This window comes from Dendropsophus ebraccatus, chromosome 3 (genome assembly GCF_027789765.1).
Source record: "Dendropsophus ebraccatus isolate aDenEbr1 chromosome 3, aDenEbr1.pat, whole genome shotgun sequence".
Classification (NCBI taxonomy): domain Eukaryota; kingdom Metazoa; phylum Chordata; class Amphibia; order Anura; family Hylidae; genus Dendropsophus; species Dendropsophus ebraccatus.
In genome coordinates, this window is record NC_091456.1 from 148,632,244 (window position 1) to 148,776,422 (window position 144,179).

Below are 144,179 nucleotides of genomic sequence, written 5' to 3' on the forward strand. Positions count from 1 at the left end.
TCCTGCAGCTTTTCCAGCTGGAATGTCACATACCCGGATGAGTGACTGACTGCTCAGCCAATCAGTGACTGGGACGGGACACCACGGACTGGTTGGCGACATTCGCTCAGCCGGACTGTGATGTTGCAGCTGGAAGAGCCGTGTATGTGACTTACCGGGTTTCTAGATAAAAAGGACATCTGGGGCTGTCAGCGGGACCCGGGAGCAATGCTACAGAAGCACAAGATGGGTGAGTTTACTTTGTGTAGTATTTTCCTGCACCCCCATGCCTTCCTCCCATATTTTGAATTTCGTGGGACCTCTTTAAACATCAGAAAACTTTAAAAAAAAAAAAGCAAGTACTGTATATTGCTAAACTGCTTGCAAACACAACCCATGTTGATTTATTTAAAAAAATGATGACAGGTACACTTTAAAAAGAATCCTTATTTAAAGAATCACATTTCAATTAGGAGATTATATTCAGAATACAAAATCCTCATTTTGAATAAACTAATCACTAGCTGGGTCTGTGCCATGGGCCAACAACTCAGCAAACTCCTATATACATTTAAAACGTGTATATCTAAATTCACAGGGGCTCCAGATGAAGCACAGATGGTAGTGTGAAAATGGTATAGGACTTAATCTTCATGCTTCATCTTGTTATAGAGCCTTGATACAGTTCTATCAGTAAATCAGCTCTGTCCAAGTATTTACAAGAACGGGGCCACATGTCGCTACTATGTACTCACTGGCAGAGGACTGTTTGAAATTCTCATACCATATGGTCCATGGAGTTTGTCAGAAACGACGGGGCCCTGAAAGAAGCTTTAGAGGACTGAATTTGCTCTGTAGCCACTACTTGTATAGTCCTGTACTAAATTATTATTGCATTGATGATGATTGCAAACTACTAAACAAACTTCCTTTTTTTCTGACCCAACCATCATGTAACAGATGGCTGGTGAATTTCTTTTATATGTTGAATTATCTTGACAGAAGAGAGGACAACAAAGTTCATTGTAAGAAGTTCAGTAATGATCCTGTGATATTATTATTTCTTTTCATTTTAAAGCATGTTGATAGGGAAACATACTGCAACATTATAATATACTTTGTGTTCCATTCTTGTGGGGGTGGGGATCATGACCTTTTGGGAGGTATTGATTAACGTTTCAATGTGTTGCCAAGGGCAGAATACCTTAATTTCCCCAAAAGTAAAACATAACTTTTACTAGAGATATATTAATAGACGACCATGGACGTAGGGTTACGTCATGGAAGTCTGTCCCCAGACGACCCATGACGTAACCTTACGTCATGGGTGTTATTCCCGCTATGAAGCGCGCTCCGGAGCGGAGCGCGCTTCATAGCAGGTGGGGGCCGGCTGCAATCAGCAGCCGGGACCTCACCGGTAATGACACGCTGCAGCGATCGCGCTGCCGCGTGTCATTAACCCCTTAAACGCCGCGATCGCAGCGCGACCGCAGCGTTTAAGTGTAAGTGACAGGGGGAGTCCCCTGTCACTTACCGATCGGGACCCCCGCAGTGTGACTGCGGGGGTCCCGATCGTTGAAACGGACTGCTGGAGGTCTCTCACCTGCCTCCATGCGGTCCGATCGGCGATCTGCAACACTGAGCCTGCACAGGCAGGCTCAATGAGCAGATCGCCGATAACACTGATCAATGCTAGGCCTATGGCATAGCATTCATCAGTGTATAAATCAAAGTACTGTATGTACAAGTCCCCCAAAGGGACTTCAAATGTGTAAAAAAAAAAAAGTTCAAAACACTAACACACTACCCCAAAACCCCTCCCCCAATAAAAGTCTAAATCACCCCCCTTTCCCATTATATAAATAAAACATATAAAAATGAATAAATAGATAAACATATAATATACCGTCGTGTGCGTAATTGTCCGATCTATTAAAATATAACAAGCGTCATTGCGACCGGTAAACGGCGTACACGAAAAGAGGGGAAAAAGTGCGCAGATTACCGATTTTATGTTACATTATATATTTAAAAAAATCAATAAAAAGTGATCAAAACGTCCGATCTTCACAAATATGGTATTAATAAAAACTAGAGATCATGGCGGAAAAAATGACACCCCATACAGCCCCATAGGTGAAAAAATAAAACCGTTATAAGCGTCACAATAGGCCCATTTTATTAATATTTAATTGCCAAAAAAAAGGATTTCATAAAAAAAAATATATATATAACATTAGAGAATCTGTGTAACCTGCATATGGTTGTGTTCGGACTGACCTATAGAATAATAGTGTCATGTCGCTGTTACCATATAGTGCATTACGTAGACACAGGAACCCCCCAAACGTTACCATATTGCATTCTTTCTTACGATTTCACCTATTTATATCTTCATAAACAATATATTTGGAATTCCATCATACATGTTATGGTAAAATGAATGACGCCATTACACAGTACAACTATTCCTGTAAAAAACAAGCACTTACATGGCTTGTAGATAGAAAACTGAGAGTGCTGGAGCTCTTAGAAGGGGAGGAGGGGAAAACGAAAGCACTAAGATCAAAATTTGCGCGGTCCACTGGGTCATTTTGGGCCTGGTCCTCAAAGGGTTAAAAATGTATCACCAGTGTGCAACATGTTTACAGTGCTCTTCATTAAAATAGGTGTCCTATTGTTGAGCTACTAATGTGTTCTGGATGAAATTGAGTTAATGAGCCAGTGCGATGAGAGGTTTTGCTTTGTTACTTATTGTTCACTGGGGTTAACATCACCTCCAGTTATGAATCGGCACTTAATCACGGCTATACTGTATGCCGGTTTGTGCTAATCTAGCTCATGCACTTTTGCTATCAGTCCTAACAATAGTGTGTAGCTCTCTGCGGTGACTCCGCAATATCCGAGATTCAACAACACTAGTTGGACTGCGAGCATACGGGAGTAGCGTTGACAGCCCACAGCAGGTTCTGAGCGGGGGTGGTAGAGCTTATATGCCGAGAGGAGCGGCTAAAGCTATTGCAACCACAACGCCTCAAGTGGGTAGCTTCAAACTAATCCCTGTGCTCAATATTGCTCAAACTATTGTTGGGCTGGGTTCACACTACGTATATTTCAGTCAGTATATGTATATTTCAGTCAGTATATTTCAGTCAGTATTGCAACCAAAACCAGGAGTGGATTAAAAACACAGAAAGGATCTGTTCACACAATGTTGAAATTGAGTGGATGGCCGACATTTAATGGCAAATATTTGCTGTTATTTTAGAACAACGGCTGTTATATTGAAATAATGGCAGTTATTTACTGTTATATGGCGGCCATCCACTCAATTTCAACATTGTATGAACAGAGCATTTCTGTGTTTTTAATCCACTCCTGGTTTTGGTTGCCATACTGACTGAAAACTGACTGAAATATACGTAGTGTGAACCAAGCCTTAAATTGTATCGGTAATGCGATGTAGCCAACAATGTCCACCTAATCTAAAACTGCCATGCCTACTTTCCTGACTAGTTTCGTCAGATACTCTGACGTTCTCAAAGTTATCTGCAATTGCCAAAGGACAGAACTTTGCCGGGATCCAGCAAAAGACACAGTATTCTCCCCAATATGGGCGCAGGTGATACCAACATAAAAGGGTGTCAAAAACGCATAGTGTGATCAGAGATCAGTGATCACAGACTAAGCAGTTGCTAAATTAATAATTTATTGCTTGCAACGCGTTTCAGAGCTTGAGAAAGGCCCTCCCGTATTAGAGGGCTGAAACACGGTGCAAGCAATAAATTATTCATTTAGCATTAGGAAACTTCTTAGTCTGTGATCACACTATGCGTTTTTGACACTCTTTTAGGGTACGTTCACACGTACCGGATCCACAGCGGATCCGCAGCAGATTTCAATGACTGAACACAGCATCAAATCTGCACCATCAAATCTGATGCGGATCTGCTGCGCATCCTGTACGTGTGAACGCACCCTTAGGTTGATATCACCTGCACCCATATTGGGGAGGATACTGTGTCTTCTGCTGGATCCTGGTGAAGTTGTCCTTCTGTCCATCAAAGCATCAATAACTTTTGATGCCTGATGACATGCCAAAAGTTATTTTTAATTACAGGGACTCTTTAAATTAATAGAAACATTTAGAGAGTTGGTCCTGTTCAGACCCAGTTCTGCTTACAACAGAAGTTTTGCATGTGTGGTCATTTATTTTTTTATTTGTTTGTACAATATTTTATAATATATGTCTTCAATGAGGTCAGGCATCTAGGGACATTGCTCCATTCGAACTCCAATTACAAGGGAAAACCACCCTCTTGAATGACATTAGTCACTGGTGCACTGATATGGATTAAAGCGACTTTGTATCCATCAACCCACTCCACCAAACAGCTAGTACCATCCGTTTTATGAGAGTAAATCCTTACGTGGCCTAGAGTGTCTGTGCCCCAGGTTTGCAACGACTCTCCTTTCTTCCTTCCTTCCTTCCCTCCTTCTTCATCATTAGAAACACCCCCAAGCAGAATTTCTATTTATCGCTCTTGTAAACTGCACCTGTGTCGCTATAGCACTTGTGCTCTGTTTAGACAAATGATGAATAGAAATCCTGCCTGGGTGGGTTCCTAATGATGAGGAGGGAGGGGAGGAAGAAAGGAGAGGTATCACAGACATTCTAGGCCACACCAGTGGCACCTGGCGCATTTTAATAGACACTGATAAGAATTTAGTCTCATGAAACAGTTTGGTGGGGTGGGTAGGTGGATACAGAGTCACTTTAAGGATCTATAATGCTATGGGATGGCAATCACAAGACTGTAATGTCCAATAAGAGAAAAGGCATTAGTTACTATATAGATGGCAAAGGTGAAGAAAAAGTGGTTACAAACCTTCTCCTTAAGGTTCTGATAAACCGTAATAACACTAAAACCCATCATGTACATTTGCAATGACACAATGATACAATTTTTAAGGGCCCAAAATAACCATCTACCATGCATGCATGGCATGCCGGGGGGAGTATATACGGTAAGCATTTGCACCTGTGGGCTACTGTCGCAATTTCTGTGTTTTTGTCTGTACCTAAGCCACATGTAGCATGCAACCTGCAGTGTGAACAAAGGCATAGAGGTTCTGCCAATTTTTCCTTTTTTTCTGTTGTATGTGGTGGATGTGGCTACCTCCTGTTGGCTTGCACTCCACCCATGTCTTGCAAGTGTTATAAATAGAGATTTGGCTCCTATCTGCCCAGTTGTAAGCTTATTCAGCCCAGGAGAGGCCATTGCTAGTGTGAAAATGCTAGTGTAGGACCATTTCTCTGAGGACAACTTAACGTGGTGACATGGTACACTCTTTTTGATCAAATAGTATACTAAGATTCTCATTTTTTAATATCTAAAGAGCAGGTTTTTATTGTGTGTACGCTGGGGGGAGTATGTACGGTAAACACTTGCACCTGTAGGTTGCTGTTACACTTTCTGTTTTTTGTCCATGCATGTATGGCGCACGTTGTTAACAGGTTCAAACAGTGACAGGATTCATGGTCAATTTCATACTAAAATAATAATTCCCGACCAGGACTAATGATTACAGATGAGCAAATCGCTCATCTAAACGAAGCGAAGCATTTTGTTTGATCTGTGCTCCGCTCATCAAGCCGCCGGCCTTTCAGTGCTGCTCCACTCCCTGCTACTCTTCCCAGGATGCTGGGAAAAGCTGGATCCATTCCTGAGAAACTACTCCAAGTTTCGGGATTGGATCCAGCTTTTCCTCAGCACCCAGGGTGGAGCGAAGGCCCGATAAGTGGAGCGCAGATCAAGCAAAAAGTTTCACTTGGTTTAGATGAGCGATTTCTACTAATGGTGTGTGCCCTACTCAAACAACTCGTTATGTATTATGTAAAGAGGCAGTACAACACTGAATAGTTTTGGATCAAAAAGTGGGAAAAAAAACATGAACTCTCGTACTTAGTGATTATATACTCTGGAATGTTTCAAATAGGGATGGTCCGAACCTGAACTCTCGGCAATGATTCCCGCTGTCTTCCACCTCCGTGCAGAGGGTGGATACAGCCGGAGGACCGCCTGGAAAACTTGGATACAGCCTTTGGCTATGGCTGTATCCCAGTTTTCCAGGCGGTCCTCCGGCTGTCTCCACCCGCTGCACTGAGCGGGCAGACAGCAGGAATCATTGCCGAGAGTTCAGGTTCGTATGAACCCGAACCTCGGCAGGTTCGGACCATCCCTAGTTTCAAACAAAATTCAAACCAATTCTTGAGGTCTCTTACTGGGGGGCTAGGGGAGGGTGAGCAACAACACTAGTCACCCAGGACCCCAATTTTTACCCACAATAGCTGAAATCTTATAACCAAGCAAACAACAATGCTGCTGTAGGACTCTGGGAGGTTACCTTCTTCCTTACATGACCTTAGTGTTATTCTCAGGGTTGCATCAGTTGCCTGTCTGTGTTTGCTTGGCAAACTCTGTGAGTTCTCATAACCGCTAGGTCGTTACTTTTCACAATAATTACTTCCTACGCACCCTTGGCTTCATAAGTACAAACATATGCACCAGCCAACGCCTGCACAACAGGGGTGAGGTCACTGACCACTATGTGGTTAATCCATTAGCGTCCTAGCATAGAGTTACCACCTCCCAAAAGAGTTCTCTTTATAAAACAGTAATATGACATATCTTTTATTAGGTAATAGTTAAGTTCAGCTATATGTGAAACAGTGCTGCTCATTTGACTGTTTAGATACCAGCCACAATCAATAAAGATCGCTTCATCTAAACATTTTCTCCTACGTCCTTGGTGGTTCAGCAACCCCACAAAAACATATCATATTTGGATAGGTGGATAAATATTAGAGATGAGCATGCTCAAGTCCATCCGAACCCAGAAGTCTCAACATTTGATTAAAGAGGCTATCTTGAACTCCAGATGTGCTGCGGGCTGTAATGTCTCCTTGCTCCCCCTTCCACCTCCATCACTGTTTGATTCATAGTCAGATAGAAGCTGAAGTCTGCTTCAAAATCTCTTGCCTGCATACAATTTGTGTGTACAGCACAAGAATGTGATTGGGAAACACAATGAAGGATGGGAGGGTGAGCAACTCAGTAAAGCTTCTTTGGCTCTTTGCACCACAGAATAAAAGCATTTTTTATGTTCTGGAAGCACAGATCATGAAAGGTACCATGTGTCTCCTTAACCTAACAGCTATCTCACAGTATCAACAGTTCGGAACATGAATTGCTGTTGACATTTAAAAAAGAACTATCAGCAAGTTAGACAAATGTAACCTGCTGGTAGCCCCTGATAGCACCTGGGATTCTGAGGAGGAAGGTATGTGTGTGTTACCTTCCTCCTCAGCGTGGGTCCTGCGCTGTTAATTGGAGTAATCTTTGCTCCAGTGCACTGTTAGGAGAACTCCCGCTCCTTCTAATAATAATGAAAGGAGAGGGCGGGCATGATGATACGGCAGTGCTCCTAACAGTGCACTGGAGCGAAGATTACTCCGACTAACAGCGCAGGACCCAAGCTGAGGAGGAAGGTAACACACATACCTTCCTCCTCTGCGTCCCAAAACTGTAAGGGGCTATCAGGTTAGATTTGTCTAACCTGCTGATGGTTCCCCTTTAAGCTTTATAAAATACATTATGATGTACAGTAGATGTATATAATATGTATGTATCAATTAGATGTCTATGTACACATTCAAATAAAATACATACATAAATGTGTTTGACTTAGAAAACCAATGGAATAGTAGTGTTTATTGTAGTGTTACTCACTGGGATTAGTAAGTGCAGTAAAAAATGTCTGCCCCTGTTATATGCATATTTTTCGACATTTGCGGAAGGCAGTAGAAGCTATTCAGATTTGTGTTCTTTTAAGATTGTTTTCCCACACTGAATTGGAAATCCGAAGGAAGCGCTGACATGGAGAGAACACGTAAGTCCCCATTTATTAAACATTTCTGTGAATCTCTCTAATGACTCCCGTCTACTAATGGCATTCTCATCCAAAGCAAACACAACTCAAAAGTACATAAATGAAAATCCTTACTGCGGAGAGCAGCATACACACACAAAAAAAATCTTTGTTGACCTGGCCCCATCTGCACAAAAGCACTTTCAAATCAAAGATATTTCAAGAATAGTAAAAATGTCTTTGCTGTGATCTAAAACTGCTGATGTATAGTAGCTGTTTTCTGTGTCTTTGTGAAGCTACTCCCTGTGAAGTGGCCCTGTAGCCCTCGCAGTGATGTCAAGGGAGTACTAGGAAGAACAGAAAGTTGACTCAAAAGCCAACTATATAAGATTTTCTCTTTGTTCTTCGATGTTCAATTCAGAAGAATTTCAGCAACAAATTGCACAGTCGCACCAAAAAAAAAAAAAAAAAAAAAAACAAGAACAAATCCTGATACCGAGCGTCCTCTTCTCTTTATTTTAACGCAGGGAGAATTTGTCTTGATTATAAACAGTGTGCACATCATTTGGTGGCAGAGGTTGCTGCCGCGCTGACATATGTGTCAATGAAATTATTAGCGCTCTCTCCAGACCGGCGTGTAAAAAAAAACATCCCACTAATTAGTTTAACGGAAATATTCCCTATATTTCAACTTCATTTAATGGCGTTGGAGCTGTATTAGTCCGCTGTCTGCAATAGAAGGGCCAATAAAACAGATAAAAGAACATATAAAAGCAGGAGTTTCACGTGATGCCACCACGCTGAACTTTTAAACTTTGCATCAATGTAACCTCTGCTGAAGAGATTTAATTCATTCATCCTAACTGGTTTTTGGTGTCAGATGAAACGGTACAGATGGGGATTGTTAGCTGGTCTCAAATTTTGAAACACAATATTCACTTTTATTTTTGCAGATCTTGAAAAGGATTGTAGGTAAATTTGAAGACAGTGTTTAAAAAGTATATATGTAATGTGAGTAAATCTGAAGACAATACATTGAGGCATAAATCTGATATTACTGTGTATGATATGAATACATCTTTTTTTTGGTATTACAAAGACCAACGATTCCAGGTTTGTAAAATTTTCAGATATTTGACAGTGTTTCAATTGGATTCAAAAATTTCTCTAAAGTAGATTGTAGCCCACATCATGCATCTCGAGAAGATAGTTATGCAAAAGAGGAGTCCGTGGAGCCTCATTGAAGAGTCTCAAAACACAGGACTAGCCAGATATCCCTCCGGGAAGGACCCAGCCAAGTGGCAGCTCCTGTTAGGAAACCACCAAATCCACCATATTAAGTGGCCCTATAAGTCAGTGTAATGACAAGGGATAAACCAAGGCTAGGTAACCATCCACAGACAGCTGTTTCGGGGTGTTGCCCCTCATCAGTGTGGAGCAGGATTCTGGCTAGGTGGGAGCAATGCCTAGTAGAGCCATAAGAGAAACAGATTGCTGAACTCAGGGAGAACAGCCAAATGACAACACTGCCGGCTGCTAATGAAAGCGCTCAATGCAGTGAAGTCCTAGGTGCATTGCCCCCTGGGAAACATGAGTATGCAAAAGAGGAGTCCGTGGAGCCTCATTGAAGAGTCTCAAAACACAGGACTAGCCAGATATCCCTCCGGGAAGGACCCAGCCAAGTGGCAGCTCCTGTTAGGAAACCACCAAATCCACCATATTAAGTGGCCCTATAAGTCAGTGTAATGACAAGGGATAAACCAAGGCTAGGTAACCATCCACAGACAGCTGTTTCGGGGTGTTGCCCCTCATCAGTGTGGAGCAGGATTCTGGCTAGGTGGGAGCAATGCCTAGTAGAGCCATAAGAGAAACAGATTGCTGAACTCAGGGAGAACAGCCAAATGACAACACTGCCGGCTGCTAATGAAAGCGCTCAATGCAGTGAAGTCCTAGGTGCATTGCCCCCTGGGAAACATGAGTATGCAAAAGAGGAGTCCGTGGAGCCTTATTGAAGAGTCTCAAAACACAGGACTAGCCAGATATCCCTCCGGGAAGGACCCAGCCAAGTGGCAGCTCCTGTTAGGAAACCACCAAATCCACCATATTAAGTGGCCCTATAAGTCAGTGTAATGACAAGGGATAAACCAAGGCTAGGTAACCATCCACAGACAGCTGTTTCGGGGTGTTGCCCCTCATCAGTGTGGAGCAGGATTCTGGCTAGGTGGGAGCAATGCCTAGTAGAGCCATAAGAGAAACAGATTGCTGAACTCAGGGAGAACAGCCAAATGACAACACTGCCGGCTGCTAATGAAAGCGCTCAATGCAGTGAAGTCCTAGGTGCATTGCCCCCTGGGAAACATGAGTATGCAAAAGAGGAGTCCGTGGAGCCTCATTGAAGAGTCTCAAAACACAGGACTAGCCAGATATCCCTCCGGGAAGGACCCAGCCAAGTGGCAGCTCCTGTTAGGAAACCACCAAATCCACCATATTAAGTGGCCCTATAAGTCAGTGTAATGACAAGGGATAAACCAAGGCTAGGTAACCATCCACAGACAGCTGTTTCGGGGTGTTGCCCCTCATCAGTGTGGAGCAGGATTCTGGCTAGGTGGGAGCAATGCCTAGTAGAGCCATAAGAGAAACAGATTGCTGAACTCAGGGAGAACAGCCAAATGACAACACTGCCGGCTGCTAATGAAAGCGCTCAATGCAGTGAAGTCCTAGGTGCATTGCCCCCTGGGAAACATGAGTATGCAAAAGAGGAGTCCGTGGAGCCTCATTGAAGAGTCTCAAAACACAGGACTAGCCAGATATCCCTCCGGGAAGGACCCAGCCAAGTGGCAGCTCCTGTTAGGAAACCACCAAATCCACCATATTAAGTGGCCCTATAAGTCAGTGTAATGACAAGGGATAAACCAAGGCTAGGTAACCATCCACAGACAGCTGTTTCGGGGTGTTGCCCCTCATCAGTGTGGAGCAGGATTCTGGCTAGGTGGGAGCAATGCCTAGTAGAGCCATAAGAGAAACAGATTGCTGAACTCAGGGAGAACAGCCAAATGACAACACTGCCGGCTGCTAATGAAAGCGCTCAATGCAGTGAAGTCCTAGGTGCATTGCCCCCTGGGAAACATGAGTATGCAAAAGAGGAGTCCGTGGAGCCTCATTGAAGAGTCTCAAAACACAGGACTAGCCAGATATCCCTCCGGGAAGGACCCAGCCAAGTGGCAGCTCCTGTTAGGAAACCACCAAATCCACCATATTAAGTGGCCCTATAAGTCAGTGTAATGACAAGGGATAAACCAAGGCTAGGTAACCATCCACAGACAGCTGTTTCGGGGTGTTGCCCCTCATCAGTGTGGAGCAGGATTCTGGCTAGGTGGGAGCAATGCCTAGTAGAGCCATAAGAGAAACAGATTGCTGAACTCAGGGAGAACAGCCAAATGACAACACTGCCGGCTGCTAATGAAAGCGCTCAATGCAGTGAAGTCCTAGGTGCATTGCCCCCTGGGAAACATGAGTATGCAAAAGAGGAGTCCGTGGAGCCTCATTGAAGAGTCTCAAAACACAGGACTAGCCAGATATCTCTCCGGGAAGGACCCAGCCAAGTGGCAGCTCCTGTTAGGAAACCACCAAATCCACCTTCCCGGAGGGATATCTGGCTAGTCCTGTGTTTTGAGACTCTTCAATGAGGCTCCACGGACTCCTCTTTTGCATACTCATGTTTCCCAGGGGGCAATGCACCTAGGACTTCACTGCATTGAGCGCTTTCATTAGCAACCGGCAGTGTTGTCATTTGGCTGTTCTCCCTGAGTTCAGCAATCTGTTTCTCTTAGAGAAGATAGTTATAGATAGATAGATAGATAGATAGATAGATAGATAGATAGATGGATAGATGGATAGATGGATAGATGGATAGATGGATAGATGGATAGATAGATCGATAGATGGATAGATAGATCGATCGATCGATCAAGAAAAAAGTTTTGGATTGCTCTGCCTACTGTAAGCCACAGAATGCCTGAAATATAAGCCAGATGGGCCTAATATTGCGGTGCAGTTGATGTCCAGTATTTAAATCAATCGATCATCTTTATTGCAAAAATGTTGGATTGACTGTACTTTAAATTGTTGAAATAAAAAAGATTGGTTGGTTAGCCTGCTGGACATCCTATATGTTATGTCACAATGATAAGTCAAAAATTAGAACAAGCCTGGAGAAGGGGTCTACTTAGTGTTAGTGCTTCACTCCCCATCTCTCTCCTTGAAGCAGGAAAAAGGCTCCATAGACATTCTAAATTTTGTCGGCTAGAAAAATGCCACAAGTTTAGGACCTTACTGAAAAAGAAACTTGTCACTTGAGCCTTCAAAACCATGGGCCTAGTTTGGGCCTTAAAGTTTTTGGTTTTTTTATCACATTCTGAAAGTGTTCCATTTTCCCTTAGAATAGACATATGAGGGCTTGTATTTTAAAGGATTAGCAGGTTCAAACAACTTTTATTAATTTTTTAAGGGAAAGAAAAAAACAGCAACTCTACTTTTGACTATTTGGCTTTATTTTTACAGTGGTCACCATCCAGTATAAATAACATTTTATTGTCTGAGTTGTTACAATTGATACAATGACAAATTTCTGCCATTTGTATTGTGATCTACTACTTACTGCACCTTTTAAAAAAATGAAAGAAAAAAAAGTAAATAAAGTTTTTGCATTGCTATTGATCTAGTTTTATAAAAGCTTGTTTTTATTTAGGCGGGCTGTGGTTTATATTGATTAAGGAGGTATTCTGAGTTAAAATCACTGATATCCTATTCACAAGATTAAAAAATTGATGCCTTTTTCCTGCAGTGAGGCAGCCACAAGTCTACCAGATTTACTAAGAGGATTTACTGTGCCTCTTAGTAAATCCAGTGCAGGGCATGGGGCGAGGATTGATGTAAGACTAGAGTAAAGGTATGCTGTCTTGATAAATTCCCCCTAATATGTCAGTTTTTTTAAACCATCAGGTAGTCTATTACTTTAGCTGTCATTGCAGCTCATTGACACCAATGGGCTTGCAAAGGGAGATATTTCCCTCTGTAAAATTGCATAGGTGTACTTACTGTCAAAACATTGCAGTCAGATCATGACAATTCCCAAGTGTTGCCATTTGCAGTCTCCAGGAGGGGGAATATTCAATATATATTTTACCTAATCGGATAACCCCTTTAAGGTCTCCATACACTTCAAACAAATTGTGTCTGAAGTGGTGGTTTAGTATAAAGTGTATGGGGGCCTCTCAAGACTCCCCCGATAGAGATCAGGCATGATGGAATTTCACTGCCAAACCCCTTTGCTTTTAGAGCTAAGCCACCAAAGCAGTCTGGCAGTGGCCTAACATGCTGTTGATAAAGACTGGAGGGTCGTAACACGTGCAGTATTTGAAGTTATGCTGCAATAAAATTCTAAAAAGCATTAACTAGAGGTAGTGCAAGGATCTATTATTCATCTAGTGGCCTAACCTGCACCTCCCCGTACAGAACACAGTTATTAAAGGTGTATGGCCACCTGATCAGACATTGTTTGCATTACCCAGCATTCTTTCATTTAGAATAAGCTTGCATCTATATAGTTCTGTGTATTTTATTTTGTATGATGTGTTTTGCACATGGAATTCATAAGTGAGCGCTTTCGGCTGTATGCTTGATCATTGTAATTTTCCGTTTTCATTCTTTATCAACATCTCATCCCTTGTTTTGTTTGTGGGTTTGAATTAATATGTATTGTGTTTTTTTTGTAAATGAAATGTAGTAAATGAATATTCCCTATGTGCTTTGAATATGAATCTCCCGGAAAGATTCAGTGTGTACTGTCTATGTGATTATTCCTGTCTGTATATTGAAGAACAGTAGTTTAAAGCAGATGACAGTTTACAGACAGATAGTAAGGACTTTATACACTCACCGGCCACTTTATTAGGTACACCATGCTAGTAACGGGTTGGACCCCCTTTTGCCTTCAGAACTGCCTCAATTCTTCGTGGCATAGATACAACAAGGTGCTGGAAGCATTCCTCAGAGATTTTGGTCCATATTGACATGAAGGCATCACACAGTTGCCGCAGATTTCTCGGCTGCACATCCATGATGCCAATCTCCCGTTCCACCACATCCCAAAGATGCTCTATTGGATTGAGATCTGGTGACTGTGGAGGCCATTTGAGTACAGTGAACTCATTGTCATGTTCAAGAAACCAGTCTGAGATGATTCTAGCTTTATGACATGGCGCATTATCCTGCTAAAAGTAGCCATCAGATGTTGGGTACATTGTGGTCATAAAGTGATGGACATGGTCAGCAACAATACTCAGGTAGGCTGTGGCGTTGCAACGATGCTCAATTGGTACCAAGGGGCCCAAAGAGTGCCAAGAAAATATTCCCCACACCATGACACCACCACCACCAGCCTGAACCGTTGATACAAGGCAGGATGGATCCATGCTTTCATGTTGTTGACGCCAAATTCTGACCCTACCATCCGAATGTCGCAGCAGAAATCGAGACTCATCAGACCAGGCAACGTTTTTCCAATCTTCTACTGTCCAATTTCGATGAGCTTGTGCAAATTGTAGCCTCAGTTTCCGGTTCTTAGCTGAAAGGAGTGGCACCCGGTTTGGTCTTCTGCTGCTGTAGCCCATCTGCCTCAAAGTTGGAGGTACTGTGCGTTCAGAGATGCTCTTCTGCCTACCTTGGTTGTAACGGTTGGCTATTTGAGTCGCTGTTGCCTTTCTATCAGCTCAAACCAGTCTGCCCATTCTCCTCTGACCTCTGGCATCAACAAGGCATTTCCGCCCACAGAACTGCCGCACACTGGATGTTTTTTCTTTTTCGGACCATTCTCTGTAAACCCTAGAGATGGTTGTGTGTGAAAATCACAGTAGATCAGCAGTTTCTGAAATACTCAGACCAGCCCTTCTGGCACCAACAACCATGCCACGTTCAAAGGCACTCAAATCACCTTTCTTCCCCATACTGATGCTCGGTTTGAACTGCAGGAGATTGTCTTGACCATGTCTACATGCCTAAATGCACTGAGTTGCCGCCATGTGATTGGCTGATTAGAAATTAAGTGGTAACGTGCAGTTGGACAGGTGTACCTAATAAAGTGGCCGGTGAGTGTATGTTTTGATTACATTATTGAACACTGTAGCCCCATGTCCAGAGGTTTGTCAAGCAGCTGCTTATAGCATTGGTGGGATGGCCTAGTTTAGGGGTTATCATTATGGTCCTTTCTGTAAAGAAGCTCTTCCACTTCTTGTTGGGGTTATACAGTCCCTTTACTTTACAATCAAAGCGAATATTAAAGCAACAGAGAATCGCCTCCCTTTTATAGGAAGGATAATGAAATGCAGGCCTCATTGCATCCATGTGGATGCAGTTCTAGCTCATTGGCTGTCATGGCTACCAGTGCACGAGGAGAAAACGGAAGCTGTTCATACTTTTATCTTTTTCTGTGACCTTTTTGAAATTAACAGTCCGATTATGCTTACTGAAAGAGTAGTAGATGCTTTGAACAAACTTCCAGCATATTTGGTTGCTAAATCTACAGTAAGTAAATGTAATGTAAACAAGCCTTGGAAAAATATATCTATCTGTCATATCCGTAGGGTAACAGTGAGCCCTGTACTGACCCCTGTCTACTGTCCCTATCTACCTGAGTGATCTGCGTTAGGCGATAGCCCCAAACTGGCCAAAGTTTCCTTTGGTCAAAACCAGAGAGCAACATCAGGAACCTAATCAGAAGAAAAGACAAAAACAATTTAAAAAAAAAGCCAGGGTCATACATATACGGTAGCGCAATACATAGTTTTTTTTATTGGACGTAAAAATGAGGTTCACTACATTTTTGTGTACATTAAAAAAACTTCCTTTTTGATCCGTTTTTTTTTTTAATTATTATATAATAGAAGTCAATGGAAAAGCGGATGCACACTAATGCATGGTTTTTTCATCCGTTTTTTGCAAAAAAAAAAAAAAGGATGAATAAAACCAGATGGCAAAAACGTAGTGTGAACCCAGCCTAATTCAGTAAGAACCCACAATTAACATTTCCTTCCAGGTGTCCCTCCTGTGATGAGCCCAATGCTCCGGGATTCCTGACACTATCCTAGCATAATAATGAAGGCAATAGTATGAGGTCAGACTAAATGGACAAGGTGGTCTTTTCTGTTGACAACCTTCTGTGCTAAGTACCGTTTATTTTCTCAATTTTATTCTTTTTGGAGATGTAGATTAAAACTACTAGAATACTATATGAATTTTTCTAAAACTGTGGACATATGGGATGATGAAGAGAATTTCTATTCCTTTGCAAATGTCTTAACATGCCCACAGAGAGTAGCAATGGTCTATAGAGTAGTCAATAATATATAATATCCTGATTACATTGTACTAAAACTACGTTGGGAGGGAAAAATCATAATTTTCTAGCTTATTAAATATAATGTTACATATAATTTTGAAACATTTATTGAGTCGCTTTAAACCAACTTCGGTTTATCAAGCTTCTGGATAATTGAAAGGATTTTCTTTTGTACTTTTTGTGAATATACCTCATTTTCTATTCTTCGTTTTTTCTTTCAATTCCCTAATGACAATCCAAGACGTTCTATGTGCAGAACACACAGCATCTTCCCAGTAAGATATGCATTTTCCCACAGATTACTGCTATGCTCTAACAGTGTCTGAAATATTACATACTGGCATTCATTAACATGGACTAATACTCCCCCCTTCTGGATAGATGCATCAGTCATAGAGTGCATGCTGCATTTTATGCTTTATTAGGAAGAAATATCTAAAAAAATAAAATAAAAAAAAATTAAGCAGTTATAGCTGTTGTGTACAAGCAGGAAGAATTAGGGTAATGTGCATCCATACACCCCTGATGTTATATAGGTCGAAATGCATACATAATTTTAACAGCTCCTCTCTCAAAATTCTCCCTCTTTTGTCTTGTATTACAATGAAACCTGTGATAAATATATCCTGTGTGTCCCAGGCGATCAGTCACCTGCCCTGCTCTGTAAGCTTCCTAAGAGTCGTCTCTGGCTTCTGTATGTAGGTCAATATTTTCCAGGACCAGGTCAGGACCAGGAGTGGGTCCAAAAAGTTGAAGAAATGATAACTTTCCATGATACTTTTCATCTGTTTGGATGATTTCACACTCAAAAGATTTTTTTCTTAATTTCTACAGCTCTCCTGTTCTTCTGAATGGGGTTTACAGAAATAATTGTACTTGTAGCACAGAATACTCCATATACATGATATGAACTTATTTTCAATTGCAGACGTTTTTGTAAGTTTGTGATGTTAAAGGAAAATTATTATCGAACCTGCTGTGATCCTGCCATTTTTGAAAAATTTAATACGGTAAATTAGCTCAGGAATATGGAATATGCATCAGTAAGTGTGACTGTAGGAGGCATTGCATAGGACAGTTGCTGGTCAGTTCTTGTTATTTATATCGTATACAATCTTTTCTTTGTACTGTTTTTAGGACTTTTAAAGTCTTATTTCAAATGCATGCACGCCCAGACATATGCAATCATCTGTCATTGACTCCCACTATAAAAAGAAGTGAGCCTCCATAGACTCCCACATTGTTAAAAAAAAAGCATATATATATATATATATATATATATATATATATATATATATATATATATATAAATATACACACACATACAGTATATATATATATATATATATATATATATACATATACATATATATATATTATTTTTTTTTATTTTTTTTTACACTACACCTTCTAGCATATGTTTGGCTAATAAAAGTCTATGGTCACATTGAGTAAGCAAGGGCAACTAATAAATATGCACATCACAGATATTGTGAATAGAGTGTTACGGTATAAAAAACCACTAATATATTAAATAGGGATAAGCAACTTTACAGTAGGAACAAAGCGAAGCGCTTCATTCCTATCTGCATTATGCTCATTTGGTTGCGGGGCTTTAAAGTGGGCTCCGTATTGCTCCTCCCAGGTGCTGGAAAAAAAATTGGATTCAGTCCTGGGAAACTAGGAGAAGTTTCCCATGATGGGATCCATCTTTTCCCAGCACCTGGGGAGGAACGGCATGGAGCGTAGCACACTTTAAAGCTCCGCAGCCCATTGAGCAGAATGTAGAAAGGAACGAAGCGCTTCGCTTTGTTCCTACTGTAAATTCACTCATCTCTAATACTAAACTTACACTCCCAGTAACTGTCTCTGATGGCCCCTACCGCTTAAATTGTTTAGTATCCAGGGCGATGCCATTGTGCAAAGAAATAAGACAATTAGCCATCACATTGATAAAACCACACTGGTCTTGTTACAAGTGGGGAGAGTCCCTTATTCACAAACTGCTTTTCCACTAATTAAATTAGGGTAGGAGACATCATAGTGACAACACTACAGCGTCGCTTATACCACATAGTGGTCACCAGCTGCTGTCAGAAGTTAGAGGTATGCAGTAGAAACTGTTTGCTAGACTTTTGAATGTCACCCCTAGGATAATCCCCACTACCATACACTTCCAATTATAGCGGCATGCATGCACCCAACTTAGCTTGTATGAGAGTACACAGAGCCAATGGGCTTTCCAGTATCCATGAGCCCTAATTGAGTCTCTGACCCTCTTTGGCAGGGATGGGGAACCTTCGGCCCTCTGGCTGGGGCGACACTACAATTTCCATCATGCCTGGACAGCCAAAGCTTTAGCTTTGGCTGTCCAGGCATGAAGGGGATTGTAGTTTCGCCCCAGCTGGAGGGCCGAAGGTTCCCCATCCTTTCTCTATGAAAAGCTCTAGTCATATAATAAACATTCTCTTATTCCTTTCAATGGAAAAGCTCATGGTTTGTGCATACAGTATACTGTACGTGGTACAAACTCTACGGAAACAAAAAATGTTTGTCCACGTCCTCTTCAAACAAAGATAGAACTTCTTCTATTTCTATCGTCTATTTCTAAATATACTTTCTCTTACTGTTGAGATATATAAAGTGTATTGTGTGCTGACTACAAAGTGATGTGGTTCATGTACAAAGTTTGTCCAGCTTGAACAGGTTCCAGTCCCAGCTATGTATACCATATCATTCAAGAACCTTTCTTTTCATAGAAGCAGTGTCCCTTAGCGCAAGGTCCTTTAATTTAAGTTCTTCCCTCCTATGTGGCATGATATCAAAGTTCTAACAATTCTAAATATACCACAAAAGCTGCAACACTGTGATTGAAGTATATACCTATTTTTTTTTTCCTTTTTCATAGAAAGCATTCCTGAACCTGGTCAAGAATAAGCAACATGAAATGAACATGTGTATTTACCTTTTTTTTTAACATTTTCAAACTCCCAAATTGTGTTAACATAAGGGACAGTCAAGGATTAGGTATTGTTATTATCTGTACTAAAAACAGACTTTGTAATAAATTCAGCTTATGTTTTAAATCTTTTCTGTTAAATATTTTAATGAAAAAAAAAATGGAACTAGGGGATGTATATATATGAGGTCAGGAACCGCTCCAGAACTTGATTGGACTGGCCCCTTGATCCTCACACATGCTGATATCAACTGACTAGCCAGGAGACCTGCCATTTACACAGAATACTGCACCACAGCTTCAAGATTCAAAACGGCCAGTGGCACCTCATGTTTCTGGGGACATAGTTGGGCCTTCATATTGTCACCCACCCAGGAGCACCGTTTGGAAGACTACGAGCGCACTCCTGCAGCACACTTATTATGAAGCTGCAAGAGCGTGCGCCTAGAGGTCCGCGGCTGCGCTCCAACTAAAGAAGACGTAGCTGGAGTGCTGGAAGGTATGGATATAACAACCATAAAGTAAAATAGCAGTGGCCAAGGATACATTAGACCTCTGTTCTTGTGATCATTATGGGTCCCTGAAGTCAGATCCCCACTGATCAACTACTTATTCACTATGCTGTGAATAAGGGATAGCTTTTCATTATTTTTAGTAACATCATTGTTACTGAAGGCTGATGCAAAAATGTATACTTTGTAAGTAAGCCCCTTAAAGGGAACCTATGATGTTATGTTGACATGTTATAAAGCATATAATTGTATGGAAAAGGTTCCAGGATAACTTTTTATTCATGTACCTCTCTTCTCATGCTGGGTAAGTAATCCAGAAGTGGTCAGTCCTATCACTAATACACAGATAGCTGTCAGTTGCTAAGTAGGACTGCCTACTTGACTACTTAGCCCAGAATAAGCAGAGAATTCCACAAATAAATGACAAGTTATCCTATATTTCTCTGTTATTCTTCCCGGAAATATAAAAATGTACATTACTATTTTGCTTGTAAATATGCCGCATCCCTACACAGTTGAGTACTGTCAGGGTGACAGTGTGTTGGGGCTCAACCCATTGACCCAGTTGTTAATAGATTCATATACTTCCAAGAGGAGAAACAACAAAACACAGAGTTCTTAGAAAAACTTTTTGAAAACTTTTTACAGAGATTACAGGAATTTTCTGGCAAGTCCCTGTTAAATGGTACAAAAAGATCCAAAATGTTGAATGTAAAATACTGTTTCTTCTAGTATACAATATCATATAAGCTTTATTTACATGGAACTAGAATCCCCTTTGAAAGGATTACTTTAGCATCTAGTATTAGAGGTGAATTGTCCATTGCCATTATATTCCAGCCCCGCTTCTAAGCCCCAACATACTCCTAGTGTTATCAGAGTGCCACAATGACTGTATACAGTGAATACATCTATGTCTTTATTTTAAAATATTACATGTGTATTAAATACAGTCCATAGAGACGTTTAGGGAAAAGTCAGTGACTGTGTCATTTGGTATCACAAAGATAGCTTTTCAATGGCTAATCCTGAAGCTTTTGTTAAGTCTAGCCTTCCCCGGGGATGTGACTTTTTCTAGGCATGATAGCCTTGAGAGTGGACTTGCCTTTGATGTATTTCCACATGGATAACAGCATTACATGGCTTCCAAGCGCTCTCACATTAGCTATTAATTGACAGCCTAGATCTGGGAGACTCATGGGAAGATGAAAAATGTGTGAAGTTCGGGGGAGGTTAAAGTACAAAATGTCACTTGTCACTCATTAGATTCCCTTATGACACAAAACCCAGCCTTATACACCTGAAATGTTTTTCTACGAACTTTTTTTTTACTCATAAATGTAATTTTATTTCATTAGCGGCGCAGGAAGATGTATTCTACTCATTGTAAGGCATTGAGCTGACTGTAATTAATATCGTGGCCAGATAGCAAATATAAATATTCTGTCCCTCTTCATCTCATCACTCATATCATTATTAATAATTATAATAATTGATACAATTATAGGATTGTGGGGGGATTATGTTCTCTGTAATGTGATATTCATTCTAATTTATTGACATTATTTCAATTATTATGTGTTCAGCATACGTTCTGTGTACTTTTATCCTTGGTTAAATATGTTCATTTTATCCATGATTAAATGTTATAGTCATTATTATTGGTATTATTTGTAGTAGTAAATGAAATTATTAACCCCCTCCTAGCATTTTACATCTTTGTACATTAAGATGTGGGCAATTATATAGCTCACTGTATACACAGCGGAGATAACTTAGATCACAGCTGATTTGCCCTTATATACCACCATATTATTTCTCTATCAATAGCCTCCATTTCCCTCTGGGTACCCAATAGTTATCATAGAAGCTAGAGGCTTAGTAAAGGCTTCCTTCCTCTCTTCCTTTTCTCTCTTTTGAAAAGTTGTCTATAAAAGTTCAAAATATGAATGTCATAAAATAAATAAATAAATAATTTTTTATTTTTATATATATATATATATATATATATATTTTTTTTTTTTTTTCCAATGCCAGAACTACTGTATTTTAGTTAGCATCCATTCTTAAAGGGGTACTCCAGCGGGGGGGGGGGGGGCACTTTTTTGCTGGGACCGGATCCCGGCCACGTCTCGGTTGTCTGACGCGGAGATTCAATGTGGTGTGGGCAAAACCATCCTTGCTCTAGGCCTGCAGCGCCTCATCCCCCGCCTCTCTTTACTTTCAGCAAGCCCCTGGATTGGGTTGAAGCAGGGAAAGAGGTCCTGCAGGACTAGAGCACAGATACTTTAGGCCACGCCAAATTGACTGCAGACATAAAACAAGTTTTTCTTTAAAATACTGGCCTGGGAGAAAGGCCAGCCCCCGAACTGGGGATGGTGTGAAGACCTGTACAACACGGTACCAGCGGTTTAGGGGTGACTACATGCTGGTATAGATTCACTTAAAAAAATAATTAAATAAAAAGTGATCAAGACGTCAGCTCTACCACAAAATGGTAGCACTAAAAATTACAGCTTATTCTTAAAAAGAAAAAAATTAAAAAAGCTATGGGTCATTAGGTTAGGTTTAATATGGGGTTAGGGTTAGGCTGAAGCACTTCTGACAAGGACGGCTGGAACGGCGAGAAGTTGCATTTTTACTATGTCCAAGTTGTCACAAAGCCCAGAAAATCCCTTTATAGAATAGTCATGTCCGACCCCTACCTCCAACGACATCATCCGTCAGTGGAGTGTCCAGAAAGCCTTATACATCTTTTACTGAAAGCAGTTATTATGGCCGACAAACTTCTAAAGTGTATGGGGACCTTTAGGACATAAAACTAAATTCTACAAACAACTATATACATGATTCAAATATCAAAAATAGCATAGGCAAAAGACATTACATAAAGGTGTATGTATGGAAAGAAGAATAATTATTTCAACAGAAGCCAAAAGCACTGAATCATTTTATTGTCATTGTACAATTTATCCACTTCAAGCCACCAAGTTAGAATTATTTTTACATGTTCACACCTTTTCCCCCACATCCACATAACTTCAACATGTTGCGAAGTTTAATCACGCTGCTTATGGTTTAACACTGATAAATGAATCTTTATTTGATAAAAGAGAAAAAAAAAAGCCACAATGTAGACTTCCTACCTGTAGGGCACACAGACAGCTGGCTTCTCTCGTAGGTTAGCTTCCATCCACTAGAAATTCTGCATACTGTCACAAGTCTGAGATCAGATCTTCCATTCCCATTAGGTAATAGCACCTCAGGTGCCTTACTCCGTTAGATGTGAGCAGTTTTTATTTTTATATAAGTTATATTATGTTCTGTGAATCAAGCTATAGATATAAATGCTGGGTTAGGTCTGTTGCGGAATAAAATGTCAGTGACATTGTGTTATCCATATGGTATAGCTGAAATGGTGCAGCATACATATATATTGCATATACAACACATTGCCTACAACTCCTTTTAAGAAATAATAATATAGCAAGAAAAAGAAAATCACCATGAAAAAATTAGAAATTTCTGCACATTGCTTGTTAGAAGACTCTTTGCTTTCATGTTTTTAGTGTCCCAAAGACAGCCGCTCCATATACCATTTATGCTTAGTCCAGTTAATAGAGAAAAAGGTATAAATTGCTTCCAGACACCTCTGGTAGTGGCTTATTTCCCACAGCATCAATGGATCTATAAATCCATAATGCCCAAACCCTTTTTCAGGTGCGAGATGTCAGGGCACCTTGAAACACATTAGGGCATTGACTGAGATCTGCAGGTTATGTAATGTGTGTTATCTATGGAATGTGGTCACATACCCTGCTATGCTCCGATTTTGGTTAATACTGCAGTTAAAACTGTGTAAATTAAAGCATATTCTTAACAAGAATTTCATCCAGTGTAGGGAAATGGGTGAAATCTTCAGCAAACTTCACTTAAAGCGAATGTACCATCAGGTACATGACTTTTGGTTTTATACCTTAATGGATTGGCGCCTGTCTTTTCGGGAGCAACCATCTGCCTGTCATATACATATACATACATATCTTTATGGGACATTTAGAGAAGAATCGGGAGTGTTTACAGCACGCTGTCATGTGCTGGATGATACAGGCCGACAGGAAGTGATACAGCAGCTATTGCTGTGTGGAGAGATAGTCTGCTGAGTTATGCAATGTTCTGCAGCAGCACTAAGTAGGGAATTGGCAAGAGTGCTGTGGAAGGGGAGTAGGCAGGGTGGGAGGACTGTGATGGAATGCTAAGAGAACCTTATTCATGTAATGTGTTTTTGACGTAATGTCCTGTGTGTTAACCCTTATTTAGGGATGGTCCGAACCTGCCGAGGTTCGAGTTTGTACGAACCCGGACTCTCTGCAATGATTCCCGCTGTCTTAAACCTTCGTGCAGAGGGTGGATACAGCGGGAAGACCACCTGGAAAACTGGGATACAGCCTATGGCTATGGCTGTATCCCAGTTTTCCAGGTGGTCCTCCCGCTGTATCCACCCTCTGCATGGAGGTTTAAGACAGCGGGAATCATTGCTGAGAGTCCGGGTTCGTACGAACCCGAACCTCGGCACGTTCGGACCATCCCTACCCTTATTACTTGTATAGTGCCCTGGAATCAATGACATTGAAAAATAAATAATAATAATAATAATAATAATAATAATAAAGCAATGCATTCTGGGAATTGTAGCACTGAGCAACTGCTCAACCAGGAAGTAGAGACAGGTAAGGTAAGAGAGAGGATTACAGACACATAAATGGATTTGAGATGGTTTTAGAAGTGGGGCATACAGGTAGCAGTGCTGTATGTTTCTGCAGTATTTGTAATTTTATTTTTACCTGTGACCAAAATACCCCTTTAAGATCATCAGTTCATTGTAACAAACTGATTAAGAGTGAGACACGTTTAAAGAGCCTCAGACACTGCATGCTTTGTGTTATAGAAGCAGAATTGCAGGGAGGTGACAGGGCTGTGGTTTGTTACTCTCAATTGTACAACATATTAATCAATGTCTCCCCAGAAAAGTGGAACATAGTAAATAGGTATAAGAAATGGCATAGAGCTTGCATCTATTATACAATGGGAAATGTCACAATCGAGACAATTTAACAAAAATGTTGAGTTGTAAGTAAGACACTTACCCTACTATACGCCCTGAAACCTTATAATAAAATATTGATGGTTCTTCCATAGCCCCAGCACATTAGCCTGCAACAGTGTCAATAATAAAATATGCCATACTGCTACAAGGGGCGAGAAAGGAGAAAAAGAGCAGATTATGTGAGAACATGGTGAGCTGCAGAGCTGCGTTCATGGAGTAGTCATATCTATTCACATCAATAGTTCTGTATATACTCAGGTTATAGGAGTTCTCTAACTGGCTCCTGAATCATACATGGCCCATATAATCTAAGAGAGATTGGCTGCCTGAAATACACGTTATCAAGTGTTGCCTTTTCCGTAAGTTTGTAGATTCCTTCACAACTCCATGTAAAATGCCACATATGTTACCTAGTGCCTCATGAACAAGCTGAATTGGTATTGCAAAGTAGCAGCTAGGTATTTTTACACCTAGAACAAAGACTTAATTGACACAATCCCTGGGCTCAGGGAGATCAGCAAAAAAAATCCAATGGAGTACTCATCCATTGATACATTGTCCCCTATAAAATTTGAAGAAAGGTGTCAATGGAGCCTTGGTTGCGAGTATCAAAACAAGGCAATAGCCAGATATCCCTCCAGGGAAGGAAACCTGTTGCCAAGGGGTGCCTCCCAGTGGGGAGATCACCTAAACACCCAGATACGTAGCCTCTTAAGTCTTACTCGGTTGCGCGTGTTGGAACATAAACAGGGAAATACCAGGGTTGCCCTTTTGGCGCCAAAGTCTAACTCAGTTGCGAGTATTGTGGTTGGCCAGAATCCTGGAGATCAGACTCCCACCAAAAAAAAAAGTTATATGGTAGTTTAGAAGTTTAGGTCATATCATGGCAATGGGCCAACACTCTAATCTACATTTTTTAAGTGATTACACTACTTCAAGTAACAAAGACAGTAACCTAGATAACCAATACAGCAAAAAACAGATGAATGGAGAAAGACTGTGTTTGTTTGTATAACTCAAAAAGTCCCTCTAAAAAAAACAAAACATGAATATAAATAAGTCTTGCGACATGCATCATCCCTAGAGAAATTAACTAAATCTTACTATCCTCAGGTGACCTGTACTATTCTATTATAATTACAGCCTTTGTGGAAAATTACAATAATTTTCACTACTAAGTATATATTTTGATAGACATGCCCCTTCATTCTATTCTATAGGACTATTTAATTGCCAACATCAACTTTGTTGAAAAACAAAGTTTTGGATTGAAAAACGGGTACAACTAAATTTTCATATTTTTTGCCTGTTAAAGGCAGCTAAAATCAATGTACTGTCATTGTATTGTTAACATGCACTTTCCTGTACTTGGCCAGGAAACAGTACAGCATTTTGTATAGCATATCTACTTATTCAGTTTACCTTGTGCAATGAACATCATCATGTGACTCCTCTGCAGCGTTAATGGTAACGGCCATAGACCAACCCCCAAAAATCATTTCATGAAAGAAATAATGACAATAGTAGAGGGGTGCACCTGTGCTCCAATAAATTATGGCACTAAGCAAGAAGAAGAAAATCCCAATAACTATAGCCATAGTCTGCTGGCAGCCCCTCCTGCAGCTCCCCATGCCCTCCTAAGTTGCCTTGACTGTGTGTTTCGAGTCATTGTCATGCTGGAAGACTCAGCTACGACCTATCTAAAATCCATGCAGGATTTTAATCCATGATGGCATAGTATGTTACTAGCAGTAACCTTTGAGACTGTGGTCCCAGTTCTCTCAGATCACCGACCGGGTCCTCCAACGTAGTTTTGGGCTGATTCTTGACCTTTATAAGAATCATCCTTACCCCACAAGGCGAGATTTTGTATGGACCCCAGACCATTTGCTAATAATTGCACCAACAGTCCTTGCTTTCTCACCAAGCTGCTTGCCTATTGTCCTGTAGTCCCTCCCAGCCTTGTGCAGTTGTGCAATTTTGCCCCTGGTGTCCTTAGACAGCTCTTTGGTTTGCCCATGGTGGAGAGGATGGAGTTGGAGAGGTTCATTGAGTGTATGGACAGGTGTTTTTCTTCCAGGTAATGAGTTCAAACAGGTTTAATTAATACAGATATTGCAGAGTAGGAGGAGCTTCCTAAAAAAAAAACTAACACTGTGAGAACAAGAATTCTTGTTGGTTGGTAGGTGATCAAATACTTATTTTATGCAGTAAAATGCAAAATAGTTGTTTCAAAATCATGCAATGTGATTTTCTGGAATTTATCTTTAGAGATACTGTCGCTCAGTTGAAGAGTATCTACTATAAAATTTCAGACCTCTTTGATTCTTTGCGGGTGGCAAAATTGGCAGTGTATCAAATACTCATTTGTCCCACTATATCCATTGCCAGACTTGCTGGTTTTGTTAATCTTGTCCCCCCAAAAATATTACAATAAAAAGTATCTGGGTCCATATGGAACAAGTAAAAACTATAGCTCACCCTGCAAAAATTAAAGAGGTTGTTCACCTTAAACTAACTTGTCCCCAATCCACAGGATAGGGGACAAGTAAGAGATTGCAAGGCTACCACCTCCATATCCTCTGAGGATTTCCAGAATGGCCCCCGGCTCCTTTGTTGTCAATACAGCCATGGGTATAGCACATTTATTCCTATGGCGCTACCAGAAAGATTCCATAGGAATGAATAAAGTCGTGCCATACCTGTGGCTGTATTTATACAAAAAGAGCTGGGAGCAGTTCTGGAGATTGCTGGGGGGGGATAAGGAGGTGAATAGTTAGTTTTAGGTGACAATTTCTTTACTCCCTCATACAGCTCTGCCTACTTAAAAAATAAACAAGTTATAAATGTCAGAAAATGGTGGTGCACGCCAAACAAAAAATAGAAAATATGTAATAATAATATTTATATATAGGATGTCTGGTAAGTATAGCATTGTCTTACAGAATGAGAACAAAGAAAAACTGCAAACTTGCTTTATATCACAGTGACACTTAACACTACAGAACATTGTAAAATGTCATTCAAGTCTTCAGTTTTCCTCTATATATTTTTTGTAATATTATATGTCATTGATGGATTTAACTGAAATATACTTAAAATTGAAATCATAGAGATAAAAAATCTAGTGAACAGCATACTCAAGAAGAAAATGCTGTAACTGGTGTTAATAAGATAACAAGCTGTCAAGTTTGCTGTCCATATCAATCTATCATCTATCTATCTCCTATCTATTATCTATCTCCTATCCATCTATCTATCTTTTATTATTATTTTAATAATACTGACCTGGAATCGATCAACAGCTGCCTCCTCCTCCTCAAGTAGCCTCTCCTCGATAATACTGGCCTGGAATCGATCAACTGCTGCCTCCTCCTCCTCCTCCTCCTCACGTAGCGTCTCCTTGATAATACTGGCCTGGAATCGATCAACTGCTGCCTCCTCCTCCTCCTCAAGTAGCCTCTCCTCGATAATACTGGCCTGGAATCGATCAACTGCTTCCTCCTCCTGCTCTTCAAGTAGTCTGTTTTTAATTATACTGGCCTGGAAACAATCAACTGCGGCCTCCTCCTCCTCAAGTAGCCTCTCCTCAATAATACTGGCCTGGAATCGATCAACTGCTGCCTTCTTCTGCTCCTGAAGTAGTCTGTTTTTAATAATACTCGCCTGGAATCGATCAACTGCTGCCTCCTCAAGTAGCCTCTCCTTGATAATACTGGCCTGGAATCGATCAACTGCTGCCTCCTCCTCAAGTAGCCTCTCCTCGATAATACTGGCCTGGAATTGATCAACTACTTCCTCCTCCTGCTCTTCAAGTAGTCTGTTTTTAATTATACTGGCCTGGAATCAATCAACTGCTGCCTCCTCCTTCTCCTCAAGTAGCCTCTCCTCAATAATACTGGCCTGGAATCGATCAACTGCTGCCTCCTCCTTCTCCTCAAGTAGCCTCTCCTCAATAATACTGACCTGGAATCGATAAACTGCTGCCTCCTCCTCCTCAAGTAGCCTCTCCTCGATAATACCGGCCTTGAATAAATCAACTGCTGCCTCCTCCTCAAGTAGCCTCTCCTCAATAATACTGGACTGGAATCAATCAACTGCTGCCTTCTCCTGCTGCTCAACTTGTCTCTTCTCAACAATACTGGCCTGAGAGGCGAGCAATCAACTGCTGCCTCCTCCTGCTGCTCAACTTGTCTCTTCTCAACAATACTGGCCTGAGAGGCGAGCAATCTACTGCTGCCTCCTCCTGTTTCTCGACTTGTCTCTTCTCAACAATACTGGCCTGAGAGGGGCGCAATCAACTGCTGCCTCCTCCTGCTGCTCAACTTGTCTCTTCTCAACAATACTGGCCTGGGTGCAATCAAGTGCTGCCGCATCCTCCTTGTAAACTTTTTTTTTTTCAATTTTTTTGTCACTATTTTGGCACTTTTATTCACTATATTTTATTTTAAAAAAATGTATTCCTATTATTATTTTTTTTTTCCTCAATATTTTTGAACTTTTTTTCCCCCCACTTTTTTCATTGTAATATCAACTGCAACTAAACGAAACTATACCCTATCACACCTTTTTATATACCCTATTTTGGCACTTTTATTAACTTATATTTTATTATTATTTTTATTCCTATTATTATTATTTTTTTTTCTTTTCTCATTATTTTTGCACTCCCCCCCCCCCCCCCCCACACACACACACTTTTTTCATTGTTATATCAACTGCAACTAAACAAAACTATACCCTATCACACTCCCACTATTGTAGCTGCAATTATTCAGCCGTTAGAGCAAGGTTCGTTTTCGGTTCGGACGAATCCGAACTTCACGAAAGTTCGCCGGATCGAACCGAACTGAACTTTTCAAAAGTTCGCTCATGCCTAGTTCCAGGACAACCATTGTATGTTGAAACCAAAACTCTATGGAAAACTGGTAATTGGTTCTAAATTGGAAAACTGGTAATTGGTTCCCAAAAATTACAAAAAAAATGAAAACTTATAGGAAAATAAGCAGCTAACTAATATGCATACAGCAAGTCCTTACATACAACAGTCAGAGAGAGCTACAAGAGACTCTAAATTTCTTTCTATGTAGAGGACTGCAGCCTTTTCAGGGTCCTGTACAGACCACACGGGGTCCCAGAAAAATAACATGAAGTCGCCCTCATCTGGTGCCCAAAGGTGCAACTCATCCTGGCGCAGGTAAAGAGCAGTACAGGACATGTAGTATCACACTGTACTGTAGAGAGGAGATACCAGACACACACAGCAGTACAGGACATGTAGTATCACACTATACTGTAGAGAGGAGATACCACACATACACAGCAGTACAGGACATGTAGTATCACACTGTACTGTAGACGAGATACCAGACACACACAGCAGTACAGGACATGTAGTATCACACTATACTGTAGAGAGGGTATACCACACATACACAGCAGTACCGGACATGTAGTATCACACTGTACTGTAGAGAGGAGATAACAGACACACACAGCAGTACAGGACATGTAGTATCACATTGTACTGTAGAGAGATGATGCACAGTGTGTGCACTAATACTGGGGTTTTACCAGTAAAATTGCCACTTTCTTTGGTCGATCAGCTAGTTATTTACATGTGCCGCAGATCCTGACTGACTGTAGCATTGTATGTTGAGTCTGGTCTTAAGTTACGATGGTCCAAAAAGGAACATTTTATGTTGAAAATATTGTATCTAGAGGCCATTGTAAGTTGAAGGACCACTGTACTGTAGTTACAATGTAATTATAAATCTAATTCAGGAAGGATAAAGGATGTGGCCTGGAATCAATCAACTGCTGCCTCCTCCTGCTGCTCAAGTAGTCTGTTTTTAATTATACTGGCCTGGAATCAATCAACTGCTGCCTCCTCCTTCTCAAGTAGCCTCTCCTCAATAATACTGGCCTGGAATCGATCAACTCCTGCCTCCTCCTGCTCTTCAAGTAGTCTGTTTTTAATTATACTGGCCTGGAATCAATCAACTGCTGCCTCCTCCTCCTCCTCAAGTAGCCTCTCCTCAATAATACTGGCCTGGAATCGATCAACTGCGGCCTCCTCCTTCTCAAGTAGCCTCTCCTCAATAATACTGGCCTGGAATCGATCAACTCCTGCCTCCTCCTGAAGTAGTCTGTTTTTGATAATACTGGCCTGGAATCGATCAACAGCTGCCTCCTCCTCCTCAAGTAGCCTCTCCTCGATAATACTGGCCTGTAATCGATCAACTGCTGCCTCCTCCTCCTCAAGTAGCCTCTCCACAATAATACTGGCCTGGAATCGATTAACTGCGGCCTCCTCCTTCTCAAGTAGCCTCTCCTCAATAATACTGTCCTGGAATCGATCAACTCCTGCCTCCTCCTGCTCCTGAAGTAGTCTGTTTTTAATAATACTGGCCTGGAATCAATCAACAGCTGCCTCCTCCTCCTCAAGTAGCCTCTCCTCGCTAATTCTGGCCTGGAATCAATCAACTGCTGCCTCCTCCTCAAGTAGCCTCTCCTCAATAATACTGGACTGGAATCAATCAACTGCTTCCTCCTCCTGCTCTTCAAGTAGTCTGTTTTTAATTATACTGGCCTGGAATCAATCAACTGCTGCCTCCTCCTGCTGCTCAAGTAGCCTCTCCTCAATAATACTGGCCTGGAATCAATCAACTGCTGCCTCCTCCTCCTCAAGTAGCCTCTCCTCGATAATACTGGCCTGAAATCAATCAACTGCTGCCTCCTCCTCAAGTAGCCTCTCCTCAATAATACTGGACTGGAATCAATCAACTGCTGCCTTCTCCTGCTGCTCAACTTTTCTCTTCTCAACAATACTGGCCTGAGAAGCGAGCATTGTACTGCTGCCTCCTCCTGTTTCTCGACTTGTCTCTTCTCAACATTACTGGCCTGAGAGGCGCGCAATCAACTGCTGCCTCCTCCTGCTGCTCAACTTGTCTCTTCTCAACAATACTGGCCTGGGTGCAATCAAGTGCTGCCGCATCCTCCTTGTAAACTTTTTTTTTTCAATATTTTTTGTCACTATTTTGGCACTTTTATTCACTATATTTTATAAAAAAAAATTATTCCTATTTTTTTTTCCTCAATATTTTTGAACTTTTCCCCCCCCACTTTTTTCATTGTAATATCAACTGCAACTAAACGAAACTATACCCTATCACACTCCCACTATTGTAGCTGCAATTATTCAGCCGTTAGAGCAAGGTTCGTTTTGGTTCGGTCCGGACGAATCCGAACTTCACGAAAGTTCGCCGGATCGAACCGAACCGAACTTTTCAAAAGTTTGCTCATCCCTAGTTCCAGGACAACCATTGTATGTTGAAACCAAAACTCTATGGAAAACTGGTAATTGGTTCTAAATCCCAAAAAAATGACAAAAAAAATGAAAACTTATAGGAAAATAAGCAGCTAACTAATATGCATACAGCAAGTCCTTACATACAACAGTCAGAAAGAGCTACAAGAGACTCTAAATTTCTTTTTTTATGTAGAGGACTGTAGCCTTTTCAGGGTCATGTACAGATCACACAGGGTCCCAGAAAAATAACATGAAGCCGCCCTCATCTGGTGCCCAAAGGTGCAACTCATCCTGGCGCAGGTAAAGAGCAGTACAGGACATGTAGTATCACACTGTACTGTAGGGAGGAGATACTAGACACACACAGCAGTACAGGACATGTAGTATCACACTGTACTGTACAGAGGAGATACCACACATACACAGCAGTACAGGACATGTAGTATCACACTGTACTGTACAGAGGAGATACCACACACACACAGCAGTACAGGACATGTAGTATCACACTGTACTGTAGGGAGGAGATACTAGACACACACAGCAGTACAGGACATGTAGTATCACACTATACTGTAGAGAGGAGATACCAGACACACACAGCAGTACAGGACATGTAGAATCACACTGTACTGTACAGAGGAGATACCAGACACACACACAGCAGTACAGGACATGTAGTATCACTTTGTACTGTAGAGAGGAGATACCAGACACACACAGCAGTACAGGACATGTAGTATCACACTGTACTGTAGAGAGGAGATACCTCACATACACAGCAGTCCCTGACATGTAATGTCACACTGTACTGTAGAGAGATGATATTCAGTGTGTGCACTTCACTAATACTGGGGTTTACCAGTAAAATTGCCACTTTCTTTGGTCAATCAGCTAGCTATTTACATGTGCCGCAGATCCTGACTGACTGTAGCATTGTATGTTGAGTCTGGTCTTAAGTTACGATGGTCCAAAAAGGAACATTGTATGTTGAAAATATTGTTTCTAGAGGCCATTGTAAGTTGAGGGTCACTGTATTATTATAACCTATCGCTTTTACGGTACTGTAGTTACAATGTAATTATAAATCCAATTCAGGAAGGATAAAAGGATGTTGTCTAGTTAACGAGAAACATTTTTTACGTAAAATAGGGTATTTTTAATTATTAGTTCAATTAGCTCAGAAGTAGCCACAGAGATCGGCTACTAATTTCAATGGTGGCCATGTACTGCTTCATTTCCCCTGTGGTGGCACTGCAGCTGAACACGTTTCACTACAACCAATTACTAGAAGTCACATCACCTGGAAACACTATGATCAGCTTACTTTCATTGGGTCCTTCTAGGAGAGTGGACACCCCACTGCCTATGGAGTCTCTGAAAAGTAACTAAATCACACTGTAAGGTAACAGCTAATAGCTTATAGATTCAACTGGGAATAAATTACATTTGGTTGAATAGCCCCACACTGTAATGCCTTACTGCTTCTTACAACCTTGATTGATAGCTGAAGGCTAATCACATTCATTCTTATGTAGATAGGTTGCATCCGTCTCAATATATTTTGCACAAAAAAAATCTAAATGAATAATGTTACCGCTGACAATATTAAGAGTAATTTAATAAATACCTAATAACAAGAAAACCTGCAGCCAGTAAACTTCAATGTAAACACATACAGCATTGCCCTCTGTAAACATTCTCATAGAAAGAAGCTAGTGTAGTCTGATGCATACATAAAAGCATTCTTGTGGGATCAGGGACATCTTGTGGCCGTCAGTGCAAATTACAATAATCTGTATAAAATCAATACAATTACCCAAAATGCTAGAACTTAATGCTGCGTTTACACGGAGCGATAATTCGTCTGATCGTACGATTAACGATTTCGAAGTAACGATTTTTATATTTTTTATAACAATCAGCATTTAGACGGAACGATATATCGTACGGAAAAATCATTTTGCGATCGTTTAAGCCTATCTCGCACATAGGTTAAATCGGTGAACGACTGTTTACACGGAACGATCTGCAAATTTTTTGCGAACGACCAACGACGATTTGAGAACATGTTCAAAGATCAAAATGAATGATTTCTCGCTCGTCGCTTGATCGTTCGCTGCGTTTACACGTATGGTTATCGTTCGCATTCGATCGTTATCGTGCAAATTCGCACGATAATCATTCCGTGTAAACGCAGCATAAATTGCAGACAGGTTAAATACTTTCATTGTACAAAATGAGTTTATATATTTGTGTTGGTTTTCTTATTACTTTATAAATCACTGATTGATAGAAAACATTAAAATCTTTCATCTTTATTGATTTCTTTTCTTAAAATAATAAACCTGTAAACACACGTGAAAATACTCTACTAACTACTAACAAACAGGCCACCATCCTATTCTATCTATTTGTCCTGGCCTTAGTGCAATCAACGCAACATGTAAACATAGTTCATATATTGCAACAGTCTCTTGGTCTTGTAACCGCTTTTGTATATATATATACACTATCCCCGCAGTCCTTTCATGTGCTCCATAGTGCAAAACAAGCTTAGTAAACAATAGACCTTTTTGTAAACCTCCATATATGACTGTGCAAATTTTTACTTTCCTTTAGTTGATGTAATTGTTCGAACAATTACATCAACTAAAGGAAAGTAAAAATTTGCACAGTCATATATGGAAGTTTACAAAAAGGTCTATTGTTTACTAAGCTTGTTTTGCACTATGGAGCACATGAAAGGACTGCGGGGATAGTGTATATATATACAAAAGCGGTTACAAGACCAAGAGACTGTTGCAATATATGAACTATGTTTACATGTTGCGTTGATTGCACTAAGGCCAGGACAAATAGATAGAATAGGATGGTGGCCGGTTTGTTAGTAGTTAGTAGAGTATTTTCACGTGTGTTTACAGGTTTATTATTTTAAGAAAAGAAATTAATAAAGATTAAAGATTTTAATGTTTTCTATCAATAAATACTTTCATTGAATTGAATTTGGAAGAATTTAGCTTGGGACTCATCATGTAAGAGTGCAGGTCAGTCAGAAATTACAAATGTTACATTACTTGTTATTTCATTGTTACTGTAGAGCATTGTTTTAGCCATCAAAGTATTGTTCAACATGGAACATAAATATTAATATGTCACTCTAGCGTTCATCACTGCAGAGCAGATGAATATAAGAGAAGGGATGGACAAGCGAGGCGGCTCGATGCCTTCTTGCGAGTAGTCCTAGTGCACCAAACCGCCTTATTTACATGTTGAATAAACTGAGGATTTACCAAAGAACAGCGCTGAGGATGAAGGTAAGAAAGTTACATATACTCTCAGTGTTCTGTGCACTATAGGAATATAACAGCAGGTTAGAGTCTTCTAACCTGCTGTTAGCTGCCCTTTAAGATAAATTAGCCCCACTAGGGGAAGTGCATTGACTACTGATACATTATTCAATGGCACAGTAAAATTACCTATGCACTGAGCTCCCTCTAGTGGCAAGTAAAGGAAGACAGAATATGATCATTTAATTAGATGGCTGTGTAAAATAAATCAGGGTATTTAAAGCATTAGAGATTAGTCGGCTCCAACAGCCGCAGTCCTAAACCATGAAGTCATTTATATACTTAAAATTATTATACTGTAATAATTTTCAACTAGAGATGAGTAAATCTACAGTAGGAACGAAGGGAAGCACTTTGTTCCTATCTGCATTCTGCTCATCAGGCTGAGGACTTTGATGTCTGCTCTGCTCCGTGACGCTCCTCCCCGAGTGCTGGGAAAAGATGGATCCAGTCCTGGGACACTGGGAGAAGTTTCCAACGACTGGATGCATCTTTTACCAGCACCTGGGGAGGAGCGGCACGGAGAAAAGCACACTTCAAAGCCAGAAGCCTGATGAGCAGAATACAGATATGAATAAAGCGCTTTGTTCCTACATTCGTTCGCTAATCTCTAATTTTAACCACTAAACAACCTGAATATATCAACACATAAGTATCATAGACCTGCAGGTATAATAGATATTAACATTATCCCTTCATTGCCATAGCCCTGCAGACATAATACAAACCACTAAGCCCTTATAATATTACAGAATTGCTATCACTAACCCCTAAACCAACTTATGTAAAAATAAGCATGGTAGAAAATTTCAAAGGTGGAAAAATTAGTATAACAGAGGTTAAATTACATGTCATGGTTAAAAAATAGATGAATTTATTATAACGATTTTGACCAGGGCTTCTCAAGGTTTTACTCCTGGAGCATCAACCAACAGAGCAAAATGATGCCTGTGCCTCACCAGACAGACCAAGAGGATGCTGGGTTCATATGTGGTGGAAATCCATGCAAAAATTATTTCTCAATCTACCCTTTATTGTATTCTCCTAAACACTGTACAACATTAAACTAAGTACAAAATGAGCCAATAATGTTCCTAAATCAGAGATTGTTGCAGCCAAGGAAAGGACTCTGCAGCTTATAGTCACTTTTGTGAAAACTTCTTCCGGCTACAACTCATTTCCACAGAATCTGCAATATGGGAACATAACAGCAGGTAAGAGTCTTCTAACCTGCTGTTAGTTTGCTTTTAAGATAAATTAGCCCCACTAGGGGGAGTACATTGCCCACTGATACAATATTCAATGGCAGAGTAAAATTACCTATGCAATGAGCTCCCTCTAGTGGCAAGTGGAGGGAGACAAAATGTGATCATTTAACTAGATGGCTGTGTAAAGTAAATCAGGGTATTTAGAGCATTAGAGATTTGTGGGCTCCAACAGCTTCACCATCCTAAACCGTGTAGTTATTTATACTTGAATATTATTATACTGTTGTAATTTTAACCACTAAACCACTATATTAACCCATAAGCATGAATATTTACCTGTCACTACATCACTACATCTGGCTGCTCATCACCTGATGAATATTCATTAGCAGAGGTGATGTAGTCCAACCCTCAGTACACCAAACTGCCTAATTTGCATACTAAGCTGAAGATTTTGTAAAAACTGCAATAAGGATGAAGTTAAGCAAACTCCCTTCCTTCTCAATGTTCTTGACCAGATGGGAACATAAGACTTCTAATCTGCTCTTAGCTTCCCTTTAAAGCTGCTCATAGACTTTAGATGCTTGAGGGACCTAGAGGAGAATTTAAAAAAAAGTCTGGAGGGGACCAAGGGGCCTAGAGGAGGATAGAGGCATCTGGAAGGGACATAAGGGTCTGAAGAAGAAACAGAAGAGTCTGGAGGATGATAGAGGGGTCTCAAAGGAACAGAGGGGTCTGGATGAGGAGAACATCATCTTCCTCCTCCATGGTAAAACTGCTGCTGCGGTTTGTTTCTTTTCTCCCATCCAAGACCCCTCAGCCCAGAAAAAATATATATACATACTTACCTGGCTCACAGGCAGCACACCTCTCTCCTCTCTTCCTGCTGGCTCCATGAGCCATAGGAGTGACCTCCCTGTATTGGGCCTTTATTGGCCAAACTTACAAATTCAGTACAATATCATAAAACACTCAAAATCCTCCAAAGGCTGCAATAAACAAGACAACCACTGGGTGGCCACACAGACACATGTAGCATATATCTCCCAACAAAGTGCTACAATATCATGTTTTTGGTAGAATCTTGTCATATTGGGATATGTTGAGCCATAAGGACACATCTGTAGCTTATTCTATTACAGTAGTTGATATTGTTTAGCTGCTGTGTTGACAGCTCTATGCTTGACTGTATTATACAGCCAGCACCCCACTGTAACAGCTGGGATTGAAAATAACATTTATGTAATACTAGGGAGGCCAGGACCTAACAATGGCACCCAGATCTACCTTGTGCGGATGACTATTTGCCCCCAGCAGAGCCTAATAGAGTCTCTTTAAAGGAAAAATCTATCGCAAAAGTATTGTATATTATATTATACTATTGTATATTATATAAGTGATCAGGACACAGCATGTTCAAGTCTGGATACAAAAATAATTAAATATCGTGTCATTATGGACATTAAAGGGAACTGGTCATCACTTTCATGCTTTCCAAACCACAAGTCATTGGGCAGTCCCCAGCAGATTCTCCCTGTCCCATCAGCCTTAAGAAGAGGTCTATTGATCAAGGCTAAAGGGGCGTGGGAAAGTACAGGGGCCACCCCCAAACACGGGTGGTTAACATAGTACAGAGAGGATGATAGGTTACATCAGGTTTCTATATCCCTTAATCCCTGGGCACCTATATTCATATAAGGTATCAACCCCGGCACCAGCCAGTGTACATTTTTTTAGAGATACCTGACATTCCCAAACTTCTGATTCACAAAGAGAGGGGGAATTTTGGTGATTGGGAGATGGCTTTAAGTGACAGTCATAGTCTTAGGGTCCTATTCCACGGGCCGAGGAGGGCCCGATCAAAGATGTAAACGAGCATTTACTGGGCCTATCGGCTGATCGTTCTCTCTATTTTACCGAACAATAATCGGCCGAATCGGGCCAAATTTGGCCGATCCGGCCGATTATCGTTACTGTGGAATAGGGCCCTTAGGTTGGCCAAAGGAGTGGGAGACCAGTGAGCAGCATGAAGTATTCCATCAACTGGAGAAGAGGCGGTCATAGTGGGAAGTATAAAAACAAATCTTAACGATATGCATATGCATGCTACCTGATCATGGAGAATACAGGGCAGTCTAGGGCTGCCACACCACCCTGACAGCAGACTATAAAATACAGGAACTTTTTAGCAAGACTTTTAGTGCATCTTATAGTAATAACAAGAGAGGAGCGAATTTACAGTATTAACAAAGCGAAAAGCCTTGTTAGCTTGGCAGTCGGCTGCCTATAAACTCCCTGGGGCTCCACTGCAGGTGCCTGGAAAAGCTGGATCCAATCCTGGGAAACTTCTCCCAGTTTCCTGGCACCCTGAGCGAGGTGGCACAGAGTTCAAAGGCAGATGTCTGATAAGCTGGCTGCTAAGCTAATGAAGCATTTCAATTTATTAATACTGTAAATTCGCTCTTCTCTAATTATAACAACTGTCCACATATGAAGTTACTGTATCAATTAGAGTTCTGGCATTAAATAAGTATCAGACAGTATGATGGTGAGAATCTTTAACTGTACCTAATACGAGCTGAGGAACAGGCTCATATATAGCTTTGAAGTTGTGAATTTTGTAATCCTAAAATAAAGACGCACAAAGACATAATTACAAAGTTCTATTCAATTTAATTCACAGTTGCTTAAAAAAATATTTTACAAAAAAAAAATTACGCTCAAAATTGAGTAATCCTACATAATATAATATGCTACAAACACTGACTCTTAGCATGGATGTTGGTGCTTAAGTGATCACCCTCTGTCCTACAACAGGCTGAACTGAAGAACCCAGATCTTCTCTTCTTTTATTCATCATCGGTCATTATGGAAATAAATTCTTGCAGGTTTACTGAAAAAGAATAGAAAACAGATAAATGTATATTACCTTTGGTAAAAGAAACCCCTGACTTTTACCAAGGAAATGCCCACTAAGCCAATGACTAACCGCAGTGGTGACCACCGCAGACAGTAACTGTCTAAGCAGCCTTGAGCCATAAGCAGCAGGAAGCCCAGGCACTACTAGTGTGTATTAATATTTTTTTTTAGGCCACCCTGTACTCACGAGGAGTATAATATAACAAGACTAAACATTTGAAGGGAACTATGTAAATTTGACATACACAACTACTTAAACCTGCTGTGGAACCATTAAACAAAATCACAGTTTTTATACCATGTGGTCTATTTGACCCCATGGTTCCACAGCAGGGTTAAACAAGGTTATGTATCACCAAACCATGTCTTCTTTTAATTCCAAGAAAAAGAACTGTTAAGTGGTATAGGTGATAGAAAATACAAAAGTAAGCACTTTTGAAAATGCTTTGCATTACCAAAATTGCTGGGTTAGGCCCTATTCACATTTTAGGAAAAATCTGTCCATTTTATGATCAGGAATTCCTGTTAGGATTTCCTGACCCATACAGTTGCATTGAACACTGACACCCTTCAGGATTTTTCAAGAAAAAAGGATATCCTGAACGGATGCCCCCATTGAAGTCTATGGGAGCTCAGGAAATTGTGAAGACACGCCTGATGGTCACAATTTCCTGACAGTAAAAACTAATAGGGATGTGTGAAGGGGGCCTTATGTCATTCACCAGGAGGTGTTCCACTATGATTGTGTGTTTTTACTGGAATATATATATATTATATATTTATTCAAAAAATTCCAACAGCACTTCCCGATATCTTCAAAAATGTGAAATATTTATTCAATCACATCCAAAAAAAACAAACAGTGTGGCATAGCAAAAAATAAAGCAACGTTTCTCCCGTCTCACACGGGCATTTTCAAGCTCATATCCCCAAGTGATAATCAAACAAGTGACTAAAATTTACATTCCATTGGTTGTTTCAAGTGTCCATCTTTTACAAGTGTTCTCTGATAGGAGGCAATCAAAGTCCATCTGTGTCATTGTGTTTCAGTAAGTTCTTTGTAAGGTAGTGTGCAGTGTTAACCCTTTTTGTGCTAAAGTGAGTGACTGCTTGAAATTACCCACTTGCAAGTTCCTCATAATAAAGGTAATTAGAAATACAGAAATACATGTAGCAACGAAGAAGAATAGACAGCACTATGTTATCCACATCATTTGGATCTTTTCAGAGCATGATTCATAGCCATGAGATATATGTTGCTGTAAGGTAGTGTTCACATTGTACTGACCAATGTTGCATTCTGCATACTCTAGTTCGCTAGTTCGGCAAATCCGGAGTCATTCAGCCTTCAACTCCATCAGATCTCTCCAAGGGAGGTACAGCTTCACTTCCCCAGGTGCCGTTCAGACCACTTTTTTAGTCACTTGTTTGATATAAAAGTTTGATTATCACTTGGGGATATGAGCTTGAAAATGCCCGTGTGAGAGGGGAGAAACGTCGCTTGATTTTTTGCTACGCCACACTGTTTGTTTATTTGTATGTGATTGAATAAATGTTTCACGTTTTTGAAGATATCAGGAAGTGCTGTTGAAATTTTTTGAATATATCCTCCAGGATCCTAGGTCAGGATCATCCAGCCAGCACCCACAAGACGTTTGAGCTCCAAGCTGTGCTGCTTGCAATACTTTATATATATATATATATATATATATATATATATATATATATATATATATATAAAAAAAGTGTACCCACTTACTGCACCCTGTACCCTTGTTACTCATTTCACATAAATACTACACCCTATGCAGTCTTGATGTTAGCTCGATAAAGACTAGTACACAGTCTACTAGTACACTAGGACATTGGCCCTATTACATAAGGGTGGTCATGGAAAAGTTGTCGGTCACTATTTGGCAGTTTGTTTCTGAGCTGGAAGAGACCATTGTGTGGGGGGGGGGGGGGGATCTGTGCTGTTCTCTTCCTGGATGCTGGATGACTGTATATGAGCAGCAGTGTAATATGAAGATATCCTGTGTAATATAGAGGAGGAGAAGACATAATTAGTGTAGCAGTAACCTCTGTCCTCAGTGTGGTGTTTTCTCTCTGGGTGTTTTGCTTCAGTGTTCTATGGCTGCAGGTGTGTGTGTGTGTGTACGTGCTATGGCTGCAGTAGGTTGTGTGTGCTAAGACTGCAGCTGGCTGTGTGTGTATGCTATGGCTGCAGCAGGCTGTGTGTGTGTGTGTGTGCGCGCTATGGCTGCAGCAAGCTGTGTGTGTGTGTGTATGCTATGGCTGCAGCAGGCTGTGTGTATGTGTGCTATGGCTGCAGCAAGCTGTGTGTGCACTATGGCCGCAGCAAGCCAAGTGTGTGTGTGTGTGCTATGGCTGCAGCAGGCTGTGTGGGTGTGTGTGTATGCTATGGCTGCAGCCGGGTGTGTGTGTGTGTGTGTGTGCTATTGCGTGCCCCCACAGTGACCTTCTATATCACTGTGTGACCTCTTTATCACTATGTGTAACCCCTCTATATATATCACTATGTGTGACCCCCTGTATATCACTATGGCTGACCTCTATATCACAGGGATCTGGCATTGTTAGCAGTGTTTCTTTAAGTATGGTGAATATTTAGTTAGAAACATAGAAGACTGTCAGCAGGAAAAGACCACCTGCTCAATCTAGTCTAGTTGTGAGTAGTTCAGGACATGGAGGCTGGAGACTGGCTGCATCCACTGCACACACAGGAGAATCTGCTTTATATACAGTATTTCTTTATTCACTCAGAAGTCGCCCCAGGATCATGTAGGACATTAGGGAGAAGCTGCTGAGCCAGTGTGAAAAGTAACTCCCATGGTATATGACCGGCCATTTATGAAGGAGCAGGAGTCAGAGTCGGGAGTCGGTCCTGATAAAATTCAGGAGTCGGAGTCGGAGCTGCGGCTTACCGCCTCCACAGCACTGCTAGCTGCAATAAAGTTGCAGTTTGGACGCTATCTATGGATGTTGTTGGATTCTCTTTTGCTGCTTAGTGATAGAGAAGCCTTCCCGTACCAGGGATTGCAGGCTTCCAGCGTACATCCTCACACATTTACCTAGCCTATTGGACTGTACTCTTTATGCTGTTGGACTAGTTATTTTTGATACAGACATAACCAGTCACGGCTCTTTGTCTGTAATCACGCTCTGTTGTAGTGACTGCTTTCGATGTCCCTCGCTGCACTAGGTTTCATGGCCACAGTGAGTGATGCAGGAAGCTCACTGCCTTTGCCATTGGCTCTGGCCCTGTCCTAGTGACATCCATGAAGGAGCAGTAATATTTTCAGACCCTGTGAACTCCCCAAACACTTACTTTCTCCATCACCATCTTTGTCAAACTCCTCAATCATCGCTCGAAGCTCTTCATCTGTCATGTTCTCACCAAGTTCTCTGGCAACTCGACGGAGGTTTCTTAAGCTTATTTTTCCTGAATCATCATCGTCAAACAGCTTAAAGGCTTTAAGCATCTCTTCTTGGGGGTCGCGGTCCAGTATCAAATCTGTTACTAAAGCAGAATAGGTTGTGGAATTACTTTACAAGAGAGAGCGGTGGAGATGAGAAGCAACAGCAATGGGAAACCAGTGTGGATTGAATACACCAAGTAACTTGTAAAAGATTTTATTTTTACATTTTTAGATCAAGAAAAACAAGCTCTAAGAATGGTAGGCCCAATGAATTCAGGTATTAGGGTAGAGTAACACAATAACAATAGAGGATAGATACAATAAACGTATAGGTTAGGAGTGTGTACATGTTTAATAAGGACCAGAAACCGGTACAAAAGTAAAGAAAAGTAAAAAAACTAAAAACTTTCTATCATAGCCAATAACCCAATTTTTTCTTTTTTTTAGCTTACACAAGTTGGCCTCCTTTTTATCAAGCTATAGTAATGGTTATAATACTCCAAAGCCCGCTGATCACCTGTATGGATGGCTCCTCCGTCCATACAGTCTGCCTCTCCCTCAACGTTACACTGAGCTCAAGCAAGGAGCACAGGCACGCTGGAGAAGGCAGAGTGATGTGTATTGTCGCATACCCCTCACGGGACACTATCTTACAGATGGAGGAGCAATACAGCCAGGACACCAGGACAGATCGGCAGGAGGCAGCAGAATTATAGAGAGGAGGAGTGCAACGAAGGCACTATATATAAATAAGTGACTTTTTATACCCATGACTATAAAAATGTCAAAAGGTGGTCAACTCCTTTAAGAAAACCCAGGAAATAACGATGGAGAAGGAAGAGAAATTACTGTTTTGCATTATACAGTGATTCGTCTATTAAATCTATAGAATATATTTATTAGACTTTTCACTTGGTAGCTGAGCAAAACCCTTTGACTAGAATAACTGTCCCATCTGCAATCCCTCACAGACTCACAGAGCAGTATTGAGTAGTTTCAAGTGGATCTGTCAAAACGTTCAGGTTCGGCAACGTTTTCCGAACCCAAAAGCTCAGCGTTTGATTTCTTGTAACTGCAGAAGTTAGATGCAGAGCAATTCGCTGAACACTAGTGCTGAGCCTGGTAGAGAAGTGGTCTGCCGCCTGATCCTCCTGGCTATATCAGATTGGTGGAAGTCTCACCCTGACCTTCACTGCAGTATGTTAAATGTTTTCTATAATGACAGAGGCACATTAACAAGCTGAAAAATAATAATTGAGCAATCAGCCGCGGGACACCGATCAGCTGCAGTGAGTATACATGCCAGCGCCTACTGGGGGGGGGGGGGGGGGGCAATAGTATTTTTTTGTGAACTGCTTCTTTAAGTATTAAGACAGGACAGGTATGTTTCCTGTAAACACCTATTGAGAAAACTACTTACCGACTTCATTAAAGTCATCAAAAGTAATCTTCCCTGTGGCTTCACCATCATAATCTTTTAGGATTTTTAAAACATCAGCCTTCTTAACATCGAACCCCAAAGCTCGCATGGCCACCTGCCAAACACAAAACATGACAAGCCATGACCACATGGGGATCAGCTCAGACATCCTATAAGGAAAACATTATCAGGATCAAATGTGGTTATTAAGACTCTTAAGATATTGAAGTCTCACTGTGGAAGTGGGTATTTTCTTGTTGCCTCTCAAAACGTACTGGAGGAAGTGGTGTATACCTTCCAGACTGACACAGGGAAACCCCCTTTAAGGAGAGGCTTGCGAAAAGGCAGAGAGAGGTTCCAGAATTGGTGCTGAGCACTGCGCCCTTTAGCCTCCTACAGTCTTCTATGAGGTAGGTATATGCAATATCACATATAGGTTTCTTTTAGATGACCATATCCCATGCCAATAAAGTTCCAGCATCACGACTGCTCCTTCATTCAGGGGATCGGAGCACATTTATAATAGGAAAATATAGGGCGGCTATGTGATCCTTTTTTAAAAGTAAACCACTGCCCATAACAACCAATCACAGCACAGATTTAATTTTGTAGGAGCAAAATATGAAATACAAGCAGAGCTGTGATTGGCTGCTATGGACAGCAAGGAAACGTTTACCTTTCTAGCAATATAATCACTAGGAATATCCTGCCACGTCTTTACCTTTAACTCATGATAATCTATTGCTTTGTCTTTGTCGGTATCAAACAGATCAAACGCATCTTTAATCTCTTGCTTCTGTTCCTCGGTCAGCTCCCTTTTTTTCTTTTTTTTAGTTTTGTCGACAGCTAAATCCGTTCTAGTAAGAAAAACAAGGAAGAGTTATTTGCTAATGAAATACTCAGAATAGGCAGCTACGTGGGCAGGTTTATGAGAAAGGGAGAAGAATAACTGGATGGCAAGGAAGAGAACTGAACACAGATTTAATTACACTGACACAGAGGGGGAGAGTGAGTGACAACGAGGTTGTCACTATCATGGCAGAAGGGGGGGGGGGGACCTTTCTAGGGTAAAATGCACTTAAAAAAAAGGCTGAAGCTGAAGGCCAAGAGGGAAATGTGAAGTGCATTTAAGCAATGTTTTTTTGTATTTGTGACTTTTTTTTTTAATGTCCATGGCATTGTTTTTTTCCCCATGCCAGTCTCCCATTGAAATCAGTGGGAGATTTTTTATTTCTTTTACAGTGAAACTGCATGGATTTTGACAGGAATTTGTTTAAAGCGAATGTACAATCGCTTTAAGATATTTACAACAATTCATGGGCGCGGCATGAAGCCCTGGAGTCAGGTCCCCCCACTTGTGAACATGCCTAATGGCTAAATTCACACACTGCAGTTTTGTTGCAGAAAGTGTCCTTGTCATCCGAAATGTCCCCATGCAGATGACTAGAACTGACCGTCCTTGGCAGAAATGTCGGCAATAAATCTTACACATGTAAAAGACCCCCAGATCTCATAGTTTTAATATTATAAAACTTTGTACAATTTTCAAGTACATTTTATTTTCTTTGTGGATTTTAAGCTGTCTGCTTGCTGCCTTCCTGTACTTCCAGCAGATATATGTATATATATATACCCACCACACAGGTGCAGGATAACTGTACTGTACCCGCTCCTGCACCCCTGTGCCCATCACATGACCTGGGCAGATCTGTATCTACTGGAAGTAAAGGAAGGAAGAAACTATAATAGAAAAATGTTTATTCAGTCAAACCATATTAACCCTTTAATATCAGAAACAGGTCCAGACTGTGGTGCTGTACAGGTCTCCGAATGTTTCCTTGCTATGGTGGAGATCAGGGCAGTCCGGGGCAGCTCCTACATGGCGGTGCCCATGGGGACACTGCTCACCTGCTCCTATGACAACCCTTCTGACTCCATGATGACTATTTTACTATTCAGTCCCCAATGTCAGTGGTGCAGAGTCCAGAATACACACAGCCCTGCATAGGGATTAATATTTGCCCCCTTCACTTCTCCATAATGACAGCTGCATGGTTACCTGACAACTACCGGATTAACTTTCCATATGGTCATAGAGACAATACTGCAGATCTATGGAGCAGCAGCACAGATCCATGAGGACCTCCAGCCACAGCCTGCACCCTGGCTCTGGGCACCAATCACATGACTGACACAGCAGCGGGCTGACTACCTGCCGCCCAGCCTTACCTCACCACCAGGCTCATGTCTCTTCCGTCTCCGGCCTGGATACCTGCAGACACCGGGCTCACAGACAGCAAGGCCTTAAGCCCGCCCAGTAAACAATGTTTCTACTACGTGATTGGCGAAGACCTCATCACTTCCCCTTAGTAACCAGGGCAGCTTGACAGCGCCGGAGTATTCTGATTGGCTGATACCTGTGTCAATTTAAAACTGATATCATGATTGGTTGAAACGCAGCACGCGTAGTAACGTATCTCCTGTGATGGAGCTATGGAAATACGTGGAGATTCAAGAGGGCGGAGTTTTGTGTTCGTCTGTTCCCAACGGCCGCGTCACATCTCAGTGTGACTCCGCCCCCTTATGTCTCCAGCATGACGCTGTAGCTCCATCCTAGTGGCGCTTATACTCTGCCTAGAAGCGGGAATAGAATATTCTTCTATCAGTGCTCGTGTGCTGCAGAGTAGTGTGCACAGGGATCATAGCTTCTAGCGGCGGTATATTGATAGAAACGTGTGATAATACACTGGCCACAGTCTGCCCTGAGCTGCAGAGTGCACAGTCAACCTCAGGCCCTCAAGCTGATACAGAACTACAACTCCCATCATGCCCAGTCAGACAATACTAAAGCTTTGGCTGTGCAGGCATGATGGGAATTGTAGTTATGCAGCAGCTGGAGGGCCCGAGCTTGGCACCCCTGCCTGAGTGTCAGGCCCCTGGACAGAATGGATATAATTTCTATCACCCCCATAAGTAACTGGACCCCCACTATGTCACCAACAGCCCCCAGCCACAGTGCCAGCCAGAATCCTGATAAAGTCCAACCCACTGCCATCATGGTGCCAGCCATATATGCCCATGTCCCTATAAATGCCAGCAGTGCCCACAACAGGCTCCTCTCACATCTCATGTTCTGAGCAGTCATGGAAACAGGTCCCAACTTTTTGGACAACCAAAGACAGACACTTGTAGGTCACTCTAGGAAAAATTTACAGATATTTCTATACTTTTTAATTCAAGGATGCATTTACACATACAGGATGCAGCAGATCCTGTATGTGTGATGTATCCTTAGGTCCCATTCACACATCAGTAACCCTGCATGTAATTACAACCTGCAACTACAGACAAGATTATGAAGGTTTGTCAGTAACTGTCCGTATTTGCAGGGACCATTGTCATATAGGTGACACGGACGAACAATGGTTTAATCATTTTTTGTGGCACGGATTATGGCTCCAAAATGCATCCGTAACACCTACAGATGTGTGTATGGGGCCATATAAACTGCATATGTGTCATAATGTGCGACAGGGGCCATAATGTCACATGATTCACCTGAATATAATAATCTTTAGGATCCAACTTGTACCACATTATAGAATTGTATGCAAGTTTGGGTCTAATATACAGTAAGAAACCAGACACTTTCTAGAGCAACATTGAAAGTTTATTAATGCAAATCTATTTCCTTGGTCAAAAAGCGGGACATATAAGGGGAAAAGAGGGACAGAGGTACGTGGGTCAAAAGTGGGGACTTTCCCTTTCAAAAGAGGGACACTTGGGAGGTATGAGATGGGCAGAACAACTTAGTTGGGCTTCTTCGTTTCTGCTTGGCTTTCCTTAGAGGGCTGATCCAGCTGGCTGTGGACTTCGTGACAGTCTATGAGACCTTCTGCAAACCCCTATAGAGCTGGCTCAGCTTTCCAAAGAGTGCAGAGCAGGAACAAAGTAGAAGATGCCCAACCTGATCGCTGTGTCCGGAACTGCAAGCGGGATTTCCATCAGCGCTCACTGTTCTAGAATCACTAAGGGAGCGAGCAGTAATAGCAGTCACCATCACTGTGCTAGAATCACTAAGGGAGCGAGCTGTAATAGCAGTCACCGCTCACTGTGCTAGAATCACTAAGAGAGCGAGCAGTAATAGCAGTCACCGCTCACTGTGCTAGAATCACTAAGAGAGCGAGCAGGAATAGCAGTCACCGCTCACTGTGCTAGAATCACTTAGGGAGCGAGCAGTAATAGCAGTCACCGCTCACTGTGCTAGAATCACTAAGAGAGCGAGCAGTAATAGCAGTCACCGCTCACTGTGCTAGAATCACTAAGGGAGCGAACAGTAATAGCAGTCACCGCTCACTGTGCTAGAATCACTAAGGGAGCGAACAGTAATAGCAGTCACCGCTCACTGTGCTAGAATCACTAAGGGAGCGAACAGTAATAGCAGTCACCGCTCACTGTGCTAGTATCACTAAGGGAGCGAGCAATAATAGCAGTCACTGACAACTGTGCTAGAATCACCAAAGGAGCGAGCAATAATAGCAGTCACCGCTCACTGTGCTAGAATCACTAAGGGAGCGAGCAGTAATAGCAGTCACCGCTCACTGTGCTAGAATCACTAAGGGAGCGAGCAGTAATAGCAGTCACCGCTCACTGTGCTAGAATCACTAAGGGAGCGAGCAGTAATAGCAGTCACCGCTCACTGTGCTAGTATCACTAAGGGAGCGAGCAATAATAGCAGTCACTGACAACTGTGCTAGAATCACCAAAGGAGCGAGCAGTAATAGCAGTCACCGCTCACTGTGCTAGAATCACTAAGGGAGCGAGCAGTAATAGCAGTCACCGCTCACTGTTCTAGAATCACTAAGGGAGCGAGCAGTAATAGCAGTCACCGCTCACTGTGCTAGAATCACTAAGGGAGCGAGCAGTAATAGCAGTCACCGCTCACTGTGCTAGAATCACTCAGGGAGCAAGCAGTAATAGCAGTCACCGCTCACTGTGCTAGTATCACTAAGGGAGCGAGCAGTAATAGCAGTCACCATCACTGTGCTAGAATCACTAAGGGAGCGAGCAATAATAGCAGTCACCGCTCACTGTGCTAGAATCACTTAGACTGCCACCAGTAATAGCAGTCACCGCTCACTGTGCTAGAATCACTTAGGGAGCGAGCAGTAATAGCAGTCACCGCTCACTGTGCTAGAATCACTAAGGGAGCGAGCAGTAATAGCAGTCACCGCTCACTGTGCTAGAATCACTAAGGGAGCGAGCAGTAATAGCAGTCACCATCACTGTGCTAGAATCACTAAGGGAGCGAGCAGTAATAGCAGTCACCGCTCACTGTGCTAGAATCACTAAGGGAGCGAGCAGTAATAGCAGTCACCGCTCACTGTGCTAGAATCACTAAGGGAGCGAGCAATAATAGCAGTCACCGCTCACTGTGCTAGAATCACTAAGGGAGCGAGCAATAATAGCAGTCACCGCTCACTGTGCTAGAATCACTTAGGGAGCGAGCAGTAATAGCAGTCACCGCTCACTGTGCTAGAATCACTTAGGGAGCGAGCAGTAATAGCAGTCACCGCTCACTGTGCTAGAATCACTAAGGGAGCGAGCAGTAATAGCAGTCACCGCTCACTGTGCTAGAATCACTAAGGGAGCGAGCAGTAATAGCAGTCACCATCACTGTGCTAGAATCACTAAGGGAGCGAGCAGTAATAGCAGTCACCGCTCACTGTGCTAGAATCACTTAGAGTGCCACCAGTAATAGCAGTCACCGCTCACTGTGCTAGAATCACTTAGGAAGCGAGCAGTAATAGCAGTCACCGCTCACTGTGCTAGAATCACCAAGGGAGCGAGCAGTAATAGCAGTCACCACTCACTGTGCTAGAATCACTCAGGGAGCAAGCAGTAATAGCAGTCACCGCTCACTGTGCTAGAATCACTAAGGGAGCGAGCAGTAATAGCAGTCACCGCTCACTGTGCTAGAATCACTAAGGGAGCGAACAGTAATAGCAGTCACCGCTCACTGTGCTAGAATCACTAAGGGAGCGAGCTGTAATAGCAGTCACCATCACTGTGCTAGAATCACTAAGAGAGCGAGCAGTAATAGCAGTAACCGCTCACTGTGCTAGAATCACTAAGGGAGCGAACAGTAATAGCAGTCACCGCTCACTGTGCTAGAATCACTAAGGGAGCGAGCAGTAATAGCAGTCACCGCTCACTGTTCTATAATCACTAAGGGAGCGAGCAGTAATAGCAGTCACCGCTCACTGTGCTAGAATCACTAAGGGAGCTAGCAGTAATAGCAGTCACCGCTCACTGTGCTAGTATCACTAAGGGAGCGAGCAATAATAGCAGTCACTGACAACTGTGCTAGAATCACCAAAGGAGCGAGCAATAATAGCAGTCACCGCTCACTGTGCTAGAATCACTAAGGGAGCGAGCAGTAATAGCAGTCACCGCTCACTGTTCTAGAATCACTAAGGGAGCGAGCAGTAATAGCAGTCACCGCTCACTGTGCTAGAATCACTAAGGGAGCGAGCAATAATAGCAGTCACCGCTCACTGTGCTAGAATCACTTAGACTGCCACCAGTAATAGCAGTCACCGCTCACTGTGCTAGAATCACTTAGGGAGCGAGCAGTAATAGCAGTCACCGCTCACTGTGCTAGAATCACTAAGGGAGCGAGCAGTAATAGCAGTCACCGCTCACTGTGCTAGAATCACTAAGGGAGCGAGCAGTAATAGCAGTCACCATCACTGTGCTAGAATCACTAAGGGAGTGAGCAGTAATAGCAGTCACCGCTCACTGTGCTAGAATCACTAAGGGAGCGAGCAGTAATAGCAGTCACCGCTCACTGTGCTAGAATCACTAAGGGAGCGAGCAATAATAGCAGTCACCGCTCACTGTGCTAGAATCACTTAGAGTGCCACCAGTAATAGCAGTCACCGCTCACTGTGCTAGAATCACTTAGGGAGCGAGCAGTAATAGCAGTCACCGCTCACTGTGCTAGAATCACCAAGGGAGCGAGCAGTAATAGCAGTCACCGCTCACTGTGCTAGAATCACTCAGGGAGCAAGCAGTAATAGCAGTCACCGCTCACTGTGCTAGAATCACTAAGGGAGCGAGCAGTAATAGCAGTCACCGCTCACTGTGCTAGAATCACTAAGGGAGCGAGCAGTAATAGCAGTCACCGCTCACTGTGCTAGAATCACTAAGGGAGCGAGCAGTTATAGCAGTCACCGCTCACTGTGCTAGAATCACTAAGGGAGCGAGCTGTAATAGCAGTCACCGCTCACTGTGCTAAAACCACCAAGGGAGCGAGCAGTAATAGTCACCATCACTGTGCTAGAATCACTAAGGGAGCGAGCAGTAATAGCAGTCACCGCTCACTGTGCTAGAATCACTAAGGGAGCGAGCAGTAATAGCAGTCACCGCTCACTGTGCTAGAATCACTAAGGGAGCGAGCAGTAATAGCAGTAACCGCTCACTGTGCTAGAATCACTAAGGGAGCGAGCAGTAATAGCAGTCACCATCACTGTGCTAGAATCACTAAGGGAGCGAGCAGTAATAGCAGTCACCGCTCACTGTGCTAGAATCACTAAGGGAGCGAACAGTAATAGCAGTCACCATCACTGTGCTAGAATCACTAAGGGAGCGAGCAGTAATAGCAGTCACCGCTCACTGTGCTAGAATCACTAAGGGAGCGAGCAATAATAGCAGTCACCGCTCACTGTGCTAGAATCACTAAGGGAGCGAGCAGTAATAGCAGTAACCGCTCACTGTGCTAGAATCACTAAGGGAGCGAGCAGTAATAGCAGTCACCATCACTGTGCTAGAATCACTAAGGGAGCGAGCAGTAATAGCAGTCACCGCTCACTGTGCTAGAATCACTAAGGGAGCGAGCAGTAATAGCAGTCACCGCTCACTGTGCTAGAATCACTAAGGGAGCGAGCAGTAATAGCAGTCACCATCACTGTGCTAGAATCACTAAGGGAGCGAGCAGTAATAGCAGTCACCGCTCACTGTGCTAGAATCACTAAGGGAGCGAGCAGTAATAGCAGTAACCGCTCACTGTGCTAGAATCACTAAGGGAGCGAGCAGTAATAGCAGTCACCATCACTGTGCTAGAATCACTAAGGGAGCGAGCAGTAATAGCAGTCACCGCTCACTGTGCTAAAATCACTAAGGGAGCGAGCAGTAATAGCAGTCACCATCACTGTGCTAGAATCAATAATAAATCACTTATAAATTAGTTCCATTTAAAAATCTCCAGTTTTTCAGTACTTATCAGCTGCTGTATGTCCTGCAGAAAGTGGTCTATTCTCTCCAGTCTGACACAGTGCTCTCTGCTGCCACCTCTGTCCATGACATAATAAAGATTGTGGAATACCCCTTTAATATGGAGATTGCAGAGTGTTGCCCCGAGATTTGGGAGCATTTATTTTTATTTTTAGAAATCCTGATATAAAATTTACATTCATTGCCAATTTCACTGCAGATTAGTCATTCAGAGTCAATCTGACCATTGAGAACATATTCTTCTTAGGTGCTGCTTATAAATACAGATGCAAAATACTGACCAAAATACTAGTAGAGTGAAAGTGTCCAGTTCACTACATTCAGGTCTTTAGTTCCCGCCATCTTCGGGGGTTGACCTTGTATTTTTTGTGCCAAAACCAGAAGAGGATCAGAAAAGAGAAGTACAAGTGTTCCCTTTATATTTTCCATCTCATTTGAATCCACTTCACTGAAGCCAGGGCCGGCCTTAGGGTAGATGGCGCCCTGTGCAAAACTTTCTTTTGGCGCCCCCCCCCCCGCCTCTGCTGATACCCCCTAATAGTGACATAAACTAAATATTACAGCCTCCCACCACCCCCAGACAACCCCCACTGCCCCCCGCTGACTGTTATATATGTGACCTTTTTTATCACTTTTTGAATTTTTTTTCTGGGATGTGATTTCACTAAAAATCTGTAAATTTGGACTTCAGGATATCAGGGTATGCTGGGGGTAATAGTTATGCACTGTTTTGGCTGTTGGGGTATGTTGGGGGTAGTAGTTATGCACTGTTTCAGCTGTTTGGGTATGCATGGGGTAGTAGTTATGCACGGTTTAGCTGTTGGGGTATGCTGGGAATAGTAGTTATGCACTGTTTAGCTTTTGGGGTATGTTGGGGGTAGTAGTTATGCACTGTTTAGCTGTTGGGGTATGCTGGGGATAGTAGTTATGCACTGTTTAGCTTTTGGGGTATGTTGGGGGTAGTAGTTATGCACTGTTTAGCTGTTGGGGTATGCTGGGGCAGTAGTTATGCACTGTTTAGCTGTTGGGGTATGCTGGGAATAGTAGTTATGCACTGTTTAGCTTTTGGGGTATGCTGGGGATAGTAGTTATGCACTGTTTAGCTTTTGGGGTATGTTGGGGGTAGTAGTTATGCACTGTAGCTGTTGGGGTATGCTGGGGCAGTAGTTATGCACTGTAGCTGTTGGGGTATGCTGGGAATAGTAGTTATGCACTGTTTAGCTTTTGGGGTATGTTGGGGGTAGTAGTTATGCACTGTTTAGCTGTTGGGGTATGTTTGGGGTAGTAGTTATGCACTGTTTAGCTTTTGGGGTATGTTGGGGGTAGTAGTTATGCACTGTTTAGCTGTTGGGGTATGTTTGGGGTAGTAGTTATGCACTGTTTAGCTTTTGGGGTATGTTGGGGGTAGTAGTTATGCACTGTAGCTGTTGGGGTATGATGGGGATAGTAGTTATGCACTGTTTAGCTGTTGGGGTATGTTGGGGATAGTAGTTATGCACGGTTTACCTGTTATACTGTTAGGCAAGGAGAGAAGAGATGCCAGTGTCTGTATATATACTGTGACAGTGCATGTATACACAGCAGCAGGGTCAGAACAGTGTACATGAAGTATATTGCCACAGTGTATAGACTCTGCAGAGAGAGAGAGAGAGAGAGAGAAAAAAAAGATAGAATATACACAGATAGATAGATAGATAGATTAGATAGATAGAAGATGATAGATAGAAGAAGCATCAGGCTTACAGCAGGGGCACAGGATGCGAGACGCTGCAGGAATTGCTGAGGAGCATGGAGGAGGCACAGGGCTTGGCAGAGGTTACAGGTCATCACACTGATGGGGAAGCACGGCCTGTGCTAAAATGGTCAGCTTACACACACAGTCCGGCACACAGTTGAGCAGGCTGCATTGTGGCAATGAGTGAGTGAGTAAGCCACCCGCGGTGGGCGCCGGGGGCGGGGCTTGTCGGCGAGGGGCGGAGCTTACCGGGACGTACCCGGAACATTAATTTGCCAGTCCCTAGTCTGGCTTCAGGAGCGCCCCAAACCAAGCACTATGCAGGGAGGGCAGGCGACCAGCTAGGGGGGCGCTTTGGCAGACAGACAGAACGTGTGTCTGCCAGACAGTTAGGTGTGCAACTGTCTGCCAGAGCGCCCCCCAGCGGGCTAGGAGTGATGCGCCCTGTGCAAGCGCACAGCTCGCACACCCCTAAGGCCGGCCCTGACTGAAGCCAGTTGAAAAAAAACTCCTCTGTGTGATTCCGGCCTAAATTTAGCTTTAGGTTCCTATTCTGGAGAATGCCCGGGGGCTGTACTGATCCCACGACTAGAGTTACTATACTAGTTGCGAAGCAATCACTAAAAATTCTGCTGTAAGATTCCACATTAGACACCATGGTTACACTATAGGTTAGGCAGGAGAACACAGTTCAAGCACAATTCATAGAGACACAAAGATTCCAGACGGGGGTCACAAAAAATATGATAAAAATGCTGCATTCAAAAGAATAAGTATTGTAAATGTGTCATCCATGATATCAGAATCCTGCACATTGTTTTCTCACATTGTTTTTGTAACACTCTAATATCCCCCTCAGGCTATGTTCACACAAGGCTGTGTCTTTTTTCATTAAATAACGGCCACCAATTTTGCTGTTGTTTTCATTCTTCAATGATTCCCATTGAAGTCAATAAAAACAATGGCCGTTGGTCACACAATGTATAGAATATTGGCCATTCACTGGAATATTCAATTTAACTAGTATATTCACTTTAACAAGATGGCCACTTTTACTTCATATGTTCCCGAAGTGGGAGCATAACCATGACCATGTTTTTGTCCTTTCACCGTCTTTTCAACAAAATTCAATGGACTTTCAAAAAAAGCTCCACCCAATTAAACCATCATTAAACCTGAACTTGAATAATGAAACAAAAGCTTTCACAGCAGCGACCGCCGCAAAAGTAGAATATTAAAAGGGACCCGGGCCGCTCTTAAAGGGACCTTGGTCGCTCTTGAAGGGACATATTTCGCTCTTAAAAGGACCCAGGTCGCTCTTAAAAGGGACCCGGGCCGCTCTTAAAAGGGACCCAGGTCGCTCTAGCTCTTTAAGAGCGACATGGGTCCCATACCTTTTGGAGTGTCCCGTCCGTTTAAGAGCAACTTGGGTCCCGTCCCTTTAAGAGCGACTTGGATTCCTTTAAGAGCTACATGGGACCCTTTAAGAGCGACTTGGGTCCCGTCCCTTTAAGAGCGACTTGGGTCCCGCCACTTTAAGAGCGACTTGGGTACCTTTAAGAACGACTTGGGTCCCTTTAAGAGCGACATGGCTCCCGTCCCTTTAACCCTTTAAGGACATGGCCCATTTTCGTTTTTACGTTTTCGGTTTTTCCTCCTTGTGTTTAAAAGGTCATAGCACTTGCATTTTTCCACCTAGAAACCCCCATGACCCCTTATTTTTTGCGTCACTAATTGTACTTTGCAATTACAGGCTGAATTTTTGCATAAAGTACACTGCGAAACCAGAAAAAAATTCAAAGTGTGGTGAAATTGAAAAAAAAAAACGCATTTCTTTTATTTGGGGGAAATGTGTTTTTACGCCATTCACCCTGGGGTAAAACTGACTTGTTATGCATGTTCCTCAAGTCGTTACGATTAAAACGATATATAACATGTATAACTTATATTGTATCTGATGGCCTGTAAAAAATTCAAACCGTTGTTAACCAATATACATTCCTTAAAATCGCTCCATTCCCAGGCTTATAGCGCTTTTATCCTTTGGTCTATGGGGCTGTGCGAGGTGTCATTTTTTGCGCCATGATGTGATCTTTCTATTGGTACCTTGATTGCCCATATACGTCTTTTTGATCGCTTTTTATTACATTTTTTCTGGATTTGATGCGACCAAAAATGCGCAATTTTGCACTTTTGCAATTTTGCACTGGATTTTTTTGCGCTGACGCCGTTTACCGTACGAGATCAGGAATGTGATTAATTAATAGTTCGGGCGATTACGCACGCGGCGATAGCAAACATGTTTATTTATTTATTTATTTGTTTACTTTTATTTAAAACCTGGGAAAAGGGGGGTGATTCAGACTTTTATTAGGGGAGGGGGCTTTTTACTATTAACAACACTTTTTTTTTTTTTTTTTTACACATATACTAGAAGCCCCCATGGGGGACTTCTAGTATATACACTGTGATCTCTCATTGAGATCTCTGCAGCATAGATATGCTGCAGAGATCCATGAGATCGGCACTCGTTTGCTTTCGGCTGCTGCAGCCGGAAGTAAACGAGTGCCGAGCCGAGGACGGCGCCATCTTGGACGCGTCCCCGGCCGGCATCAGTAACGGAGATCGCTCCTCCGGGACAAGGTCCCGGAGGAGCGATCTCCCCCACTAGACACCAGGGAAACGTTGCCTCCGGTAATCGGAGGCAGCTGTCAACTTTGACAGCTGCCTCCGATTAGCTAATTAGCGGGCACGGCGATCAGACCGTGCCCGCTAATAGCGGCGGTCCCGGGCTACACGCGGCACCCGGGATCGCGGCACTTCAAAGCGGGGCCGCCGCGCGGCCCCGCTTTGAAGTGCAAGTGAGGACATAGGACGTACCGGTACGTCCTATGTCCTTAAGAGGTTAAGAGCAACTTGGGTCCCTTTAAGAGCGACATGGCTCCCGTCCCTTTAAGAGAGACTTGGGTCCCTTTAAGAGCGACTTGCGTTCCTTTAAGGGTGACCTGGGTCCCTTTAAGAGCGATCTGAGTACTTATAATGGTAAAGATCATTGCTCGGTTACCATGACAATCTTACTCATGTCGGGGAGACAAAATCGTTAAGGACCTTCCATATATTACATCTTCTATTGGCCAATAGTGGACATGTGACTGTGGATGGTGTGATACATTGCATGACGAGACCTTAGAGTTCCTATTGACTGCTATATTTCAGCTATTTGCATATGTGCTGTGATTGGCTGTCAGCAGTTAGAGTGTGGCCATTACTTGCAATGGGCCATTATTTCCTATGGGAAATTTGTGGTAGTTTAACGTAAATTTCTTAAAAACGACAAATCCGATCGAAACGAAAAATAGATAGCACACCACACACCGCCGAGGGCTTCGAAACGCAGTTTGAACGGAGTGTGTGCACAAAGCGGTTCGGGCTGTATTACGCGCAGAAAAATGGCTGGAAGAAGAAACGGAAGAAGAAGAAGAAGAAGAAGAAGAAGAAGAATACGGATTACAATATAGTGCTTTTCAAGCACCATAATTACAACTAAATGTTTCCTATTCTCTAAACTATGAGAAAGGTATAAAAATAGGAACATGCACTTCAGTATTAACACCACTAGATGGCAGGGTTTTATTCTTTTTCACAATTGATCATATTATGAGCAATTACTTACTGTATTTTATCCCAGTTCCACAGTCTAACTTCCCTTAGACTCACACCAGATGATAACTGAATGGAAAGATGGCTATGTATAGAAGATGCTTAGAAAATACAAGATTTTAGTTATAGCATTTTATTTGCATATATTTATCTATATTAATATATATTTCTTTAAGCAAAACAAATGCATTACAAATCGTACTTTAAAAAAATGAATGCACATCACATAACTGCAATGTTGCTCTCTACATCTGTATAAAATACATTCTTAGGATCACTTTCCAGCATAGAGATATACCTGGTCACTTTAAGCATAAGCATAGTAATACTAGATATGCTCCAAAAATAATTTCGGCTCACAGTAAATGTCACGCTTTATCATGTATATAATTTCATTAATAAAAAACTTTTGTCAAATAAATAAATAAGACTTCTGCACCATTGCACTACGATCCATAAATTGTACTAGTGTTACCTAGAGTTGTCTATTATACAGGCTGCCGTTACTATCACTATGGCCACTGGGTGGCAGCAAAGAAGAGCTGTAGCTGAAGACAACATTGAATGGAACAGATGGTCTGTGGAAGGATAAGGCTGTGTTCACACTGATCTCCTTACATGATTTTGTAGAAGAATATGTTTATGTAGAAGATTAAAATAGATGCCAGGGTGCAGGGTAGAGGCAACTTAAGGCTATTTATAATGCCAATATTCTTACATATGTGTTTATACTGCACACTAATAGGGAAGGAATCAGATTCCTATATAGACAACTTGTTGGCTATATTTTATTTATTTAATTTTTTAACTTTAACTAGAATAAGCAGGTGGAAAAGCAACAGTGACAGTCTTTTTTTCTTTCAAATAAACTGGTGATTTGTAATTTACTTCTGTGGAAAAATATCAAGTCTTCTAGTACTTATCAGCTGCTGTATGTCCTGCAGAAAGTGGTATTATGTCCAGTCTGGAGAGCAGGAGATGTTTTCTGTTTCAATATATTTTATTAGATTTTTTAAAATTATTTTAAGCAAATGTACAACAATGTACAATATGTAATACAGATAAGATAGAAAGATGCAAAGTAATAGGAGAGGTTTTCTATGGGGATTTGCTAATGTTCTGGACGGTTCCTGTTATGGACAGAGGCGGCAGCAAAGAGCACTTTGTCAGATTTGAAAGAATACATCACTGCCTGCAGGACATACAGCTTCTGATAAGTACTGGAAGACTTGAGATTTTTTAATAGAACTTTTTTGTGAACTACCCCTTTAAATATAATACAATCTTTATGCAGTAGGCGAGATTTTGTCAGACTAAGCTGTTCCACACAGGGTCTACAAGTCTAAAGGAACTACAAGTCTATAGGGATTTATGTTCATTCCTGTCTGCCTCTACTGGTGGCATTTTGCAAGCAATGTTCCCTTTAGTTAGTGATTGGGGCAATAAGGGATTCAACACTGTTACCCCTAATATGAAAGTGTATGGAAAACAATATTAATGTACAGCACCCAGATATCCAGGATCGCACAGCTTCTAGAAATCCAGGACCGCACAGCCTCCAGATATCCAGGACCGCACAGCCTCCAGATATCCAGGACCGCACAGCCTCCAGATATCCAGGACCACACAGCCTCCAGATATCCAGGACCGCACAGCCTCCAGATATCTAGGACCACACAGCCTCCAGATATCCAGGACCGCACAGCCTCCAGATATCCAGGACCACACAGCCTCCAGATATCCAGGACCACACAGCCTCCAGATATCCAGGACCACACAGCCTCCAGATATCCAGGACCACACAGCCTCCAGATATCCAGGACCACACAGCCTCCAGATATCCAGGACCACACAGCCTCCAGATATCCAGGACCACACAGCCTCCAGATATCCAGGACCACACAGCCTCCAGATATCCAGGACCACACAGCCTCCAGATATCCAGGACCACACAGCCTCCAGATATCCAGGACCACACAGCCTCCAGATATCCAGGACCGCACAGCCTCCAGATATCCAGGACCGCACAGCCTCCAGATATCCAGGACCGCACAGCCTCCAGATATCCAGGACCGCACAGCCTCCAGATATCTAGGACCACACAGCCTCCAGATATCCAGGACCACACAGCCTCCAGATATCCAGGACCACACAGCCTCCAGATATCCAGGACCACACAGCCTCCAGATATCCAGGACCACACAGCCTCCAGATATCCAGGACCACACAGCCTCCAGATATCCAGGACCACACAGCCTCCAGATATCCAGGACCACACAGCCTCCAGATATCCAGGACCACACAGCCTCCAGATATCCAGGACCACACAGCCTCCAGATATCCAGGACCACACAGCCTCCAGATATCCAGGACCACACAGCCTCCAGATATCCAGGACCGCACCCTTCCGTACATAAACTGCATCTCCGACGGTTCAGCGACTGCTGGTCAACAGTAGTTAAAGGGTTAACATCAGTATTTTCGATGCTCTAGGCATGGGTCTCCAAACTGCGGCCCTCCAGCTGTTGCGAAACCACAACTCCCATCATGTCTGGACAGCTAAAGCTTTGGATTTAGCTGTCCAGGTATGATAAGAAATGTAGTTTTGCAACAGCTGGAGGGCCGCAGTTTGGAGACCCATGCACTAGAGCATCAAAGGGGTATTCCCATCTCAACTATTAAGACTTGTAGGACTTTTTACAAATTCATTTACCAAACTCATTTACCCTCTCCTGATATGCTGCTCTTTTCCTCCCATTGTTTATCAAACATGGTGTAAAGTGAAACTGACTCAGTTGCCCCTAGCAACCAATCAGATTCCACCTGTCATTCCTCACAGACTCTTTGGAAAATAAAAGGTGGAATCTGATTGGTTTCTAGGGGCAACTGAACCACTTTACTTCACACCATGTTTGATAATTCTCCTCCTATATCTCTATACATCTACATTATAGCTTTATATACACCAGTCAGACCACTGTTTTTAGAGCAGAGTGGTGGTCGGTATCCGAGACAACAAGCTGTCAACAATGGGAGGTAAAGAGCAGTATATCAGGAGAAGGTGGCAAGTTTGCTAAATGAACGTATTTGCATAAATACTTATCTTTTCTTAAATACTTAACTATGGTAACTGTGATGGGAATACTCCTGGTGGTCTGGAGTAGTTAAGGGATCAATTTATGACTCCATGATGGTATAGGGCAGTATAGGGCATAGTGTAAGGATCCCTGGTGGTCTAGTGGTCCCTGGTGGTTACTCACCTTTCTAGGCTCTAGAGTTGACCAGCCTTGAGGCTGAACATGTATTATTCAGTTTCCTATTTTCCCCCACAGTGAATATAGAGAAGAGTGCAGGGAGGGGATGGAGAGGACTGTGCAGCTATAACTGCAGAGCTATGATTCAGAAGCATAAAGCGGTGTGCATGTGCAGGGGAAGCTTCTGAGCTGCACGCCCATCCAGCTTAGAGGGAGCAGTGTTTGCAAGTGCACAAAACTTACAGCAATGCGGATTTATAGATGAGATTCTACCACATTCCACGTCAGTTTAGATTCTGCAAATCACAGAACATTACTAAAAATAAATATTATTCACCTCATTTTGTTCATTAATGGTAGTAAACAATAGATGCATTCTACAACCTAAACCCCCATCCCTTAAAGCGAATATACCACTAGGTACATGGCGTTGTGTTTTTTACATGAATAGACTGGCGCCAGCATGGTTTTTTTGAACCACAGCCCGATTCCTGCACTCGGCACTGGTCTATTACCAAGCACCGGCCCAGCGTGATGCACTGGAGGCGGCCCCGTCGGCCACAAGTGTGAAGAAACCTCCTCCCCTCTGGCATGTGGTTCCATTAGAATCAATGGAGCCGCATCACAAAGGGAGGAGAGATCATCACACTGGGGGCTGGTGAGCCGCTTCCAGTGCATCACGCTGGGCCGGTGTTCGGGAATAGACCAGTGCCGAGTGCAGGAATCGGGCTGTGGATAAAAAAAGGACCGTGTCACCGGCATCCCCATGTAAATAACACAACGCCATGTACCTAGTGATATATTCGCTTTAATGGAAGGTTTACTTGCCCTATGGACATGAATACAAGCTCATATGTGGGTATTAGAGGTATCTACATATTGAACACCTTGTTATCTTGTTTGGTTTCAGATGTTTGCATAGAAGTTCTTCATATTTCGCTCTTCGTCTCTCTAAGTTGTTCTCCTGGAATTACTTACACGTAGGGCTAATCCAGCAAAGGAGCGCACCGCATAGGTTGACACTTTGTGGCAAACTCCGGCATTTGATATATAATTGGAGGCCAGGCGATAAAGTCTCTCTGCCCCGAATGTGTTGAAATGCCCAGGCAGCACCTTGTCCACCAGACCTCTGTCCACCAACCCCTTGAGACGTTCACAAGAGCCGACATACTCCGGGATATTACTGTAAGGCAGCCAGTCTATCATGGATCCATCATATGCAACGTCCCCACTGAACAGCATCTTGCGGTCTCTATCGTGTAAGCAGATACTACCCCGCGAGTGTCCCGGCATATGCATCACTGTCAGCTGCCTGTCACCAAGGCTGATGATGTCACCTGCAAATATAACAGATGTCCGATTAATCACATGATCATTAAAAGATGGAGAGAGAACTGAAGCTCATCAAGCAATTGGTACTACTATATAATATTACTATAAAGTATTACGACCTTAACAACTTCCACAGCACGTTATCCCATGCACCGTACAGCTGCATCTGAGGACAGCAGGCAATTAGAGCCCGGTCCTGTGTGCAGCGGGTGAACGCTGCTAATACCGCGGTCCCCGCTGTCTCTCTCCGGCCGCACATAGTCCTTTAGTGCAGCGTGAGAGAGACAGCAGGGAGACACGCCGGACACAGGAAGGGATGTGGTTCTTCTGTAGTTCGGGCAGCTGGGGGAGTTTGGGGGTCTTTAGGGTGGGGGGCAGCAGTCCTATGTTTTCAATTGGGGTTCCTGGCGTGGGGGGTGGCAGCAGTCCTATGTGTTGTGGACAGGGCTGCTGGCACTTGTGATGGGGATAGGGAAGTTTACACTACAGGGTTCCTGTCAGGTTGGGGGGCCACAGTAGCTGAAGTTTGTGAATAAAGTACAGGAAAGCAATACAATGTAATTTCTCCATCTACTGCGCCCCTGCTGGACATTTCATATGAATTACACCCGATTCGTGACATCACAGCTTTTTAGAGAAATTGAAGCCTGCCTGATCTACTTAATTGAGGAAAATGTGCATTTCCCATAATTAGTGTACATTAGGAATTTGTCTAACTTTTCTTATGTAATAACATATTAGGCTGAAGTTCTCCTTTAACTCCCCGTAACCCCTGCAATCTCTATCTAGTCGTAGGAGACAGGCTCATAGACTTATAATGGAGTACATCTCCTGTATCTGGATGAGAGTACAGCAAGTCAGGGAGTGAAGTGCACAGACAATTGCTTCTCCCAGCTCGTTCTGATGATTGGGGGTGGTCAGAACACCCAGAACCTGACTGATCAAAACTTAGGATAGGTGAAAGTTTTCTTGACAAGAACACTTTATAATCAAAAGTAGGGAACAACCTCTGCCCCCTCCTATGATGTTGTGACATAGGAGCGATATATCTATACATTTACATTGGTGAATAGTAATAAAAGGTGCACAATCTTTGCAGCAAAACCACATGTAGATACAAGTGCCCTGTTAAGTACAGTTCTACTGTGTTTTCAGTCTTCCCATGGGGTTTTGCTGCAGTTCCTGAGCCCAATTGTTAGAGTACTGTATGTTATCGCTGTATTTAGCCCTGTGTGTCAACCCAGTGCCACATAACATGATCCCTTAAAGGAAAGCAGCCAAAATCTCTAATGTTAATCTAAATGTGGTTATAAGGATTGATCTCTAGAGAAGAGTTGTTTTTTTTAAGTGAAAGGTACACTTTAAAGATACAGTTAAAGGGGTACTCTAGAGGGAAAAACAAGTTCTCAAATCGACTGGTGTCAGAAAGTTATACAGATTAGTAAATTACCTCTATGAAAAAAACGTACGTCTTCCAGTACTTATCAGCTGCTGTATGTTCTGCAGGAAGGGGTGTATTCTTTCCGATCTGACACAGTGCTCATTGCTGCCACCTCTGTCCTGGATCTGGGGACTTGGACAGTCTTGGAACACTGGAAAGAATACACCACTTTCTGCAGGACATACGGCAGCTAAAAAGTACTGGAAGACTGAAGATTTTTTAATAGAAGTAATTTACAAACCTATATAACTTTCTGATGCCAGTCAATTTGAAAATACTTAGAGTACCCCTTTAACAGATACCCTAGAGTACATGATCAGTGCACCGGGTGCAGTCTACAATATAGTACCAAGCTAGATGAGTTACAGTCACAGAACATTCACCACCTCTATAGGATGAGATGCTCTTATGGCGGATCTGTAATTACATTTCCTAAGGCTTTATGCCACGGGCAGCTATCCTGGCTGTATAGTACAACGGCCATGAGTGGTCCCCAGTGACGGAGCTCCGAGCACCGCTCCCAGGAAACCGAGAGCTCATCTTCCCAAACACAGCAAATGATTCTGGGTCATGATCTAATCCACACCGCCACACTCGGCACATTACATCCATAATGTATGACGACTTCCCACGATCACTACAGTGTGAACAGACATTTAGAAGCCATTAGATCTTATACGAGCACATCACTTCTCTGTGTCCGCCATCCACTTAAGAGCTGCTTCCTGAGCCACTAAAAGGGGTGATCACCTCATCCTGGATTATGGGATATCGATCATAACAAGTAAATGCTTCCGCCTTGGAATCACAGTGGAAACTGCAATGTGTACAGGATCGGGATGTGCCGGCTTCAATAGGATCAATGAGGAGGCAGGAACATTATCACCTATTCCTCCAGTATACTGCTGGTTATATCACTCCTGCTACCACCGCCTGTGCCAGGGCATACACCAGGGAACCTGCTCATACCATGTGCTACTACATGACAGCCATTCAAGTGAATGGGCAACTACTATGTACAAGGACCTACTAGGTGTGACGGGATGGAGCATCATTGGAAAGTGATACACAGTGGTATACAGACGCCATATACAGTCTTATACAGAGGGCATACACAGCGGTATGCAGATGCCATACACAGCGGTATACACAGCGGTATACACAGCCATACACAGTGGTATACAGATGCCATACACAGCGGTATACACAGCGGTATACACAGCCATACACAGTGGTATACAGATGCCATACACAGCGGTATACACAGCGGTATACACAGCCATACACAGTGGTATACAGATGCCATACACAGCGGTATACACAGCCATACACAGTGGTATACACAGCCATACACAGTGGTATACACAGCCATACACAGTGGTATACACAGCCATACACAGTGGTATACAGATGCCATACACAGCAGTATACAGAGGGCACACAGATGCCATACACAGTAATATACAGAGGGCACACAGATGCCATACACAGCGGTATACACAGCCATACACAGTGGTATACAGATGCCATACACAGTGGTATACAGATGCCATACACAGCGGTATACACAGCCATACACAGTGGTATACACAGCCATACACAGTGGTATACAGATGCCATACACAGCGGTATACACAGCGGTATACAGATGCCATACACAGTGGTATACAGATGCCATACACAGTGGTATACAGAGGGCACCCCGATACCATACACAGTCATACACAGCGGTATACAGATGCCACACATAGCAGTATACAGTTACCACACACAACGGTATACAGATGCCATACACAGAAGTATACAGATACCACACACAGCCATACACAGCAGTATACAGTTAACCCACACAGTCATACACAGTGGTATACAGATGCCACACACAGTAGTATACAGATTCCACACATAGTAGTATACAGATGGCACACACAGTAGTATACAGTTACCATACACAGCGGTATACAGATGCCACACACAGCAGTATACAGATGCCACACACAGCAGTATACAGTTACCATACAGATCGGTATACAGATGCCACACACAGCAGTATACAGTTACCATACAGATCGGTATACAGATTACACACACAGCAGTATACAGATGCCACACACAGCAGTATACAGATGCCACACACAGTAGTATACAGATGCCACACACAGTAGTATACAGATGCCACACACAGCAGTATACAGATGCCACACACAGCAGTATACAGATGCCACACACAGCAGTATACAGATGCCACACACAGCAGTATACAGATGCCACACACAGCAGTATACAGATGCCACACACAGCAGTATACAGATGCCACACACAGCAGTATACAGATGCCACACACAGCAGTATACAGATGCCACACACAGCAGTATACAGATGCCACACACAGCAGTATACAGATGCCACACACAGCAGTATACAGATGCCACACACAGTAGTATACAGATTACACACACAGTAGTATACAGATGCCACACACAGCAGTATACAGATGCCACACACAGCAGTATACAGATGCCACACACAGTAGTATACAGATGCCACACACAGTAGTATACAGATTACACACACAGTAGTATACAGATGCCACACACAGCAGTATACAGATTACACACACAGCAGTATACAGATGCCACACACAGTAGTATACAGATGCCACACACAGCAGTATACAGATGCCACACACAGCAGTATACAGATTACACACACAGCAGTATACAGATCGGTATACAGATGCCATACACAGCGGGCACAGGTGTTTACCATCTTCCAGGATGTGGGTGGGGGTCACCGCCTGCACCTTGAACTGACTGGCGCTCCAGCCCGGTACCGGCGGTTTCACCACTTCGCTGTCGGACAACCAGGTGACGGTCTCGAAGTTATCGCCCCGGATCAGCGCCTCCGCCTCGTCCCGGTGCACCGCCACCTGCTGGAACTGGTGCAGGCCCCCGGCGTGATCGAAGTGGACGTGAGTGGCCACAGCCATGAGCGGCCGGCGGCCGGATCCCCCGTCCTTCCCGTGCGGGAGCAGCCCGGCAGAGCACAGGTAGTCCGGCAGGCTCCGCAGCCCGAGTCCCGTGTCTATGACCAGGTCCTGGTGGGAGCCGCGCACCAGCCAGATATTCGCCCGGTTCCCGGACTCATAGAAGCGCTCCTGTATCCAGAAGACGCCGTCCCCCAGGGCCTTGTGTGCGTACCACTCCAGCGCGGCCATGGCCGGAGCCTCTCCACTGGCACACACCGGGCACACACCGGGCACGGCGCCTGTTGCAGCCAGCACCTCAGGCAGCGCCCACAGACCTGTCATCCGAGAGCAACTTCCGAACGCGCCTCCACCAATGAGAGACGAGTGCTGCGGTGCGTCACTGCTGAGGGAACCAATCAGGACGAAGCGCTGAAGAGGCTTGTTCGTAGAGAACTGCCCCTTTCTCTAGTTTACTAGAGGAGGCTGGTGGTCGGCGTATGACCTGACAAGTGGGTCGTGCAGAGTAGGGACAGGGCACAGCAGGGACAGGGCACATCAGGGATAGAGCACAGCAAGGATAGTGCACAACAGGGATCGTGCACAGCAGAGGGATCGTGCACAGCAGAGGGATAGTGCACAGCAGGGACAGGGCACATCAGGGATAGTGCACAGCAGGGACAGGGCACATCAGGGATAGAGCACAGCAAGGATAGTGCACAACAGGGATCGTGCACAGCAGAGGGATCGTGCACAGCAGAGGGATAGTGCACAGCAGAGATAGGGCACAGCAGAGGGATAGGGCACAGCAGAGGGATAGGGCACAGCAGGGATAGGGCACAGCAGAGGGATAGGGCACAGCAGGGATAGTGCACAGCAGGGATAGGGCACAGCAGAGGGATAGGGCACAGCAGAGGGATAGTGCACAGCAGGGATAGAGCACAGCAGGGATAGTGCACAGCAGGGATAGAGCACAGCAGAGGGATAGTGCACAGCAGGGATAGTGCACAGCAGAGGGATAGTGCACAGCAGAGGGATAGTGCACAGCAGAGGGATAGTGCACAGCAGAGGGATAGTGCACAGCAGGGATAGAGCACAGCAGGGATAGTGCACAGCAGAGGGATAGTGCACAGCAGGGATAGTGCACAGCAGGGATAGTGCACAGCAGGGATAGAGCACAGCAGGGATAGTGCACAGCAGAGGGATAGTGCACAGCAGGGATAGAGCACAGCAGGGATAGTGCACAGCAGGGATAGAGCACAGCAGAGGGATAGTGCACAGCAGGGATAGAGCACAGCAGGGATAGTGCACAGCAGAGGGATAGTGCACAGCAGGGATAGAGCACAGCAGGGATAGTGCACAGCAGGGATAGTGCACAGCAGGGATAGAGCACAGCAGGGATAGTGCACAGCAGGGATAGTGCACAGCAGGGATAGAGCACAGCAAAGATAGTGCACAGCAGGGATAGGGCACAGCAGAGGGATAGAGCACAGCAGGGATAGGGCACAGCAGAGGGATAGGGCACAGCAGAGGGATAGGGCACAGCAGAGGGATAGAGCACAACAGGGATCGTGCACAGCAGAGGGATAGTGCACAGCAGGGATAGTGCACAGCAGGGATAGAGCACAGCAGGGATAGTGCACAGCAGGGATAGAGCACAGCAGGGATAGTGCACAGCAGGGATAGTGCACAGCAGGGATAGAGCACAGCAGGGATAGAGCACAGCAGGGATAGTGCACAGCAGGGATAGAGCACAGCAGGGATAGTGCACAGCAGGGATAGTGCACAGTGGGGATAGTCCATAGCATAGGGATAGAGCACAGCAGGGATAGTGCACAGCAGGAATAGTGCACAGCAGAGGGATAGTGCACAGCAGGGATAGTGCACAGCAGGGATAGTGCACAGTGGGGATAGTCCATAGCATAGGGATAGTAATACATGAAGCCAGGAGTTCCTTATGCCGTCCTGCAGCTTCACACTCCATAGCAGCCATGATTTACGGAGCGCGTGAATGCTCCTTACAGGTATTTTCTTCCAAAAACAGAGCCGCTCATCAGCCTGGGATTGTGTGGGATAGTAAAACTCAGCTCCATTCACTTTATTAGAACTGAGCTTCAAAACCACACACAAAATTAGCTCAAAAGCGGCCATGTTTCTTACACCTGTATTAGGGTGGGTTCAGACTACGGAATTCTCCATCGGATAAATTCCGCGGAAATCTGTCGCCTGTACGCGCTTACGGCCGCGGGCCTTTCCGACGAGTCCATAGACATTATTCTATAGGCCAGCTGATTCCACATTCCGGCGAAAGAATTGTCACAACAATTCTTTCGGCGGATAGCGGAATCAGCCGGGACATAGAGTGGTGTCTATGGAGCCATCGGAAAAATGCGCGGCCGTGAGCGCGTACAGGCAACGGATTTCCGTGGAATTTATCCGCGCGAATTCCGTAGTCTGAACCCACCCTTACTTCTTTAGGAAGCATGGCCTTCTTAAAGAGAACGCATCACCTAAACTTATCTCTTCCTATTATTAATCTATCTCCCTGCCTAAATCTATTTATGAAGATACAGACTCTGCCTTTGTAGTCTGTATCTAATACTTTATGTAATCCTTCATCCCCGGGCTGTACTGTCCCAGCGCTGGTGCACAGTGACGTCTCCAAGATGGCAGCGCCCGGAGGTACAGCCCAGGGACAGAGAATTAGGTAAAGTATTAGATACAGACTGCAAAGGCAGAGTCTGTATCTTCATAAATAGACTTATGGACAAGTACAGGGACACTTAGTATACACAGCGAGCTGGATGGTGCGAGATCACTGTGTATTGACAGAGGGTGGGCAAAGGATCATGGGAGCCCATCCTCCCGCTCTGCATCCTGGGAAGTTCTGGGCTCATGTTGACAAGATTTGATATAGCTATTAAATGGGCGCAAAAAAGACAATTAAAGTAAAAGTGCGGCCAGATTTTTAGCAAGTGCCGGAGAGGGGGAGGATAAAAGAAATAACATGGTCTTATCTCCCCCGCTTTAGCGCTAGTGGCCGCATAACGCTACTCTGGTCCCCAGGTCTAGGTCGCTTCCTGGTCTGAGTGGGGATCGGATCGTGACATGTTAGGTCCGTTTAGCCAGTCAGTGGGCGAGGCGGCACCCCACTACGGCCGCTGATGGGCAAAGTGGACCTCACACCTCATGACCTGGGTCCCCACTCAGACCAGAAAGCGTCCGGGACCAGAGTGGCAGTATGCGGCCACCAGTGCTGGAGCGGAGGAGGTAAGAACATGTTATGTTTTTTATCCTCCCCAGCACTTGCTAAAAAATGGGTCTGGCCTTTAATCATATTTAGGAAAAAAAAAAAAATAATGATTAATTAAGTATATAAATAAATAAAGATCCCTGTGATTGGTTCTCTTTAAGCTAAGAGCTGTAGTAGATTTCTGCAATAATTCACAGTTTCTAGGTAAATTATACTAAGTGTGTCACCCACACCCTTCCACATTTGCTTCAGGCTGGTGTCACATAGCACAGTTTTTTTTTTTTTTTTTGAAAACTGACTGCAATTTTTTAGTCAAAGCCAAGTGGATTCAGTAGAAAACAGAAGTATAACTCCTTACTTTATATCACCCATTCCTTTGAATCCACTCTTAGCTTTGGCTCAAAAAATGCAGTTGTGGTGGCCTTTAAAGGGGTACTCTGGTGAAAAAAAATGTTTCCAAATAATCTGGTGTCAGAAAGCTATACTGATTTGTAAATGACTTCTAGATAAAAAAAAAATATATATCTCCAGTCTTCCAGTACTTACCAGTTGCTGTATGTCCTGCAGGAAGTGGTGTATTCTTTGCAGTCTGACATAGTGCTCTCTGCTGCCACCTTTGTCTTTGGCAGGAGCAATTTTCTGTAGGGATTTGCCACTGCTCTGGACATTTCCCATCAGGACCAGAGGTGGCAATAGAGGGCACCTGTGTAGTACAATAGTAAGGAGCTTTAAAGGGAACTATTAACAGGTTAGAAGTATCTATCCTGTTCCTATAGCTAGCCTGCATTGTCCTGCACAATAAAGATTATAGTTGCACTGTGAGCGGGAAAAGCTACACATTTCTGAGAAAACCGTAACCTAATAATACAAAGGAGGCCATTGGTCCATAGGATTTATGGTTTTAGACAAGTTTGTATTGTTTGTGTGATGCACCACTGACATCAAAAGTCACTATATTGTATATGTCACCATACTGTATCACTATATATATATATATATATATATATATATATATATATATATATATATATATCACCATATTGTATATGTCACTATACTGTATATATCACTACATTTTATATGTCACAATACTGAATATGTCACTATATTGTACAGGTATATATCACTATATTGTATGTCACTATACTGTATATATCACTACATTGTATATTTCACTATATTGTATATGTCACTTTACTGTATATATCACTACATTGTATATGTCACTATATTGTATATGTCTGCATGTGTGTGACTGATCATATATCTGTGTAATCTGCCTGTGTGTGACTGATCATATATCTGTGTAATCTGCCTGTGTGTGACTGATCATATATCTGTGTAATCTGCATGTGTGTGACTGATCATATATCTGTGTAATCTGCCTGTGTGTGACTGATCATATATCTGTATAATCTGCATGTGTGTGACTGATCATATATCTGTATAATCTGCATGTGTGTAACTGATCATATATCTGTGTAATCTGTCTGTGTGTGACTGATAATATATCTGTGTAATCTGTCTGTGTGTGACTGATCATATTTCTGTGTAATCTGTCTGTGTGTGACTGATCATATATCTGTATAATCTGCATGTGTGTGACTGATCATATATCTGTGTAATCTGCATGTGTGTGACTGATCATATATCTGTATAATCTGCATGTGCGTGACTGATCATATATCTGTGTAATCTGCATGTGTGTGACTGATCATATATCTGTGTAATCTGTCTGTGTGTGACTGATCATTTATCTGTGTAATCTGCATGTGTGTGTGACTGATCATATATCTGTGTAATCTGCATGTGTGTGACTGATCATATATCTGTGTAATCTGCATGTGTGTGTGACTGATCATATATCTGTGTAATCTGCATGTGTGTGACTGATCATATATCTGTATAATCTGCATGTGAGTAACTGATCATATATCTGTGTAATCTGCATGTGTGTGACTATATATGTGTGTAATCTGTCTGTGTGTGACTGATCATATATCTGTGTAATATGCATGTGTGTGTGACTGATCATATATCTGTGTAATCTGTCTGTGTGTGACTGATCATATATCTGTATAATCTGCATGTGAGTAACTGATCATATATCTGTGTAATCTGCCTGTGTGTGACTGATAATATATCTGTGTAATCTGTCTGTGTGTGACTGATCATATTTCTGTGTAATCTGTCTGTGTGTGACTGATCATATATCTGTATAATCTGCATGTGTGTGACTGATCATATATTTGTGTAATCTGCATGTGTGTGACTGATCATTTATCTGTGTAATCTGCATGTGTGTGACTATATATGTGTGTAATCTGTCTGTGTGTGACTGATCATATTTCTGTGTAATCTGTCTGTGTGTGACTGATCATATATCTGTATAATCTGCATGTGTGTGACTGATCATATATCTGTGTAATCTGTCTGTGTGTGACTGATCATATATCTGTATAATCTGCATGTGTGTGACTGATCATATATCTGTGTAATATGCATGTGTGTGTGACTGATCATATATCTGTATAATCTGCATGTGTGTGACTGATCATATATCTGTGTAATATGCATGTGTGTGACTGATCATATATCTGTGTAATATGCATGTGTGTGACTATATATGTGTGTAATCTGTCTGTGTGTGACTGATCATATATCTGTGTAATATGCATGTGTGTGTGACTGATCATATATCTGTGTAATCTGCATGTGTGTGACTGATCATATATCTGTGTAATCTGCCTGTGTGCGACTGATCATATATCTGTGTAATCTACATGTGTGTGACTGATCATATATCTGTGTAATCTGCATGTGTGTAATTGATCATATATCTGTGTAATCTGCCTGTGTGTGACCGATCATATATCTGTGTAATCTGCCTGTTTGTGACTGATCATATATCTGTGTAATCTGCATGTGTGTGTGACTGATCATATATCTGTGTAATCTGCATGTGTGTGACTATATATGTGTGTAATCTGCCTGTGTGTGACTAATAATATATCTGTGTAATCTGCCTGTGTGTGACTAATAATATATCTGTGTAATCTGCATGTGTGTATCTGCATCTATGTGTGTCTGTCTGTGTAGAGGTATATATGGAATCTGCATGTGTGTCTGTGTAGAGGTATATATGTAATCTGCATGTGTGTATCTGCATCTATGTGTGTCTGTCTGTGTATAGGTATATATGGAATCTGCATGTGTTTGTATCCGTGTAATTTCTTTATGTTGGCATATTTGTGTATCCTGTAATGTGCCTATCTGTGTGTATACATCTATTGTGGATCTTTATGTAATCTGCCTGTGTTTGTTTCTGTGATGTATTTGTGCATACTTGTGTATATCTGCCTATTTGTACAGTATGGGTTTGCACATCTATTATATATTTATGCCTTATGTATTTCTGTGTGGTAGTACAATATTTGTCCTGTGTGTAGTGTGTGGATATGTGGCACATGGTATATACATTGGTGGATTATACTGTAATATGGCCTGTATGGGTGGCAATCCAGGACTCCCAGGATTTTTTAAGCTTATTTGAAGATGAGTTTACACCTGTATACACTAATTTTGACAGAAAACAACAGACAACGCTATCAGTCCAATTATATTAGTGTATACCAGCAGGAAGCGGTGACTACAGCACAGGCAGCATGGTGGGTCATTGGTTAGCGCTGTAGCCTTGCAGCACTGGAGTCCTGGGTTCAAATCCCACCAAGGGCAACATCTGCAAAGAGTTTGTATGTTCTCTCCGTGTTTGCATGGGTTTTCCCCCTGGGTACTCTGGTTTCCTCCCAAAAACATACAGACAGGTAAAGTGCTGCGGAATCTGTGTGCGCTATACAAATAAATAAACAATTAAACTACATCTGGGCCAATGAAATGAATGGGGTCTGCGGCAGTACATCAGAATCCTTTTTTGTGGGATGCCAATGGATTGCTGTGATGTACTGCAGTGTGAGCCCAGCCTTAGGATCATGGTACAAGAAGTAACTGTTCCTTTAAAGATTTGCCTTGATTGGCCCACCTGTCAGTGGTGTGAGTGGTGCTGGGGAATGGGGGATGCATTGCACTCTGCTCAGGAAGGGTCTCTAGAGAAGATCTCACACTGCGTTTCATCTGGAAATTATCCCATTCTGCTGGTAAACAATCATTTCAGTTGTTTAATGTTCATTGAGGTGTTTAGCATGGACACTATTACATCTATGTCCATAGTATTAACTGGTGATTAATAGACATAGACACTTTAGGCTAGGTACACACATGGTATTTCAGTCAGTCTTTTTTTCAACCAAAATCAGGAGTGGAGCTGACAGGGCAAAATTATAATGGAAAGATTTGTGCAGTTTCTGTGTTTTCAACCCACTCCTGGTTTTGGTTGAAAAAAGACTGATGGAAATACTATGTGTGAACAAAGCCTTATATTGTACATTTGTTCTAGTACTGCAATTTGCTATGTAACAGATTATGTAATGCCCCATTCATACCTTGTTTCTTTATATGCTATATGTTGGAATACTGGTAAAAAGTTACACTGACATACAATATACTGTGGCATACCCATTGAGTTCAATGGATTAAACGTAGTTTACTAGTGACTACTTCTTGTCCTGGACTATAGGCCCCCTCCAGCTGCACTGCCATATACATTAACAGGCCCTTTTGACAGTATACTGTGATCTAGATGATAAACAGGATGGGTATTGTGGTGAATGGGCCTCACTTTATGTATAAGGGTGGGTTCAGACTGAGGAATTCTCGCAGAAAATGTCAGCGGAATTCCGTCAGCTGTCCGCCCGCACGGGCACGCGCTTTTCCGCAGGCTCCATAGACACCATTCTATGGGACGGCGTATTCCGCGATCTGCTGAAAGAAGTGACATGACACTTCTTTCAGCGTATAGCGGAATACGCCGGGCCATGTCTATAGGGCCGGCGGAAAGGCGCCCAGATGTGCGGGCGGACAGCTGACGGAATTCTGCTGACATTTTCCGCGAGAATTCCTCAGTCTGAACCCCCCTTAGTTGCTCAGCCATGCTATTGTTTTCGTGCATCATCAATAACCAGCAATGTACATGGGGGTTAACTACTGTGTCCCATGCTAGGTTTATTGAGAGGTACACACCTTTTAGTGAATCTAGCGTAGATTCTCTCTGATTCATGCCTCCCTACATTCACATGGCTAAAGGGCTGTCTATAGCCGCGGACCCGTAGCTATGGACAACCCTATGGATGTACAGATGTTTGATAGCAGCCTGAGGCTTTGTTCCCACACAGTATTTTTGCTCAGTATTTTGCAACCAAAACCAGAAGTGGATTGAAAACACAGAAAGGCTATGTTGACACACTGCAAAAATTGATTGGATGGCCACCATTTAATGACAAATAACGGCTGTTATTTTAAAACAACGGCCGTTTTTTGTTTTTTTTTTAATAACGGCAATAATTTGCCATTAAATGACAGCAATGCACTAAATTTCAATAGTGTGGGAACATAGCCTTTTGGTTGCAAAATACTGAGCAAAAATACTGTGTGGGAATTGGAGCAGCTTTTGCTTTTCTACTTTTCTTAGGATCCATTTCTGGTTTTAATTTAAAAATATTGATAAAAAGGGAAAAAATTATCCGTCCGTCCGTCCGTCGCAGATACCCTGTGATTTTAAGCATTTCTCCCATTGACTTCCATAGGGAAATAAAAATGTATGCAGTGTTAGTTTTTTTCACAGACTAATCTACAGGTGCAAATTTTAAATGTTTTCAATGTGTACCTAAATATGTAGTGGCTGAATACAGGGGTTATCCAGAATTAAAGAAAAAAAAAAACATAACCACCATTATCTGAAAATGGCTGCACACCTGCCTCTGGTTGTATTACTTCTCAGCTCCATGAACTGAGCCACAAAACTATACAAAAGGACAAGAGTGGTGCTGTCACCGCTGTTTTTCTCATCCTGAATAACCCCTTAAATTGTCAAAAATTCCATGTATTTCCTCAAAAAAAATAGCCACCCTGCAGCAAAGATAAGAGCTGGACGGAATATACAGTAGGTGATGGTGTGGGTTGGTGAATTAGCACCATTCAAGACTGGTTTCCATGCAGTACAATGGTGGAATCTTTTGACAAGAAGGTTTAAAAAAAAATAAAAAAGTGCTGGATGTGATTCTACCTGCTATATCTTCATTTTTTTTTTTTTATTCATGTTGTTGGTCTTTGGAAAAAAAATAGTGCTTAGGTACTGGATAATAGAATTAATTCCATTGTAACAATATTTAGTTCTATAATAATCAATGACGCTCATTTATTGTCTTGTATCAGGTATGGCTGGTAAAGGAAGGGGGCGAGGAGCTAACTTCACATTTGACCTGCAAGCTATTGGCTTTTCAAGGGGTGATTCTCTTCCAGAGACTCAAGCACAGCCCAAGCCCGTGTACCCTGTAAGTGAGTTGTTGATGCTGTGGATAAAAGTCCAACCTACCTCTCATCAAAACACAAGGAAAGGATTACAGTCAGGCTATAGATAGAGGTCCGCTTCTATTCAGATCTATATTAGTACAGCGATGAGGTGAAATGATGTATATGTGGTCAAGTCCTTGTTGTGCCCTATAACAATGGCTGGGTGATAGAAGGCGCATGTCCCCTCTCTATAGAGCCAATGTTTTCCAGCATAGTAAGAAGATAGGCTGATGTGCGTCATATGCTCCTAAATGCGGATTCTTGTCCCTGTGGTATTGATTCCTGAGTGATAGGAATGTTTGTGTAATAGGATTTTATATTTACGGATACTGTGTTGTTCTACTGTATGTAAGCTTATTCTGTTAATATTCTTTCCTCCCTATACTAGAATGTAGAATACAAACCGGCTTCATTACTAGAAGGGGAAGATCAAAGCTATTTAATGGCACTTAAACAAGAACTGCGAGGAAATATGAAAAATCTACCATACTATATGGGAGGAGAAATGCAAAAGACAAGTATGGTACAATCATTTGTGTATTACTTGTTATGCACTAACATACATAGGGGTATTCCTGCATATAAAGAAAAACAAACAAACATATATTGCTGGGGCAATATAAATTAAAATGCCAAATAAAGGTGCAGGATCCAATTTCTAATTAATTGTGGGGAATCATATGCCGAGTGTTCTGGTTCGGAGAACATTACTAAACCCAAAAAGTTTGATGGGTTTGACTCCTGGATGGAACAATCCACCGAGCAACAAAGAGATAATCATATATAGGCACATTTTCTCTTCAGGGAGCGTGAAATAAAAACCTCAGTGAGAAAAATATAGTGGATAGTGGAAAATTTTGTAAGAGATCTGGCATTGGCACCACATTTCATATGTAGTCTCCTCTCCCCATTCCTGCTCACATCTTCATCTCAGGAGCCCCCACAGACAATATTATGATGCTAGTCCCAGTGTCAGGATGTCTGCAGTAAAGTCCAGGAGTGGGGTTAGGTGAAGGAACAGAAAGAGGTGAGTATCTGTACATCTGGTCTATTGCCTGTGTAAAAGTCAGACCATAGTGAAATTCTTAGAGCTGGCTGCCTGACCGGCAGGAATTACCCCCGAGTTCTGATGACATCACCACTTGGGGGAAAATGGCTGTCCCAGCTGATAGATTGCACGCTCAGCCAATCAGTGACTGCAGCGGCGCCCCACCCCAGTCACTGACTGGCTGAGCGACCAGTCCATCAGCTGGGTCAGGATGTCAGCTCTGCTGGATATCCTGGAGCCCAGCAGCGAGTTAGTATTCTTTGTGTTCCCTGTGCCCTGCCGTCTAAAAAAGAAATTTCAGCACTCCTGACATGTTTTTACCACAACATAGTGGTCTAAAGAAAAGATAACCCAGAACTGATGCTTTGTGGCAAACACAATGATTTACTAAAACTGAAAAGGTAGGGGTGATGGCAGGTCATGTGGTCTTGTCTAGGTGTACAGTATATTTAGATAGTTACTGTATATACCTTTATTATGAGGGTCTGGTCTGTATTCACATTGGGCTATGATGAAGGATTTTTTTTGGACTCTGTATACTAAGGTTGTATCCTTCAAAGACAAACATGGCATACAGCCTGAAACTCTGTGTAGCACAGTTTGTAAAATATTTCCCTAGCCTTCTTAATATCCCCGCTCAGAACTTGGCAAATATGATATATTGTATTCACAAACTAGGGAACATATATTTCAGAAAAAAACTCAGACTCTAAGTGCGTTTTATCTATAATAACTACTATGAGCATTTAGGATTACAGTACAGTAAAGCAAACTGGCCCTGGGGTGATCTCTGTTTTATTTGCAGCTGAACTGGGGGCTGAACCGAATAGTCAATATAGCATCTTTCTGCATAGGCTCACCGCAGTCTACTAAATGCTACTGAATTCTAAACATGCATTAACATACGTTTCAGGCATTGACAAGTACAGTGCAAAATACGTGCAGGAACAAGAGAAGAAACGTACTGATGTCTGGACACCAGGTATTGCAGGATTTATAGCTTGTCTAAGAAGGACAGACTGTTCTACACAAAAGATGCACAATCCCACAGCGAGTATATCAGCCCATTAAAGTGAATTGTCAGGTATCTGCAGCGGATTTGGATGTAAACGTACCCTCAAAGAAACTTGATATGGTTCAATTATACACTACTCATTAGTGAAATTGCAATACTATACAGGACAAGCAAGGTTATGCAAATCTATGAGGTAGCAGTTATTGCTAAGGTGCAAATATATTTGCGGCGCCTAGTTTCATTCTGAGACATGTGGGAGGGGATACAGCGTTATAAAGGTCAGATGAAAAACTATTTTTTTTCTCCACAACATGAAACCTCAGATACTGGATCAAGTCAGTACACTGTAATTTGTGTGATGTCTCATCAATGTGCCAGATATCCTCCCTTGTCACAAGTTGAGAGGGACAGAATCCTTGAACTCAGGGGTGATTCTAGCCTCTCTGCTGCCCGAGGCGAACTATAGAATGACGCGCCCCCCCCCCCCCCCCCCCGTCAATCCGCCCACATTATAATCCACTACTGCCCCCCCCCCCCCCACTGCTGTCCCCAATAAACATAATGTTTGGTCCCTTGCTGCACAGAGGATGTCAGGAGAGGAGGAGGCTGACTTTATAGGAGAGGTCCCAGCAGCACAGAGGATGTCACGAGAGGAGGGGGCTAATCCTATAGGAGAGGTCCCAGCAGCACAGAGGATGTCAGGAGATGAGGGTGCTAATCCTATAGGAGAGGTCCCAGCAGCACAGAGGATGTCAGGAGAGGAGGGTGCTAATCCTATAGGAGAAGTCCCAGCAGCACAGAGGATGTCAGGAGAGGAGGGTGCTGATCTTTTAGGAGATGGTCCCCCTCTTCCCCCCTTATAGATGGTCCCCCTCTTCCCCCCTTATAGATGGTCCCCCTCTTCCCCCCCTTATAGATGGTCCCCCTCTTCCTCCCCTTATAGATGGTCCCCTCTCCCTTATAGATGGTCCCCCTCTCCCCCCCTTATAGATGGTCCCCCTCTCCCCCCTCCCTTATAGATGGTCCCCCTCTTTCCCCTCCCTTATAGATGGTCCCCCTCTTTCCCCTCCCTTATAGATGGTCCCCCTCTTCCCCCCTTATAGATGGTCCCCCTCTTCCCCCCCCCTTATAGTTGGTCCCCCTCTTCCCTCTCTCCCCCCCTTATAGATGGTCCCCCTCTCCCCCCCCTTATAGATGGTCCCCCTCTTTCCCCCCCCTTATAGATGGTCCCCCTCTTCCCTCTCTCCCCCTCCCTTATAGATGGTCCCCTTTCCCTTATAGATGGTCCCCCTCCCCCCCTTATACATGGTCCCCCTCTCCCCCCTCCCTTATAGATGCCCCCTTATAGATGGTCCCCCTCTTTCCCCCTCCCTTATAGATGGTCCCCCTCTTCCCCCCCCTTATAGACGGTCCCCCCCTTATAGATGGTCCCCCTCTTTCCCCCCTCCCTTATAGATGGCCCCCCCCTTATAGATGGTCCCCCTCTTTCCCCCCTCCCTTATAGATGGCCCCCCCCTATAGATGGTCCCCCTCTTCCCTCTCCCCCTCCCTTATAGATGGTCCCCCCCCCTTATAGATCGTCCCCCTCTTTCCCCCCTCCCTTATAGATCGTCCCCCTCTTTCCCCCCTCCCTTATAGATGGTCCCCCTCTCCCCCCCCCCTGCACAGCAGATAAAACAAAAACAAAAAACAGCACACAACTCACCTGCCCTCCGTTCCCCCGTCAAGCCTCTCTGGTCTGGTCCCGGCTGATGTGCGGCTGCCCGGGGTGTCCCGTCCTGTCCCCGGCAGCGCGCGCATCACAGAGCTCCCCGTGCGCCTGTGCCTGTGACTTCCGGCGCACGGGGAGCTCTCTGATGCGCGTGCTGCCGGGGACAGGACGGGACACCCCGGGCAGCCGCACATCAGCCGGGGGACTAAGGCTGCATTCCCACGTTCCGTGATCCTGACGGATCACGGACGTGGAATGCATGTACTGGAGCCCCCCCGCCCCCGGGAAGTATCTGTAATGAGATGCTGTGAGCGGGGGAGACTGTATTCATAAGCGCCGCGCTGTAGTATCAGCACCGCGCGGCTGATTTAGTACAGCGCGGCGCTTATAAATACAGTCTCCCCCGCTCACAGCATCTCATTACAGATACTGCCCGGGGGCGGGGGGCTCCAGTACATGGTACAGTCAGGGCCGTTTTAATACATTGGTGGGCCCAGTGCACAGCCCTCAAGAGTGGGCCCCCCCTTACCTTTCTGCACATTGTATAATGTACTGAATTTGCCCCCACACTGTATCAAGAGCCCCAGTACATACAGTAGTTACCTTATAACACTATTTCCACCATTCAGTGATTACATATTACATAAAAACTGCACTAAACAAAACAGAAAGATATTACCAATGATACCATTACATAATACCGCCACACCATGACCCCTATCAGTACAAGCCTATAACAGAGTGAAGTTACATCCAGTGACTCACCGGAGGCGTCTTCTCCGATCAGAGTCTGTCACCTTTTCTTTTTCTCTCCATCCAGCGTGGGCCACCTTTAAGTCTTCTCCTGGCTGTGAATCTTCTTTCCAGAATCTGCCAGACAAATATTTTAGGCTCCAACACATACAGTAGTTAGGTCCCTTGTACCCCTATACAGTAGTTACACCCCTCTGTACTCCTACATAGTTACACCCCTCTGTGCCTCCATAGTTTTAAGGTGTCCCTGTAGTATATAGACCCTCATGTGCTCCTCCAGTTATATACAGCCCTCCTGTGCGCTCCCCCATTAGTATATAGCCCCCCTGTGCACTCTCCCCAGTAGTATATAGCCCCCTGTGCTCACCCACAATAGTATATAGCCCCCCTGTGCTCTCCCCCAATAGTATATAGCCCCCCTATGCTCTCCCACAATAGTATATAGCCCCCCTGTGCTCTCCCACAATAGTATATAGCCCCCCTGTGCTCTCCCACAATAGTATATAGCCCCCTGTGCTCTCCCACAATAGTATATAGCCCCCCTGTGCTCTCCCACAATAGTATATAGCCCCCCTGTGCTCTTCCCCAATAGTATATAGCCCCCCTGTGCTCCCCCTCAATAGTATATAGCCCCCCTGTGCTCTCCATAATATATAGCCCCCTGTGCTCTCCCCCATAGTATATAGACCCCTGTGCTCCCCAATAGTATATAGCTCCCCTGTGCTCCCCAATAGTATATAGCCCCTGTGCTCCCCAATAGTATATAGCTAACCTGTGCTCCCCAATAGTATATAACCCCCTGTGCTCCCCCATAGTATATAGCCCCCTGTGCTCCCCCATAGTATATAGCCCCCTGTGCTCCCCAGTAGTATATAGCCCCCTGTGCTCCCCATAGTATATAGCTCCCCTGTGCTCCCCCATAGTATATAGCTCCCCTGTGCTCCCCCATAGTATATAGCCCCCTGTGCTCCCCCAAAGTATATAGCTCCCCTGTGCTCCCCCATAGTATATAGCTCCCCTGTGCTCCCCCATAGTATATAGCCCCCTGTGCTCCCCCAAAGTATATAGCTCCCCTGTGCTCCCCCATAGTATATAGCTCCCCTGTGCTCCCCAATAGTATATAGCTCCCCTGTGCTCCCCCATAGTGTATAGCCCCCTGTGCTCCCCCATAGTATATAGCTCCCCTGTGCTCCCCCATAGTATATAGCCCCCTGTGCTCCCCAATAGTATATAGCCCCCATTCTCCCCCATAGTATATAGCCCCCTGTGCTCCCCAATAGTATATAGCCCCCGTTCTCCCCCATAGTATATAGCCCCCCTGTGCTCCCTGATAGTATATAGCTCCCCCATAGTATATAGCTCCCCTGTGCTCCCCCATAGTATATAGCCCCCCTGTGCTCCCCAATAGTATATAGCCCCCGTTCTCCCCCATAGTATATAGCCCCCCTGTGCTCCCCAATAGTATATAGCCCCCGTTCTCCCCCATAGTATATAGCCCCCTGTTCTCCCCCATAGTATATAGCCCCCTGTGCCCCCCCATAGTATATAGCTCCCCCTGCTATATAACATTGAAAAAAACAAACACTTTTACTCACCTGGGTCCACGCGTTCCTCTTTTCTTCCCTCCTGTGGCCGCACTTCCTGCGGTCACAAGAGGCTGCACTCCCCTCACCCTCGCGCCGACGCTCCAGTGACGTCGGGCGCTAGAGGGAGAGCGCGGCCTCTTGTGACCGCAGGAAGTGCGGCCACAAGAGTGAGTGACTGACAGGGAGGGAGCCAATGGCTCTCTCTCTGTCAGTGTCGCTGCTGCTGCAGCACTGAAGCGCCGCAGCAGCGGCGGACGGGGGGGCCCTGCAGGGGGCGCCATGGAGGGGTAAGTAGATTACCCATCCATGGCGCTCCCCCCTGACAGGCTGGTGGCCGGAGCCCTGTGCGACCGCATTGGTCGCACATAGCAACGGCCGGCCTGCTCGGGGGGGGCCCCTTTAACCAGTGGGCCCGGTGCACGTGCACCATGTGCCCTCTGGTTAAAGCGGCCCTGGGTACAGTCAGTGGCGGATTATAATGTGGGCGGCCGCCCGAACCGCTCATATTATAATCTGCCACTGAATGCCGCCCCCATGAAGATAGCTGGTGGCGCCGCCTGAGGCAGACGATTCAGGTCGCCTCATCATTGCGGCGCCCCTGCTTGAACTGGAAGACCTTGGGTTATCACTCTGGCAGATTGCAATGCAAGTAGTTTGAGATGTCAGTACTGTTTAGCCTTGTGTGTTCCAGTGGTTGGGAGATCGATGGCAGCAAGAGGTGCACAAAAGCAAAAATCTGCGATTGTCAGCAGGGCTGTGGAGTCGGAGCTAGTTTTGGCTGGAGTCGGAAAAAAATGTTCCGACTCCAGCTTTAAAAAAAATCTTTAAAAAATGTAGAATTGAATTTTGATTAAGTTTTGCTCATAAATATATATTGTGAGCAACATTCTAATAGGACACTGGCCCTATTACATAAGGGTGGCTGCAGCTGTGTGTGTGTACGTGCTATGGCTGCAGTAGGCTGTGTGTGTGCTATGACTACAGCAGGCTTTGTGTGTGTGCTATGGCTGCAGCAAGCTGTGTGTGTGTGTGCACACTATGGCTGCAGCAGGCTGTGTGTATGTTTGCTATGGCTGCAGCAAGCTGTGTGTGTGTGCGTGTGTGCACACTATGGCTGCAGCAGGCTGTGTGTATGTGTGCTATGGCCCCAGCAGGCTGTGTGTGTGTGTGTGTGGTGTGCGCTATGGCTGCAGCAAGCTGTGTGTGTGTGTGTGCTATGGCTGCAGCAGGCTGTGTGTGTGTGCTATGGCTGAAGAAGGCTGTGTGTGTGCTATAGCTGCAGTAGGCTGTGTGTGTGTGTGTGCGTGTTATTGCGTGCCCTCACAGTGACCTTCTATATCACTATGTGTGACCCCTCTCTCTATCACTATGTGTGACACCCTGTATATCACTATGGCTGACCTCTATTTCACAGGGATCTGGCATTGTTAGCAGTGTTTCTTTAAGTATGGTGAATATTTATTTAGAAACATAGAAGACTGTCAGCAGGAAAAGATCACCTGCTCCATCTAGTCTAGTTCTGAGTTGTTCAGGACATGGAGGCTGGAGACTGGCTGCATCCACTGCACACACAGGAGAAGCTTCCTTTGTATGTTTCAGAAGTCGCCCCAGGATCATGTAATACATTAGGGAGAAGCTGCTAAGCCAGTGTGATAAATAACTCCCCTGGTATATGACTGGCCATTTATGAAGGAGCAGGAGTCGGTCCTGATAAAATTCAGGAGTCGGAGTCTGAGTTGGAGTCGGAGCTGCGGCTTACCGACTCCACAGCCCTGATCGTCAGAATAGAATAGTTCGTAGTGATCCATTCTGTAAGATGTCACATACCAAACATAGAGAGTATGAAACTGTCAGAAGGTTCTTACATGGCGTTTGGCTACGTGACAGATGTCCAGCCGACATTGACCTCATGCCACCACTATCAAAGGTCTTTATGGTGCAGAGCAAGAGGGCAATGGAGGATAGAATTGAAGCCTGTCCTCAGTGAGTCACACTTTTGCCTGAGATTGTCCTGGAGACAATGTGGGCAACAAGGTCCTACTAGAGACAACAAGGTGGGCAACAGTGTCCTACTCCCAGGATTATGGTTTTTCTCTGGTTGTAGATCCAGTGGTATAGCCATTTTTGCATGTTGCTTGTGCTACTATGTAGAACATAAGGTCATTCATGACCTCACTGATAGCATGCCAAGGCGAGTAAGTGTACATATTTTAGCATTTCAGCACTCACAGGCAACACTGAATAAATTGAGATGTTTTAAGTTTTTTTGTTTAGATTTTTTTTTCCTATTTTGCCTTTCATTAACACGTCTATCCATCCTGTGATTTCCATAATTCCTCCTGGGTGCTGCAATTTCAATGTTGAGTAGTCTGCATGTGTGACTAATGCAAGTTGTCACTATTCAAAAGTGAAGTATAGAAACCGAAAAAAGTTTAGAAGAAGAAAAAAAATCCCTACATAGCCTGACTTGTTCCTTTTTTTCCACTGACAGATTGGCAGCTACTTCCAAGGGAAATGAAAGCTGTCAAGAAAAAAATAAAGAAAGGTATAAACCATCAGTATGTGATCAGTGCTCAAATGATGAGCAGCAGACAAATGACATAGTTCATAGTTTGCCATCTAGTTCTGGTTGCCAGGCCTGTGGATGATAGTGGGGGTGGGAAAAGTCCCTTTTAAGGCTATGTTCACACAACATCTTTAATGCAAAATAACGGTCGTTATTTTACAATGGCAGCCATCAATAATGTTCATAAACGTTATTTACAGACGTTCTTATAAAACAATGGTAGTTATTTTTATAAATGGTGGTTATTTTATTAAAAAGACGTTGCGTGAACATAGCCTAAAGGGAATCTGTCAGCTCTGTTTCTTGCTCAGAGCTGCAAGAATGGTATATAATACAGATGATATCTGTCTTTTAGGCTGGATTCTCACATGCACTCACTTTGCATTTTCATTCTGTTACTGCATCATTTGTTTGCCGTCCAGCTGCCCTTCATTGTGTTATCAAAATGAACCTCCATGTGCAAGCATACCCTAAGCTGATGGCTGTTAGCAGAGTAATAGAATAGAATCATTTATTTTCTTCTTGAAATGTAAGTGTGTGTATATAGAGGTGTATATGTGTGTGTTTGTGTGTGTGTGTGTACATATATATACCAGCCAGACCATTACCTTTACAGCAGAGTTTTGAAACAATGTATCATGTAATTCTGATTCAGGAGGCTTAGCTGCATCTTGTCTCTGAGCCCTAGCTAGCTCTGCCCTCCCATAATCTGTGCCCAATCCCTATAGTCTATATATGTACATACACAATAAATTTAATGGATGACAGATTAAATGTACTTGGGTCCCAGGCTGTCCACCCGACCTAGGCCCCCCTGGCCACTGTGTCATCCCATATAAACGTGTGCAGCCCCATAAAGATGGTCACCTGTGCTGCTGCTTATTAACCCTAAGGGTATAAACCCACACACCGTATACGCAGCAGATATGCAACAAATACGCAGCAGATTTGTTGGTACAGATTTGATGCTGTGTTCAGTTATTTAGATCTAATCTGCTGCGAGTTTGCTGCGTATCGCAGCAGTACATATGCTGCATATACGGTGTGTGGGTTTATACCCTAATAGTATGCCCCCCTGTGCTGCTGCCCTGTGTTTAGCCCCCCTTTACTAGTGGCCCGCCTCTATGATCATTAGATTAAAATAAAAAAAAAAACACCTCCCATACGCTCCCCTGTTGCTGCTGCTGCTCCTCTTCTGTCTTCCAGCACAAGTAGTATGTGCTACCGATGCTGCCTGCAGCTGAAGTCCTTGATGCATGTCAGCGCTCCTAAAAGCCGCATACACATGTCCTGGACAGAGCTGCAGTGCAGGACATCACTCTGGCCCACTGTATGATCAGTGCCACTTCAGAGTGTATGATGATGTGAGTGGTTTACACAGTCAAGGGCCCCGGGCAGCCGCCCAAACCGCCCACATTATAATCCGCCCCGGTTTACAGGCTCCCAGTAACAAGCATCCTTCATGTAAAAGTTACTTAAAGGGGTAGTGCACCCAAAACATTTTTCTTTCAAATCAACTGCTGCCATGAAGTGCCAGAGATTTGTAATTTACTTCTATTAAAAAATCTCAAGTCTTCCAGTACTTATCAGCTGCTGTATGCCCAGCAGGAAGTGGTATTATTTCCAGTCTGGAGAGCAGGAGAGGTTTTCTATGGGGATTTGCTCCTTCTCTGGACAGTTCCTGACATGGACAGAGGAGGCAACAGAGAGCACTGTGTCAGACAGGAAAGAAAACACCACTTCCTGCTGGACACACAGCAGCTGATAAGTACTGGAAGGCTTGAGATTTTTTAATAGAAGTAAATTACAAATCTCTGGCACTTCATGGCAGCAGTTGATTTGAAAGAATTTTTTTTTGGTGCACTACCCCTTTAAAGCAAACCATTAGTTTGGTGTCCCTCTTCCATAAAATTTAACATTTAATGCTTACCCAACATAAATGTAAAGAAGAAATAAATAAATTATATATAATCTCCTATAAAAACAACTGGAAAGAGCCATGCACGTGTGCAGCCGCATCTCCATGGTTGCAGTGGTCAGCAGGTGGCACGGAGTTTAGGACCCAGAAAGTTAGGACATCTCCTAATTTCAATATGTCATAAAAAAAAAAAAAAGTTCCTCTAATACATTTATTCCCATAAAGTGCTGGCATGCTGCTTGAACGTGCCATCACCTGTGATTGGTAGGGATCAAAACTGACCCCATGAAAACTATGTGTCCTCTTTAAATTTTCCTAGAAAAGTGCCATTTCTAGGCATTTGACAATGGTGGAGCAGCAGCCCAGCCTTGTGAAGGAGGCCTTAGGCCAGTTTATGATGTCTTTTACCCTGATTCAGTTCTATCGAAAGAAAACCTAGGCTTAAATATAGCATTGGAAGTCCTACTATTACTGAGTTATTACTGTATATTTTCTCTTACATATTAGCAGGTGAAAAAAAGGCCAAAGCAGCTAAACCTGGATCTGGTGAGGATGTTCTGAAAAAAATTGAGGTAAGTTTCATGTGTTTTGCTCCATAAAGGGGTTAAATTTTATGATACACTCATAGACTGCGAATAACGTTTCATAAGATACACTGATGCTGTGCACGTAGGCTCCATTCATACAGCAATGCTTCTGTGCTCATCGGGTGGAAAAAAGTTTTGCACCGACTATTGTATCAAACTTTGATGCATGTCATACTCTCCTCATAAAACTTTTTTTTATGACTACTGACTGGTTTTCAGATGCTTTTTTTAAACAAACTCGCTTTTTTTGGGGGGGGGGGGGGGAGAGTGAAAGTCTTTATTGCCTTCATACATAGCGAGTTTGCAGCAGATTACACGGTGCGAGTTTCGCAGTGAAATCCACTTGGATACTCTTTACCATTATAGCCTATGGCCCTGTATCCTTGCAGCAGATTTGCATTTCCAAATAGGAATAATGTAGTGACAGCCATGTTTAACTAATTAGCTGCCGTGATGGTAAAAATAATAAAAAGCCCTTGCTCATCCACCCACACTCCTGCTTGAGTTTCCGGGTCCCTGGTGACTAATGGCCCGATCAGCCAATCACAGGACAGCACAGTGATGATTTTATAAGTTTGCAACCTTACGTGATTTGATAACTTTGCAAACCGCTATCAGTGATTCGGGTATCGCTTGTTTTATCTTATCTGCCCACATCTGCAGATCTATATCACATTCAGAGCTGGTGGATTCCATTTTAACCTCTTGAGAATTACTATATGATCTCTGTTCACAGGAATTGGAGAAAAAAGGGGATGATGAAAAATCTGATGAGGAAAATGAGGAAAAGAAGAAAGGCCAGGATGATGAAGAGGAGGAAGCTGAAGTAGAAGTGGAGGAGGAAGAAAATGAGGAAGTAATATTGTCATATGCAACATTCTATATAATCCCTTCACTCACATTCACACATCTGTGGCGCTGTCTGCAGCTGCCAACCCGCAGTTAAGAACAGCACTTCATTGATTATAGGGGATCAGTGCTGCAAATGTGGGCCATAATTTGGTGCAACTTTTTTTTTGGCGCCACAGATGCTATCCCCCAACACGGACCCGTAACATGTACGGATGTGTGTGTGAGGCCATAGAAATGAATGAGAGCGTGGAGAAGTAATGTCTAACAGTTTAGGGCAAGGGCTGCACAGACACGTGTAATAGGCTCAGTAAACAAGCAGCGTTCTAGCAGATCAAAGCTTGTTTACACTATTGATCGGGCCGCCATTGGCCCATCTAATAGAAGCCTAACTCATCCTTGTGAACAGGTGTGTCTAGGCCTGCAGCTTGGCCCCATGGACATGCATGTAGCTGACCTGCAGTACTAGGCCCCTTCATTATGAACATTGTGGGGCACCAAGGTTAGTTCTAGGCCAAGTAATAGGAATTTCTCTTAACAGCTAAGCTTCAGTTGTGTAAGTGTAAATCTGTGTTGACGTTAATACCATATTTCCTAAACTAACACTTTCATTCTTTGCAGGAAAATGACTACATTGCTTCCTATTTTGAAGATGGCGATGACTTTGGTAACAGTGATGACAACATGGATGAAGCTACTTATTAACCCGGAATGGAAGCATGCATACTGCAGAATTTCTATCAATAGTTAATTTACTTTGCTATTCTAAAAGGAATATGTACCACCTTTTTGTTTCACTGTTTAGTTAAAAAAAATTCTCAATAAAATACAAATGCAAAAAAATGCAAAAATTGTAGACTAAGCAGAATAGGAGAAGAGCCATTTTGAAACCAGAGCGCCACTCTTCTCCTCGGGTTGTGAGTGGTACTGCAACTCTGTTCTACTAAAGTAAATGCATCCCAGTTGTAATAAAACTTACATGCTGATGGTAGAAGTAGCACTGTTCTTGGATGAACGCAACTATGTTTTGTCTAACCCTGGATAACTCCTTTAAACGTTAAAGGGGTTATCCAGCTTTAGAAAAACATGGCCACTTTCTTCCAGAGACAGCACGACTCTTGTGATGCTGTCCCTGGGCAAAAGTGGACATGTTCTTGTAACACTGGATAACCCCTTTAAGGGTGCATTCACAAGTACAGGATCCGCAGCAGATTTGAATAAACTGAACACAGCATCAAATCTGTTGCGGATACGTGTGAATGCACCCTTAAAGGGGTTTTTCAAAGAAAATGGATGAATGGGAATGAGTCAATTGAAGCGAAAAAGAGCTGTCTACAGTAACCTGTCGCCACCATAACATGATGTATGGAGCTGAGCAGTGGCGGATTATAATATGGGCGGTTTGGGCGGCCGCCCAAGGCTCCGGGGGGCCCATGCCGCGCCGCCCACATTATAATCCGCCACTGCAGAGCCACGGCTGATGCGCAGCTGCCGGGGGTGTCCCGTCCTATCCCCAACAGCACGCGCATCAGAGAGCGCCTGTGGCTGTGACTTCCGGCACACGGGGATCTCTCTGATGCACGCGCTGCTGGGGATAGGACGGGACAACCCTGGCAGCCGCGCATCAGCCGGAGGACCAGGAAGCGAGAGGCTCGACGGGGGAACGGACGGCAGGTGAGTTGTGTTCTGTTTTTTTTTTTGTGTTATCTGCTGTGCACGGGGGGGGGGGGGGGGGGGGGGGGGGGGGGGGCAGAGGGGGACCATCTATAAGGGGGGGCAGAGGGGGACCATCTATAAGGGGGGGCAGAGGGGGACCATCTATAAGGGGGGGCAGAGGGGGACCATCTATAAGGGGGGGGAGGGACCATCTATAAGGGAGGGGGGAGAAGGAAGAGGGGGACCATCTATAAGGGGGGGCAGAGGGGGACCATCTATAAGGGGGGGGAGAGGGGGACCGTCTATAAGGGGGGGAAGAGGGGGACCGTCTATAAGGGGGGGAAGAGGGGGACCGTCTATAAAGGGGGGGGAGAGGGGGACCGTCTATAAGGGGGGGGGGGACAGGGGGACCATCTCCTATAGGATTAGCACCCTACTCTCCTGACATCCTCTGTGCTGCTATGACCTCCCCTATAGATCAGCACCCTCCTCTCCTGACATCCTTTGTGCTGCTGGGACCTCTCCTATAGGATTAGCAGCCTCCTCTCCTGACATCCTCTGTGCTGCTGTGACCTCCCCTATAAGATCAGCACCCTCCTCTCCTGACATCCTCTGTGCTGCTGGGATGCTGGGACCTCCCCTTTAAGATCAGCACCCCCCTGTCCTGACATCCTCTGTGCTGCTGGGACCCTGCAACCTCCCCTGTAAGATCAGCACCCTCCTCTCCTGACATCCTCTGTGCTGCTGGGACCTTGCGACCTCCCCTGTAAGATCAGCACCCTCCTCTCCTGACATCATCTGTGCTGCTGTGACCTCTCCTATAAGATCAGCACCCTCCTCTCCTGACATCCTCTGTGCAAGGGACCAAACATTGTTAATTGGGGACAGCATGGGGGGGAAGGGCAGTAGTGGATTATAATGTGGGCGGATTGACCGGGGGAGGGGGGCCCAGGTTGGGTGGACAGCCCGGGGCCCAGGGTACATTTAATCCGCCACTGGAGCTGAGCACTGTGGCTGTGCAGAACAGCTGATGAGTTTTCCCTGGAAAATCCCTTTACTAAAGGCCCTATACCACGGAACGATTATTGTCCGTATTCGGCTGATATCGGCTGCTACGGACGATAATCGTCCCGTGGAACTGAGTGCAACAATTAGCAGACATCGTTCATGATGGCTGATCGTTGCGGCCGCTTGTTTTTCAACATGTTGAAAAACAAGCGACTGATATAGCAGCGATCTGCTGCCGTCGCTCCGTTGAATAGGAGCATTGGCAGCAGAAGCTGCTGTATACTATGGGCTGCACGGACGATCAGCGATCACCCGGGCAGCCCATCCCCCCCCCCCCCCGGCAGCGAGCGGGGAACGAGGAGCAAACGAGCGCTGACATCGCTCGTTTGCTCCTCTATGACGACCCGTGGAATAGGGCCATAAAGGCCCTATTCCACCAACAGATCTGACGACAGATTATCTGCTGAAGATTTGAAGCCAAACCCAGGAACAGACTATAAACAGAGATCAGGTCATAAAGGAAAGACTGGATTTCTCCTCTTTTCAAATCCACTCCTGGGTTTGGCTTCAAATCTTTGGCAGATAATCTGTCGTTAGATCTGTTGGTGGAATAGGGCCTTAAGATGAAAAGAGTAAAGGTCCATTTACACAGAAAGATTATCCGGATGTTAAACTTCTCCACCTTCCATTCATTATAATCGTACTATTTCTGGTATGTGACATTTATGAAAGTCATGTCTATATCTGCTAACTGTGAGGCCATGTACATGGGCTGTAAGCTTCGTGCTTTGTCGTATCAGATCACATCTTCAGAGAGATTCTCTTGAAGAAGTAATCTTATTTTCTTCCACTGAAAAAAAAAATAATAAAAAATCTGTATGACTATATTAGATGATAGGCATAGTGAGGAGAAGTAGAAGTCATTCAGTGCTGAGTCAGAGGTTTTCTAGGAAATATGGATAAATATTCAGATTTGTGCACAAACATTTCTCCTAACCAGAAGCTTCTATCCGCTGTCTATAAATAGTATACTGTTCCTCCCTTTGGTCTATTTGATTTTTATAGTGAATCACAGTGGATTTGATTACGAGGTTTGTCTAAAATACAGAAAGAGAGCGCTATTCATCAGCCACTGCTGCCTTTGTTGGTGGTGTTATAGTGTGGGCAGGTGTGTGTAATCAATACAGAACCGCCCTACACTTTGAGAATTTAATGCCCCCACCCCCTTCCTTTTACTATTTCTATTCATTTATTTCTGTGCTGTTAAACAGAGTAAAAAAAATGCTGCATGCAAAGAGCCAAACACTAACGTTATACTGCTGTGTACTGAGCTGCAATACAGCAATGCATCACTAGGTGGCACAAGTGGGAAAGGAAATGTCTGTAATTTCCTATGTCACCACCAAAACTGCAGGCTGACGAGCTTAACCCTTAAGGACCTAACATAAATGTACATGAAAAAATGTGTTTTCACAGGGAGGAGTTAAAGGGAATCTGTCAGCACTTTTTCTGCTTCTGAGGTGCTGACATTGTGAGGAAGGTGTGTGTGTGTTACCTTTATTTTTCCAGTAGCTGCTGTACTTTTTCCACAATCTGATCAGTAACTTGCGGCACAAGTGCCAAAGAGGAGTCATGGTGCTGCGTTTGTGCCGCACTTCGTCCCGCCTCCTAACTACTTCCTCCTCCCAGCTTCACCTGAATATCTGAATACGCTCCCGATGAACAATTCCGGCCGGAGCCTAAGCCCTCAGTTGATGCACACAGTGCGCCTGCACTGCTCTGACGCTCTACGGCGCATGCACGAATTGTTCGTCAGGAGCACGCGCACGGCACAGAGCCAGGGCGCATGCACGAACTGACAAGTGCGCGTGGGGCCTTTGCCGTCAACGGCGCATGCGCAGGGACAGATGGCGTCGCCAGGAAGGCCGGAGACAGCCCGCAATAAATATTCAGGTGAAGCTGGGAGGAGGAAGTATTTGGGAGGCGGGACAAAACGCGGCACCATGACTCCTTTTTGGCACTTGTGCCGCAAGTTACGGATCAGATTGTGGAAAAAATACAGCAGCTACTGGAAAAATAAAGGTAACACACACACACACCTTCCTCACAATGTCAGCACCTCAGAAGCAGAAAAAGTGCTGACAGATTCCCTTTAAGATTTTTTTCAATAAATTCTTAAATTACTGACTTCCCTTATGAATTTGGGACACTAGTGCATACATTTTTCACCGTTTTTTTTTTTTTTATAAGACATCATCATTTCAGTTTCTGTTATGGTTGCAGAGATGCAGAAGAGTGTCCGAGAAGGGTCACAGGAACCACAAGAAACCCCAGAGAATGGTCGGTGCAGGTAAACGTCCACGATGTTGGCACGGTCACAAACAAACCATCGCAGGGTGGTGTGACTATTCTTTTTATTGCTGCAGAGGTTGTCTGGCAGTTTTATTTCTCTTTAAAGGGACAGACTGGGTTAAAAAAAAATAATCATTAAAGCGTAACTGTCTTTTTTTTTTACAGAAATTAGTAGCATAAGCAATTTGAAGAAACTCTATTTTATGAAGCAAAAAAGCCTCTTTCTGTACTCAAGGAGCAATTTTTAGGCCTCCCCTCCCCTCTTGTCTGTTCATTATCAGGCAAAGCCGTCTTCATTACAGAGAAGCCAGTGAAGACTGGTTCTGCTGTCTCCATTATATCCCCATGAAGAGGGAAGGGGCCGAAAGAGATGAGGGAGCAGGAAGAGGAGACATGAAGGTCAGCTGTTTGTAGATTGTCTGGGCACCTAAAACACTGGATTCAGGGGTCAGAAAAGTCAGTGCTTATCTAGGAACTTGCTGAGAGAAGATTACAGGATATTGTGCTGTGCAGGACTGCTCCGCGCTCACTCGCTCCTCTAAGCCCCTCCCCTCAGAAATCCTGCTTCTTCTGAAGTCAGGGGGGAGCTAGGAAATCAGCTTTTTCAGTACAGAAGGAAACTCTTTTAGAAAATAAAACCTTTTACAGAGTTTCTTAAAATCACTTGTACTGTAGATATTTGTTTTCAGAAAAATTACCTTGAAATGACAGTTACGCTTTAATGACCTCACTGATCCTTCACCACAACCATTCCATTGATTACAAAGTCCCTGCCGATCCTCTGGTCCTACCTTAGCATGGTGGGAATGTCTGCTCAGCAAATCTCTACCTGAGGCAAGCCACCCCTGAGACCAAAGAGTGAGCATATCTCGTATGCTGGTACCAGGATCTGATAAGGGACCCAGTGAGTATCAAGTAAGCTAACCAGCAAGGTGAGCAATCTTTACTTAGATAAACCTAAGTTAAAGTTAAAGTTAGTTAAACCTCTTTTTCCTCCTATATCTGCACTGCGTTTTGGACCCCTTTTACTGTGTTGGTCCTTGTTGCATACCACTACCCTGTGTCGGTGTCAGCACAAGAACCTGCCTGCTGAGCCAATCAGTGACCGTGGTGTCCAGCCTTAGTCAATGATTGGCTGAGTGAGTAGGTCCTCGTTCCGAAACAGTAAGTGCTGTGCAGTAGGGACAGACACCATGAAGATAGTAGTAGACTGTAAAAGTCTAATGCACATGGAGCAGGGAAGGTAAGTATAATTTTCTTTTTTTTTTCTTTATCAGCAGCCTGAGCACAGTTAGGAAAAAATAATAATAATAATAACCCTTGAAACTAGGGACACAACTAGACAATATGTAGTCAGACTTTTTTTTTCTAATGAGTGATCTCCAAGAGATTTTGATATCATTCTATTAAAGGGGTTATCCAGCGCTACAAAAACATGGCCACTTTCTTCCAGAGACAGCCCCACACTTGTCTCCAGATTGGGCGGGGTTTGTCTGCTCAGATCCATTGAAGTAAATGGAGCTTAATTGCAAACCACACCTGAACTGGAGACAAGAGTCGTGTTGTTTCTGAAGGAAAGTGGCCATGTTTTTGTAGCACTGGATAACCCCTTTAAATTAGATTAGAAATCAGAAAAGTGATACAAATATAGATCAACAGCAATTCACTCAAGTAATTATAAAGCGATTTTGAAAGTACAGCTGTAATCCAAAGGAATACACCAAGTTATATCCAGTGGGCTACAATGGTAAACCAATAGAGAGAAAAGAAATCAGCAGTGCTATAAAAAAATCTCAGTGTAGTGATAAGGCCATTTTATACATTTTATAGTGGAAAACAGCCTGACTGCTGCTCTGTGTAAAGGGCACAGGTATCGGTGGATAAATGAGCAAACACTCTTCCACCAGATGATAGCATCCATTATGTGGCCCTATAAAACCATTGTCTGTTTACACAGGGAGATGTGCTACCAACAATAATGGATGTTAAAGGCTACATAAATGATCCATGAGCAGTCATTCAGTCCTGACAACTGGGCTGTACAAAAGGTCCTTAAACTGAGAGAGAACTGACTCAGGCCAGAATATGCCATATTATTGAAGCCAAAGCCAGAAACAGACTATAAACAGAGAACAGGTCATAAAGGAAAGACTGATATTTCTCCTCTTTTCAAATTCATTCCTGGTTTTGGCTTCAAAGCTCTGTCAGATATTCTGTCTTTGTAAAATGACCCTTAGGCTTCAGCATTTTGACTCCCAAATCAATTCTGTGAATCATGCATAGCAATGTATGGAATCTATACAGAAGACAGACATTCCTATGATTTCATTTTAGTCATTTAATCTGGCAAATGTTTCTTTGGATTTCCTCTGCTACACCTGAGTTTAACATGATGAAGCTTGCTTCTTTACATTGCCCTACAAAAGTGTTTTTCAACTCTGGCCCTGAAGTACCCACAACAGATCATACTTGCAGGATGCTGCTAGTGTTGTACATGCTATTATCTGAGTGCATGAAGAGGTGCACTTTCTATCCTTAAATCTGGAGTGTGATACTTGAGTACAGTAGCAGAAAACACCAAGAGAGGTGAGATGAAGAGAGAGAAGCATTTTACATCTTACCTGGTGGAAGATTAAATAACTTTTAGGACGATTAATTATTCAGATTTATTATTTATTCTTGGGCGCTAAAACTGACATTTACTGTTTTAAAATTTCTTAAAGGGGTTGTCCTGGAATCTATGATGTTACAACTCCCAGACAGTCCACTTCCAGCTCCATGCTGACACAAGCCAATAACTTTCTTTCTGCTTGAAGAGGGAGGGTTGTGTTGCCAGGCCAAGTTGTGATTGACATACATCTGCAAAACCACACACACACGCATGCAGTGGCCATTAGTTGCACGATGTCGCCAAAAGATTGTACAGCCACTAATCACTTGTGGGCATGGCTTTGCTCAGGACTTGCAGACTTAAGCAGGATCTGTTCAAATGTGTTATTACACTGAGCAATAATCTGCCAAATCAGGCCTATTCGGCAGATTATTGCTCTGTGTAATAAATATATTCCAAAATACAGAAGGATCTACAGGTCTGTGAACCTGAGATAGGGTCAACCCAGTGGTAATTTCTATTACAATATCACAGAGGAGACATCACCGTTAGTCTAAAGTCTGTGTAATAAAGACAACAATCAGTTAATGACAATCATTGACTGATCGTGTCTTTAGGTCCTGACCTAAAATCATCGTCCGCTGGGCTGATGACTGTGTAAAGAAAACAATAAAGTTCATACATTACCTCTCCCTGATGTCTTCTCCATGCTCCCCTGCATTCACAGCAGATTTCACTGTGCTAGCTTTGCAGTGAAATCCACTACTATGCTCAGTAACTATTATAGTCTATGACCCTAAAAATCCACTGCAAGAATTCAAAACCAAAGACTGTAATTGTACCGAGCATACCAGCAGGTTTCACTGCAAAAAGCGTTGTGTAACGCACCCTTAAAGTGGCTCACAAGGTTGATACAAACCAGAGACTGAATACATGAAAACAAAACACACACGTTTGAAATGGTAGCTCATAGACTTTAGTATGATAAGAAATATAAAATACAAGTGGTTATTCTCCACAGTGTAGATTTGGCAGCATGTACAAAAATAAACCACACACACAGGAGCAATTGCACTGCAATGCTAAACATCATCCACACATAAGAATCCTATCTCCAAGGGTTATTATTGCTTTACATATGTGTATTCGAGGCCTATGTTTCCCTCTTATTTTTTCCCCCCAAAAAATATGGAAAGAAACAAAGAGCACATATAAAGCCATGTAAACAAGCTCTAAAAAGACATCCACTCATCTTGCGACTTCAGTCTGGTTTTACTTCACCATAAAGTGGCAGCATTTTAGCCACCATATTGTGCCAGCCATACCCAAACTTCCATGGTTGTACTGAACCAAAATCTAAATTAACATAGAACCCTATAGTGATGTAAACTGGATCCAAATGAACCGTGGTAGACTGTAAAAGTCTAATGCACATGGATGTGAGCGATGTAAATGGAGCATGTACAGTTCCATATGTAGGGAGCCGTACAGGCTTTGGTGGATTTGGAGTCTTTATTTATATTCTTTCCTAAATCAATTCCTCTAAAAGGGAATAACTGCATACATAGGGGGAGATTTATCAAACATGGTGTGAAGTGAAACTGGCTCAGTTGCCCCTAGCAACCAATCAGATTCCACCTTTCATTTTCCTAAGAGTCTGTGAGGAATAAAAGGTGTAATCTGATTGATTGCTAGGGGCAACTGGGCCAGTTTCACTTTACACAATGTTTGATAAATCTCCCCCTATATAAAGTCCAAATGACTTTTTCTTCCTGCACCTCTACAAAGGAGCTGCAATATGCCTTGTGGATAGGTCCTTAAAGTGACTGCTCAGCTGTCCTCTTCTCATGACATGGTTCTGTCTCACAGGTTTATTGCACTATAAAACTATTAAGTAACGCTATTTTGCAAACATCAACCTCCATGGGATGAATTAGAGGGAGGTTCCTTATTTAGAACCTCGTAATAAAGAAAATAGAATACTGGAGTGATTATTCCCACAATGACCATGATCACGACCGCCGTCCACCAGCCCAGCCCCCAGTCCGCTCCATGATAGGGATCTTTTTGTCGGACCACTTTGGGCTCAATTTCAAAATGAGGATCTTGGCTTAAAGCAGAAACCACTTCATGTAGATTTTCCTTCTTCATGTCAGTCACCCGCACAATGTGTTCAATGTCCCGGTCTACTTCTTGTAAGAAAGAATCAACTGTCTCGGTAGAAAGTGCATCAAGAGCTAGGTAGGGTTGCTGGTCTTCTAGAAGAAGTTGGGCGGGTGCAGTCCTTGAAATCTTTCCTTTTGGGGAGAAATGCGTTTCTGTCAGTAAACTGAACCTCTTTACTGGAATTTTTATTGAACGTAATGCAAAAAAGTCCTGTTCATTGATGAGGTTGTTGGCTCTCTTGAGGTCTGCAACCTGCGTGCAATAAAGTGATATGAGCAGACGTTACATACAGACTACATGATACAGGCATATGAATTTTTGCAGGGCTACATCTAGGAGACACATGACAGTATTGAGAACTAATTCAAGATCAGGACAGGGTTCTTCTTTCATGGTCAGACACATTTAATTTTTTTTTCTTTAGCACATGTATCTCTGAAAAGTAAGTTGGGCTCTCACCACAAGCCGGCTCTCCTTTATTGAAACCTCATGACTTCCATGCAGCTGCAGACTTTGCAAGGAAATCCAGAAATGCCCCTGCAATCGACTGTGCGTTCCTTAGCGTTGACCTAGTCACCCATAGCACGCTCAACTTGGCTGCAATCCCGCCTGTCTGGGAGTATCTACCTCAGATGGCCTATATGATGTGCAGCAGGCTGCTGCATTGAGAATCATGCCCAGAGTGGTCATCCCTGGGCACTGCTATCTCCAGAGAGGGCAGGATTGCAGTCAAGTTGAGCGCGCCATCAGTGAGTAGTTCAGTGCTGAGGAACACCCACATGACTAGTTGATGTAATCTGCATACAGTGTGGGAAATGGGACATTTGCAAACGTTATTTTTAGGGGGTATGTGTGAAACTTATAGGTGTCACAATTGGAAACATTGCAGGGGGCCTCTTAACACCATACGTATAGCTTCCCAGGCATTTTTGGAGTGATTGGTTCCCTTTAAGGAAATTATTAGGAATGGTAGGGGCAACAGTGGCCAGATCTTCACTGTTCAGCTGGCTATCCCCTATCTTGTATATAGGGGATGACAAGCTGAAGGGTGGGGGTCTAACCTGTGGGACCCCCTCCAACACAGAGAATGCAGGAAACTTGTCCCCATATAAATGGAGTGTTCTTCATGCTCCATTTATTCATGGGACAATATTTTCTCCACTGTGTCCCAGTGGTCAGACCACTACCGATCAGTTTGTTATCTCTATCATGCGTATAAGGAATAACTTTCGGAGTAGGGAAAACCCCTTCATGTGAAAAAAATAAAACAGATCTGTACGCAGCAGCTAGTGGACAGTTTCCTAAAAACTAAAGACAATTTTCTACAATGTAGAAACACAAAAAAATTTTAATATTTAAAACTACATTAGGAGCTGAGAAGTAAGTAGGAAAAAATTAAAGCATTATGATCATTCCCAGTAAATTCTGTCATGTTCTCAGATTACTGAAAAGTTACTGTACACACTGGGTCCTGAGATCCTGTGATACAGGTGGAGGGAGTGCACAGGGAAATCCAAATCATTAGCTCCATAGACTTTAATGGAGCAAATGAGTTGGATTTAATTTACAGCCGGAGAGATGGGGATTACAGCAAATTTCAGGAGTGACTCTGTGCGATCAGAAACTTTTCACATGTCTGAGAACACGTTGAAAGTTGCTTTCAAGTACTTTAAATAGTGCAACCATTTATATTTTACTGTTAAGAACTTATCTACATTACACTGGAGATATCGATTTTAACTACACATCATTGATTATATATATATATATATATATATATATATATATATATATATATATATATATATATATATATATATATATATATATATATATATATAATCACACACACACACACACCCACACCCACAGTGGTACCTCAGTTCTCGAACTTAATTGATTCCAGAAGGCAATTTGAGAACCGAGCAGTGTCTTCCCATAGGAAATAATGTAAACGTGTTTAATTGGTTCCAGCGCCCACCAATAATTACCCACAGTACCCATATATTACATTGAAAAGTGCCCAGTTAAATCTCTACAGTACATTACAGAAAAGCACCATATACTGTACAGGACATTATACACAAGAAACATTTAATAAAACCAGCAATTATAGTACAGTAGTCACTAACTTCTCACTCATCCTTTACTGTATAGAGTCCCCCTACATATAGTACTGTACTATATGTGAAGCCTCACCAGTGCTAAACTCACCAGGTAAAACCCACCATCAATGCTCGCAAAAACGTTCAGAAACCGAGTATATCAATACTGGGGGCCCGAAAAGTGTTTGAGAACCGAGCAACAGTTTGATGACCAAAGCAAACTTTCCTTGAAAATACTGTTTGAGTTCCAAACAGTTTGAGAACCGAGGTACCACTGTATAGCAATACACACAACACACTGCAAATGGATGCTTAACCATGTGTCAGTACTTACAGTACAACAGTGCTGTAGGGCTAATGAATTTAAGGTGTCCCCTTCAATAATGTCCTTATTTATAAATATAATATCATCAAGACGTTCTCTTGACGTGCTTCTTCTAGTCTTCTCTCTTCCTCGTGGTCGTAGCTCATACTCCTCTGCCTCTTCTTCTGACACATCATTCTCGGAGTTGGCCATGGATGCAAAGTGATAGCTATGTCCTGATGTTGTGGACGACACCGAAGACGGCTTCAGGTAACTCCGAGACTCATGTCTGCTGGCCATCTTTAGCTCAACTGCAGGATAGAGAAATAAATCTATGTGTTAGAAATACAAGTAGAATTCTATATCCAACAAGTAACCTAGCTTTTTTTTTTTTTTTTTAGCAATGCATACTGCATCCATAGCCTGTGTCTATGTTTTGCAGGACTCCCTAAAAGCTTCATCCAAGTTCTTTAGCCACTGGTAATCAAATGCTGTATGCTAAGGCTTGAGGTTCGTTCATCTCAAAAAAAAATAAATGATATATACACTTTTTTTTAACTGTCACTGTCGTTTGGAAATACAAACTTTAGTTATGTCAAAGGTTTTGATTGCTCCAGGCCTGATAGTTTAGACCTGTACCGATCGTGAGAAGAAACCAGGAGAAGGCCACGCTAAGCAGTTTTGTGTCATGTGATGAGTCGGGCTCATAATGTAAGTCTATGGAGCCTGACTCACTGACACAGAGCGGGGAGCAGACTGTGCTGCAGCACGGTCCTATCCCCACTTGTCATCACAATCTGAACGGGTCTGAACTATTAGACCTGGACCAATCAAAACGCTTGACGTGTCTCTATGACATGTTTTTCTAAACGCCAGGAACACTTTAATAATTGTAATCTAAAGGCAAATATTCACCAGTGCTAGAGAGTCTGGAAGCCAAAATTCTATACCAGGCTTGGATATAACAATTTATTTGAATGCTGCCCCCCATGGTGGGACTGTACCCTTAGGACTTACACATAACTGTGAGCTGCAAACATGAAATACAGGTTTACACCACAACAACCCAGCTCTGCTCAGTACTTACTACTATTTACATCACAAAGCATAATGTTCAACAACCCAGAACTATAGCACAAAGTTACCGAGTCATAACAAAATGTAGGATGGTCAAAGAGGGGTCAAATAGGGGTCAAAGACTTCTTAGTGTCAGGCCAAAATTGGGGGCATTTATACATTTATCATTTACATTTCTGGCATAATTTAAGAGAATTATTATAACTTCTGCAAAAATAAAAGTAGTGTTGCAATGACTGTCCTTCTTTTAGACTATTTATCCCCCCCCCACACACACACACTTTGTGTGATCAGTCCAAAAAATTTTAATATTTATTTTTATCATTTCCCAAAACATAAGGGTTTTGCTATTTGAACTATCTACACCTTTTACTCTAGACATATATATATATATATATATATTTTTTTTTTAGTTTTTTTTTTTAGTTTTAATGTTCAAGCCAGGTTCACACAAGGTATGACAGCGGCCGTTCTGTGACGTGGCCGTGTCATTGAACGGCCGCTGTCAGTGAAGTTCACCTCAGCTGAAGGGCACTTTGCATTGTCTGCACTGCACTGAGATTTCAGTTTTCTGTACGGCCGCATGAGATCAATGTGTAAGTAAATTGATCGGCCACAGTGATTAAAGGGGTAGTGCGGCGTTAGAAAATTATTCACTGAATAACACATTACAAAGTTATACAACTTTGTAATGTATGTTATGTTAGTGAATGGCCCCCTTCCCCGTGTCCCCCCCACCCCCGGAAGTGTGGTGCATTATACTCACCTGATTCGTGTCGACCCCGGCCGCCATCTTGGGGACAATGACCTCGTCTTCGAGAGGCCGGCCAGACCGCACCAGCCCTCCTTCATGCTGGCCCCCCTCTGCCGCGTCATCAGCTGCTCAGCCGTGATTGGCTGAGCATAACTAAGCTCAGCCAATCGCGGCTGAGCAGCTGATGACGCGGCAGAGGGGGGCCGGCATGAGGACGGCTGCAGCGGTTCGTCTGGCCTCCCGAAGATTAAATCATTGTCACAAGATGGCGGCCGGGGGGGGTGACACGAATCAGGTGAGTATAATGCGCCACACTTCCAGGTTTAGCGTGGGAGGGGGGGGGGACATTCACATACACAACATACATTACAACGTTGTGTTACTTTGTAATGTGTGTTATTTTGTGAATATTTGTTAGCGCCGCACTACTCCTTTAAATAACGGCCGTTGTTTAATTCAAGTTATACGTTGTGTGAACGTGGCCTTAGATAGGATAAAACATTATCGGAAAAGGGGTGTGAAAGCTAGGGTAAGGACATTAATATAAGCCTAAGGCCTTATGCACACGTTCAGTATTTTTTTCTGGTCCTGAAACAACCCGTGAGAAATTGCGGATTGGACATCCGTATTCCATCCGTATTCCATCCGTATTTCCGTAATTCCATTTTTTTTTACTACTCATTGCTTTTCAATGCACTTCATCCGGATTTTTTTGCGGAAATACGGATGCCAACATGTTACAATCCGTAAACAATCCGTAACCAATTGATTTCAATGAGAGGATCCGCAAAAAAAAAGGGTCCGCACTAGGACATGTCCTTTTTTTTTTACGGATTGATTTTCATCCATTTCTGCTACTGATCGTGTGAATAGCCCAATAGACTTCAATGTGCACTAACTCGGATACGTAAATACGGATCCGTAAATTACGGAACGTGTGAATAAGGCCTAAGGGGAGAGAGTCATGTTGGGGGGGGGGGGGTGTTATAAAGCAGATTTTTTTTTTTTTTTTGGGGGGGATTTTTTTCATGCCATAAAAATGGACATTTTACAACTTAAAATACCGTGTATGAACGTACACACAGCCTAGGGGTGCGATATCACAGAAACATGGTGCACACCTATATACACCCCTGGTCTGGATGATCATTCTATATGTTTACATAACATCAAAGATCACAGGTACAATTGTCGTTTACAAAACAAACTTTAGAAATAAAAACAAAAGACACAACAGATAATTTGCTGATCTGTGCAGGTTACATTAGAAGGGGAGTGGATGAGTTACGGCTGTCACCCACCAGTCCTGTACCCTACAGTGATCTCTCCAGCTGCTGTATAACTCCTAGCATGGCCAGAGAGCCCTCAGCCGCTCCGGCATGCTGGGAGTTGTAGTTCTGAAACAGCTAGAGAGCCACAGGTTGGGGATTATAATGGATCCTCCCATTAAGTGTAAACCGCAGCAGAGGGAGGACAGGCTGAACCTGTATCCCTTCCCTGACAGGCGGCAGCAGTGCATCACCCTGCACCAAGGAGGAGTGTGGCAGCATTACACACAATGTGACAGTGTCATCCTATGTACAGCTGCTAGGAGTGATGGTGCTCATCCAAGAGCCTGGAAATGTATGTGTCTCCCAGAAATTTATTTAAGAATCACCTACAGAGAAAACATGTCAAATAAAGTTTTGTTAAAAAAAAAAAAAAAAAAAAAAAAGTTCCTCCTGAGTATCAGGGCTGAAAGCAGAAGATAGAGACTTAGTAAGGGGATAACACTGGGCACTGATCTCCCCTCACATACACTGGACTGGATTAGCCCACACTCCGTCCCTCGCTCAGTGGCCACTACAGATCTCTACAGGACAGCAGGTGCCCTGACATCCCCTGGCACTGCCCACTCTCACCTTCATCTCGCAGCCTCCGCTCTCTTGGCAGGACTCATCTCGGCCACCGTCCACTCAGCTGTCCTACCTGCGCGCCCCCGCCGCGTGCAGCCAAAGCCGACCGGGTAGGCGCGCACCCCTCAAGCCACGTCCGCAAGCCGTGAAGTTTCCGCCCCCATTCTTGAGCGTGCGCGCGACGTAATACGACAAAGTCGGCCGGGCGCCATGTTTAGTGTGGGCAGCAGGATTGTTTACCTGAGCCATTGAGCCGGTTGCTAAGTGCAGCCAGCAAACGTAGAGATGATAGGTTATTCAAGAACTAACAAGTCTGTGTAATAGATTTGGTAGTTTGCAGCTCCTGCAAACCACCTGTTATTAAACCTGTGTCTAGCGAACTATTGCAAAAACTACAACTCTCATCATTCTCTGACAGACACAACAGTAGGAGCAGTGCAAAGGGGAAACTTGTCCATAATGAAATGTGAAATAATAGTGCACTGCCCAATATGGAAGCCAAATATATGTGGGAACAGTACTCACTATGGCGCACACTATAACCTTACAGATCTGTCCTTCCTTAGCTTCTCTGCTGGATTGTCATATCCTTACTTGAGTGCCACCAGCCATACTCAGGAGATTTCTATGTTATATGTGTCTGTGTTGGCAGATCAGATGCTTTTGGGGTGAATTTCATTGAGGGGTTTCCATATAAATAATGGATTTATATTGTGAAAGAATGTAACACAGGGGTGGGGAACCTTTACCCTGTCGGGGGCATTCGGGCATTAATAAAATAATTTGAGGGCCGCACCCAATGTTATACTGTGTGTGGGATAACGTGGGTGCACAGCACCCAGGGCAAGGCATAGTATTGTTACCCTAGTGCCCCTGCTATTGTAGTTAACCCTCTGTGATGCCCCTTGTACCTGATGTGAATCCTTAGTGATGCCCGGTAGCCAGAATTAACCCCCCAGTGATGCCCCTGGTAGCTGTAGTTAACCCCTTATTGATGTCCCTGGTAGTCTAGTTAACCCCCCAGTAATGACCTTGGTAGTCTAGTTTACCCCCCCAATGATGCCCCTGCTAGTCATAGTTAAAGAGGGTTTACCATCAGGTACATCCTCTTTAATCTGATTCAGGGGTAGAACGGCGCCATCACGGGCAAGCCGATGCCGCTGTCCATTTTTCGAACCACGGCCCGGTTTCAGTGTACGGCGCCGTTCCAACCACGGTTACCGGCCGGTGCTCAAGCACCGGAGGCCAGCCTCCCTGCCCCCAGTGGGAGGGGATTCCCTCCCCTCTATGACGCGGCTCCGTTAGAATCAAGGGAGCCGCGTCGTAGAGGGGAGGGAATTCCCTCCCACTGGGGGCAGGCCGGCCTCCGGTGCTTGAGCACCGGCCGGTAACCGTGGCTAGAAAGGCGCCGTACACGGGAACTGGGCCGTGGTTCAAAAAACGGTCTGCAACATCGGCTTGCCCGTGACTGCACCGTTCTATCACTGTGTCAGGTTAAAGAGGATGTACCTGATGGTTCATCCTCCTTAAAGGGAACCTGTCACCCCCTGTGCCGGGGTGACAGGCTCCCGACCCCCGTTAGAGACCCCTATACTTACCTCATCCCGCCGGGTCCCGCTTCTGGATTCGGTCGGGTCCCGGAGATCTCAGCCGCTGCAGCCCGGCGCGCGCGCTGAGAGATGAGTCCAACACCCATAGAGAATGACAGGAGAGTCCAGCGCTCCGTCATTCTCTATGAGCGTTGGACTCATCTGTCAGCGCGCGCGCCGGGGATCTCCGGGACCCGACCGAATCCAGAAGCGGGACCCGGCGGGATTAGGTAAGTATAGGGGTCTCTAACGGGGGGTCGGGAGCCTGTCACCCCAGTACGGGGGGTGACAGGTTCCCTTTAATCCCCCAGTGATGTCCCTGCTGGTCATAGTTAATCCCCCAGTGATGTCCCTGCTGGTCATAGTTAACCCCCAGTGATGTCCCTGCTGGTCACAGTTAACCCCCCAGTGATGCCCTGGTAGTCTAGCTAACCCCCCAATCTGTGCCCATCTTCTCCTGCAGGCGGCGCGCGATGAAATGACGTAATCGCGCGCGGCCCTCAGGAGACAAAAGACGTGCGCTGCTCCGGTGGGGAAGAAGCCGTCACAGACACAGAAGGATGCTATGTATGCCGACTCCTGCCCCACCAGAGCAGCGCACATCACAGGAGAGCCGCGGGCCGCATCTGGGGGTCTCAGGGGCCCGTTGCTGCCGGAGGTTCCCCACCCCTGATGTATCAGATAAGGTTGGACACATTGTACAGAATAGGGAGATTTATGAAAGGGTGTAAATATACACCTGGTGTAAACTGCCCACAACAACCAATCACAGCTCAGCTTTCAGCTCTGGTAAAATATAAGAGGAGCTGTGATTGGTTGCTGGGGGCATTTTACACCAGGTGTATATTTACACCCTTTCATAAATCTCCCCCAATGTGTGTCAAAGGAGAAGGGAACCTGTGAAAGGCTAGACTTTATTTTGCCAACAGAGTAAGGAAGTTTGTATCCAAAAACAGCCTACAATTAACCGATAGTAGAAGAACCAGTTCTTCATGTTTCTTTCTATGAAGATTACACCATAAAATTGTAATCTATTATGTCCTACATTCCTTCCTTATTCTGCCCCTGTAGTCACTGACTAGGTGTGTGGTGGTGAGAAGGTTACATATAAACTCTACTTGTCCTATAAGTGTCTAGGTGAAACCTGTTAAGATATGTTCGATCCAGTCGGTGAACAGCTTAGCACTTATATATCCTGACTATGCCTCATGAAATCAGCCACAGAGCCTCCACCATAGCCACAGAGCCTCCACCATAGCCACAGAGCCTCCACCTTCGCCAGAAGGTCTCCACCATCGCCACAGAGCCTCCACCATAGCTACAGGATCTCCACCATAACTACAGAGCCTCCACCATCGCCACAGGGCCTCCACCATAGCCACAGAGCCTCCACCATAGCCACAGGGTCTCCACCATAGCCACAGGGTCTCCACCATAGCCACAGAGCCTCCACCATAGTCACAGAGCCTCCATCATAGCCACAGGGTCTCCACCATAGCCACAGGGTCTCCAACATAGCCACAGGGTCTCCACCATAGCCACAGAGCCTCCACCATAGCCACAGGGTCTCCACCATAGCCACAGAGCCTCCATCATAGCCACAGGGTCTCCACCATAGCAACAGAGCCTCCACCATAGCCACAGGGTCTCCACCATAGTCAAAGGGTATCCACCATAGCCACAGGGTCTCCACCATGGCCACAGAGCCTCCACCATAGCCACAGAGCCTCCACTATAGCCACAGGGTCTCCACCATAGCCACAGGGTCTCCACCATAGCCACAGAGCCTCCACCATAGCCACAGGGTCTCCACCATAGCCACAGAGCCTCCACCATAGCCACGGGGTCTCCACCATAGCCAATGAGCCTCCACCATAGCCGCAGCACCTCCACCATAGCCACAGAGCCTCCACCATAGCCACAGGGTCTTTACCATAGCCACAGAGCCTCCACCATAGCCACAGCGCCTCCACCATAGCCACAGAGCCTCCACCATAGCCACAGGATCTCCACCATAGCCAGAGGGTTTCTACCATAGCCACAGAGCATCCACCATAGCCACAGGGTCTCCACCATAGCCACAGAGCCTCCACCATAGCCACAGGGTCTTTACCATAGCCACAGAGCCTCCTCCACCGTAGCCACAAAGCCTCCACCATAGATACAGCGCCTCCACCATAGCCACAGAGCCTCCACCATAGCCACAGGGTCTCCACCATAGCCACAGAATTTCTACCATAGCCACAGAGCATCCACCATAGCCACAGGGTCTCCACCATAGCCACAGAGCCCCCACCATAGCCACAGAGCCTCCACCATAGCCACAGGGTCTCCACCATAGCCACAGAGCCTCCATCATAGCCACAGGGTCTCCACCATAGCCACAGAGCATCCACCATAGCCACAGAGCCTCCACCATAGCCACAGGGTCTCCACCATAGCCACAGAGCATCCACCATAGCCACAGCACCTCCACCATAGCCACAGAACCTCCACCATAGCCACAGGGTCTTTACCATAGCCACAGAGCCTCCACCATAGCCACAGGATCTCCACCGTAGCCACAGCGCCTCCACCATAGCCACAGTGCCTCCACCATAGCCACAAAGCATCCACCATAGCCACAGGGCCTCCTCCATAGCCACAGCACATCCACCATAGCCACAGGGTCTCCACCATAGCCACAGAGCCTCCACCATAGCCACAGTGTCTCCACCATAGCCACAGAGCCTCCACCATAGCCACAGAGCCTCCATCATAGCCACAGGGTCTCCACCATAGCCACAGAGCCTCAACCATAGCCACAGGGTCTCCACCATAGCCACAGAGTATCCACCATAGCCACAGCACCTCCACCATAGCCACAGAGCCTCCACCATAGCCGCAGGGTCTCCACCATAGCCGCAGGGCCTCCTCCATAGCCACAGAGCCTCCAATATAGCCACATGGTCTTCACCATAGCCACAGGGTCTCTACCATAGCCACAGAGCCTCCATCATAGCCACAGGGTCTCCACCATAGCCACAGAGCCTCCACCATAGCCACAGAGCCTCCACCATAGCCACAGAGCCTCCACTATAGCCACAGGGTCTCCACCATAGCCACAGGGTCTCCACCATAGCCACAGATCCTCCACCATAGCCACAAGGTCTCCACTATAGCCACAGAGCCTCCACCATAGCCATAGGGTCTCCACCATAGCCACATAGCATCCACCATAGCCACAGCGCCTCCACCATAGCCACAGAGCCTCCACCATAGCCACAGGATCTCCACCGTAGCCACAAAGCCTCCACCATAGCCACAGCGCCACCACCATGGCCACAGAGCCTCTACCATAGCCACAGGGTCTCCACCATAGCCACAGGGTTTCTACCATAGCCACAGAGCATCCACCATAGCCACAGAGCCTCCATCATAGCCACAGGGTCTCTACCATAGCCACAGGGTCTTTACCATAGCCACAGAGCCCCCACCATAGCCACAGCGCCTCCACCAAAGCCACAGGGCCTCCACCCTAGCCACAGGGTCTCCACCATAGCCACAGAGCCTCCACCATAGCCACAGGGTTTCCACCATAGCCACAGGGTCTCCTCCATAGCCACAGGGTCCCCACCATAGCCACATAGCATCCACCATAGCCACAGGGTCTCCACAATAGCCACAGAGCTTCCACCATAGCCACAGAGCCTCCACCATAGCCACAGGGTCTCCACTGTAGCCACAGGGCCTCCTCCATAGCCACAGGGTCTCCACCATAGCCACAGGGTCTCCACCGTAGCCACAGAGCCTCCACCATAGCCACAGTGTCTCCACCATAGCCAAAAAGCCTCCACCATAGCCACAGCACCTCCACCATAGCCACAGAGCCTCCACCATAGCCACAGGGTCTCTACCATAGCCACAGGGTCTCCACCATAGCCACAGAGCCTCCATCATAGCCACGGGCTCTTTATAGCAGCCACAGAGCCACCACCATAGCCAAAGGTCTCCATCACAGCCACATTGCCTCCATCCCTGCCATAGAATCTCCGTCACATCCATAGGGTCTTTGTCACAGCCACAGAGCCTCCACCATAGCCACAGTGTCTCCACCATAGCCACAGAGCCTCCACCATAGCCACAGGGTCTCCACCATAGCCGCAGGGTCTCCACCATAGCCACAGAGCCTCCATCAGAGCCATGGGGTCTTCATAGCAGCCACAGAGCCACCACCATAACCAAAGGTCTCCATCACAGCCACATTGCCTCCATCCCTGCCATAGAATCTAGCCACAGCGCCTCCACCATAGCCGCAGAGCCTCCACCATAGCCACAGGGTCTTTACCATAGCCACAGAGCCTCCACCATAGCCGCAAGATTTCCACCGTAGCCACAAAGCCTCCACCATAGCCACAGCGCCTCCACCATAGCCACAGAGCCTCTACCATAGCCACAGGGTTTCTACCATAGCCACAGAGCATCCACCATAGCCTCAGCGCCTCCACCATAGCCACAGAGCCTCCACCATAGCCACAGGATCTCCACCGTAGCCACAAAGCCTCCACCATAGCCACAGCGCCTCCACCATAGCCACAGAGCCTCCACCATAGCCACAGGGTCTCCACCATAGCCACAGGGCTTCCTCCATAGCCACAGGGTCTCCACCATAGCCACAGAGGCTCCACCATAGCCACAGGGTCTCCCACCGTAGCCACAGAGCCTCCACCATAGCCACAGAGCCTCCACCATAGCCACAGGGTCTCCCCTATAGCCACAGGGACTCCTCCATAACCACAGCACCTCCACCATAGCCACAGAGCCTCCACCATAGCCACAGTGTCTCCACCATAGTCACAGCGCCTCCACCATAGCCACAGAGCCTCCACCATAGCCACAGAGCCTCCACCATAGCCACAGGGTCTCTACCATAGCCACAGTTTCTTTACCATAGCCACAGAGCCTCCACCATAGCCACAGCACCTCCACCATAGCCACAGAGCCTCCACCATAGCCACAGTGTCTCCACCATAGCCACAGAGCCTCCACCATAGCCACAGGGTCTCCACCATAGCCACAGGGTCTCCTCCATAGCCACAGGGTCCCCACCATAGCCACATAGCATCCACCATAGCCACAGGGTCTCCACAGTAGCCACAGAGCTTCCACCATAGCCACAGAGCCTCCACCATAGCCACAGGGTCTCCACTATAGCCACAGGGCCTCCTCCATAGCCACAGGGTCTCCACCATAGCCACAGGGTCTCCACCATAGCCACAGTGTCTCCACATAGCCAAAGAGCCTCCACCATAGCCACAGCACGTCCACCATAGCCACAGAGCCTCCACCATAGCCAATGGTCTCCATCACAGCCACATTGCCCCCATCCCTGCCATAGAATCTCCGTCACAGCCATAGGGTCTTTGTCACAGCCACAGAGCCTCCACCATAGCCACAGTGTCTTCACCATTGCCACAGAGCCTCCACCATAGCCACAGGGTCTCCACCATAGCCACAGCGTCTCCACCATAGCCACAGCGTCTCCACCATAGCCACAGAGCCTCCATCATAGCCACGGGGTCTTCATAGCAGCCACAGAGCCACCACCATAGCCAAAGGTCTCCATCCCAGCCACATTGCCTCCATCCCTGCCATAGAATCTCCGTCACATCCATAGGATCTTTGTCACAGCCACAGAGCCTCCACCATAGCAACAGTGTCTCCATTATAGCCACAGAGCCTCCACCATAGCCACAGGGTCTCGACCATAGCCACAGAGCCTCCACCATAGCCACAGTGTCTCCACATAGCCAAAGAGCCTCCACCATAGCCACAGCACCTCCACCATAGCCACAGAGCCTCCACCATAGCCACAGCGCCTCCACCATAGCCACAGGGTCTCTACCATAGCCACATGGTCTTTACCATAGCCACAGAGCCTCCACCATAGCCACAGGGTCTCCACCATAGCTACAGGGCCTCCACCATAGCCACAGTGTCTCCACCTTAGCCACAGAGCCTCCACCATAGCCACAGGGTCTCCACCATAGCCACAGAGCCTCCATCATAGCCACGGGGTCTTCATAGCAGCCACAGAGCCACCACCATAGCCAAAGGTCTCCATCACAGCCACATTGCCTCCATCCCTGCCATAGAATCTCCGTCACAGCCATAGGGTCTTTGTCACAGCCACAGAGCCTCCACCATAGCCACAGTGTCTCCACCATTGCCACAGAGCCTCCACCATAGCCACAGGGTCTCCACCATAGCCACAGCGTCTCCACCATAGCCACAGGGTCTCCACCGTAGCCACAGCACCTCCACTATAGCCACAGGGTCTCCACCATAGCCACAGGGTCTCCACCATAGCCACAGAGCCTCCACTATAGCCACAGGGTCTCCACCATAGCCACAGGGTCTCCACCATAGCCACAGCGTCTCCACCATAGCCACAGGGTCTCCACCATATCCACAGAGCCTCCATCATAGCCACCGGGTCTTCATAGCAGCCACAGGGTCTCCACCATAGCCACAGGGTCTCCACCATAGCCACAGGGTCTCCACCATAGCCACAGAGCCTCCATCATAGCCACGGGGTCTTCATAGCAGCCACAGAGCCACCACCATAGCCAAAGGTCTTCATCACAGCCACATTGCCTCCATCCCTGCCATAGAATCTCCGTCACAGCCATAGGGTCTTTGTTACAGCCATAGAGCCTCCACCATAGCCACATGGTCTCCATCACAGCCATAGAGCCTCCATCATTGTCCAAGTCCCAGCTAATCTCCCGTTTACATATGCCTCTAAGCCACAGTACTGAGTTTAAAGCAAATGTACCATCTGTACATTCGCTTTAAATTTTGCTCATGGATAGAACAGCGCTGGTGCCTAAGTTGCTGTCAGGATATTTTCTTCACCCGGTAGTATTGTGGCTGGTGTATGTGTCCTGTAGCAGGTGTTCTGTAGCAGCTTCATATGCAGCTTGTATCACCTATATCAGTGCAGAAATCATTTGCATTATTTTGCTAATACTATGCTCTGCAATGACCACATTAAAGGGGAACTCCAGGTAGAGGTAAGAAAAAAAATTAAACTTCTGCAGAAGCATAACGCATTACTTACCTATCTATCCCAGTTTTGAAATTACAAAAAAACTATTTTTATTGATTGGGGGGGGGGGGGGTTGCTCTGTTTTGTGTTTCTGTTCTTCCTGGTTTGGCATTACACAGAATTCAATGCTTTCCCTCAGCTGACCATCACAGCCCCCACCCATTACAATCAGTAAAATTAATTCTGCACCTGCTTCTGACCAGACAGAGATGGTGAATCAGTCAGGGGATTGGGTTATACAGCCAAGCCTCCTGTGATATCACGCCCTGCACCCTGTATGTATCATCAGCAAACACACACAATGTGAGACAGAAGCATGGAAGATTTGTCTCCTAGGGGGGGATATCAGAAGGAGCCGGAGACAATGTGGATTTGCACAGGGGCCATTTTTCTTTTCACTTCCTGGATTTCTATCAGCTACCAGTGTGGCAGAACCGTACAGATACAGTAATACATTGTATAGACACATCTATATAACTTTTAATGTACTTTTAATAGAAAACAAGTTTTTCTTATCCGGATTTCCCCTTTAAGTGACCTTTCCCTGTTAATTTGCTGCTATTCCTAGACATTTGGCTTGACCTCACCTCGCTTGTTGTCCATTGACTTGGCATTGTATTCAGCTGATCCTGGTTGTTCAGTACTTGCCTCTCTGCTACGAGTAGATGTGTGAACATGTAATGATGCGTTTACACGGACAGATTTATCTGACATATTTTTGAAGCCAAGGCCAGGAACAGACTATAAACTGGGAACACGTCATAAAGGAATGAGATTTCTACTATTTTCCAATCTATTCCTGGCTTTGGCTTCAGATATCTGTCAGATAAATCTGTGTGTGTAAACGCACCATTACTAACAGCTATTAACAGAAAATGGATTATGCACCATTTAGAAAAAAAACAAGGAATAAAAAATATATACATATTATTCAATTAAACTCACTGTCAATTTATTCATACATTTCCAGGAGAATACCAGAGAATTGGTCAGTGATGTAGAGAGTGTGGGTTGTTTCCTGTAATCTGGGTGGTAACATCTGTCAGTGCAGTATAAGGCCGGGTTTACACGCTGTATGACACCAGCCGTTCTGCGACACGGCCATGTCACGGAATGGCCAATGTCAGTGAAGTTCATCCCGGCTGGTACTGCCATACTGGCCAGATGAACTTCATTTCTTTAGAATTGGGATGCGGGCACATCCGGGTGTGCCCGCATTCCAATTAACCATAGCACACAATGTAAAGTGCAGCCAGAGCCGCAGTTTGCATTGTCTGTTCTGTCAATGTCTGTTCTTCAATGAATAGCAGCCGCACAAAACTGACATGTCAGTTTTCAATGCGGCCTCAAGGAATCCCAGCCAGAGTATATGCTATGGGGGAGATTTATCAAACTGGTGTAAAGTAGAATTGGCTCAGTTGCCCCTAGAAACCAATCAGATTCCATTTTTCATTCCTCACAGATTCTTTAAAAATTAAAGGTGGAATCTGATTGGTTGCTATGGGCAACTAAGACAATTCTACTTTACACCAGTTTGATAAATCTCCCCCTATGTGCATACACTCTTGCCATGAATCCATTGAAATCAATGTAATGTATTTTTTCATTTAATAACGGCCATTATTAAATGAAAAAATATGTTGTGTGAACTTAGCCTTAAAGTCTACATTTTAGAAGTAATATGTCTGACAAACATTTAAAGTAGTTGACTGCTGACTATCGCAGTCTATTATTATTATTATTATTATTATTATCATCATCATCATCATCAATATCATCCATGGTTTGTCATCTTTAAAGGGGTTTGCCCCATAATTAAATATTACTTTTTGCTGTGTGCAAAACATATGTTTTTCATTTGGAACCAGTGTGTCCAGGTATTGCTATTACTCCTACGGCTATGTCTCCTCCTAGTGTTCATTTGACTCTCTTCTAGTACACAGGCAGTGCAGTGATTCCTTTTGTTGTGCCAGCGGAAAAAAATAAAGGATACATTAGTAGTAGTAGTAGTAGTTTATGATTTGTACTGAACACATTAAGGGTCAGTTCACACTGAGGAATCAGCGCCAAAATTCTGAGCGGAATCCTCATTGCGGACTCTGCTGTAAATTCCGCCTGCCTCAGTGCCTTAATGTTAATAAATAGGGAGCCTCCGCTCTCCACATCTCTCCGCTCAAATAATTGACGTGTCAATTCTTTAAGCGGAGAGCAGAGGCGCCCTATACCTTACATTGAGACGCCAAGGCAGGCAAAATTCTAAGCGGGATTCCGCTCTGAATTTAATTGCAGATTCCTCAATGTAAACTGACCCCAAAGGGACTGTGCACCTCCAACCAACCCTCTCCACTCCTAAATTTATGTAATTTTTAAATAGTATAAAAGATGCTAATTCTAAATCTGTAATTTTTCTCTTTATACTCATTCACATTTTCCTGCTGTAAACCTGGAAAATATAATGATGCATGTTGATGGATAGAGAGGACTACTGGGCTAGATAATATAATAGAGAGGACTACTTACACTCCTTTATTTCTGAGCTTTTTTTCCCCCCTTTTTTCCTTCCTTTTTTAATTTAAATATTTCTTTATTCCATTTTCACACACATAAAAATTTACAAAAAAACATGATTTTTTTTTTACATAGTAAAGATCAGATAACATTCTCTATATTTCTTCCATGCATTTAATCTCCCGCCCCATCCCTCTTTACCCCCACCCCCTCCCCTTAGACCCCGGAATACAACATACAGAGCCACCTATTACTCTTTATAAGAAAAAAAAAAAAAAACCTTAAGCCTATTCATTTCCTCCCCTCATCCCCTTTCATATCTACTATACATTTTCACTAAGCTGATACCTCTAGAACCTTGCCAGAAGACCAGTTCCTAACTATTAGTAGTCTCACCACAAACAACCTCCTATGTAGAATTCTCCTTCTCTTCTTCTTCCCTGTGGCTAGGTTCACACTACGTATATTTCAGTCAGTATTGCAACCAAAACAAGAAGTGGATTAAAAACACAGAAAGGATCTGTTCACACAATGTTGAAATTGAGTGAATGGCCGCCATTTAATGGCAAATATTTGCTGTTATTTTAAAACAACGGCCGTTGTATTGAAATAATGGCAGTTATTTACTGTTATATGGCGGCCATCCACTCAATTTTAACATTGTGTGAACAGAGCCTTTCTGTGTTTTTAATCCACTCCTGGTTTTGGTTGCAATATGAGGACCACAATACTGACTGAAATATACGTAGTGTGAACCCAGCCTTAATGTGCAAAATGAGAGTCCTCTCCTAATACAGCCATTCTAGGGTCTTTCTCTATTACTATCCTTACTCATTTCCACAAAGATCTCCTCCCATAAGTTCTGCAACTCTAAGCAGGTCCAGAAGATATGTAACCAATCTGCCCCTCCCTTCCACATCTGAAGCGTTCTGATGTTTTCATTTTCCCCATCTTTTTCAAAAATGCCGTGGTATAATATAATCTGTGGGGGATATTAAACTGCACAATCTGGTGATTCTGATTTGCTGACATCTTGTTATTTCTCAGTATCCTTCTCCACTGCATGTCTGATAGTTCGCCAAGGTCTTCCTCCCATTTCTTCTTACTTCTCAGGGTCATCCCTATTTGATCTTTGCTTTGCATTTTTTTTATATAGCCATGACACACCCCTTTTTATTACCGTCCCCCCTTCTAACTGCCTTATTATATCCGGAGAGGATGCAATCGTAAAGAATTTCTTGTCAGAGAACCTGGGACCGCATGTCTTAATTGTATATACTCAAACCATGCATTGCCCCTCACCCCATATTCAACTCCAAGCCTCTGCCATGTCTTCAGGACCCCATCCTCGAAGATATCCTTCACCCTAGTTATCCCTGCACCTTCCATTTTTTAAAGAACCCCGATCTTATTAATTTCCACCAAGTGTCTTTTATTCCACAAGGGGGTGCAGTCTACCGATGTCTCTATCCTAAGCTGCTTCTTCAAGGCTTCCCAAACTTTAACCAGCAGCCCTATAAAGGGATACCTTTATTTCTGTGCTTATTGCAGGGGAAAGCAAAAAAAAGAAGATAAAAAATGCAGATTCAGAATTAGTGTTGTTTACTCTATTTACTGATAACTTAACTTTAGGAGGTGTTTCAGAGGTGACAGAGTCCCTTACAGTAGACATTCTCAGAGAGAATAACAAGAGCACTAGGAGTACCATAGCACATACAGATTAGGAAGAAGGTAATTCCTAGTTGTAAATGTGGCTCATTTTCGGCTGCATGGGAGCCAACTGACAATTGTTCCTGGAGGAGACGGGAGCGGCTGGAGACATAGTGGTGGCCAGGAGTGTGAGGGCGCAAACAGCCTCTGTGACACTGACACTGCAGAATAAAGTTTTGCTTTTTATAATGGATCACAGAGCTGCACTTCAAATGTAACTACCACTTCATAGCAAAATGTCAGAAGTGTATATCAGTTGGGGTCCGGCCAGGGCCGATTCTAGCTTTTCTGCTGCCTGAGGCGAAAATTAAAATGGCGCCCCCAACCTTCCCTCTTGTTTAGCACCTGACAGCAGCTTTTGTGCAGGCATTAATCGGTAGTCGCTTCCATTTTTCCATGTAAACAGAAATCCATCAGACAACCATCATGAAGTTAAAGGGGTTATCCAGAATTAGAAAAGCACAGCTACTTTCTTAAAGTGACTGTACCACCAGGCCCAGACTGAAGCACTGGAGGCGGCCGACCCACCCTTAGTGGGAGGAAACCCTAGCCCCTCTATGATAGGGTTCCATTGATTCTAATGGAGTCACATCATGGAGGGGCTGGGGTTTATTCCCATTAAGAGTGGGTCGGCCACCTCCAGAGCTTCAGTCTGGGCCTGGTGGTACCGTCACTTTAAAAAAAATAGCACTATCAATCTGATATCATTGAGCCTATGAAATGGGTGGGACTTCAAGCGGAGGCTGCCTGGTGCAATCTGCTTGAAATCTCCATGCGGATTCTGCAGTGTGAACATATCCTAAAACTGAAGACAGAAAAGGTGCTGCTTCTGGAAAAAAAAAGTGGCCATGTTTAACTCCTTTAATAGGCCACACAATTGTTTGAGCTTTGTAAAATTTGTATGCCTGTAATGATGTAGTCGCTGCCACACACTGTGCCAACTGAATATAATACTGTCAAATGCTGCACATCCAGAACATAATGCAGCCACACATAGTCCCCCCTGACGAGTGCCACATGCTGGACCTTCTAAATGCAATGCTGCCACATACCGTACCCCTTATTATAATAGTGCCACACACAACTCATCCCCTGAACAGTGCCACATGCTGTGCCCCCTACCACATCCCCTAAACATAATAGTGTCACATACTGTGCCCTCCGGTCAAGTGCTGGAAACATGGCAGCAATGTGACAGACAGTGTCCCATAAGAAGTCATGGCTCCAGTCCCTGGTAACTGACCTCAGTCTGACCTCCCCAGGAATAAGGACACATGGCTTATGGGGCTGCAGGGGGTAACCTGTGTCCAGAACATCAGAGGAGGGAATCTGCTGTTACATCAACCAGTCACTGTGACCTGCTCCCTAACCCCATCACTACCTGACCCTGTCATTAGCACTAACCGGATCTCAGCCTCAGGAGCAGACACCAGCTGACAGGAGGAGGGCGGCCAGCAGCAGCAGCAGAAGCAGCAGCGTGGTGGTCGAGTAGGGGGGAGAGGGACACCAGCATTCTGCACTGTTAGGAAGGTCCTGACTGGTCAGCAGCCGGACCAACAGCCCAGCTAACAGCACTGCAGCTTCCAAACACAGATCAGGTGCAGGACTTGTGTGTGATGATGAAGCTCCACAGAACACACACAGGTCCTGAACGTGATCATTCTAAGCGCAGGAGAGGTCTGATAGGAAGGTACATACTGCAGATAGGGCGGCTGCCGCCCGCTGCACACACCAGGGGCACAGAACATAACATTTAGTGAGTTGGTTAGCCCTGTCAGACTGACTTCACTAAAATGACAGGCTGAGTTGCCGCCCCCTTAGGGAGCCAGAATCTGCCGCCTGAGGCCAAATGCCTCATGGCAGAAACGGCCCTGGGTCCGGCTTCTGAGAACCACGCTGATAGCTAAAATGAAGGGGCTGCCGCCAGGGACGTATTTACCACTAGGCACCCGTGGTCCGGTGCCTAGGGCAGCACCTTGCAGGGGGACAGCACCAGGGAGCAGGAGGGAAAGAAACAACTTTTATTTTTTTTCTTTTAGTCTCCTAAAAGCATCCCCCTTCATCTCTGCTACAGGGAGCTGAATTGCACAGGACACTGCACAGTGAGGATAGGTATAGCTGAACTACAGATCCCAGCCAGCCAAGGTAATAGGACAAATTGCTTACTGACAGCTGCACTACAAGTTCAAGCCAGCAGCCAAGAGTAGAAAAAAAAATGTTTTGAAAATTTTAAGCCCTTAGAAGGACTGTTGGGTTCTTCTTGTCGGATCCCTGCCTAACCGCACACTAATTCCCTGCCTAACACTCTCCCTGACAGACAGCAGCTCTCTCCCTATGCTCATCTAGCCTGCGTCTGAAGCGAGCATCACGGGACCTGATTTTTATATGCCCAGGTACCTAACCAGGTAAGCTAGATCTGGCCAGCCTATCGCTGCTATCGACATGTAGGGTTCCCACATGATGCTACAAGCTCCCAAAAACTCTCCTGCATGATGATTGGCTGAAAAAAGGCCACCAAACATGCAGGAAGAGGAAGATGCCATTTTCTCCAGTATCGTGAGATGCTCTGAGTAACGAGCACCCGAATACTTGAACGAGTACCAAGCTTGGACGAGCATGCTCGCTCATCTCTAGTCACATCACATCAAAGCGTAACACACATACAAACATGGTACCAATCAAAGCCACAAATCACGGCGCAAAAAAATGACCCTCACACCACAGCCTTACTCGCCAAAATATAAGACAGTTATGGGGTCAGAAGCAAAGCAATTTATTTAAAACATTTATTTAAAAAAGTAACTTTTTAAAGTTGTAAAATAAAAGAAACAGAAACTGTATCACTGTAATAGTAGGAGCAGAAGAATATAGATAGCATGTCTGATGTATCACACAGTGAACAGTGTAAAAGCTGGGGGGCATTATAGCTGCAGTTTGGGGGGGGGGGTTATATTTGTATTGTTATGGTTTTTTTTATTTTTTATAGGTTATTAAGTATCGAAATTAGGGATGGTTCCGAACCTGCCAAGGTTCGGGTTCGTATGAACCTGATCTCTCGGCAATGATTCCCGCTGTCTTCCACCTCCATGGAGAGAGTGGATACAGCCAGAAGACCGCCTGGAAAACTGGGATACAGCCTTTGGCTATGGCTGTATCCCAGTTTTCCAGGCGGTCCTCCGGCTGTATCCACCCGCTGCACGGAGTGGGCAGACAGCGGGAATCATTGCCGAGAGTTCAGGTTCGTACGAACCGAACCTCGACAGGTTCGGACCATCCCTAATCGAAATGGTATCGAGTATCAAAATAAAAAACTTGGTATTGGTATCGAACTCTAAATTTTGGTATCGTGACATCACTAGTACTGACACCCTTGAGTATCCAGACAAAAGCTGATTGCTTCCAGATCTTTCTCATGTGGGTTTGGGGAACATAGGGCTTCTAGATCAAAACTAACCAATATTAACGAGGCTGAAGTTGTTTTTTTATTCAGCAGTTTCTTATTCAGAGGATTTCTCTTTTTCCTGTTTTAGCTATTATTCTTACAGAAAATTGATAATATTCATAACCTACCGTAAGTGAGGTGCCCTGAGGGGATTGGCCTGGCAGACGGATTTCATTGGCTGCTCCACTCTGGGCTTCCTAGCAGCCAAAATCAGACCCTGCCTGGGGGTCGGATTAGGGTTACTACCAACATATTACCTAACTATCCCCTGCCCACACAACAACCCTAATCCTCGGGCTTGGTGCTGTGGGGAGGGTTAGAACATGACAAATCAATGGGAAGCAACCCTAACCCTAATACTAAATGTTCGGATTAGGGTCGGGGATCCGTCAGGGTCTGATTTGGCTGCTAGGAAGCCCAGAGTGGAGCGGCCAATAAAAAACAGGGGCGGGGCATTCCAGGATAGCTGTGTGCGTGTGCCCAGCGAGGTCCCTGTATGGTATGGGATTTAGACACTACTGGATCCACTTCTAATACAGGAAGGAGAAAGCATCACCAACAGGGACTAGGGCTGTGTGGGTTATACTGCCACCTGCTGTCTGCACCAGCCTGGATCATTGTAGAGGAACTATCCTGCTTAAAAAGCGGGGGAGGGGACCACCAACAGGTATCATCAGCATCAGGGGTATAGCGATTGAGGGGGGGGCAGGAGGTACAGCTGCCCTGGGCTCAAGACTCCCCCATACACAACTCCACTAACCTACCACTGACTCCTCACTGTGCAGAGAGCTGCTGTATAGTAACTGCCTAACAGAATAGAAGTGTGTGGTCAGCGGGACAATAGCGTTGGCGCTGGGTGCATGCCTGCTAGGGGCAGACTAGGTGCTGAAGCTGACCTAATAAGGACCTTGCACTTGGACTACAGAGGCTCCATCCCCTCCTCACCATGTGACCTCTTCCCTATCTGACTGCTAGAGGCTGTACCGACTCCTGGGGCTGCTGTCTGGTGAGTTCACTGACTTTCTTCATTCTTTAGGTGTAGGAAGGCTGGGAGTGATGGGAAAGGGAGGTCACCTAGATCAGAGGTCAGAGGTCTGCACCATATAACCAGGGCTGTATTAACGGCTGCTGCTGCCCTAGACACCCCATCTTCACGCACCTATTGGCGATACCAGACTTAACCAATACCACCATACCCCCCACCCCCCTGGAAAAGACACCAGATTTACTGGCAAGTCTGATGGGGAGGAGGGAAACTAAAAAACTAAAAAAAAAAAAAAAAAAAAAAAATCTGACCCCCTGTTCCCTGGTGCTGCCCCCCTGCAAGGTGCTGCCCTAGGCACCGGACCACGGGTGCCTAGTGGTAAATACGGCCCTGCATATAACACTGCCCCATATTCCTGCACTGCTCCTCTGCACACAGCACTTCCCATAAGCTATTATTTCCCAACCTGTGGGTCACCAGCTGCTCCAAAACTACAGCAGTCATGGCATGATGGGACTTGTAGTCTTGCAACAGCTTGGGACCTACAGGTTAAAGGAGAAGTCTGTTGAAAACTTTTATTAAAGTATTGTATGGCCCCCCAAGTTCTACAAATCACCAATATACACATATTATAGGAAATGCTTATAAAGTGCTTTTTTCCCTGCACTTACTACTCCATCAAGCCTTCACTTCCTGGATAAAATGGTGATGTCACAACCCAACTCCCAGAGCTGTGCGGGCTGTGGAGAGGATGATGGCAGGGGGACACTGAGGGACACAGGGCACTGGAGGGACACAGAGCATCCCCCTGCCTTCATCCTCTCCAGCAGCCACAGTCCGCACAGCTCTGGGAGTCGGGTTGTGACATCACCATGTTATCCAGGAAGTGAAGCCTTAAAGGGAACCTGTCACCCCCGTGCCGGGGTGACAGGCTCCCGACCCCCCGTTAGAGCCCCATATACTCACCTAATCCCGCCGGGTCCCGGTCAGGATCTTCTGGATCCGGTCAGGTGACGGAGATCTCAGCCGCTGCAGCCCGGCACGCGCGCTGAGAGATGAGTCCAACACCCATAGAGAATGACAGGGGAGTCCAGCGCTCCGTCATTCTCTATGAGCGTTGGACTCATCTCTCAGCGCGCGCGCCGGGCTGCAGCGGCTGAGATCTCCGTCACCCGACCGGATCCAGAAGCGGGACCCGGCGGGATTAGGTGAGTATATGGGGCTCTAACGGGGGGTCGGGAGCCTGTCACCCCGGCACGGGGGGTGACAGGTTCCCTTTAATGCAGTAGTAAGTGCAGGGAAAAAAGCACTTTATAAGCATTTCCGGTAATAAATATTGGTAATTTGTGTATCCTTGTCAATACAATACTTTAATAAAACTTTTTTGCCGGACTTGTAGTGGTAGTGTGTTCTATACACTATGTGGGGGCTCTACACTATTTATATTAACCCTTTGGGGACCAGGCCCAAAATGACCCAGTGGACCGCTCAAATTTTGACTCTAGTGTTTTCGTTTTTTTTTCTCCTCCCCTTCTAAGAGCTCTAGCACTTTCAGTTTTCTATCTACAGGCCATGTAAGGGCTTGTTTTTTACAAGAATAGGTGTATTATGTAATGGCGTCTTTCATTTCAAAATAATTTCAAAATTAGTATTTATGAAGATATAAATTGGTAAAATCGGAAAAAAGAATGCAATATGCTATCTTTTGGGGGGTTCCTGTTGGGAGGGTTATATACGTCATCCCGAATACAACCATATGCAGGTTACACAGATTTTCTAATGTTTTATTTATTTTTTTTTTTTTATGAAATCCTTTTTTTGGGCAATTAATTATAAATAAAATGGGCCTATTGTGACGCTTATAACGGTTTTAGTTTTTCACCTACGGGGCTGTATAGGGTGTAATTTTTTCTGCCATGATCTCTAGTTTTTATTAATACCATATTTGTGAAGATCGGACGTTTTGATCACTTTTTTTAATTTTTTTTCTTATATATAATGTAACATCAAATCGGTAATTTGCGCACTTTTCCCCCCTCTTTTCGTGTACGACCTTCTCCGCTCGCAATGACACTTGTTAAACTTTAATAGATTGGACAATTACGCACGCTTGTAACGCCTGGAGTGGATCCACTGAACTGTCACTAGCGATGGTGGTAACCGCACCAGGGAGCGGAGTCTAAGGGGCCGCTGGTTTTCACCAGAGCCCGCCGCAAGGCGGGATGGACTTGCTGCGGCAGGCGACCCCCAGGTCGCTACCCCTGGCTTGGTTGCTAGTGACAGCAGGCGAGGCGTGGCAGGAGCAGTAGGCAGATGGTAATGCAGGCAGAGGTCTGTAGGCGTAACCGCAGGTGGCAGGCAGCGCTCAGGAACAATGGGTAAGCAGCGGACAGGGACTAGGGACTGGAACTGAGGTCAGGAACAACAGGGAGCTGGGCCAAACGCTATGGGAAGCATGTAGAGGCTCCAACACCTGGGAGGGGGCAGGGCTGGAACTTATAGGGGAGTGATTGACACTAAACCAATTAGGAGCGCACTGCTCCTTTAAATCCGAGACAGCCGGCGCATGCGCGCCCTAGGAGGCGGGGACGCGTGCACCGCCCGGCACAGTGACGGGCAGGAACGAGGCAAGGTGAGGCGCCCCCCTGGGCCGAACTAGCCGCAGCGCCGGGTCCCTGCATGTGGACACCGGCTGCTGCGGAACTGGGTGCAGAGTCACGGCGGCGGTCCGGAGCGCGGGACGCCACCGTGGCCCTAACAGTACCCCCCCTTTGGCCTCCCCTCTTTCTAGTCTGCAAGAATCCCTTGATGAGATCCCGATCCAGGATATTAGATTCGGGTTCCCAGGATCTCTCTTCAGGACCAAAACCTCTCCAGTCCACTAGGAAGAAACGTCTTCCTCTGACAGTTTTCATCGCTAGGATGTCTTCAACAATGAATACGTCGTCAGTGACGGCTTGTGGAGTGGAGGACGAAGCTTTACTTGAGAATCGGTTGAGGACCACTGGCTTCAAGAGGGAGACATGGAAGGAGTTCGGGATTCGCATGGTAGGGGGTAGACGAAGTTTGTAGGTGACTAAGTTAATGCGTTTTAGCACTGAGAAAGGACCAAGAAATCGAGGACCCAACTTGTAGCTGGGAATCTTGAGACGGACATACTTGGCCGAGAGCCAGACTCTGTCACTTGGGAGAAAGTTTGTGGCAGGTCTCCTCTTCTTATCCGCCTGGTCCTTCATGCGGTCAGAGGCTTTGAGTAAGGACTGTCGAGTCTGTTCCCAGATCGACTGAAGGTCAGAGATCAATTCCACCACGACAGGAACCTCAGATGATGGAAAGAGGGGCAGAGGAGGACGCGGGTGATGCCCGTAGACCACATAGAAAGGAGACTTGCCTGTGGAACTCGAGTCCAGATGGTTATAAGAAAACTCTGCCCAGGGAAGTAGATTGGACCAGTTGTCTTAGCGGTTGGAAACAAAATGACGTAGGTAGTTGCCCAGGATCTGATTGACTCTCTCCACTTGCCCGTTGGTCTGGGGATGATAGGCGGATGAGAAGTCCAGCTTCACTTGGAGCTGTGAGCAGAGGGCACGCCAAAAGTTCATCCCTATGTGGTGCCAGGGACAGTCCGGGACTGGCAAGGGCAAAAGTAGGCCGGCAGGTCTTTGACGGGGTGTCTTGTTCTTGGCACAGACTGTGCAGGAAGCCATAAAGTCCTTGACATCCTGAAGGAGATTGGGCCACCAGTAGTGACGGGAGATCAATTGCCCGGTCTTTTGAGCTCCTGGATGCCCGGCCACCAAAGAGGAATGACCCTACTTCAAGAGGCGTTTTCGAAGTGCGGGGCGCATATAAGTCTTACCGGGAGGCAGTCTCTGCAGAGTAGAAGTGGCAACTGGTACTAGGTGATCGGGAGGTATTATGTGACGGGGGGAATCCTCTTGCCCCATGACATCGAATGCTCGGGATAATGCATTGGCTTTTACATTCTTCTCGGCTGGACGGAAATGAATAGTAATGTTGAAATGTGAGAAGAAGAGAGACCACCTGGCCTGCCGGGGATTAAGGCATTGAGCCAATTGGAGGTAGAGAAGGTTCTTGTGGTCCGTGTAGATGTTAACAGGATGTCTAGCCCCCTCTAGGAGATGACGCCACTCCTCCAGTGCCAACTTAATTGCTAGGAGTTCACGGTCTCCAATCGTATAGTTCCTCTCGGCAGGGGAGAAAGTCTTAGAAAAGAACCCGCAGGTTCTGGTCTTTCCTGATGTGTCCCTTTGCGAGAGGATGGCTCCTGCGCCCACAGAAGATGCATCGACTTCAAGAGAAAACGGCTTGGTGACATCTGGATGGACTAGAGCAGGAGCAGAGGCAAAGGCAGACTTTAGGCTATTGAAGGCTTGTTCGGCCTCTGGAGGCCAACGTCTGGGATCCGCCTTCTTCTTGGTGAGAGCCACTATGGGTGCGACCAGGGTAGAGAAGTGAGGGATGAACTGCCGATAGTAGTTGGCAAATCCAAGGAAACGTTGGATAGCTCTAAGTCCCACAGGACGTGGCCACTGGAGAACAGCTGAGAGCTTGGCTGGATCCATCTGTAGGCCCTGGTCGGAGACAATGTATCCAAGAAACGGCAGGCTGCGCTGATGGAAAACGCACTTCTCCAGCTTGGCATACAAATGGTTGGCCCGTAGTCTTCGTAGAACCTGCCGTACATGGGACACGTGGGTCTGCTAGTCGTGGGAGAAGACCAGAATGTCGTCAAGATAGACAATGACGCAGACATAGAGGAGGTCACGGAATATATCATTCACGAATTCCTGGAAGACCGCTGGGGCGTTGCATAGGCCGAATGGCATGACCAGATATTCGTAGTGCCCATCTCTGGTGTTGAAAGCGGTCTTCCATTCGTCTCCTTCACGAATACGGATCAAATTATACGCTCCCCTGAGATCCAGCTTGGAGAAGATCCTGGCTCCACGGAGACGTTCGAATAGTTCAGGGATTAGCAGAAGAGGATAGCGGTTCTTGACAGTCACCGTATTTAAGCCCCGGTAGTCTATGCATTGGCGGAGAGAACCGTCCTTCTGCACAAGGAAAAATCCAGCGCCAGCGGGAGACGTGGATTTGCGGATGAAGCCCTTCTGTAAGTTCTCCCGGATGTAGGAGGACATGGCTTCAGTCTCGGGCACGGAGAGAGGGTACACTCGACCATGTGGAGGAGAAGTTCCAGAAGGAAGGTCTATGGGGCAGCCATAGGGCCAATGAGGTGGTAGAGAGTCCGCCTCCTTGGCCGAGAAGAAATCAACGAAGCCCTGGTATACTGCCGGTAGGCCGGGTAGAGGCTTGACGGAGTCAGGTGATGACATTGAGCATTTGGGCTGAGGAAGCTTCAGACAGCGGTTAGGACAGTCCAGACCCCAACTGAGAACCTCCCCGGTTCTCCAGTCTAGCCTAGGGGTATGTAATTGCAGCCAAGCTAGACCCAGCAAGATGTCGGAAGAAGAATGGCCCAAGACGTAGAAGGAGATCTTCTCCTGATGCAAGGCGCCTACCTGGAGGACTAGAGGTGCCATCTGGTAGTGTACAGCTTCAGTAAGAGTCTCGCCCGTGACCGAGGAAATAGTCAGGGATCGGGCTAGCTGGATCACGGGTAGCCGCCGTCTTTGGACCAATGTGGCTGCAATGAAACTGCCTGCAGACCCAGAGTCGATGAAGGCAGTAGTCTGGTGCGTTTGTCCTGAGGGTGTCTGGATGGAGACTGGCAGAGACAACCTTGGAGAGGTAGCATTCACACCTAGGGAGGCCTCTCCTACCGGACCTAGGTGCGAGCGTTTCCCGGACGCTGAGGACGTTGGGGACATCTTTGCCGGAAGTGATCAGAGCCACCGCAATAGAGACAGAGATTCAGCTCCAGTCGGCGAGCTCTCTCATCAGAGGTCAGGCAAGCTCGTTCTACCTCCATCGGAACTTCAGGAGTTAACTGAGGTACTGGCGTGACAGGATTCTGGAAAACAGGTGCCAGCCGGTGAAGGCGACGGGGCAGGCTTAGTCGCCGTTCTTGCTGGACCTCCTCCTCTCTCTCGGTAAACCGGTTGTCGACTCTGGTAGCCAGTAGGATAAGATCGTTCAAGGAGGTAGGAAGATCTCGGGTGGAGAGCACGTCTTTTACCCGACTGGACAGGCCCTTCTTAAAGGTGGCTATTAGAGCGGCCTCATTCCAGTCCAATTCTGCTGCCAGGGTGCGGAACTGGATGGCATAGTCGCCAACGGTGGAACTCCCCTGAGAGGGATTGAGGAGAGCTGTCTCAGCCGAAGACGCACGGGCAGGTTCCTCAAAGACGGAGCGGAACTCGGCCAGAAAGGTTCGGAGATTAGCAGCAGCAGGGTCATCTCGGTCCCAGAGAGGCGTGGCCCAAGCCAGAGCTCTACCCTCCAGTAGGCTGATGATGAAAGCCACTTTAGAGCGCTCGGTGGAAAACTGACTACTTAAAAGTTCAATGTGCATGGTGCATTGAGTCAGGAATCCTCTGCACAACTTAGGATCACCTCCGTATTTACTCGGGAGAGCCAGTCGAAGTCTCGAAGGAGCTGCAGGAGGTGGAGATCACTGGGCTGTAGTATGCTGCTGTAAGGCGGCAGTCAGTTGCTGAATCTGCTGCGACTGTTGCTGGATCTGTTGTGACTGCTGGGCGACCACTCGGGCTACGTCACGGATATCAGGCACCTCGCCGGGATCCATGATTGGAGCCTACTGTAACGCCTGGAGTCGTGGATCCACTGAACTGTCACTAGCGATGGTGGTAACCGCACCAGGAAGCGGAGTCTAAGGGGCCGCTGGTTTTCACCAGAGCCCACCGCAAGGCGGGATGGACTTGCTGCGGCAGGCGACCCCGAGGTCGCTACCCCTGGCTTGGTTGCTAGTGACAGCAGGCGAGGCGTGGCAGGGGCAGTAGGCAGATGGTAATGCAGGCAGAGGTCTGTAGGCGTAACCGCAGGTGGCAGGCAGCGCTCAGGAACAATGGGTTAGCAGCGCACAGGGACTAGGGACCGGAACTGAGGTCAGGAACAACAGGGAGCTGGGCCAAACGCTATGGGAAGCATGTAGAGGCTCCAACACCTGGGAGGGGGCAGGGCTGGAACTTATAGGGGAGTGATTGACACTAAACCAATTAGGAGCGCACTGGCCCTTTATATCCGAGACAGCCGGCGCGCGCGCGCCCTAGGAGGCGGGGACGCGCGCGCCGGCCGCCACAGCGCCGGGTCCCTGCATGTGGACACCGGCTGCTGCGGAACTGGGTGCGGAGTCACGGCGGCGGTCCGGAGCGCGGGACGCCGCTGTGGCCCTAACAACGCTATGGTATGTTATTAGTGTATTAGTGATTTTAACTTTTTTTTTTTTACACATTTTAAGTCCCTTTGAGGGACTTTCACATACATTAGTTTGATTTCATACACTGATCATTGCTATGCCATAGGCATAGCATTGATCAGTGTGATAGGTAGAGATGAGCGAACCGGGTTCGGGTTCGAGTCGATCCGAACCCGAACGTTCGGCATTTGATTAGCTGGGGCTGCTGAACTTGGATAAAGCTCTAAGGTTGTCTGGAAAACATGGATACAGCCAATGACTATATCCATGATTTCCACATAGCCTTAGGGCTTTATTCAAGTTCAGCAGCCACTGCTAATCAAATGCCGAACGTTCGGGTTCGGATGGACTCGAGCATGCTTGAGGTTCGCTCATCTCTAGTGATAGGCGATCTGCTCAATGAGCCTGCCTGTGCGGACCGCACGGAAAAAGGTAAGAGACCTCCGGTGGTCCCATTCCCACACTGCCGTGGTCTCGATCGGTAAGTGACAGGGGACTCCCCCTGTCACACTTAAACGCCCAGGCGCTGCGTTTAAGGAGTTAATGACACGCTGCTGCGCGATCGCTGCAGCCTGTCATTAACTGTGAGGTGCCGGCTGGCATTAACGGTGAGGTGCAGCCGGCCCCCACCTCCTATGAAGCGCGCTCCGCAGCGCACTTCATAGCAGGGGAAACACCCAGTACGTACAGTTACGCTCAGGGTCGTCTGGTGACAGACGTCCATGGCGTAACTGTACGTCCAGGGTTGTCTAGGGGCTAATAAAGTTAATTTATGACCGTCCTGTATTACATGTACTTAAAAATGTGTGTATATGTCTTTTTTATGCAGATATATAATTTTTCCTTTTTTTGGTGTGGGGGTGGGGGGTGTTTGCCGTTTGCCTTTCTGCCTAGGGCACCAAAACTCCTTGTCCTAAGCAAAGCTCATGATACAATGGACCAGACATCCAGTTAATGCCTATCTGTTATCAGCCTCCATACATGTCATTACACACCTTAATATCCCATTGTGATATATCCAATCTCTCTCACTGCCCATAATGTCCATGATATCATGACTAGACATCCCCTTCATTCCATATATTGCCTATGCACATATTCAGAAACAAGTTACTAAACCGTTCTATGGGTCTGTAATATGTAATCTTTCTCTTCTTCTAATATTACTGTATAGAGATGCGTTTTCTTTGTCTATTTTCAATAAAAATATATAAAAAAACAAAACAAATGCACACATACAGAGGCTTGTATAGGTGCAATCTTTATTTGAGAAATGTTATACATGAATTTAAGAGAAATGGGGGATGATTATCAAGGTTCAGAAAAGTTGGAAATGTTTGTACAGCTTGCACAAAAAATTCTGTGATTTTTTTTACTGCTCTTAATGGCTTGTTATTAATATGCTAATTAGTCAGAAGAGCCCGGGGGTGTTCCCCTACCCACAAGACCCCAGGTGAAGTGTCCGGGTCGTACTAAGCTGCTATTGTGGGTAAGGGACCACTCCCTGGGCTCTTGTACCTATTTAGGATATTAACAAAACCCTTTGGATCTCAGAGCTGAAGGGGATAATAACGAAATGTTAAAGTAAGACATACATTTAAGGGGTGAATTACATTTATGTTAGTAAGGCTGTGTTCACATGTAGTGTTTTTGCAATGATTTTACAGTAATTGTGGCAAAAAGTCGCTGTTTACCCTGATTGCACAATTTCTGTAAAAGGCGTTCATTTTACTGTGCCAGCAAACCTAGTATGGACAGTTACCTAGCAACAGCACTGAACCATAGATGGGTGATTACAATGATGAAGGTGACAAACAGCAGCAAAATGCATAAGCAGCTGGGGAAAAAGAAGACAAGACTAAATAACTTTTACTTTCTTACTGCTTTTATTTGTATGGCTGTCTTCACTTATTATTTTGAGGCTAGTTACCTTTTCTTGTAATGGTACAGTCCACTAGTTGTTTATTCCTGTAGTGGTACAGTCCACTAGTTATTTATTCCTGTAGTGGTACAGTCCACTAGTTGTTTATTCTTGTAATGGTACAGTCCACTAGTTGTTTACTGTTTACTGAGCCAGGTTTGGTTGCTATGACAACAGTGATGTAACCAACAGTCCAACTGCCCCCTACAGGCAGCTTGAAACCGGTCAGAACCAGTCAGGACCGGTACCGAGTGGCGCCCCCAGCTGGATGAAGAGGATGCTTCCTTTCTATTCTCCCCACATCCTTTCTGTAAGGAGAACACAGATGCTACACCGGCTCCAGCACCACTGGTGACAGGTTTGGCAGAGAGGTGAGCGCTCCCATTTCACCACGTACTTGATATCTCAGACCCCATTTCCCCTGCCAAGCATGGAGGGCCTCCCCCAATAAGATGGGGTAACAGAGGAGCGCACTCTGCTCTAGGGATCAATGGAGGAGGCAGTCCTATAGTAACAATGGGGGAGATTTATCAAACAAGGTGTATAGTAAAACTGGCCCAAATGCCTCTAGCAACCAATCAGATTCCTCACAGACTCTTTGGAAAATAAAAGGTGGAATCTGATTGGTTGCTAGGGGCAACTGGGCCAGTTTCACTTCTTCCCCAATGTCCCTTGTTGCCCATAGCAACCAACCACAGCTCAGCTATCAAATACTCATGAGCGCTTGTAAAATGAAGTCTGAGCTGTGATTGGTTGCTATAGGCAACAGAACAACAGTAATTTATGCAATTTAATGATGATCTAAACTCCATGTTGTACCATTTATTGCATCCAGTAAATCTGTCAACTAATAATATTTCATGTCACCTTTCCATTTAGTTATTTATTTATTTAGCATTTTAGCATTTTCTAAATGGTGATTGAAGTGTAAATATATATGTATATATTCATGGTAAATTCAATGCAATCTGAAACATTTTTGCCGCTTTTATGTTTAGCTTTTCAATAGGAAACAGCAGCTGAACAATCCCTGCCCGCTATCCTGAATATAGATTGGTGCTCAGCTGATGCTTTCTATTGAGAACGGCTTAAAGTGATACTGTCACTCCCTTTACTTTTGCTTCATTTCATTGGTTAACAGTTTCACCTAGACTGGGCTTCATGGCTGGGGAGAGGGCCCAAGTGCTGTGATCCCCTGGCTAGGTGACACTATGCACCCATAAAATGAAGAGATTTTAGAAGAAAGAAGACACAGACATATTTTTATACAGGTGCATATATATATCATATATATATATGAAATATTTTCGCTTGTGGACGGTGTGAAGAACTGCACATGGAGTAAAGAGGTGACAATATCATTTTAGTACAGTATATTGCAAAGTAGATTCATAGGGAAAAAGAATGAAGTATTTGATTTAATGTACAATAGTACAATGTACAATATAAAATATCGCAGTTCCTACATTGGTCGCTTTGGTTTCTGATTACATTAAGCCCTCCATGTTTTTCTTAATATGTATTATGAGGGCATTTCTGTGTCTGTGTTATGGCTGAAAGCCCTTCCCTGGCCAGAGGTGTAATCAGACTAGGTGACAGCATGATAGATCCCTAAAGATCCCTATGATGCTGTCAGATGGATGATCAGTCCTGTGGTCACACGGATGCCCTCATATTATGCTCATGTGATATTGACCTTATTATTGCTCCTGCCGTGTGATTCACCCATATTATCCTGTATAGCCTTTCAATTATTTGATTTTGAGGACCATATAGTATCTTGTAGCACTCTCCAAGACACTGAAGAGAACTGTGCGGCCATGGATTGCTGTGCTGTTCCCTCATTGATTGAGCACAGAGCTATATCAGTGCTTTGACCAATCATTAAAGGTGTTATCCAGTGAAAATCTTATACTTTCAAATCAACTGGTTTCAGAAAGTTATATAGATTTGTTATTTACTTCTATTTAAAAATCTCAAGACTTCCAGTACTTATCAGCTGCTGCACGTCTTGCAGAAAATGTTGTTTTCTCTCAGTCTGACATGATGCTCTCTGCTTCCACCTCTGTCCAAGACAGGAACTGTCCAGAGCAGTAGCAAATTCTCATAGAAAGTTTCTGTCACAGACACAGATGTCAGCAGAGAGCACTGTGTGAGACTGAAAAGATATATAAACATTTCCTGCAGGACATACAGCAGCTGATAAGTATGGGAAGACTTGAGACTTTTAAATAGAAGTAAATTACAAATCTGTAAAACTTCCTGAAATGAGTTGTTTTGAAAAAAAAATGTTTTCACTGGACAATCCCTTTAAGGAAGCAGTCAGGGAGGTCAGACTCTAAGACACAGGACTCTATAGTAAGATTTTTTTCTCGCTGATCAGTGTGTTGTATAGTCTGATAAATATGGCATATGGGATTCACCTGTAACTTCTAGACCAGGGATGGGGAACCTGCGGCCCTCCTGCTGCTGCAAAACTACAAATCCCATCATGCCTGGAAACCCAAAGCAGCAGCTGGAGGGCCGCAGTTACTCCATCCCTTCTCTAGACTTACACTAGAGAGCCTCAGCTAGGGGGAGATTTATCAAGCAGTCTTACAGTAAGTAGGTTCCTTGTTGCCAATAGCAACCAATCACAGCTCAGCTATCGTTTTACCAGGGCTCATGAATATTTGAAAGCTGATCTGTGATTGGTTGCTATGGGCAACAAGGGACATTGTTACTATAAGGCTATGTTCACACAGTAAGATAAAAGTAAAATGGGTACAAAGTGTGCCTGTATTTTGAATCTAATAATGTGCTACATTAAAGTCTAAGGAAAAGTTGTCATCCGTGCACACAATGAAAAAAAATATATTTTTTTTTACAATGTTTGCACACACTGACATTTTCCCACAGACTTTAATCTAGCACATTATTTTAGATTCAAATTACAGCCACACTTTATACCTAATTTATGGTTGTAGTTTGCTTTTATTTTACTGTGTGTGAACATCGCCTAAGACTGCATGATGAATCTCGCCCTAGATGTCCTACGTTATAGACCTGGCACCAGTGATGGATTTCCTCTGTCTTAGGGAGGGTCTCTATGTTAGGGATAATGGAGAACTATCTTTCATCTACAGGCATCAGGAGTCCACACAGGGACTGGCATCTGCACAGACAGTGGTGGCATCAGGAGTCCACACAGGGACTGGTATCTGCACAGACAGTGGTGGCATCAGGAGTCCACACAGGGACTGGCATCTGCACAGACAGTGGAGGCATCAGGAGTCCACACAGGGACTGGTATCTGCACAGACAGTGGAGGCATCAGGAGTCCACACAGGGACTGGCATCTGCACAGACAGTGGAGCACCAAAGGGGTGAGTTCTGTTATATCACAATGCCCGGAGTTCCCCTTTAACATTCCAGACTGCTGACACTGTTAGCGTATGTGAACACTATGGAAATCACGTGGATAACTTGCTGTGGATTCCGCTGCTGGTCCCCGCATGCTCCCACTTCTTTCTCCGTGAGTCCCAAACATTCCATTCTATGGTCAGGCAGATTCCACCATCCCCCAAAGTATGAAAAGGTTAATTTTTTGGGCGGACGTCAGAATCTGTCTGACCAAAGAATGGAGTCTATGGAACCGGTGGAACTTCAAGCGGAAGCATGGGGGTGTGAGCGACAGAATCCGCGGCAAGTTATCCACATGATTTCCGTAGTGTGCACATACTCTTAGATAGTAGTTAGAGCAAGGATATATGTACAGTATATATGTGTGTGTATGTATGTGTCTCTGTAAATTTTTCTCAGGTACCAAGAACCAAAAGACCCTAAAGTGCTAAGTTCTGTATCATCTGCTAGCTCCCCTTCCCATCCTTGCCCTGTTGTGATTGAAAGTCAGTTATCAGCCCCCAGCACTGTGTCCACATCTTATTACTACTTGTGCATACAAGTTGTGAGGAGATGTGAGATTTACAAACAGGGTGGCTTGGATTCCAGCTGTCAACACAGGGATGGAAGGGGGGCAAGGAGACATTGCAGTCTGCAGCAAGCACTTTAAGGGCTTGGCAATGCTTCAATGAAAGGGCCTATGTGTCTCTTTGCCCTAAACAGCTATCTAGTAGTGTCAGTAGTCTGGAACAAGAATTTCAGAGGACAGATTCCCTTCATTATTGTACAGCTATATTATGCCCTGACATTGAAGACTTCAAGACTTGTCTCCTGCACATAACTGCTATCACATGTACAATCTCACAGGATAGACATTTCCACAGAACACCAACTACTATCTCACGGCTGTATTTTTATGACAATGAACAAGAACTGAAAGTGTTTTATTCTAGTATCTGCACAAAGGGCTTTGGAGCATACTGAGAGGAAAAGTGTTATCTTAAAGAGGACCTGTCACCCCCCGTGCCGGGGTGACAGGCTCCCGACCCCCCGCTAGAGCCCCCTATACTTACCTGATCACACCCGGTCCCGCTTCTTGATCCGGTCCGGTGCTTCAGGCGCTGAAATCTCCGTCACCAGACCGGATCAAGAAGCGAGACCCGGCGCGATCAGGTAAATATAGGGGGCTCTAGCGGCGGGTCGGGAGCCTGTCACCCCGGCATGGGGGGGTGACAGGATCCCTTTAAGTACATTAAATGTCATTGCTGCTGCTCTTTACTGTTTTGGGCTATGCTTCCACTACAGGAACACACCTTCATTTGGCAAGAAAAGGCTGATCATGATGATTATTTGCGGCCGTCATTATTAGTAGATGGCCGCCTTTTCTTGTAATTAATGTCACATTTCCATAGTGAGAACATAGCTTTAAGGTTGTTTTCTGGGTCTTTGTGATTGATGGCCATTCCTTAGGGTAGGCCTGATTGGTGGGGTGCTGAAACCCAGCATATCCACTGACCAGCTGTTGGGCAGACCACATGGTGACCAAAGATAGGAGTACTTTGCTTCATTTATTTTGTAGTGACTGTGGGAGCCGAGCTCCAGTATCCACGTGTGGCCACTACACATTGTATAAAGCTATGTGCTTCTAGCTCACTGTGTACATCTGGGTGCAGCAGCTTTACAGAACAGCTGATTGTCGGAGGGTGCTAAGTGTTGGCAAACCACTGAACAGTTCTGGTCTATCAATCATAATGTCCCAGAAAATGACCTTAAAGGGAACCTGTCACCCCCCGTGCCGGGGTGACAGGCTCCCGACCCCCGTTAGAGCCCCCTATACTCACCTAATCCCGCCGGGTCCCGCTTCTGGAGGTGGTCGGGTGATGAAGATCTAAGCCGCTGCAGCCCGGCGCGCGCTGAGAGATGAGTCCAACGCTCATAGAGAATGACGGAGCGCTGGACTCTCCTGTCATTCTCTATGGGTGTTGGACTCATCTCTCAGCGCGCGCCGGGCTGCAACGGCTGAGATCTTCATCACCCGACCACCTCCAGAAGCAGGACCCGGCTGGATTAGGTGAGTATAGGGGGCTCTAACGGGGGGTCGGGAGCCTGTCACCCCGGCACAGGGGGTGACAGGTTCCCTTTAAGTGGGCTTTCTGTGAAAATATACCAATTCCCATTGCATTAAAACAATAAATGAGCCCAGACTTCATTCAGGTAAAATACATAATCAATCATTCCCCCCTCCTGGTGACTAAAAATTAATTACCTTTTCTGTCTCCTTTCTCCAGTTCTGAGCCTGCTACTTTCTGCTGAGGACACAATAAACTATGTGTGAGCTGTTCACTCCTCAGGCTCTGGCTCGCTTCAGGGGTCCCTGGCATCTGGACATCCCGCTTAGCCAATCAGTGGCTGCAGCAGGGTAGCGCACTCATTGGCTGAGCGGGATGTCCAGACGCCGGGAGCCCCCATAGCAAGCCAGAATGCGGACAAGAATGGGGGTTAAAGGTGCTGCCTTTTACGTACTCACAGCAGGATGACAATTCCGCTGCGAGTATGTAATCCTATTAAAAGTGACAGGAGAGGAATCGCAGCGAATTTAGCTGAGTACTCGCAGCGTGAAATCCACTGTGATTCCTTTACATGTGAACACACCCTAAGGCTGATTTCATACATATGACAGTACTTTACAGAAAAAAAATAATTTTAATTGTTTCATTGTTTTGCTCAGAAATATTGGTGGAAATTTATCAAACTGGTGTAAAGTAGAATTGGCTCAGTTGCCCCTAGCAACCAATCAGGTTCCACCTTTCATTTTCCAAATAGTCTGTGAGGAATGAAAGGTAAAACCTGATTGGTTGCTAGGGGCAACTGATCCAGTTTCACTTTACACCATGTTTGATAAATCTTCCTCATAGTGCTTATATATTATATGAAAGTCTATTGTGAAATATAAAATGAATTATAAAAAGAATGAATTTTGTTTATGGCAATGCTTATTTTTATTGTTATACTGTTATAGAATCAATATCATTGTATTTAATGTGAGTCTGTCAGCTACAATTCACATTCCAAACTAGAATAAGGAGACACATGGTACCTTTCATATATCTGTCCGTGTTTCCATAACATAGAACAATGCTTTCATTCTTCTGTGAAACGTGTCAAAGAGGTGTTCCCAAGCTCCTTTAGTGCTACAAGCTGCAATACCTCCTTACTCCCCCTTCCACCTGACCCTGCTGAGGCTCAGCTCCCAGCTGACTGTCAATCAGGCGGGGAAAGGGGTGGGAGGAGAAGCAAGTAGGCGTTCCAGCTTGCAGCATTTCAGGAGGTTGGGAACACCCATTTGATACTTTGCACCAAAGAATCAAGCATTTTTGTATCTCCATGAATAAGAGCCGTACTGTATACCAGTGTCAGCAGTTTGGTACTTTATTTTCAGCTGACACATTCACTGTAAACTGCAGCCTGTGTGACATTAAAAGTGTCATCAGTTTAAAATGTAAATTGTACCTACAAGATTCACTTTAGCATGTTACAAACCACGATGCAAAAGGGATCAGAAGAATTTGAATGGGATGTGCAATGTTAAGGGTCAATTTAAAGTTTGTTAAATCATCAAGGCCTTTAACACATTAAATGCAGAGTTAGGGTGCCTTTACACAGAGAGATTTATCTGACAGATTTTTTACGCTAAAGCCAGGAATGGATTTGAAATTATGAGAAATCTCAGTCTTTCCTTTATAGCCTGTTCCCTGTTTATAGTCTGTTCCTGTCTTTTGCTCCAACGATCTGTCTAGGGATGGTCCGAACCCGCCGAGGTTCGGGTTCGGATGAACCCGAACGCTCGGCATCGGATTCCCGCTGTCTGCCCGCTCCATGCAGCGGGCGGATCCAGCGGGAAGACCACCTGGAAAAATGGGATACAGCCTATGGCTATGGCTGTATCCCATTTTTCCAGGCGGTCCTCCCGCTGGATCCGCCCGCTGCACGGAGCGGGCAGACAGCGGGAATTATTACCGAGGGTACCGAGGGTTCGTACGAACCCGATCCGAACTCGGTTTCGGACCATCCCTAGATCTGTCAGATAAATCTCTCTGTGTAAACTCACCATTAGGATTTGTTACATCAGTGCATGATGGGTCGTCGATGGGTAGCCAGAGCTTCTCCTATGATTTGGATTCTGATTCTGTTTGAGTATAAAATTGTTAGAATATTTCTATTACTTTGGCTCATAGGTTTGAAATCATATATATTAATTTTCTGGACAAACTGGAAGGGAATAAAACAGCATAGAATCAATTTCCATTTCCATTTGCCAGAATACTTAGCAATATCTGACAAGAGTGACTTGTAGGCTAACAGAGGAGCGGGACATGAAAGTGAACGATATACAAGTATTGAAGGTCTATTCCAGGGAAAAAAACGATTGGACGACTATTCACAGGATAGGCTACCAATAGTTGATAAGTGGGGTGCTGAGCACTGTGCCTGCCCTTCACTTAGAATGGAACGGGAAAACATACCTTGGGCTTCCTTTGCTCAACTAAGAACATTACATGTGCACTGTCACATATTACAGACTAACTAAATCCTGTCCCATAGAACTTCCTTATATAATGGTTATAATGGTATGAAAATATTATTATTTTGATTGGGCAGAATTAGTATTTAGTGCTTTGGTTGATGTTTGAATTAGGATTAGGATGTTAAAGGGGTTATCCAGTGCTACAAAAACATGGCCATCTTTGCACCACTCTTGTCTCCAGTTTGGGTGGGGTTTGAAACTCAGTTCCATTAAAGTAAATGGAGCTTAATTGCAAACATCTGAACTGGAGACAAGAGTGGGGCAAAAGTGACCATGTTTTTGTAGAGTGGGACAAAAGTGACCATGTTTTTGTAGAGTGGGGCAAAAGTGACCATGTTTTTGTAGAGTGGGGCAAAAGTGACCATGTTTTTGTAGCGCTGCATAACACCTTTAAATTTCTACACTGATCTTTGGACAGAATGTGAATTGCCTTTGTAGATTTTGTTGCAAAGCACAATAATTTAAGTGGATTGGTTGAGTTTATTGAAAGATTGAGCTTTCTATATTTGAAATATGTTGGCATATGTAGGATTTTAAACTTAATTTATTTAGTAATATGTTTAATTGTATCTAGTAATGTTTATTTCCTATAATCATCTTATCATATCTCATAAATCTTGGTATTGGAAATTTGCGACACAAAAACTTTTTAGATTTTTTGCAAAGTTGCAATATTTAGTCATAAAACAGTTGTGAGTTTTAGTTGTAAAAGAGCAGAATAACTGAATTACAGGTCACTGTATTTCCTGTCTATGGGAACGGTACATATTTCTAGACCACATTATATGTGGCAGTTATAATTGGTGGTATTTTTTTACCACTTTTGGTGATGGTAAGGAAGGCTGTAGGGGAGGAGGAGGCCTGAAGTAGTCCTGAGCGCAACTAGTTGTTGTGTTCTGAACTACCAACAATGTAATGTTCCCATATTTTCTTTTGTTGTTTATGAAGGCATGGTATGGTTTTGTTTGCCGTTGTCTGAGATTTGATTAGACTTGGATATGTCTAGTGATTTTGTGCCCTTGTGTGCATTGGCACTCATAGGTTTGGTGATAGAGCGTCAGAATTAAATCAGATGGGGTAAACTCATTTACGAGCATTGGCTTTCCAGTCTGGGAGTCTCTTAGCATTTGTAAGAGCTGATACTTGTGTGGTCTTCCTAATTATTCAATGGTATATATTTTTTTAGTTTCTGTCCTAAAATTCCAGTTTCTGAAGTGTTTTGGTACTGGAAAATTTGTTTCTAATATTGCATTTGCATTCAATGGAATCCTATAATATTTGCCCTTAATAGTTTTTTGACTGTTGTACCAGAGCAGAATATTTGAAATACAGGTCAATGTATCTTATGGTTATGGGAATGTTACATATTTCTACACCACATTATATGTGGCATTTATAATTGGTGGTATTTTTTTACCACTTTTGGTGATGGTAAGGAAGGCTGCAGGGGAGGAGGAGGCCTGAAGTAGTCCTGAACACAACTAGTTGTTGTGTTCTGAACTACCAACAATGTAATGTTCCTATATCTTCTTTTGTTGTTTATGAAGGCATGGTATGGTTTTGTTTGCCTTTGTCTGAGATTTGATTAGACTTGGATATGCCTAGTGATTTTGTGCCCTTGTGTGCATTGGCACTCATAGGTTTGGTGATAGAGCGTCAGAATTAAATCAGATTGGGTAAACTCATTTACGAGCATTGGCTTTCCAGTCTGGGAGTCTCTTAGCATTTGTAAGAGCTGATACTTGTGTGGTCTTACTTGTTATTCAATGGTATATATTTATTTTAGTTTCTGTCCTAAAATTCCAGTTTCTGAAGTGTTTTGGTACTGGAAAATTTGTTTCTAGTATTGCATTTGCGTTCACTGGAATCCTATAATATTTGCCCTTAATAGTATTTTGACTGTTGTACCAGAGCAGAATATTTGAAATACAGTTCAATGTAACTTATGGTTATGGGAACGTTACATATTTCTACACCACATTATTTGTGGCATTTATAATTGGTGATATTTTTTTTACCACTTTTGGTGATGGTAAGGAAGGCTGTAGGGGAGGAGGAGGCCTGAAGTAGTCCTGAGCGCAACTAGTTGTTGTGTTCTGAACTACCAACAATGTAATGTTCCCATATCTTCTTTTGTTGTTTATGAAGGCATGGTATGGTTTTGTTTGCCGTTGTCTGAGATTTGATTAGACTTGGATATGCCTAGTGATTTTGTGCCCTTGTGTGCATTGGCACTCATAGGTTTGGTGATAGAGCGTCAGAATTGAATCAGATTGGGTAAGCTCATTTCCGAGCATTGGTTTTCCAGTCTGGGAGTCTCTTAGCTTTTATAAGAGCTGATATTCGAGTGGTCTTCCTTATTATTCAATGGTATATATTTTTTTAGTTTCTGTCCTAATATTCCAGTTTCTGAAGAGTGTTGGTACTGTAAAATAGGTACCAAATATTGCATTTGCGTTCAATGGAATCTTTTAATATTTGCCCTTAATAGTATTTTGACTGTTGTACCAGAGCAGAATATTTGAAATACAGGTCAAGGTATCTTATGGTCATGGAAACGTTACATATTTCTACACCACATTATATGTGGCATTTATAATTGGATGGTATTTTTTTACCACTTTTGGTGATGGTAAGGAAGGCTGTAGGGGAGGAGGAGGCCTGAAGTAGTCCTGAGCGCAACTAGTTGTTGTGTTCTGAACTACCAACAATGTAATGTTCCCATATGTTCTTTTGTTGTTTATGAAGGCATGGTATGCCTCTGTTTTCCGTTGTCTGAGATTTGATTAGACTTGGATATGTCTAGTGATTTTGTGCCCTTGTGTGCATTGGCACTCATAGGTTTGGTGATAGAGCGTCAGAATTAAATCAGATTGGGTAAACTCATTTACGAGCATTGGCTATCCAGTCAGGGAGTCTCTTAGCATTTGTAAGAGCTGATACTTGTGTGGTCTTACTTATTATTCAATGGTATATATTTATTTTAGTTTCTGTCCTAAAATTCCAGTTTCTGAAGTGTTTTGGTACTGGAAAATTTGTTTCTAATATTGCATTTGCGTTCAATGGAATCCTATAATATTTGCCCTTAATAGTATTTTAACTGTTGTACCAGAGCAGAATATTTGAAATACAGTTCAATGTAACTTATGGTTATGGGAACGTTACATATTTCTACACCACATTATTTGTGGCATTTATAATTGGTGATATTTTTTTACCACTTTTGGTGATGGTAAGGAAGGCTGTAGGGGAGGAGGAGGCCTGAAGTAGTCCTGAGCGCAACTAGTTGTTGTGTTCTGAACTACCAACAATGTAATGTTCCCATATCTTCTTTTGTTGTTTATGAAGGCATGGTATGGTTTAGTTTGCCGTTGTCTGAGATTTGATTAGACTTGGATATGCCTAGTGATTTTGTGCCCTTGTGTGCATTGGCACTCATAGGTTTGGTGATAGAGCGTCAGAATTGAATCAGATTGGGTAAGCTCATTTCCGAGCATTGGTTTTCCAGTCTGGGAGTCTCTTAGCTTTTATAAGAGCTGATATTCGAGTGGTCTTCCTTATTATTCAATGGTATATATTTTTTTAGTTTCTGTCCTAATATTCCAGTTTCTGAAGAGTGTTGGTACTGTAAAATAGGTACCAAATATTGCATTTGCGTTCAATGGAATCTTTTAATATTTGCCCTTAATAGTATTTTGACTGTTGTACCAGAGCAGAATATTTGAAATACAGGTCAAGGTATCTTATGGTCATGGAAACGTTACATATTTCTACACCACATTATATGTGGCATTTATAATTGGTGGTATTTTTTTACCACTTTTGGTGATGGTAAGGAAGGCTGTAGGGGAGGAGGAGGCCTGAAGTAGTCCTGAGCGCAACTAGTTGTTGTGTTCTGAACTACCAACAATGTAATGTTCCCATATGTTCTTTTGTTGTTTATGAAGGCATGGTATGCCTCTGTTTTCCGTTGTCTGAGATTTGATTAGACTTGGATATGTCTAGTGATTTTGTGCCCTTGTGCGCATTGGCACTCATAGGTTTGGTGATAGAGCGTCAGAATTAAATCAGATTGGGTAAACTCATTTACGAGCATTGGCTTTCCAGTCTGGGAGTCTCTTAGCATTTGTAAGAGCTGATACTTTTGTGGTCTTACTTATTATTCAATGGTATATATTTATTTTAGTTTCTGTCCTAAAATTCCAGTTTCTGAAGTGTTTTGGTACTGGAAAATTTGTTTCTAATATTGCATTTGCGTTCAATGGAATCCTATAATATTTGCCCTTAATAGTATTTTGACTGTTGTACCAGAGCAGAATATTTGAAATACAGGTCAATGTATCTTATGGTTATGGGAACATTACATATTTCTACACCACATTATATGTGGCATTTATAATTGGTGGTATTTTTTTACCACTTTTGGTGATGGTAAGGAAGGCTGTAGGGGAGGAGGAGGCCTGAAGTAGTCCTGAACGCAACTAGCTGTTGTGTTCTGAACTACCAACAATGTCATGTTCCCATATCTTCTTTTGTTGTTTATGAAGGCATGGTATGGTTTTGTTTGCCGTTGTCTGAGATTTGATTAGACTTGGATATGCGTAGTGATTTTGTGCCCTTGTGTGCATTGGCACTCATAGGTTTGGTGATAGAGCGTCAGAATTAAATCAGATTGGGTAAACTCATTTACGAGCATTGGCTTTCCAGTCTG

The 144,179-nt window shown here is 44.4% G+C and overlaps 5 protein-coding genes across 13 annotated transcripts in view; 2 read left to right on the plus strand and 3 right to left on the minus strand.

Annotated features, from left to right (window-relative positions):
- Positions 1 to 39,419: 39,419 nt before the first annotated feature.
- Positions 39,420 to 46,883, minus strand: CETN3 (centrin 3). 2 transcript variants are annotated; one of them, XM_069964648.1, is made up of 5 exons: positions 46,763 to 46,883; positions 45,255 to 45,390; positions 44,534 to 44,648; positions 43,023 to 43,214; positions 39,420 to 39,647 (listed from the first exon to the last, which is right to left on the minus strand). In XM_069964648.1, exons 1-5 carry the CDS (start codon positions 46,777 to 46,779, stop codon positions 39,604 to 39,606), a joined length of 504 nt encoding a protein of 167 aa, XP_069820749.1. In that variant the 5' UTR covers positions 46,780 to 46,883; the 3' UTR covers positions 39,420 to 39,603. The 2 variants fall into 2 exon arrangements, with proteins under 2 accessions (XP_069820749.1, XP_069820748.1); XM_069964647.1 differs by lacking the exon at positions 46,763 to 46,883 and adding an exon at positions 46,593 to 46,689.
- A 15,294-nt stretch (positions 46,884 to 62,177) lies between these two features.
- Positions 62,178 to 67,577, minus strand: MBLAC2 (metallo-beta-lactamase domain containing 2). The gene is made up of 2 exons (XM_069964649.1): positions 67,017 to 67,577; positions 62,178 to 62,814 (listed from the first exon to the last, which is right to left on the minus strand). Exons 1-2 carry the CDS (start codon positions 67,558 to 67,560, stop codon positions 62,429 to 62,431), a joined length of 930 nt encoding a protein of 309 aa, XP_069820750.1. The 5' UTR covers positions 67,561 to 67,577; the 3' UTR covers positions 62,178 to 62,428.
- Positions 67,578 to 69,112: 1,535 nt separating this feature from the next.
- POLR3G (RNA polymerase III subunit G) lies at positions 69,113 to 89,693 on the plus strand. 2 transcript variants are annotated; one of them, XM_069964651.1, is made up of 8 exons: positions 69,113 to 69,239; positions 76,796 to 76,914; positions 77,322 to 77,451; positions 78,895 to 78,963; positions 85,538 to 85,591; positions 88,038 to 88,102; positions 88,854 to 88,973; positions 89,588 to 89,693. In XM_069964651.1, the coding sequence occupies exons 1-8, from the start codon at positions 69,227 to 69,229 to the stop codon at positions 89,669 to 89,671; spliced, it is 654 nt and encodes a 217-aa protein (XP_069820752.1). In that variant the 5' UTR covers positions 69,113 to 69,226; the 3' UTR covers positions 89,672 to 89,693. The 2 variants fall into 2 exon arrangements, with proteins under 2 accessions (XP_069820752.1, XP_069820753.1); XM_069964652.1 differs by lacking the exon at positions 69,113 to 69,239 and adding an exon at positions 74,582 to 74,622.
- Positions 89,694 to 97,560: 7,867 nt separating this feature from the next.
- LYSMD3 (LysM domain containing 3) lies at positions 97,561 to 105,044 on the minus strand. The gene is made up of 3 exons (XM_069964653.1): positions 104,901 to 105,044; positions 101,199 to 101,479; positions 97,561 to 99,011 (listed from the first exon to the last, which is right to left on the minus strand). Exons 2-3 carry the CDS (start codon positions 101,466 to 101,468, stop codon positions 98,508 to 98,510), a joined length of 774 nt encoding a protein of 257 aa, XP_069820754.1. The 5' UTR covers positions 101,469 to 101,479; positions 104,901 to 105,044; the 3' UTR covers positions 97,561 to 98,507.
- A 25,928-nt stretch (positions 105,045 to 130,972) lies between these two features.
- The window catches only part of ADGRV1 (adhesion G protein-coupled receptor V1), a 354,135-nt gene continuing 340,928 nt past the window's right edge, over positions 130,973 to 144,179 (plus strand). For 3 of the 7 annotated variants that reach the window (XM_069962902.1, XM_069962909.1, XM_069962905.1), the window contains exons 1-2: positions 130,978 to 131,873; positions 134,628 to 134,867. The gene's annotated coding sequence lies outside the window, so the exon portion shown is untranslated. Of the gene's footprint in view, positions 131,874 to 134,627; positions 134,868 to 144,179 lie in introns of all 7 variants that reach the window. The other 4 variants (XM_069962903.1, XM_069962904.1, XM_069962907.1 and 1 more) reach the window with 4 other exon arrangements.

Excerpts from the sequence above, each read along its gene's own strand:
- LYSMD3 (XM_069964653.1), bottom strand. The coding sequence starts at position 101,468 with ATGGCCAGCAGACATGAGTCTCGGAGTTACCTGAAGCCGTCTTCGGTG. Across the intron at positions 99,012-101,198 it reads CCCTACAGCACTGTTGTACT|GTTGCAGACCTCAAGAGAGC; the intron begins GTAAGTACTGAC and ends TATTGCACGCAG.
- MBLAC2 (XM_069964649.1), bottom strand. The coding sequence starts at position 67,560 with ATGACAGGTCTGTGGGCGCTGCCTGAGGTGCTGGCTGCAACAGGCGCC. Across the intron at positions 62,815-67,016 it reads CACCCACATCCTGGAAGATG|GTGACATCATCAGCCTTGGT; the intron begins GTAAACACCTGT and ends TTATATTTGCAG.
- CETN3 (XM_069964647.1), bottom strand. The coding sequence starts at position 46,627 with ATGACCATATGGAAAGTTAATCCGGTAGTTGTCAG. Across the intron at positions 43,215-44,533 it reads TGATGACTTTAATGAAGTCG|TAACAGATTTGATACTGGAC; the intron begins GTAAGTAGTTTT and ends ATTCTGCTTTAG. Across the intron at positions 39,648-43,022 it reads CAAAGATGGTGATGGAGAAA|TAAACCTGCAAGAATTTATT; the intron begins GTAAGTGTTTGG and ends ATTCTTTTTCAG.
- POLR3G (XM_069964651.1), top strand. Across the intron at positions 78,964-85,537 it reads TACTGATGTCTGGACACCAG|ATTGGCAGCTACTTCCAAGG; the intron begins GTATTGCAGGAT and ends TTCCACTGACAG. Across the intron at positions 85,592-88,037 it reads CAAGAAAAAAATAAAGAAAG|CAGGTGAAAAAAAGGCCAAA; the intron begins GTATAAACCATC and ends CTTACATATTAG.